Raw genomic sequence first — 114089 nt, 5'->3', positions numbered from 1 at the left:
CCAGATTGTTTTTTAATTTTTTTTTTTTTTTTGAGGCAGAGTCTTACTCTGTTGCCCAGTGCAGTGGTATGATCTCAGCTCACTGCAACCTCTGCCTCTCGGGTTCAAGGGATTCTCCTGCCTCAGCCTCTTGAATAGCTGGGATTATAGGTGTGCACTACCGTGCAAACTCATTTTTGTATTTTTAGTAGAGATGGGGTTTCGCTGTGTTGGCCAGGCTGGTCTTGAACTCCTGACCTCAAGTGATTCATCCACCTCAGTCTCCCGAAGTGTTGGAATTACAGGCCTGAGCCACCCCACTGGCCTTGCCTTCTAGTTTTTTGCTTTGTTTTGTTTTGTTTTTGAGACAGAGTCTTGCTCTGTTGTCCAAGCGGGAGGGCAGTGGTGCCATCTCAGATCACTGCAACCTCTGCCTCCCCAGCTCATGCAATTCTCCTGCCTCAGCCTCCCAAGTAATGGTGATTACAGGCACCTACCACCATGCCTGGCTAATTTTTGTATTTTTAGTAGAGACGAGGTCTCACCATGTTGGCCAGGCTGGTCTCAAACTCTTGACCTCTAGTGATCAGCCTGCCTTGGTCTCCCAAAGTGCTGGTATTACAGGTGTGAGGCTCTGTACCCAGCCCCTAGCTTCTAGTTTTAATAAAAGTTCAAATACATGTATTTCTTAACATTTGGCTTTTTTGTTTTGGATATAAAATTATTTCCTTGTGCTAATTATGTGGTCTTTGTTGAGAACAATTTTAATTACTATGTGATCCACAGCGTTTATGTATCCATTTATTTAAACATTTCATTATTGGTGGACATTTAGGATGAATTTTTTTCTACTACTCCGTGTATGTATATATCTATTATAAGTCATACTATTAATTATTTTTATTATGGAAAATTCCAAGTACATAAAAAAGAAAGGTTATTACCCCACCCAGCTTAGGCAGTTATCAACACCTGGCCCACCTTGTTTCATCCCTAGTCCCATAACTCCTTGGTTCCACTATTGCCAAGCAAATCCCAGAGGTATCATTTCAGTTTTGTAAATATATAGCTGTAAAAGATAACCATTCTGAAAAGATAGCCACATTACAATTATTCATTAAGAAACCCGGCTGGGTGCGGTGGCTCACGCCTGTAATCCCAGCATTTTGGGAGGCTGAGGCCGGCGGATCACCTGAGGTCAGGAGTTTGAGACCAGCCTGACCAACACGGAGAAACCCTGTCTCTGCTAAAAATACAAAAAAATAGCCGGGCGTGGTGGTGGGCGCTTGTAATCCTCGTTACTTGGGAGGTTGAGTCAAGCGAATCGCTTGAACTCGGGGGTGGAGGCTGCAGTGAGCCGAGATCTTGCCATTGCACTCCCGCCTGGGCGACAGAGCGAGACTGTGTCTCAAAAAAAAGAAGAAACAAAAGAAAGAAACCCAGCCATTAAATATTCCAGCGACCACATTGCTCCAATTTTCTTATTTTATTTTTATTTTATTTTTATTTTTATTTTGTGACAGAGTCTTGCTCTGTCGCCCAGGCTGGAGTGCAATGGCAAGATCTCGGCTCCCTGCAACCCCCCCCCCCCCCGCCAGATTCAAGCAATTCTCCTGCCAAGTAGCTGGGATTACAGGCCCCCGCCACCGCACCTGGCTAATCTTTGTACTTTTAGTAGAGCCAGGATTTCGCCCTATTGGTTAGGCTACTCTCGAACTCCTGGTCTCAAGTGATCCGCCCGCCTTGGCCTCCCAAAAGTGTTGGGATTACAGGCGTGAGCCACCGTGCCCGTCCTATAACTTCTTTTAACGGTTTGAATTCAGATCTAAATAAAGTTCCCACGTGGCGATCGGTGGATAGCTCTCTAGCGCTCTCCATCCTCGCTTCCTCGCTGCTGCTCAGAAGAGTGGCTGGGCAGCAGGCATGTGTGCGTCTTGCACGCTTCGGGTCCAGACAGGAAGCCTCAGGCGGGGACTGTGACCCCCGCCGCTGCCCTGGCGGGGTTCCCACCTGGGCCGCTGCAGGGAGGAGGTTGCAGAGCTGCCGGCTGGCGCCGCCCCTCCGCTCCCCTGCCTGCCCGCGCCCGGCGTGAGCCCGGCGGCCCCGCCCTGCGCCACCTGCCAGCCCGTGGGACTCAGTGCAGCCAAGCAGGGCTCTGCAGGTGAGGCGAGCGCGGGGGCCGGGGCGGAGGACCCGCGGGGCAAAGCGCTCGGGGAGCGGGTGGGCGCTCACTGCTGGGCCTCCCTAGGGAAGGGGCGCAGGTGTGCATGGATGGGGTAGGGGGCGGACCGAGAGAAAGAGGGTGGGCAAAGTGTGGGTGCAGCGGCTTTAAGGGCTTCTGGGATTAGAGGGCACTTGCGGGGAGTGACGAAACTTCGAGAAAAGGAATCCAAAACTACCTAGTAATAGTAATAATAATAACAGCGATGACAACTGTTACAATAAGTATCACAATTATTATTTGTTATAATAATATAGCAGCAGCAAAAACAATAGCATCAATAATAATAGCTACGATTTATTGCGTTCTTATATGTGCCAGTGCTGGCTTACTTCTTTACATGTTTTATGTATAAAGTAATACCTACCTCATAGCAGTTGTGAGGAAGAAATAGAAAAATGCTGGTAAAGGCCAGGGCTCACACCTGTAATCCCAGCACTTTGGGAGGCCGAGGCAGGTGAATCACTTGAGGCCAGGAGTTTGAGACCAGCCTGGCCAACATGGTGAAACCCCATCTCTACTGAAAATACAAATATTAGCCAGGTGCGGTGGCGGGCGCCTGTAAGCCCAGCTACTCTGGAGGCTGAGGCAAGAGAATCGCGTGAATCCAGGAGGTGGAGGTTGCAGTGAGCCGAGATCAGGCCACTGCCCTCCAGCCTGGGCAACACGGCGAGACTCTGTCTCATACATAAATAAACAAATAAATAAAGTTGATGGTTTTTTGCGAGGGAGGTATGAGTGCCATGCCTATTATGCAGAGGAGGAAATGCAAGCCTATAGAGGTTAAGGAATTTGCCCAATAGCACACAGCTGGTTAAGGCTTGGTTCAGGTTAAAGCTGGGGTCTTATCCCTGGCGTGGCACCCGCCACCTGGAGTTTTAGGTTCAGGGCTGCTGAGCTGAGACTGGAGAGCAAAGCCAGTAAGCGTTGGAATCATTTAGCTCTGGGTTTGCCACCCGGCTGTCCATGCATAGCTGTGTGACCTTGGGCAGGTCACTTGACCTCTTAGAACCCATTTGCTCATCTGTGAAGTAGAGATAATGGTAATGCTTGCCTGAAAGATTCTGCAAGAATTAAGCAAGACAATGTATGTTAGAGGGGCGTGTACTTAGTTCTCTCTCATTAAATGACAGCTGGGATTAAGGTTACTATGGAGCCCAGCAGCTCTCCATCATAACCCCCTCCCTGCCGTTGGCTTGCTGTGTGATCATTCATGTCCACTGAACTCATCTGTGAAACAGTATGGTAAACCTTCAAGGCTGGTGGAAAGAGTAAATGGCAGGGAGGATTTGGCGTGATGCCCGTCTCATAGAGGATGCTCAGTGAGACCAGTTTCTTCCTTTCTTTCCTTCTTTTCCTCATTGAATCCAAAGCCATTTGTTCTCAGGAGATGTAGGAGAGAAGAAGGGAATAGCTGTGCCTGAAGTCTCACTACTAGGGGCAGGGCTGGGACAGGAACTCAAGCCTGGGCATCTCTAGTCCACCAAGCTCCCATCCCCTCGGCTTCTTTGAATTTTTTTTTTTTTTTTTTTAACCAAGGTTTTGCTCTGTCACCCAGGCTGGAGTGCAGTGACATGCGATCACAGCTCACTGTGGCCTCGACCTCCCAAGCTCAGGCAATTCTCCTGCCTCAGCCTCCTGAGTAGCTAGGACTACAAGCACGCACCACCACACCCCGCTAATTTTTTAAATTATTTGTAGAAATGGAGTCTCCCTATGTTGCCCAGGCTGGTCTTGAACTTCTGGACTCAAGTGATCCTCCCGCCTTGGCCTCCCAAAGTGCTGGGGTTACAGGCGTGAGCCACCAAGCCTGGCCCCACTGGACTTCTACAACCATTGTGAACTGGGCCATTCCAACACCAAGCATTTGTAATTAGGCTGGTATTCTACAAGCCACACACATTTGCCTATTTTGCATTAATAGTCATGAAATGGAATTTTTTTTTTTTTTTTTTGGTGAAAAATCTCCCAGCTAGTGTCAGTATGCCTAGAGTTATGTGTTCATGACCCAGAGCTTAAATGGAGCAGCCTTGCAGACAGTGAAACTCCATGTAATTGTGAATTAATGATGTGTGTCTGGGCTGGGGTGTCCCAGCAGGAGGGGAACCTTCTAGCATCTTTGCAAATTTCACAGAAGATGAAGTGACTCTGATTCATGGGTTGACCAACTCCCCCAGTTTGCCTGTGACTTTCTGTTTTTGTTTTGTTTTGTTTTGTTTTGTTTTGAGATGGAGTCTTGCTCTGTTGCTCAGACTGGAGTGCAGTGACCTGATCTAGGCTCACTGCAAGCTCCGCCTCCCGGGTTCACGCCATTCTCCTGCCTCAGCCTCCTGAGTAGCTGGGACTACAGGCGCGTGTCACCACGCCCGGCTAATATTTTTGTATTTTTAGTAGATACGGGGTTTCACCGTGTTAGCCATGATGGTCTCGATCTCCTGACCTCTTGATCTGCCCTCCCCGGCCTCCCAAAGTGCTGGGATTACAGGCGTGAGCAACCGCGCCCGGCCGACTTTCTGGTTTTAAAACAGAAAGCTTTGAGTCCTGGGAAACCTTTTAGTCCCGGGCAACTGGGAGAGTTGATCACCCTGCACATCCAAATGTTCGTAGTTTCTCAGGAAATTGTCTTCATTTCAGGTTTGTGGTTATTGTTGCTGTTTTCGAGTAGTTTTTACCACAGGGATCCTTGCCTGACTGATTTCCTCTAGTCTGCAGCAGGGGAATCTTTCCGTGGGGAAGGGTATGGCCCATAGAGAAAGCTATCAACCCCCAAATCACCATCGCCCTGCCCAATCCTTTCAGTCCTTTTGACCAATCTGCTAAAAAAAGTGACCCAAAGGGTCTTTAATGAAAACCAAATCCTGATGTGCTGCAGTTTCTCGCTGGAACAAGGACATTATGCATAGCAGAAAGCAAAGCGTCTGTTTCAGTAACCTTAAACCTCTCTGTAGGGTTAACAGAGGGGCCCAAGCAAAGAGCACAAGAAGCCACATTGTCTGGGAAACTGGAGAATTGTGAATGGGGCCAATGCCCCAGGGTGACTGCCCAAAGGGAAGGGAGAAAAAAGGGCCAAAGGTTCCCCAAAGCCCCAAAGGACGCAAACCAGGAAGACTTCTAACTGGAGTTGAGCATTCCAGTTACAGGATGGTGATGGTGGGCCAACACACCTACAAAGTGCTTTGGGATCAGGTTTGCTCCAAACCTGTTAGAATGCATGGCTTTTGGTGTCTGGGGACTTCAAAAGTTTTACTGTTTTTGTTCTGGGCAGTAAAATGAGCATAATTGTTTTCAAAGCTGGTTGTGGACGTCCCCTTGGGGGAAAAATAATCCATTTCCATAACAAGTTAGACAATACGGGGGAAATTTGTATTAAAGAATGCTGGGATGCCTATAAATAATTTCAGGAGACCATGAGCGTGCATTATGCATTTCCTTTAATACGGAAAGTTCCTGTTAATACTGAAAGAGGCACGGCATGGTGTTTGTGTTTGTAATCCCAGTGAGCCTGGAGGCTGAGGTGGGAGGATCATTTGAGGCCAGCAGCTTGAGACCAGCCAGGGCAACATAGCCAGATCCCATCTCTTTTTTTAAAGCATTTAAAAAATACCAGTTGGGCATGGTGGCTCACGCCTGTAGTCCCAGCACTTTACAAAAGTGAGTTGGACGGCTTGCTTGAGCCCAGGAGTTCCAGACTAGCCTGGGCAAAATGGCAAAACCCCATCTCTACAAAAAATACAAAAATAAGCCAGGTGTGGTGGTGCACGCCTGTAGATCCAGCTATTCAGGAGGTTGCGGTGGGAGGATTGCTTGAGCTTGGGAAGTGGAGGGTGCAGTGAGCTGAGATCGCACCACTGCGCTCCAGGCTGGGCAAAAGAGTGAGACCCCATTTCAAAAACAAAAACAAATGAAAAACAAATAATGAAAGAGGGTGGTGTCACATAATTGGGGTATGGGCCACTTGAGAGCCAGGTGATGCAGTTCCAAGTCTTCACTGGACTTGACCCTCTATAGCAGCTTTTAGTGACCCTCCTCCTTCTCCACTTGACCTCAAGGACACCATACTCACCTGGTTTCTCTCCTGGGCCTCTGGCCTTTCCTCTCAGGCCCTCGCCTTCGTTCCTCCTCCTCTGTCTAACCTCTTTTGTTAAAACGCACGATCTCTTTTGTTTTCCTTTTCCTTTTTAAAAACTGTTATGTGGAAAATTTCAAACACATACGAAAGTAGACGTAAAAATAAAATGAACATCCATGTCCCTGGCACTCTGCTTCAATGATAGCCAACCCATAGCCATCCTTGTTTCATCTTTGCCTCCACCTCCCACCCATTTCCCCCCTCCAGCATTATTTTGGAGGCAATCCCAAACATCACATCATTTCTTCTGTAAATATGTAAGGACGTAACTTCAAAACAGGGGTTGGAGGCTGGGCATGATGGCTCACACCCGTAATCCCAGCACTTTGGAAGGTCGAGGTGGGACCTCCTTGAAGGTCCTACTTGAAGCCAGGAATTTGAAACCAGCCTGAGCAACATAGTAAGACTTTGTTTCCACAAAAAAAAAAAAAAAAAAAAAAAAAAAAAAAAGTTAGCCAGGTGTGGTGGCATGTGCCTGTCGTTCCAGCTACTTAGGAGACTGAGGTGGGACGATTGCTTGAACCCAGGAGGTCAAGGCTGCAGAGAGCCATGACTGGGCCATTGCACTCCAGCGTGGGTAACAGAGAGAGACTCTGTCTTTAAAAAAAAAAAAAAAACAATTAAATAATACATAAAATAAAAGAAGGGCTGGCAAACTTTTTCAGTAAGGGAACATGGATTACATATTTTGAGCTTTGGAGGCCGTATGGTCCCTGTCCCAAGTACTCAACTCTGCTATGGTAGCAGGAAGCTGCCATGGACAATAGGCCAATGAATGGGCATGGACATGTGCCAATAAAACGTTATTTATAGACACTGAAATTTAAATTTCACAGAGGAAATTTTCATATGCCAATAAATATTATTCTTTTGGTTTCAAAAAACTATTTAAACAACCTAAAAATCATTTTAAGCTCATGAGCCACACAAAATCAGGAAGCCATTTCAATTTGGCCCGTGGGTGGTACTTTACTAACCCCCTCCTTGAAACAATAAGGACTCCTTTAAAAATATAACCACGGTTTCATTATCAAACTTAAAAAACTATTAACAATAATTCTTTAAAATCTTCAAATCAAATTTCCTCAGTTGTCTCACAATTTTGAGTTTTTTTTTGAGACAGGATCTTGTTCTGTCACTCAGGCTGGAGTGCTATGGCATGATCATAGCTCACTGCAGCCTTGAATTCCGGAGCTCAAGAGATCTTCCCATCTCGGTCTCCTGAGTGGCTGGGACTACAGGTGTGCACCACCACGCCAGGCTAAATTTTAAATGTTTTTATAGAGACGGAGTCATGCTGTGTTGCCCAGGCTAGTCTCAAACTGGCCTCAAACAATCCTCCTGAGTTGGCCTCCCAAAGCACTGGGATTAGGCGTGAGCCACTGTGCCTGGCCTAATTTTTGTTTTATTTTATGGTGTTTTTTGTTTGTTTGTTTTGTTTCTTTCTTTTTTATTTGAGATGGAGTATCACTCTTGTCGCCCAGGCTGGAGTGAAATGGGATGATCTCGGGTCACTGCAACCTCCACCTCCCGGTTCAAGCGATTCTGCTGCCTCAGCCTCCCGAGTAGCTGGAATTACAAGCATGTGCCACCATGCCCGGCTAAGTTTTTATATTTTTAGTAGAGATGGAGTTTCACCATGTTGGCCAGGCTGGTCTCAAACTCCTGACCTCAAGTGATCTGCCCGCCTTGGCCTCCCAAAGTGCTGGGATTACAGGTGTGAGCCACCACACACAGACATGATGTGTTTGAATCAGGATCCAAATAAAGTCTAGATTCTACAAGTGATCTATCTTTTAAGTTGTTTTTGAGTCCACAGGTTCTCTTTCTCTCTCGCTGTAATATATTGGCTAAAGAAACTAGGTTGGTTGTTTTGGGGAGTTTTCCACAGTCTTGATTTCTCTGACTGCACCTAGTTTACTGACAAACGTCTTGGCAATGGGGGTGTGCGTCTCAGTCCTTAAAACTCACCTAATTTCTCCATAAACTTACTTTCTTGGTGATATCATTCAGGGTTTAAATACATACTGACTATCTGGGGCCGGGCGCAGTGGCTCATGCCTGTAATCCCAGCACTTTGGGAGCCCGTGGCGGGTGGATCCCTTGAGGTCAGGAGTTTGAGACCAGCCTGCCCAACATGGTGAAACCCCGTCTCTACTAAAAACACAAAAATTAGCTGGGCATGGTGGCACAAGCCTGTAATCCAGCTACTCAGGAGGATGAGGCACGAGAATCGCTTGAACCCGGGAGGCAGAGGTTGCAGTGAGCTGAGATCGCACCACTGCACTCCAGCGTGGGTGACAGAGGGAGACTCTGTCCCCCCCTCAAAAAACCCCAAAACAAAAGAACAAACAAATGAAAAAAACTACTGACTATCTCTGTTTCAGTAGCTGCTTCTGACTGCACCTCTCTCCTGACCTGCAGGCTCAAACATCAAACTGCCTACTTGCTGTGCTATCTGCACTCTAAAAGGCTTCTCAAGCTTAGTATGTCCAAAACTGAGCTCCAGGGATTCTCCCCTAAACTCGGAACTCCTATGGTTTTCCCATGTCCCTCTCTACATGCTCAGGCCAAATCCTTGATGTCATCTTTGACCCATCTATTTCTTTTATTCCCTACATTCAATCTTTTGGTTCCGCCTTCCAAATACCTCCAAAATCCAACCACTTCTCACCACCTTCACTGCTATCAGTGACCAAGTTATTGTCATCTCTTTCCTAGATTGGTCTGCCTCCTACAGCCATTGTTCCACTCCAGGGTATTCTCAACACAGCGATCAATGTGCTTGATCCAGTTAAAATAAAAGTCAGGGCCAGGCACAATGGCTCACGCCTGTAATCCCAGCACTTTGGGAGGCCGAGGTGGGTGAATCACTTGAAGTCAGGAGTTGGAGACCAGCCCGGCCAAAAATACAAAAATGAGCTGGGCGTGGTGGAGGGCACTTATAATCCCAGCTACTTGGGAGGCTGAAGCAGGAGAATCGCTTGAGCTGGGAAGCGGAGTTTGCAGTGAGCTGAGATTGTGCCACTGCACTCCAGCCTGGGTGACAGAGTGAGACGCCATCTCAAACAAAACAAAACAAAAAGCAAAAACAAGTCAGAGCATCCATCCTGGCTTACATCCCTTCAGTGGCTCCCACCTCCCTCCAAGTAAAAGTCAGAGTGCTCACAATGGCCTGAAAGATCCTACTCACTCTGGCCCTGATATCTCTCCAACCCCATGTCCTACTGTTACATCCTCTTCATGCAATTTACTGAAGAACATGCAAATTATGCTCCTAATGTCAAAGCCTTTGCACTGTCATTTCCTTTTTTTTTTTTTTGGAACTTTCTTTCTCCAGATATTCCCGTGATTCATTATTTCACTTCCTGAGGTCTCTGCTTAAATGTCACCTCCTCAGGTCTTCCCTGACCACACTGTCTATAACAGTACCTGGTCCTTCTTTGGCTCCTTTTTCCTACCTGGTTGTATTTTTCTGCATGGCACTCTTCACTCCCTGACATAATATAGTTATTTGATTATCTATTTATTTTCTGCCTGGTTCATTCCAACGCACCAGCAGGGAGTTAATTTTGTAAACTGCCGTATTCTCAGAGCATAGAATAATGCCTGGCTCACAGCAGTACTCAACAAATATTTGAAGAATGAAAGCATGAAATAATTACACAAACATAAATATGTATTATAGCTGTGCTTGGTGCTATAAAAGAGAAGTATTGGCCTTTTCTTCTGGCTAATTCTTTGGCCTGGTCAGAGAATTCAGGGAAGGCTTCATTGAAGACTTGAAATTTACAATGAATTGATCTTAGCTGTGCAAAGAGAAAGGGGAAGAATCCTCTGGGCCGAGGAACAGCCTGTGAGAGGGTCTTAATTTGGGGAAGATAGCAACTTGGAGGGACAGATAGATGGCCCGGGCAGGAACTCTGGGGAATGAGGGGCAAAGAGGCGGGTGATAAAGTCACTGACAAAGCTTTGGGCTTTATCTTGAGGGTAATGGGGAGAGGAGGAGGGTGACATGAGTTTACTGAGATGGTGTTTTTCAAAACAGCATCTGTTTGAAAACAGCAATCTGGTTTATTTGCTTATTTAATAAGCTTGTATACAGAGCTGACTTTGTGTCAAGCCCTGTTGGATGTGATTCACTATTAACAACTCATTTTACCCTCATACGACACAATGATGCTGGTACCATCATTAATCTCATTTTACAGATGAGAAAATTGGAGTGCAGAGAGATTAAGAAACTTGTCCAAGGCCGGGCACAGTGGCTCACGCCTGTAATCTCAGCACTTTGGGGGGCCAAAGCAGGTGGATCACTTGAGGTCAGGAGTTCGAGACCAGCCTGGACAACATGGTGGGAACCTGTCTCTACTAAAAATACAAAAATTAGCCTGGTGTGATGGTGGGTACCTGTAATCCTAGCTACTCAGGAGGCTGAGGCAGGAGAATCGCTTGAACCTGGGAAGCAGAAGTTGCAGTGAGCCTACATTTTACCACTGCACTCCAGCCTGGGTAAGAGAGTAAGACTCCATATCAAAAAAAAAGAAAGAAATTTGTCCAACATCTCACAGCTAGTAAGTGGCAGAGATGTGATTCAGAACAGGTGACTGGCTCCACAGTCCATGCTTTTCCATTTCTGTTTGATACTGACTTCTGTGAGGTATAAATTTACATGCAATACAATGCACGCTAAGTGTACAGTTCTCTGATAAATGTATGTATCTGTGTGAGAACCACCATAATCAAGATACAGAAAATGGAGGCTGGGTGCAATGGCATCCACCTGTAATCCCAGGACTTTGGGAAACTGAGGTGGGAGGATTGCTTGAAACCAGGAGTTTGAGACCAGCTTGAGCAATATAATGAGACCTTATCTCTACAAAAAAATTTTTCCATCACCCCAAGAAGTTTCCTTGTGCCCTGTTGAAATAAACTTTTCTCATTGCACCCTAATAATGTCCCAGACCATTTCTAACTTGTTTTCTGTCACTGAAGATTATTCTGCATAACCTAGAGTTTCCCGGAAATGGAATCATATGTTCTGTGATTTTTTAGACTGGCTTCTTTTGCTCAACATAAGCATGATGTTTCTGAGGTTCATCCGTGTTGTTGCCTATATCGGTAGTGTATTCCTTTTCCTATGCACATAATGTGTGTTTTTTCCCTTTGGATGCTTAAAAATGTATTATTTTATTTATTTAAAAAATTGACATACACGCCGGGCATGGTGGCTCATGCCTGTAATCCCAGCACTTTGGGAGGCCAAAGCGGGCAGATCACCAGAGGTCAGGAGTTCCAGACCAGCCTGACCAACATGGCGAAACCCCGTCTCTACTAAAAATATAAAAATTAGCTGGGTGTGGTGGTGCATGCCTGTAATCCCAGTTACTTGGGAGGCCGAAGCAGGAGAATCGCTTGCACCTGGGAGGCAGAGGTAGCAGTGAGCTGAGATTGCACCACTACACTCCAGCCTGGGTGACAGAGTGAGACTCCATCTCAAAAAAAAAAAAAAAAAAAAATATTGACATGTAATAATTGCACATATTTATGGGGTACATAATGATGTTTTGATGTGTATGATGTATGGTGATCAGATCAGGGTAATTAGCATGTCTACCATCTCAAACATGTCTCATTTTCTGTTCAATATCCTCCTTCTAGGTATTTGAAACCATATATTATTGTTAACTATTGTCATCCTACAGTGGTACAGAATACTATAACTAAATTAAAAAGAATTGTGTGGCCGGCGATGGTGGCTTATGCCTGTATTCCTAGCACTTTGGGAGGCTGAGGTGGGAGGATTGGGCCAGGAATTTGAGACCAGCCTGGGAAGCATAGCAAGAACCCATTTCTACAAAAACTAAAAAAGTTAGCTGGGCATGATAGTACATGCCTGTATTCTCAGCTCCTCAAGAGGCTGAGGCCACAGGATTGCTTGAACCCAGGAGTTCAAGGCTGCAGTGAGCCATAATCATGCCACTGCACTGCAGGCTGGGTGACAGAGAAAGACTCTGTCTCTCAAAAAAATAAAAAAGAATTTGAAATAATTAGAGATTCGTAAAAAGTTGCAAAAGAAATATCCTGTGTACTCTTCACCCAGTTTTCCCCATTGGTTACATGTTATATAACAACAGTACCATATAAAACTCAGGAAATCATGGTACAAATTCAGGGCTTATTCAGATTTCACTAGTTTTACATGGACTTCTTTGTGTGTATATTTTATATCGTTTTCTTCAATTTTGTGACATGTGTAGATTAATGTAACAGCTACCCTAACTAGGACCCAGAACTCTCCTGGTGATCACAAGCCTCCTTCATACATCCCTTGATAGCCTTATCTCCCTCTCCCCATGGCAAATACTAATCTGTTCTCCATTTCTGTAATTTTATTTCAAGAATGTTTTATAAATGGAATCATCAGTATATAACTCTCAGTGATTAGCTTTCTTCCCTCAGCATAATTCCCTGTAGGTCCATCAATAGTTGTTGCCTGTATCAATAGTTCGTTTTCACTGCTGAGTAGTATTCAATGGCATGGACATACCACAGTCAGTTTAACCATTCACCTATGGAATGACATTTAGATTGGTTCAATTTTTTGGCTACTATAAGTAAAGATGCTATGAACATTTGTGTACAGGTTTTTTTTGTTGTTGTTGTTGTTTTTGTTTTGTTTTGTTTTGTTTTGAGATGGAGTCTCGCACTGTCACCCAAGTTGGAGTGCAGTGGCAAAATCTTGGCTCACTGCATCACTGCAAGCTCTGCCTCCCCGGTTCACACCATTCTCCTGCCTCAGCCTCCCTAGTAGCTGGGACTACAGGTGCCCGCAACCACATCTGGCTAATTTTTTCTGTTTTTAGTGGAGATGGAGTTTCACTGTATTCTCATTAGCAATGTGTGAGTGATCCAGTTTCTCGTCATCCTTTCCAGTTAATGGCATTATGGTTTTATTTATCTTTTATGTTTGAGATGAAGTCTCATTCTGTTGCCCAGGCTGGAGTGCAGTGGCGTGATCTTGGCTCACTGCAACCTCTGCCTCCCCAGGTTCAAGCAATTCTCCTGCCTCAGCCTCCTGAGTAGCTGGGACTACAGGCATAAGCCACCATGCCCGGCTAATTTTTGTATTTTTAGTAGAGATGGAGTTTCACCATGTTGGCCAGGCTGGTCTCGAATTCCTGATTTCAGGTGATTCACCCACCTCGGCCTTCCAAAGTGCTGGGATTACAGGCGTGATTCACTGCACCCAGCCTCATTATGGTTATTTTTTATTTTAGCCATCTGATAGGTTTACACTGTAGTTTCAATGGTAATTTTCCTAATGGCTAAAAATGCTGAGTATCTTCCCATGTATTTATTTGTCTTTATCCCCCTGTATATATACATTGATGATATATCTACTCATGTCTTCTGCTCATTTTCTGATTGGATTGCTGTAGTGTCTAATTTACTTTTTAGTATTGAGAGTTTTTTTCCATATAGTCTAGATGCAACTCCTTTTTGTTGGATTTCTTGAAAAAATCATTTTTTAAAGCAATTTGATTATGTACCTATCATGCCTCTGGCTATGACTTTCTTCACTGTATTCCTCTATTTTCTTGAACTTACAGAGTGTATTTATAATAAACATCCTTGTCCATTAATTGGATCTTCTGTGTCATTTCTGGATCTGTTCTATTGATTGGATTTTTCTCCTGACAATCAGCCATATTTTCCTGCTTCCTTGTATGCCTGGTAATTTTTATTTATTTATTAAAAAATTTCTTTGACACAGGGTCTCGCTCTGTCACCCTGGCTGGAGTGCAGTGGCAAAATCATGGCTCACTGCAGCCTTAACTTTCCAGGCTTCAATGATCCTCCTACCTCAGCCTCCTGAGTAGCTGGGCACCTGCTACATCCCTGGCAAATTTTTGCATTTTTGGTAAAGACAGAGTTTCACCATGTTGCCCAGGCTGGTCACAAACTCCTGAGCTCAGGCAATTCACCCTCCTTGGCCTCCCAAAGGGCTGGGATTACACACATGAGCCACTGTGCCTAGCCTGCCTGGTAATTTTTGATTGGACGCTGGACACTTTGGATTTTACATTGCTGGGTTTTTTTTCTTTTTCTTTTTTTTTCTTGCTCCATCTTCTGGTTTTCTAAAGTTTCTGGGTTTTATCATACTGCTTTAAATATTGTTGGGTTTTGTTCTGGAATGCAATTCAGTTACTTGGAATCAATTAGATCCTTCCAAGACTTGCTTTTGAGCTTTGTTAGGGCACATCTAGAATAAACTTTAGTCTAGGGCTAATTTGGCCTATCATAGAGGTAATTATTCTTTGATGATTGACCCTGATGCCCAATGTATTTGGAGATTTTTCCATTGCAGCTTGTAGGAGCTATTCTCATTCCCCTGTGAGGTCCAAGGATTGCTCTGCTTACGGGTGGTTCATTCTCCAGCCTCAGGTGGTTTCTTACAAGCATGGGTAGATAAATATTCAGCCAAAGACTCAAAAGACCCTTCTTCAGATCTCCAGAACTTTCTCTCTGTGCAACTTCCTCCTCTCCAAGTATTCTTCCTATGGATTCTAGCTGCCTTGATTTCCCTGAAGTTCCACTCTGTCTCTTCTGCTCAGTGAGACCTGTAGGCTCTGTTTGAATTCTCCCTCCTTGTGCTATGGGCTGGAGACTCCAGGCACTGAGCAGGAGCAATTACAGAGTTCAGCTTGTTTGCTTTCCTTGCTCAGGGATCTCAGTCTTGTACTACCTGCTGCCCAATGTCTGAAAAACCTTTGCACCCACATATTTCAGCCAGTTTTTTAATTGTTTAAGGCAGGAAGGTTTACCCATTGCCAATTACTCCATCATAGCTAGAATAAAATTATAACTAATTTCTTTTTATTGTTATTACTGAATGGTATCCACTGAATGAAGATACCATGTTTAACCTTTCACCTGTTATTGGATATGTGATTCTTTGCAATATCTGGCTACTATGAATGAAGCTATACAAATCTTTGTGTAGACATGTTTTCATTTCTCTTGCTTAAACACCTAGGAGTGGCATGTCTTGATCATAGGTTATTGTATATTTAAGTCTGTAAGACGCTGTCAGTTTTCCCAAGCAGCTGTATCAGAGTTCCTGTTGTTCCATATCATCACCAACATTTGATAGTCAGTCTTTGAAATTTTTACCCATTCTAATGACTTTATAGTGGTCTCGTTGTGGGTTTAGTTTGCTAGTTCTTGTTAGCTGTGATAATCAGTTGCGTGCTTATTGGCCATTTTTACATCTGTTTTTATGAAGTTTAACTTCGTATCTTCTTTTTTTTTTTTTTTTTTTTGAGACAGAGTCTTGCTCTGTTGCCCAGGCTGGAGTGTAGTGGCGCGATCTCGGCTCACTGCAAACTCCGCCTCCCGGGTTCACGCCATTCTCCTGCCTTAGTTTCCTGAGTAGCTGGGACTACAGGTGCGTGCCACCATGCCCGGCTAATTTTTTTGTATTTTTAGTAGAGACAGGGTTTCACCGTGTTAGCCAGAATGGTCTTGATCTCCTGACCTCATGATCTGCCCACCTCGGCCTCCCAAAGTGCTGGGATTACAGGTGTGAGCCACTGCACCTGGCCAACTTCATATTGTTTTTACATTTTTTCCCCTTGGCTTGTATATCTTCTTATTTAATTATAAGAGTAGTTTTTATATTCTGTATATACATTTCTTGCAGATAAAATAGAGTCTATACTTTTTTTTCAGACAGAGTCTCGCTCTGTTGCCTAGGCTAGAGTGCAGTGGCACAATCTTGGCTCATTGCAACCTCTACCTCACAGATTCAGGCAATTCTCCTGTCTCAGCCTCCCAAGTAGCTGGGACTACAGATATGCGCCACCAAGCAGTTAATTTTTGTATTTTTAGTAGAGACAGGGTTTCACTATGTTGGCCAGGCTGGTCTCGAACTCCTGACCTCAAGTGATCCACCCACCTTGGCCTCCCAAAGTGCTGGAATTACAGGTGTGAGCCACCATGCTTGGCCCAGAGTCTACTTTTGACCATGCCTTTTTGCTGGATTGAGAGGAGTCAGAGGTAGTGGTAAGATAAACAGGCCATTGTAGTCACCAAGGAGAGAGATGATAGTGTCTTAGACTAGAATGTGGGTTTAGATGGAGGAAAGTAGGTGAATTTTAAAATTATTTTTAAAAAGATTTCAAGGGATTCTGGGTCTACTTGGTTTTTCCTTTTGTCTTCTGAATGTCTCTATATATGTATGTTTATATACATGTATAAATATGTGTGTGTGTGTGTGTGTATATATATATATATATATTTAAACCTGAATCACTTCTATGCTTAAATTAACTACAGGAGAATGTCTCAGGAACCCATGACATACTCCCTTTTCCTATTCCTTTTTCTGAGTCATGGAGTGTCGAGTTATACAGTGCCAAATTCCAGGCAGGGTAAGTCCTGAGGGAATAATCACCCTTTGTGGTTTCCACACAGTTTAGGGAATGTGGTGGGATAGATACATTAGGTACATGATGCTGTAAGTTGTTTTTTGGCGGGGGGGGGTGTGCATGTATGATTTTTCAGGATTATTCTAAGGATTTTTCAAGCCACGGTTTTCTCAGAGTGGACAGTTATAATTCAAATTCACTAAAAATTTCCTTTATGAGTGGCTTTCTGGGGCTTTTCCCCTAACCTGTATTTGTAGTTTTGAAGGTCACACAATTCAATTCTAGTTATACATTCAATGGCTTTCTTACAGATTTGCATCCATTGTTGCAAAAAATGGCGGTGAGTATTCTATTTTCTCTTAATCAGAATCCCCTCTACTGGAATTGCCAACTTTTGGATGTTATACTTGATGTTATCTCTTTGCCTTTTAGGAAGAAATAATAGATGGAAGCTATCTGAATGGTAATGTGCCCCCTCAGTCTCCACTTGCTGCTTCTAAGAATTTCAAACAGAATGCGGCTGTGATCTCTCTGGAATGATTCCTTTTAAAGATGTCTTTTCATTTTATTCCCATTGTAGCACTGCTGGATCTCATACAGTTTCAAAGGTAACCTGCCCTAGAGGAGAGGGGAAGGGATGGGATAGATTTTTAACAAAAATTCTTAATGGAAGTCTCTTAATTGTAAAAAGTAATATGTGCTCATTACAAAAAATGTCAATCAATGCACAATGTTTTAAAAGTCAACACCCTTGCTCCACAGACATCATTCTTCCTCACTCTAGCGTAAGAGCCATTTTTTTTTTTTTTTTTTTTAAACGGAGTTTCACTCTTGTTGCCCAGGCTGGAGTGCAGTGGTGCTATCTTGGCTCACTACTGCAACCTCTACCTCCGGGGTTCGAGCAATTTTCCTGCCTCAGCCTCCTGAGTAGCTGGGAATACAGACACCCATCACCACACCCGGCTAATTTTTGTATTTTTAGTAGAGATCGGTTTTCACCATGTTGGCCAGGCTGGTCCCAAACTCCTGACCTCAGATGATCTGCCCACCTCAGCCTCCCAAAGTGCTGGGATTACAGGCATTAGCCACCGTGCCCGGCCTAAGAGCTGAAATTTATTGAGTGCTTTCTATGTAGTGGGTATTCTACTAAGTGCTTGGTATAGAAACAACCTAATCCTCACAAGGGCCACACAAGGTAGGTCCTGTTGTTATCCCATTGCACACAATGGTGAAACTGAGGACCAGGAAGGGTAAATCAAGGCCACACAACTGGGATGTGAACCAGTGGCCTGGCTCCAGGACCCATTTCCTTTACTTTTGCGCTATAAGCTGCATATAGACAGATACCAGGGACATGGGGCAGGGAGGTAGGTAGTGTGGAAATGCCAATATTAATAAACAATTCTAATATGATGAGTACTATGAAGGAGAAGAAATAGGGGTCTTGGGGCCCCATGTCAGGGATACCCAGTTATGTTGAAGTGAAAGATCCCCATAGCCCCTCCTTTCCCTAAGATAACACCAATGGATACTTTTGGATATATTCTTTCAGTCTAAGTATTTTGTTTATTAATTTAACCATCCATCCATCCATCCATCCATCCATCCATCCATCCATCCATCCATCCATTCATCCGTCTCTTTATAAGATTACAGGCCAGGCACGGTGGCTCATGCCTGTAATTCCTGCACTTTGGGAGGCCGAGGTGGGCAGATCACGAGGTCAGGAGTTGGGGACCAGCCTGGCCAACATAATGAAACCCTGTCTCTACTAAAAGTACATAAAAATTAGCCAGGCATGGTGTTGCGTGCCTGTAGTCCCAGCTACTCGGGAGGCTGAGGCAGGAGAATCACTTGAACCCAGGAGGCAGAGGTTGTAATAAGCCAAGATTGAGCCACTGCACTACAGCCTGGGCAACAGAGTGAGACTCCGTGTCAATACAAACAAACAAACAAACAAACAAACAAACAAACAAAAGATTACAAAAGGCTATTCATAGGCTGGGCATGGTGGCTCATCTCTGTAATCCCAGCACTTTGTGAGGCCAAGTTGGGAGGATCACTTAAGGCCAGGAGTTCCAGCCCAGCCCAGCCCGGCCAACATGACAAAATCCCGTCTCTACTAAAAATACAAAAATGAGCTGGGTGTGGTGGTGTACACCTGTAATCCCAGCTACTCAGGAGGCTGAGGCAGGAGAATCGCTTGAACCTAGGAGGTGGAGGTTGCAGTGAGCCGAGATTGCACCACTGCACTCCAGCCTGGGTGACAGAGTGAGACTCTGTCTCAAAAAGAAAAAAAAAAAAAAAAGAAAAGGCTATTCATGAGCATTTACTGTGTGTTGGGCACTACCTTACACAGTTTTCATGTGTGAACAAATTTTAATCTCACAGTTGTTAGCAATATTTCATAGAAAGGGAAACTGAGGCACAAAAAATTTAGCAAATTGTCTCAAGTCACACAGCTAAGTGATGAAACTAGGATTCAAATCCAGTTTGGAGCCCACACTCTTAACTATGCTATTCCAGCCTCTCATGGTATACCTAGCATCTGCTTTTTAAATGTACATCTTTCTAACTCAATCAGTTTGGACTGTAGTCAATCTAAGTAGATTGTTACGGAAATTAGAATATTGCATACAGCTTAGAAATTTGGGAATTGGCTTTGAGAGAATGGGATCCAGGCAGATTCCTAGAATTGGAAACTCTTCTATCACTGTGGCTGGTTAAGAAATTTTTTACTTCAGGCTGGGCATGGTGGTTCAGTCCTGTAATCCCAGCACTTTGGGAGGCAGAGGTGGGAGGATTGCTTGAGCCCAGGAGTTTGAGACCAGCCTGGGCAACATAGTGAGACCCCATCTCTACAAAAAATAAACAAAATTAGCTGGGTGTGGTGGCATGCACCTGTGATCCCAGCTGCTTGGGTGGCTGAGGTTGGAAGATCGCTTAGGCTGGGGAGATTGAGGCTGCAGTGAGCCGTGATCGTGCAACAGAGCAAGACCCTGCTAAAAAAAAAGAAAAGAAAAAAGAAAGAAAGAAAGAAAAGAAAAGAGAAACCTCCCACTTCCAAGCACAAAATTTCTAACACCCCTGGTCCATCCCGACCTGTCCCCTGGGCACTTAGCTAGTACAGTAGTGCTTGTAGGAGAACCTGTCATTGTGATCTTTTCCCATCTGTCTTCAACTGAAGCTCCCACGTGTGGATGGATGACCTGTCCCACAGAGTCCTGGCCTATCTGAATTCTCGGAATGTTGCCTTCACCATCTCCAGCCTGCAGGTGTGTACCTGAGACCCATCTTTCTGTTTCCATCTCAGTGCTCAGGGATTGCAAACTCAGGGGCCAGGTAAATTGGAGAAGTGGGCTAGATGTAGAGACAGTCTTTACTTCTGCAAGGAAAAGGGTTCTGTACAGTTCTTCTTGAAACGTGATATAAGATATTTTGTCTCTCTTTCATTTTCCCACCTTTGATGGAGACATGATATATTAGGGTATGGGCTGAGCTGCTATAACAAAAAGACCCCCAGAGGACAACAGCTCAAACAGTTTAGTTTATTTCTTTCTCATGTAATAGTCCAGAGCTAAGTGGGAGAGCCACAGAGAAAAGGCAGCTGTATTCCATGAGGTTATCCAAGGACCCAGGTTCCTTTTAGCTTTTTGCTTTGTCATCTCCTGGGGAGTTATTACCCATGTGGTGGAAACACCACACCCCTTCTCCAATCCAGGGGAGGGGTGGGAAGAAGAAGACAAGGGTAAGCATCTTCTCTTCTGAGGATATGACTTGCAAGTTACACAATTCCCTCTGCACACATTAGCTTGGCTCACACATCATAGTCACATCTTACTGCAAAGGAGACATGTACCCAACTAAAAGTTGAAGGGTTCAATTGATGAAGAGCAGTGAGAGAGTGGATATTTGGATATAGTGATCAGTCTTTCTACCATGGGTCCAAGAAATGTATTTTTTTCTCTTTTAACTCTACTGTAATGAAAACAATAGCACAAGCGTGTTGAAAGGTGGCAAAGGGTATTTGCCTTAAGGGGCAATAGGGCTCATGCCTGAGGTGGTGGCTATGGTGAACTGCACAGCACCTGCCTGACCATTAGCCTAGTGTGGCATGTTGTGTCTTTTTCATCACACTGTGGATAACACAGAAAATTGGGGAAAAATTCTTTCAGTATTGAGAAACAATTATTCAGTTTAGCAAAAGGCCATTTATGTCATTAATTAATGAATAAAGTTCTGACATGTCTTCATTGTTTCCATTTTTACTTACATTTTATTGAAAATGGAAACATCAACCAACATTGATGTCACAAATATACTCAGAGAGCTTGTTGTCTGCCAGGTCCCAGGACAGCCATTAGCTGGAGGTGGCTGTTGGCCCCACATGGCATCTGCTTTTCTTCTCTTCATCAGTCAGGGCAACTGAAGGAGAAGCAATGCTTGCCTTCTTTCTCTAGCAGTAATGGATACTCATGAGATGTATCTACTTTAACCTGATATATCTCTTCCTGTGTATATACCATATTCATTTATTCATTCAATATCTACTGAGTTAACAACTGCTTTTTGCCAGGCATGGCTCCAGACACTGAGGTCTCAGTAGAGAACAAGACAGTCATGATACTACCCACAGGACCTTTCATTTTAGGGGTGAGGCTTTAAGTAAGCCATTATTCACCTTGGTCAAGATAGAGAATAATAGCTGGCACTATTGAGCACTTACTGTGTGCTAGCCACTATCGAAAACACTTTACACACTGAATCCTCATAATAACCCTATGTGGTAAGTTATCTTATTGCCTCCATTTTGCAGGTAAGAAAACTGAGGCCCACAAGAAGTGTTGCTGATTTAGCAAATAAAAATACAGATGCGGCTCTGCGTGGTGGCTCATGCCTGTAATCCCAACACTTTGCGAGGCATAAGTGGGAGGATTGTTTGATACCAGGAGTCGGAGACAAGCCCTGGCAACATAGTGAGACCCTGTCTCTACAAAAACAAACAAACAAACAAACAAACAAAAAATTAGCTGAGTGTGGTGGTGTGGCCTGTAGTCCCAGCTACTTGGAAGGCTGAGGCAGGAGGATTGCTTGAGCCCAAGAGTTTGAGGTTACAGTGAGCTATGATCGTACCACTGCATTCCAGCCTAGGCAACCGAGAAAGACCCCTTCTCTAAAACAAAAACAAAAAACAGATGTCCGATTTCATTTGAATTTCAGATAAACAATGAGTGATTTTTTTTTTTTTTTGAGACGGAGTCTCGCTCTGTTGCCCAGGCTGGAGTGCAGTTGTGCCACCTTAGCTCACCACAACCTCCATCTCCCAGGTTCAAGTGATTCTCCTGCCTCAGCCTCCTGAGTAGCTGGGACTACAGGTGCATGCCACCATGCCTGGCTAAATTTTGTATTTTTAGTAGAGATGGGGTTTCACCATGTTGGCCAGGATGGTCTTGATCTCTTGACCTCGTGATCCACCCGCCTTGGCCTCCCAAAGTGCTGGGATTACAGGCATGAGCCACCGCGCCTGGCCCCTCACTTTTACATGTTGGTGGCTAATGAGGAATTTGGAGCTGGCCCAACCAGACTGCTGGCCACCAGTTGTGGTCTCTGCAGGGAATGAGGTGGCCGGGCTGGGCCGCTGGCCATGGTGCTGACCATGTGCTCCTGCTCTTTCTGTTCTCACTCACTCTCCCAACACCCCCAATACAGGCAGCCGTGGAAAACCACCTGGAGCAGCGTCTGCACCAGCCCCAGAAGCTGCTGGAGGACCTGAGGAAGACAGATGCCCAGCAGTTCCACACTGCTATGAAATGCCTCTTAGAAGACAAGAAGGACCGCTTGGTGAGGCGCCCATGGCATCCTGGGGATAGAGGAAGTCCAGCACCACGTGGTGTTGTTGAATTGAATAAAATGGAGCCTGACTTAGGCCTTGGTCCTTCATTGTCTTTTCCTCTCTCCCTCTGCCTCCTCTAACCCCCTGGGAGCTTTAGGATCTAAGTTTTCTCACTTACTTTCTCCAAAGTTAAAATGAGGAGCCTTATAATTTTCTATTTTATTTTTGTTTTAGACAGAGTCTTACTCTGTCACTCAGGCTGGAGTGCAGAGGCACAATCTCAGCTCACTGCAACTTCTGCCCCCTGGGTATAAGTGATTCTTGTGCTTCAACCTCCCAAGTAGCTGGGATTACAAGTGTGTGCCACCATGCCTGGCTAATTTTTGTATTTTTAGTAGAGATGAGATTTTGCCAGGCTGGTCTCGAACTCCTGGCCTCAAGTCATTTGCCTGCCTTGGCCTTCCAAAGTGCTGGGATTACAGGTGTGAGCCACCATGCCTGGCCTAATTCATATTTTTGTGAGTACTAAGAAATGAGGGGTTCTAATTGAGGATCTGAGGATCTCCTGATTGTTTGGGTGAATAAACATCCACTAATAAAAATTACTATGCACCAGTGGACACAGAGATCCTGTCCTCAAGGAGCTCACAGTCTGCATGGGAGACAAAAAACAGAAGCAGTTAATTTCCACAAAATGAGGTTAGTGATCCAAGAATATCACAAAGCAAGGCCTCTGAGACTGTAAAAACTGGGACTTAAAAAAGGTAAGTCATTTGCTCAGGACATACAGATAATGGAGGCCCTGGGATTTGAACCTGGGAATGCCTGACCCTAGTACCCATGGGGCTTAACCTGTAGGATTGTCATGAGAATTAATCAGATGATGCATGTTTGCTCCAAGCTTGGCACAGTAGAGTCAATGCTCAGTAAAATGGAAGCTTTTTTTTTTTTTTTTTTTTTTCCTTAGAGACAGGGGCTCACTCTGTCATCCAGGCTGGAGTGTAGTGGTGTAGTTATAGCTCACTGCAGCCTTGATATCCTAAGCCCAAGTGATCCTCCCACCTCAGCCTCTCAAGCAGCTAGGACTACAGGTGTGCACCAGCACACCCAGCTAATTTTTAAACATTTATTTTTTAGGGATGGGATCTCCCTATGTTGTCCAGGCTGGACTCAAACTCCTGGGCTCAAGCGATCCACCTGCCTCGGCCTCCCGATGTGCTGGGGTTATAGATGTGAGCCTCTGCACCAGGCCAATCAGTCCTTTCCAAAAGCTCCCCAGATGGGCTGGGCATGGTGGCTCATACCTGTAACCCTAACACTTTGGGTGGTTGTAGGCAGATTGCTTGAGCCCAGTAGTTTGAGACCAGCCTGGGCAACATGGCAAAACTCCATCTCTACAAAAAATAGCTGAGTGTAGTGGTGTGTGCCTGTGGTCCCAGCTACTTGGGAGGCTGAGGTGGGAGCATTGCTCAAGCCCAGGAGGTTGAGGCTGCAGTGAGCTATAATCACACCACTGCACTGCAGCCTGGGTGACAGAGCAAGACCCTGTCTCAACAATAAAATCAAACTTTAAAAAAGGTCCCCAGATGATTCTGATGTGCACCCAGAGGTGAGAACCACGGGCTTGGAGGAAAGACACGAGTACCTTTAATGCATTATAGAGTTTGGTTCAAGATGACCTGGGGGCACATAAGGGAGGGAAATCTGATTTGAAGGAGGAAGTTGGAGGGATCAGAGACTTCACCAAGGAGATGGCAATGGAGCCCAGCCTTAAAGGATGAGCTAGATTTCACCAGAAAAAGGAGAGATGCAGAATTCCAGGTAGACCAAGGGCCTGAGGTATGCTGGTCAGATGTATCTGGAGACTGGGAAGGTTCCAGAGTGAGTGGAGCAGATAAAGGCCTTGACTTTGTTTTGCAGGGAATGGAAAGCTCTAGAAGTTTCAATATAGCAGCATGGTGTTAAACAGTGATCCTGACTTTCCCCACTGTTGCAATGTGTGGTCCCTCCCAGGGCTTCCAAATTGAAAGGCAGCTCTCAAGCTGACCCTGGCTTTTCTTATTGCTTTAGGACCTGAAAGACATCATCATCGACTTAGGAGAGATTCGAGAACGAGCCTTGCAGAGCCCTGGCGTGAACCGCAGCCTGTTTCTCATCACACTCGAGAGGTGTTTCCAGGTGCTGAACTCCCTGGAGTGTGTGGAGATCCTGGGCAAGGTGCTGAGGGAGTCCTCAGGCAGCTTTCTCCAGCCAGACATCACAGAGCGGCTCCCTCGGGACCTGCGCGAGGATGCCTTTAAGAATCTGTGAGTGGTTTCTCCCACATTTTTTCTTTTTTTTTTTGAGATGGAGTTTCACTCTGTCACCCAGGCTGGAGTGCAGTAGCGCAATCTCGGCTCACTGCAACCTCTGCCTCCCAGGTTCAAGCGATTCTCCTGCCTCAATTCCAAGTAACTGGGACTACAGGGGCGCCTACCACACCCAACTAATTTTTGTATTTTTGTAGAGATGGAATTTCATCATGTTGGCCAGACTGGTCTGGAACTCCTGACCTCAGGTGATTCACCTGCCTTGGCCTCCCAAAGCGCTGGGATTACAGGCGTGAGCCACCACACCAGCCACTCCCACCTTCTTAACTCATCATACTATCCTTCAGGGGCTGCAGTGAGAATTCAAAGAGGTATCACCTGGCAGCAGGGAGAAGGCAGGTGGGCACAGGTTTATATGCATGTTTTGGAGCAAAAGCTTAAAATCTGTAGAGTTAGGCTGGGTGTGGTAGCTCACGCCTGTGATCCCAGCACTTTGGGAAGCAGAGGTGGGTGGATCATGAGGTCAGCAGTTCGAGACCAGCCTGGCCAACACAGCAAAACCACGTCTCTACTAAAAATACAAAAATTAACCAGGTATGGTGGTGGGTGCCTGTAATCTCAGCTACTTGGGAGGCTGAGGCAGGAGAATCACTTGAACCTGGGAGGTGGAGGTTGCAGTGAGCCAGAACTGCACCACTGCATTCCAGCCTGGGCGACAGAGTGAGACTCCGTATCAAAACAAAAACAAAAGCAAAACAAAACAAAAACCCACATAAACAAATACAGTGGGAAAAAAGTATCACTAAATCCTAGCTAGATATGTTGCTTGCTTAAGTGTGTGTCAGATTGGGCTGCTATAACAAAAATACCACAGACTATGTGGCTAATAAACAACAAGTGTTTATTTCTCATGGTTCTGGAGACTGGGAAGTCCAAGATCAAGGTACTGGCAGACTCGGTATCTGGAGAGGGCTCACTTTCTGGTTTATTGGCACCTTCTCGCTGTGTCCCCTTGTGGTGGAAGGGGTGAGCAAGCCCTCTGGGATCTCTTTTATAAGAGCACTAATCCCATTCATGAGGTATCCAGCCTCATGAACTAATCACCTCCTCAAAACTCCACCTATTAATACTGTCATGTTGGGAGTTAGGATTTCAACCCATGAAATTTGGGGAAATGCAAACTTTCAGTCCACAGCACCAAGGCTGTGAACCTGGGTCTTGTTCTATTGATTTATAAACAATCTGAGTGTGTTTTAAAGACTCATTGGCACTAAACTGAGACCTTCTTGAGGGACAGCAGGAGGAGTGACAGAGCATTGAAAAAGGAGGACTTTTCTCCTTTTGAGATGCCATGCCAGCGTATGTTGGTTACAGCCAGCCCTGCAAGAAATTGCGCTTTGATGTAAACCAAATTCGAGGATTGGGTCTAGGACTTGAAGGGCCATAGGCATTGCAAACACCGCCAACTTCCTCCTTTTACTAATCGTAGCACTTTATGGCCATAAAACACTCTTTCTTTTTTTTTTTTTTTTTTTTTGAGACGGGGTCTTGCTCTGTCGCCCAGGCTGGAGTGCAGTGGCACGATCTTGGCTCACTGCAAGCTCTGCCTCCCGGATTCAAGCGATTCTCCTGCCTCAGCTTCCCGAGTAGCTGGGACTACAGGCACCCGCCACCACGCCCGGCTAATTTTTTGTATTTTTAGTGGAGACGGGGCTTCACTGTGTTAGCCAGGATGGTCTGGATCTCCTGACCTCGTGATCTGCCCACCTCGGCCTCCCAAAGTGCTGGGATTACAGGCGTGAGCCACCGCGCCCGGCCATAAAACACTCTTTCTAAATCTAAAAATGATTTAGAAGAAGGAAAAGCCCAATATGATGATAACAATGTGGGAGATTCCTTTTATCTTTTGCAGCCAAAGGGCAGTAGGTGAAACAGACAGTATACTGACCTCATCTTTTCTCTAGGGGTGTCAGTTTTTTCCACTAAGATGTATATACATGAAACCCTTTTGCTCTGCAGGCTATTACACTATTCCTTTTAAATTCAGTGTCTCCTCCCTCCGCCATTCATTCAGGTTGTGGAAGAGAACATCATTGGAGTGAGAGTTTATTGGTTACTGCTTACCTGAGTGAGCAGTAAACCCAAGTGGCAGAAAAACCCATTCAAACTGGCTTGAAGCAAAAAGGGAATTAGTGGAACATGTAATTGAATAGTTTTAGGTGTAGGGCTGACTTCAGACACAGCTGGATCCAGAGACTCAAATGATGCCATCGGGAACATCTTTGGCTCTTTATCTTATATGCTGAAAACCACTGAATTGTGTACTTTATTTTTTTATTTATTTTATTTTTTGAGACGGAGTTTCCCTCTTGTTGCCCAGGCTGGAGTGCAATGGTGCCATCTCGACTCACTGCAACCTCCGCCTCCCAGGTTCAAGTGATTCTCCTGTCTCAGCCTCCAAAGTAGCTGGGATTACAGGTGTATGCCACCACGCCTGGCTAATTTTTGTACTTTCAGTAGAGACAGAGTTTCATCATATTGGTCAGGCTGGTCTCGAACTCCTGACCTCAGGTGATCTGCCCATCTTGGCCTCCCAAATTGCTGGGATTACAGGCGTAAGCCACAGTGCCTGGCTGAATTGTGTACTTTAAATGGGTGAATTGTAAGGTGTGTGAATTATATCTCAACAGAGTTGTCCCCCACCTCCCCCAAAAAAGACCAAGAGGTGAGGAAGTGGAGACAATATGTATGGAATATTCTTTGGAAGGTGTTTAGCTGTGAAGGGGAAGAGGAAAATGGGAAAAATAGCTACATATAGCTAAGGAGTGTGTGTGTGGGCATATTTTTTATTATTAAGTTCTGGGGTACACGTGCAGGATGTGCAGGTTTGTTATATAGATAAATGTGTGCCATGGTGGTTTGCTGTACCTATCAACCCATCACCTAGGTATTAAGCCCAGCATGCATTAGCTATTTTTCCTAATGCTCTCCCTTCCCCCATCCCACCCCCCAACAGGCCCCAGTGTTGTTCTCCTCCCTGTGTCCATGTGATCTCATTGTTCAGCTTCCACTTGTGAGAACATGGAGAATTTCATTTTCTGTTCCTGCATTAGTTTGCTAAGGATAATGGCTTCCAGGTCCATTCATGTCCCTGCAAAAGACATGATCTTGTTCATTTTTATGGCTGTATAGTATTCCATGGTATATATGTACCACATTTTCTTTATCCAGTCTATTATTGATGGGCATTTGGGTTGACTACATGTCTTTGCTATTGTGAATAGTGCTGCAATGAACATGTGTGCATTTATCTTTGTGACAGAATGATTTATATATTTTTTGGTATATACCCGGTAATGGGATTGCTGGGTCAAATGGTATTTCTGGTTCTAGATCTTTGAGGAATCGCTACACTGTCTTCCACAATGGTTGAACTAATTTACATTCAGGAGAGGGAAGGTTTTTTTTTTTTTATGCTTTTAAGTTATAGGGTACATGTGCACAACATGCAGGTTTGATATACAGGTATACATGTGCCATGTTGGTTTACCGCACCTATCATCTCATCATTTACATTAGGTATGTCTCCTAATGCTATCCCTCCCCCAGCCCTCCACCCCTTGACAGGCCCCAGTGTGTGATGTTCCCCTCCCTGTGTCCAAGTGATCTCATTGTTCAATTCCCACCTATGAGTGAGAACATGCGGTATTTGGTTTTCTGTCCTTGTGATAGCTTGCTGAGAATGATGGTTTCCAGCTTCATCCATGTCCCTGCAAAGGACATGAACTCATCCTTTTTTATGGCTGCATAGTATTCCATGGTATATATGTGCCACATTTTCTTAATCCAATCTATCATTGATGGACATTTGGGTTGGTTCCAAGTCTTTGCTATTGTGAATGGTGCAGCAATAAACATACGTGTGCATGTGTCTTTACAGTAGCATGATTTATAATCCTTTGGGTATATACCCAGTAATGGGATTGCTGAGTCAAATGGTATTTCTGGTTCTAGATCCTTGAGGAATCGCCACACTGTCTTCCACAACGGTTGAATCAATTTACACTCCCACCACCAGTGTAAAAGCCTTCCTATTTCTCCACATACGGGAGAGGGAAGGGTTTTAACACAAGACAGCTTTGGGTCACATTTGCTGTTGTGACTCCCTCTTTAAAGCAGCCCCCACCTGTTTGTTATTAATTGATGCCCATGTTTGTGTCATTTAGATCTGCAGTGTTCAAAGATCTCTACGACAAAACCTCGGCTCATTCCCAGAGAGCTCTCTATTCCTGGATGAGTGGGATATTGCAGACATCCTCCAATGCCACTGGTGAGCCTGTACTTGGAGGTGGGATCACTTTTTGGGGGAAGAATATCTTCAAAAGAGGTGCTTCATCTCTGAAAACATGGATTTGATGTTGTTCTCTTCTGATTTTTACTACCTCCCACCACTTTGAAAAACAGTTTGATATGGCATATGGAGTAAAACACATACCCCATTTTGTTAATGCAATTCACACATGTGGAAGTCTCTGATATAATGATGTGTCTGTATTTCTGTATTTCACAATCCATGTTGTGTCATCATTTTTTAGTGGAATATAAATAATGATGGTAACTTAGATTCAATGTGAACCTTGAGTAGGGTTACAAGTTCAAAATCTGTATTAAAAAATCTATATTAAAATGAGAGAAGAGGCTGGGCACAGTGGCTCACACCTGTAATCCCAGCACTTGGGATGCCGAGGCAGGAGGATTGCCTGAGGTCAGGACTTTGAGGCCAGCCTGACCAACATGGTGAAACCCTATCTTTACTAAAAATACAAAAATTAGCTGGGCATGGTGGCGGGAACCTGTAATCCCAGCTACTCAGGAGGCTGAGGCCATTGCACTCCAGCCTGGGCAACAGAGCAGAGAATTTTGTTAGGAAATCTAGGCAATAAAGCACAGAAATTTAACTCTGAGCATCCTGGCAACCAAAGCAGGTAGGTCAGGATTTATTTATTTGATGGATGTTGATTAAAGCCTCCTTGTGTCCTAGAGTAGTTAAATTCATAGAGACAGAAATTAGAACGGTGGTAGAGTTTCAATTTTGCAAGGTGCAAAATATTCTGGATATGGTTGGTGGTGATGGTTGCACAATAATGTGAATGTCAATGTACTTACTACCGCTCAACTATACACTTAAAAATGGGGCCTGGTGGGCTGGGTGTGGTGGTTCATGCCTGTAATCCCGGCACTTTGCGAGGCTGAGGCAGGCGGATCAACTGAGATCAGGAGTTCGAGACCAGCCTGGCCAACATGGTGAAACCCCCTCTCTATGATAAATACAAAAAATTAGCCCAGCGTGGTGGTGTGTGTCTGTAATCCCAGCTATTTGGGAGGCTGAGGCAGGAGAATCACTTGAACCCAGGAGGCAGAGGTTACAGTGAGCTGAGATCATGCAATTGCACTGCATCTTGGGTGACAGAGTGAGACTCTGTCTCAAAAAAAAAAAAAAAAAAAAAAGAAAAGAAAAGAAAAGAAAACTGGGGCCAAGTGCGGTGACTCACGCCTGTGATCCCAACACTTTGGGAGGCTGAGACGGGCGGATCACTTGAGGTTAGGAGTTTGAGACCAGCGTGGCCAACATGGTGAAACTCTGTCTTTACCCCCCTCAAAAAAAAAAAAAAAAAAAAGCCAGGCATGGTGGCACACGCCTGTGGCCCCAGCTACTTAGGAGGCTGAGGCGGGAGAATCGCTTGAACCCGGGAGGCAGAAGTTGCAGTGAGCTGGGATTGTACCACTGCACTCCAGCCTGTGTGATGGAGTGAGACCCTGTCTCAAAAAAAAAAAAAAACCAAAACCAAAACCAAAACCAAAAACAGAGATAGAAAAGAATGGCTGTATAGATTAGCAGTACAAACAATTTCTCAGATAGCTCCAATTTGTTAACCTTTAATGTCAGTAATGTAAACAGAATAAACTTTTAAAAAGCCCATTATGTATCAATAGCTGAAGATAGAGAAGGAAACAAAACAAAGTCTCTGTTCTTATGACCCTATTGTTTTATTGTGGGAGGGTTGGTGCAGAAAAATGTTTAAACATGTAAGTAATTAAAGAGAGAGAGAGAGAACTTAGAAATTTAGATACTGGTAGCTGCTATGAAGAAAATAAAATAGTTTGTTGAGATGGAGTCTTACTCTGTCACCCAGGCTGGAGTGCAGTGGCACAATTTTGGCTCACTGCAACCTCTGCCTCCCGGGTTCAAGTGATTCCCTTGTCTCAGCTCCCAAATGGCTGAGATTATAGGTGCCTGCCACCATGCCCAGCTAATTTTTGTATTTTTAGTAGAGACGTGATTCCTCCATGTTGGCTAGGCTGGTCTCGAACTCCTGACCTCAAGTGATCCACCTGGCTTGGCCTCCCAAAGTGCTGGGATTACAGGCATGAGCCACTGTACCCAGCCGGAAAGGATTATTATAGGTACTTTAGACTAGAAGAGCGCTTGGCAAATGTTCTCTGTAAAGGACCAGGTAAATATTTTAGGCTTTGTAAGCCTACCATCTCTGCCTCAACTATTCAGCTCTGACATTGCATCTTGAAAACAGCTGTAGTCAATAGATGAATGAGCATGCCTGTGTCCCAGTAAAGCTTTTTTTATGGATGCTGAAATTTGAAATTTGCATAATTTTCATGTGTCACCAAATAGGATTTTTCTTTTGATTTTCCTTTCAGCCATTTAAAAAATGTAAAAACGAGGCAGGGGGCAGTGGCTCATGCTTGTAATCCCAGCACTTTGGGAGGCCCAGGCAGGAGGATTGCTTGAAGCCAAAAGTTCAAGACCAGCCTAGGCAACATAGCAAGACCCCATCTTTTAAAAAATTTTTTAAAAATTAGCTGGTGTGCTGGTACATGCCTGTAGTCCCAGCTACTCTGGAGGCTGAGGCGGGGAGGATCCCTTGAACCCAGGAGTTTGAGGCTGCAGTGAGCCATGATGGCGCAACTGGACTCCAGCCTGGGAGACAGAGCGAGACCTTGTCTCTAAAAAAACTCCAAAATAATAAATGTAAAAACCATTTTTGGCTCACAGGCTGTATAAAAACAGGTGGCGGACTGAGTTTGCCCCATGGACCAGTTTGCCAACTCTTGGACTAAGGAATCCGGGAAGACCTCTCAAATGGGTGACATTTGAATCAAGACCAAAATGAGGAGATGGAACCAGTCGTGTAAGGCTCTGGAGAAAGGGCATACCAGAGAGAGATCCCAGGAAACACAAAGGCCCTGAGATGGGAATGAGCTGTGTGTGGGGAAAACATAAGGAGAGCAGATGGGGCTGGAGGATGGGGAATGCCAATCAATCCTTTTCCTGGAATTCAGCTCTGAGATTTGTGCATAATGAACATTAAACAAGATCATAATCAAAGTCTCAAATGCATAGTAGAATTCCCTCTGCCTGGTGCATAATTATGGCCTCCAGGAATCAGAGTCTCACACTGGGTAACCATGAGAAAGCCACTCAACCTTCAGACTTCTCTGTCTTTACTGCCAGAGTTTAATTAGGCACAGACTTTCCTTCTAAAATTCCTATACGGTTTGCTTCATTATTAACCTACAGTCAGTTAAAATTAATTCTGTTAGGACTTATTTATTTATTTATTTTTTCATGAAGTCCCTTGAGGGAACTGGAGATATGGTGGCTGTTAAAAATATCCCAACCTTGCTGGCCAGGCATGGTTGCCTACACCTATAACCCTAGCATTTTGGAAGGCTGAGGAAGGAGGATTGCTTGAGGTCAGGAGTTTAAGGCCAGCCTGGACAATGTACTGAGACCCCTCTCTCTACAAAAAAATTGAAAGATTAGCCAGCTGTGGTGGTGTGTGCCTGTAGTCCTAGCTACTAGGAAGGCTGAGGCAAGAGTTTGAGGCTTCAGCGAGCTATGATCATCCCACTGCACTCCAGCCTGGATAACAGAGGAAAAAGAAAATCCCAAGCTTGGGGATGATTGATCTGTGGAAATAGAGTTCATGCTTAGTAATTAGTTAAAAAATAAACAACTCAGCTTGGTTTTTTGTGAATGTGTGGTTCTAGCCTCAAAATTTTCTAGCCCTCTATATAGGCAAGGCAAATGTCCAGGGTCCCCATCTAGAGAATCATAGGAGTCTGCCTGTGTCACCCCAACATCGTTGATTTCTGGTTTGGGGGAGGCACTCCATATGTTCTTGTGAATCAGTCCATACAAAAGTTATTTCTCCATCTCGTTTGGGCATCTATCATTGCCCACGGCTTCTGCAAATAGCCCTTGGTGTTACAGTCATTGCACACTGTAAACGCTCCCCACTTCTTTCATTTTCCCCAAATGCCTCCAATACAATGTCGATGTGTGTAAATGTCTTTTGCTAAAGAACTGGGGAGCATTGGCAGTCAATTCCAGCTCAGTGAAACTTGAAGTCTGATCCTAGACTTGAGATATATATATATACATATATATATTTTTTAAATTTATTTACTATTTTTTTATTTTTTATTTTTGAGACGGAGTCTGGCTCTGTCACTCAGGCTGGAGTGCAGTGGCACGATCTCAGCTCACTGCAACTTCTGCGTCCCGGGTACAAGCGATTCTCCTGCCTCAGCTTCGTGAGTAGCTGGGACTACAGGTGTGTGCCACCATGCCTGGCTAATTTTTGTATTTTTAGTGGAGATGGGGTTTCACCATGTTGGCCAGTATGGTCTCAATCTCCTGACCTCGTGATCCACCTGCCTTGGCCTCCCAAAGTGCTGGGATTACAGGTGTGAGTCACTGCACCCAGCCAACTTGACGGTTTTTAAAGTTCCACTGACATCTCAGTGATGGGGAATTTCAAAAGCTAGAACAGGGTGTCACAGAGAGTCCTCTGGGAATTCAGTGGAGGGAGAAAATATTTCTCGTGAAGGAGATAAGACAAGACTTTAAGGGAGAGGAAAATTTGAAATTGATCTTAAAGTAGGATTTAGATGCAGAAGGGTTAAGGAAAAGCATTGTAGGTGGTGAAAAGGGCCAAGGCCAGCCAAGGTTTGGAGAATGTTTTGGGGAGTTACAAGTAGTTTGGTTTGGTTCAAGTATAGTAACATGGTGATAATCAGTGAGGATGATCATTATTAGTGGTAGTGATGCAAGAGAGTCAAACATATTTCATGTTGCCAGAGTATTATTATTATTAGACAGAGTCTCACTCTGTTGCCCAGGCTGGAATGCAGGGATGTGATCTCGGCTCACTGCAACCTCTACCTCTCAGGTTCAAGAGATTCTCCTGTCTCAGCCTCCCAAGTAGCTAAGATTACAGGCGCTAGTACACCCGGCTAATTTTTTAATATTTTTAGTAGAGCCGGGATTTCGTGATTATAGGCATTAGCCACCACGCCTGGCCTCATCTTTCCAGGTTATTTAGTAACCAATTGAACAAAAAAATAAAACTACATTTTGTGGGTTTTAAGTATTAAAAATAATCTGCATTTCTTATTTATTTATTTTTAATAATAATTATCTTTTAAAAGAGACAGGGTCTCACTCTGTTGCCCAGGCTGGAGTGCAGTACAGTGAGTGCACAGCTCACTGTAGCCTCAAATTCCTGGTTTCAAGCGATCCTGCCTCCTTAGTTTCCTGAGTAGCTGGGACTACAGGTGCATGTCACTGCCACTGGCTTTTTTTTTTTTTTTTTTGTAGAGATGAGGGTCTTGCTATGTTGCTCAGGCTGGTCTCAAACTCCTGGCCTCAAGCAGTCCTCCTGCCTCAGCCTCCCAAAGTGCTGAGATTACAGGTGCCTGGCCAGAAAGAATCTGCATTTCTAACAAGTGGCCAGATGCCACTGATGTTGGAAGTCCAGAGACCACACTCTTGAGTAACAATGTCTGAGGTGGTGTGAATCTGTGGTCACATCCTACGTGTGATCTCACAGGTAGGCCCTACATATATGGTTGTTGAATGAGTTAACAATAAATTAATGTAGCTGGATGCGGTGGTTCACACCTGTAATCCCAGCACTTGGGGAGGTGGAGGCAGGCAGATCACCTGAGGTCAGGAGTTGGAGACCAGCTGGCTGACATGGTGAAACCCTGTCTCTACTAAAAATACAAAAATTAGCCGGGCATGGTGACGGGCACCTGTAATCCCAGCTACTTGGGAGACTAAGGTAGGAGAATCGCTTGAACTGGGAGGTGGAGGTTGCAATGAGCTGAGATCACACCACTGCACTCCAACCTGGGCAACAGAGTGACATTCCATCTCAAAAAACCGTGAAAAACAAAATAAACAAAGAATTAATGAATGCAAGAAGGAGGTCCTGACAGCAAAGATGCTGTTGACTATCACATACCAGTGTAAAGGCTTTTATTTATTTATTTACTCATTTATTCATTTCTTTATTTTTTGTAGATGACTCTGTTTCATGGGTCACTGCGGAAAACTTATGGATTTTGGGCAGATACATGGTTCACCTATCGTTTGAAGAAATTATGAAAATTAGTCCTATAGAAGTGAGTTGGAAAAGTACATTTGTACGTCACCATTACTAATACACTTGGGGTAAGGTGTATTCTCAAACTCTAATGTTTATCTAGCCAGCCAAGGTGCCTTGGAAACTGTATACCCTCCTCATCCCAATAGAGCTTGGGCCTCTAAAGAAAACTACTGGAAGAAAGTTTCAAGTGGACAGTCATGGGATTGTGTTTTAGTGTGGAAGGGCTAAGAAAAGAAAAAGAATTGTGGACAATTAAGATCACATCTCTGATGTGAGCAAACACGATTTAAAGGGATTGTTGGCTATGAACCAAAAATCACTTAAGGGTATTTTTGTACTGGAGAAGGCCAAGGACAAAAGATACAAAGTTTCCTGTCTTTGGAAGCATGAACTCAAAGAAAAAACAACATGGATTGATATTTACTTCTATTTATAGCTACTTCTGTTAATAGCTACTTGAGCACGAGCAATGGTTAGATTTTAATTCTAGAGTTTACAGTGGAGAAATGTACACATTCTAGGGTTACTTAACTCACTAGTTAACCTGTCCCTCTCCTTTTGATGTTGACCCAATGACACTAAAATCCCTTGGGCATCATGATTCTTGAACGCAGTCTCCAAAGAATGCTGCCAACACAAAAGGATTCATGAAGAGACTGTGGGCCTTGCTTCCAATTTTTCTTCTTCTTCTTCTTCTTTTTTTAAATCATATGTGCCCTGACACTTCTGGCCGGTGAGAGAAGTGTTTGCATCAAATGACTGACCTGTTCAAGGACCCATTGACCCAGCAATGTCTGGTTATTATGAAACCAGAGGCAGAACGAGGTTTCTCTCTTTTACCTGCGGTGCTGGGAGTATTTCAAGTGTCTTCCGATTTTTATAACCCGCAGTCCTAGAATTAACCCCCCACCCTACTGCCATTTACTCTCTCAATGTGGAGTTGCTTTGAGTAGGTAACAGCTTAAATTCTTAGAAAGCTGGGCCCCCTGGAGGAAATTTCTAAGATCAAGCAATCATTTGCAACTTTTTATTCTCTAAAAATGTAGAGAAGGGAGAAGTCAAGAATAACACTGCTAAAAGGGAATTTTATATTATTTTATTTTATTTTATTTTTACTTATTTATTTAGGAGATGGAGTCTCGTTCTGTCATCCAGGCTAAAGTGGAGTAGTGCGATCTTGGCTTACTGCAACCTCCTTCTCCCAGATTCAATTGATTCTCCTGCCTCAGCCTCTTGAGTAGCTGGGATTACAGGCACGTGCCACCATGCCCGGCTAATTTTTGTATTTTTAGTAGAGATGAGGTTTCACCATGTTGGCCAGGCTGGTCTTGAACTCTTCACCTCAGGTGATCTGCCTTGCCTCAGCCTCCCAAAGTGCTGTTATTACAGGTGTGAGCCACCGCACCCAGCCTAAAAAAGGAATTTTATATAGACAAAGAGTACAATCCATAAAGGAGAGACAACTTTATGAGCCCCTTTGAGCGCAGCATAATAGTGCCTCAAAATATAGAATGTGCCGGGTGCTGTGGCCCATGCCTGTAATCCCAGCACTTTGGGAGGCCAGGGCAGGAGGATCACTTGGGCCCAGAAGTGCAAGACCAGCCTGGGCAACATAGTGAAACCTCATCTCTACAAAAAAATTAAAAAATCAGCCAGGTGTAGTGGTGTGTGCTTGTAGTCTCAGCCACTTGGGAGGCTGAGGTGGGAGGATCACTTGAGCCCAGGAGGTCGAGGCTGCAATAAGCCATGATCACACCACTGCACCCAAGCCTGGGTAAAAGAGTGAGACTGTGTCTTGGCCAGGCGCGGTGGCTCACGCCTGTAATCCCAGGACTTTGGGAGGCTGAGGTGGGTGGATCTTGTGAGGTCAGGTGTTCGAGACCAGCCTGGCCAACATGGAGAAACCCCGTCTCTACTAAAAATACAAAAATTAGCTGGGCATGGTGGTACATGACTGTAATCTCAGCTACTCGGGAGGCTGAGGCAGGAGTATCACTTGAACCTGGGAGGCTGAGGTTGCAGTGAGCTGAGATTGTGTCACTGCACTCCAGCCTGGGTGACAGAGTGAGACTCCCATTCTCAAAAAAATAAAAATAAAAATAAAAATAAAAATAAAAATGAAAATAAAAACAGTGAGTCCGTGTCCCCCCAAAATTATATATATAATGTATAATCTGCTAGAAATACAAGGAAGAATAGATAGATATGAGTCCTGTAGTAGAAGATTGCACATGGCACCCTTGGACATGTGGGCCAAAAAGGAACAAGGATGTTGGCAATCTGAATAGTATATTTAATAAGCTGAATATATATGCACCAAACTTTGTGTCTTACACACTCTTTTCCATCGCCCAAGGGCCATTTATAAACTCATTCATCTATTTAAAAACTTCTGATTCTTCAAAGTAGAAAGTTTGTGGACCACATTCTCTGACCTCAATATAACAAATCTAGAATAAATGTACAAAGATTAGCTTTTAAAAAGCCCAGTTTCTTAGATATTAAAAAATAATACTTTCCTAAAGAATAGTTAGGTTCAGGAGGAAACCAAAGTAGCTGTTATAGACCACTAAGAAATCAATGACAATGAGGCCAGGCATGGTGGCTCACACCTGTAATCCCAGCACTTTGGGAGGCCGAGGTGGGTGGATCACTTGATGTCAGGAGTTCGAGACCAGCCTGGCCAACATGGTGAATCCCCGTCTCTACTAAAAATACAAATATTAGCCAAATGTGGTGGTGGGCACCTGTGATTCCAGCTACTCTGGAGGCTGAGGCAGGAGAATTGCTTGAACTCAGGAGGTGGAGGTTGCAGTGAGCTGAGATCATGCCACTTCACTCCAGCCTGGGCGACAGAGTGAGACTCCATCTCAAAAAAAAAAAAAAAAAAAAAAAAAAAAGAAAAGAAAAGAAAAGACATCAATGACAATGAGAACCAGCAGGAGGTATATCCAAGTGTCCATGATGGGGCACAGTGCAGACCACCAGGGTGGGGCCACACTGGGCCACTTCTACCCTCCTCACTGATATTCCCATCCTTGTCTACCAACCAGATTGGGCTGTTTATCAGCTACGACAACGCCACCAAGCAGCTGGACACGGTCTATGACATCACACCTGAGCTGGCCCAGGCGTTTCTGGAGAGGATCAGCTCCTCCAACTTTAACATGAGGAATACCTCCACCATCCACAGGCAAGGCTTGGGCTCTGGGCCCTGGAGCTCTTTCCCAAGGTGTGATCTAAGCATCAGAATTCTCTGAGCAGCAGAACACCCAGGGAGGGAAGGGAGGTGGTTGGTCCATCTCTTTCAATAGTCCCACATTTCTCTGTGCATGTGAGGAGAGGTGTCTGCAACCTTTTTATGAAGAGGTTATGAAGCAGGGTGAAAGGGTAAATGCTTTCTGAGCATCTCCTGTGTGCCAGGCATTTAATGCAATCTTATCGAGTGCTAATTCTGGCTCTCAGCACAGAAATGAAACATTTTAAATACTCAGGACTGGGTCCTGTTCCAAAGCCAATGTGTGATTTCCATTGAAGTTGCATCAAGTGTTGGAAATACCTCATGGGTCCCCACATTTGAGAACCGCTTGTTATCAGACCCTTAGCTGGGGAGCCCCTGGGTGAGATCAGCTGTAGAATTTAGTGACCGTAAAGTGATCCTCCCTAAAACCATTCCCAGCAGGGGAGGAGGGACAGGAACTCTATATGCCAGGGGTGTCAGGAAGGGAGTGGGCAATGGGAAGGGGGTGGTGAGTACTGTTCAATCCCCTCTCCTTTTACTTTTTTTTTTTTTTTTTTGAGACAGTGTCTCATCCTGTAACCCAGGCTGGAGTGCAGTGACGTGATCTCGGCTCACTGCAACCTCTACCTCCTGGGTTCAAGCAATCCTCATGCTTCAGCCTCCAGAGTAGCTGGGACTACAGATGTGTGCCACCATGCCCAGCTAATTTGTTTGTATTTTTAGTAGACATGGGGTTTTGCCATATTGGCCAGGCTGGTCTCGAACTGCTGACCTCTCGAACTCCTGACCTCAAGTGGCCCGCCCACCTTGTCCTCCCAAAGTGCTGGGATTACAGGCATAAGCCACCACACCTGGCCCATTCAATCCTCTTCTTTCTCTTTTTTTTTTTTTGAGTCTCACTTTGTTGTCCAGGCTGGAGTGTACAGTGGTGCAATATCAGCTCACTACAACCTCCACCTCCAGGTTCAAGAGATTCTCCTGCCTCAGCGTCCCAGGTAGCTGGGATTACAGGCATGTGCCACCACACCCAGCTAATTTTTGTGTTTTTAGTGGAGACTGGGTTTCGCCATGTTGGCCAGGCTGATCTCAAACTCCTGATCTCAACTGATCCACCCGTCTTGGATTTCCAAAGTGCTGAGACTACAGGCATGAACTACTGTGCTGGGCCATCATTCAATCCTCTTGTGTCCATCTCTCAAGGTCTTTTTGCCACACTGCTCCCATCCCATATTACCTTAAGGTTTTTCAAATGAACCACCCTTAGGCAATGTACTCATAGGAAACAATTAGATGTCTTTCACCTATCTTTAGTAATTTCCACTTATTATCATGGATCCCATTTTTCTATGGTTACACACACACAAACAACCTCATGATTAAGAACATGGTACCTCGAGCCAGACTTCGTGGCTTAATCCTGGCCCTGCTGCTTACAAATGGTATGACCTTTGCCATTTTTACATCACCTCTCTATGCTTCCGCTTCCCCATCTGTAAAATGGGAGATAAAAATATGTCTGCTGCATTAAGGTCTTTGTAGGGATTTGCACACTTGACACATAGTAAGTGCTCAATAAATATTTTTTCTTTTTCTTTTTTTTTGAGACAGAGTCTCACTCTGTCGCCAGGCTGGAGTGCAGTAGTGCAGTCTCGGCTCACTGCAACCTCCGCCTCCTGAGTTCAAGCAATTCTCCTGCCTCAGCCTCCCGAGCAGCTGGGACTACAGGCACCTGCCACCATGCCTAGCTAATTTTTGCATATTTAGTAGAGACAGGGTTTCACCATGTTGGCCAGGATGGTCTTGATCTCTTGATCTTGTGATCCACCCGCCTCCCAAAGTGCTGGGATTACAGGCGTGAGCCACCCCGCCCAGCCTATTTTTTCTTTTATAATTTATTTTTTTTAAATTGATAAATAAAAATTATATCTATGGTATGCAACATGATGTTTTGAGATATATATTCTTTGTGGAATGGCTAAATCAAGCTAATTAAGTTATCATTACCTCACATACCTTTTTTGTGATAAGAACACTTAAAATCTACTCTTAATAATTTTCGAGTATATGATACATTGTTATTAACTGTAGTCAGCATGTACAATAGATCTCTAGAACCTCTTTTCCTATTTAACTGAAACATTGTATCCTTTATCCAAGTCTCTCCAACTCCTTTCCCACCTCCAGCCCCTGGTAACAACCATTCTAAGGCTCTGCTTTCATGAATATGACGTTTGTTTATTTGTTTGTTTTTCAGATTCATAATATAAATGAGGTCATACAGTATTTGTCTTTCTGTGTCTGGCTTATTGCACTTAGCATAAGATCCTCCAAGTTCATCCATGCTATCCCATATGATAGAATTTCCTCCTTTTTCAAAGCTGAAACACATTCCATTGTGTATCCACCAAATTAAAAAAAAAAAATCCATTCATCTACTGACGTATTGGACACTTAGGATGATTCCATGTCTTGGCTATTGTGAATTATTATTCTCAACATGGTTATTAACACTTACCCCTCACTTCCCCTGTCTTCTTTTCTCGAAGTTAAGCAGATTCCTTTTCCTCATGAGACACTTTCTTTTCCCTGGACCTGGCAGCTCTCCTGTGGGCGTGTCTGAATATGTCAATATCATATATGTGAATCAACTGCCAAGGACACAGGAGGCAGTGCTCAAATCTGTGTCTCTGAGCTGGGGAGGGGGGCAGGTTTTATAGGCAGAGGGTAATAAGACTTGATCTGATTGGGTCTTGCTATGAGGTGATGCTGGGAGGTGTGATCTGATTGGATCATGCCATGAGGTGATGCCAGGGCTCAATCTGATTGGATCATGGACCACGCCAAGTGGTGTCCACTTCATAATTCAGCCCCCATTCCTTGGTCCTGTCTGAGCACTTAGGTTCCACCTCTGGTTGCATATTTGGTTCATCTGAGGATGTTCAGGTTACGTGACCTTCAAGCTGGGAGTCCGTGGCAGCTGAAAAACAACTCGCCGTTTTATTACACAAAACGGAACCGGAACGGGCTGGTTCTGCGGTTACACCTCCACCACAATCCCGCCTCTTCTCACACAGGTTGGGGCTGCTGGTTTGTTTCTACGATGACCTGGAATTGCTGGATGCCACTGTGGCCCAAGTCCTGCTTCACCAGATGATCAAATGCAGCCACCTGAGGGGCTTCCAGGCTGGCGTCCAGAAGGTACAGCTGGGGTGCAAGGCCCTGAGGCCTCTGCCTCAGTTTCGCTAGACAGAGAAATGGGGAGCTTAGCTTAGCCTTTGAGAGAAAACACACAGTAGTTGGGATTTAAGTCCGGTCACAGCAGATGGCACCTCAAATACTGAGATAAGTGTAACATCGAAGCCCAGACAGAAATTAGCAAAGGAACAGACCCTGGGAAGATCAAAATTTTTTTTTTTTTTTTTTTTTTTTTTTTGAGATGGAGTCTCGCTCTGTCGCCCAGGCTGGAGTGCAGTGGCGGGATCTCAGCTCACTGCAAGCTCCGCCTCCCGGGTTCACGCCATTCTCCTGCCTCAGCCTCCCGAGTAGCTGGGACTACAGGCGCCCGCCACCTCGCCCGGCTAGTTTTTTTTAGTAGAGACAGGGTTTCACCGTGTTAGCCAGGATGGTTTCGATCTCCTGACCTCGTGATCCGCCCGTCTCGGCCACCCAAAGTGCTGGGATTACAGGCTTGAGCCATCGCGCCTGGCCGGAGATCAAAATTTAATCAGAACAGCCGTCTCAGCCAGGCGTGGTGGCTCATGCCTGTAATCCCAGCACTTCGGGAGGCCAAGGTGGGAGGATCATTTGAAGCCGGGAGTTTGATACCAGCCTGGTCAACATCATGAGACCCTTGTCTCTGCAAAAAATACAAAAAAAAAATGGCTGGGCATGGTGATTCACACCTGTAATCCCAGCACTTTGGGAGGCCAAGGCGGGCAGATCACCTGAGGTTAGTTTGAGACCAGCAGGGCCAACATGGTGAAACCCCATCTCTACTAAAAATACAAAAATTAGCCAGGCATGGTAGCACGCACCAGTAATCCCAGCTACTCAGGAGGCTGAGTCAGGAGAATTGCTTGAGCCTGGGAGGCAGAGGTTGTGGCGAGCTGAGATCACACCACTGCACTCCAGACTGGGTGACAGAGTGAGACTCTTGTCTCAAAAAAAAAAAAAAAAAAAAAAAGCTATATGCCTATACTGCCAGCTACTTGGGAGGCTAAGGTAGGAGGATCACTTGAGCCAAGGAGTGCCAGCCTGCAGTGAGCTATGATAGTGACATTGCACTCCAGCTGGATGACAGAACAAGACCCTATCTAAAAAAATAAAAAAAATTTAAAAAAAGAAAAGAAAAGAAAAGAAAGGGACAGCTACCTCTAACTTAAATATGCATACAGATCACCTGGGGATCTTAAATGCAGATTCTGATTCAGGAGCTCTTGATTGAGGCCCAGGACTCTCTTCTTTTCTCTCTTCTTCCTCTTCTTCCTCCTCCTTCCCTTGGCCTCCCAAAGTGTTGGGATTACAGGTGTGAGCCATTGTGCCCAGCTGACGCTGCACTTCCAACAAGCTTCCGGGTGATTCTGAAACCGCTGCTCTGGTGAGCATGCCTGGAGTGGCAGGAGATAAAGGAGTGGTTCTTGAACCTGCCTCTAGATTAGTAACATCCCTGCCAGGTGCCACCCCCAGAGATTCTGATGTTATTGTTCTGGGGTGTGGCCTGGGGTATGGCCTGATTTGAAAGCTTCTCAGGTGATTTCAATGCAGCCAGGATTGAGAACGCTGGATTGGAGGGTGGTTATGAGTTCCCAAGGCCAGGTTCTGAACAAAGGAGCAAACACACTGTCTCTCATTTTCCTTCCTTTCCATCTCTCTGTTCTTCCATCCAGTCAAGTCTCAATTCTACCCCTTCCATTCCACTTTTTGTGGCCCTTCTCAATTTGCTTAAAATAAAAAAGATGACATGAAAACAATATTAAATGAAATTTTGATAAAGCCATTCATAATTTCAGAGCAGTTTTCCACACATCACTGTAAAGTCCTCAAACACATTTGACATTTGAGATTGTGGCCATCTATTTTGGTCAGTGCATTTTTTTTTTTTTTTTGACTCATTTTTTGTGTGTGTCTCATTCTGTCACCCAGGCTGGAATGCAGTGGTATAATCTCAGCTCACTGCAACCTCCGCCTTCCGGGTTCAAGTGGCACAATCTCAGCTTATTGCAACCTCCGCCTTGCCTCAGCCTCCAGAGTAGCTGGGACTACAGGTGCGTGCCAGCACGCCCGGCTAATTTTTTGTATTTTTAGTAGAGATGGGGTTTCACCATATTGGCTAGGCTGGTCTTGAACTCCTGACCTCAAGTGATCCGCCTGCCTTGGCCTCCCAAAGTGCTGGGATTACAGGCCTGAGCCACTAAGCCTGGACTGTGAATGTGTATTTTTGTTTCCAAGGAAAAGAATCCCTCCCAAGCAAGCTCAAGCAAAAATAAGAAGACAAATATATTTTAAGGCCCCGGGGTCTCAACATGTGGCAGCCCTGACCAAGGAGAAGGTCGCATACGATTAGATATGAGGGGGCCCTTTGGGATCATCTAACTCAGTCATTCTCAAACTGGAGAATGCATCTAAATTACAGGGATGGCCTGTTAAAATACAGCTTGTGGCAGCAGTCCAGTTTTGTGGAAGACAATTTTTTGGCACCAGGGACCGGTTTTGTGGAAGACAATTTTTTCCATGGACTGGGGCCAGGGGATTGTTTCAGGATGATTCAAGTGCATAACATTTATTGTGCTCGCCTGCCTGGCTGGCTGGCTGCCTGCCTGCCTTCCTTCCTTCCTTCCTTCCTTCTTCTTTCTTTCCTTTCTTTTCCTTCCTCCCTCCCTCTCTCTTTCTCGCTCTCTTTCCTTCTTTCCTCCTTCCCTCCCTCCCCCTCCCCTTCCCCTCTCCTCTCCTTTCTTGATGGAGTCTCTCTCTGTTGCCAGGGTGGAGTGCAGTGGCACGATCTTGGCTCACTGCAACCTCTGCCTCCCAGGTCCAAGCAATTCTCTGCCTCAGCCTCCCTAGTAGCTGAGACTACAGGTGCATGCCACCACGCCCAGCTACTGTTTTTTATTTTTAGTAGAGATGGGGTTTCACCATGTGGCCAGGATCATCTCATTCTCTTGACCTCGTGATCCACCTACCATGGCCTCTTAAAGTACTGGGACTACAGGTGTGAGCCACTGCGCCCAGCCTGTGCACTTTATTTCTATTATTACATTGTAATATATAATGAAATAACTATACAACTCACCATAATGTGGAATCAGTGGGAGCCCTGAGCTTGTTTTCCTGCAACTAGACAGTCCCATCTGGGGGTGATGAGAGACAGTGACAGATCATCAGGCATTAGATTCTCATAAGGAGTGCACAGACTAGGTCCCTTGCATGCACAGTTCACAATAGGGTTTGCTCTTATGAGAATCTAATGCTGCCTCTGATCTGACAGGAGGCAGAGCTCAGGCGGTAATGCTCACTGGCCTGCTGCTCACCTCCTGCTGTGGCTAGTTCCTAACAGACCAGGGTCCCGGTGGTCCCCATCTATGGCCCCGGGGCTGGGGATCCCTGGATTTCAGAGCTCCACTGTCTCTGATTCAGGAGGTCCGGGAGCAGCCTGGCAATCTGCATTTCTAACACGTCGCCAGGTGGTGCAGATGCCGCTGGGTGTGCTCCACACTTTGAGAGCTGCCGCTGTAGTCCACTCCTTTGTTTTACAGATGTGGAAACTGATCTCTAGGGAAGGGAGTTGCTGAACTTAGAGAACCCAGGTGCTGTGACAGCTGTTTCTTCTACTTCACTCTGCTGCCCCCCAGTGGCCATTTCAATATTGCCAGAAACCCGTTTTGGGCACCTGTCTGAAATGACAACGTTATTACGTAAATTAAAACATGAACCATTCTTGTTTTTTGTTACAGAGCTCCTTGTATAGGAGGTGACTTTATCACATTCCTTACCGAAAGCAGTTGGAACGCACATTTTACTATCATTAGGCAGGCATATTGCAATAAAGTAATTATTAAAATGATCATAGAAATGTGCAGACAGGTGCAAGACATAATTTTAAGGGGAAATACAGAAAAGCAAATTGTGCTTCTGTTCATATCACAACTCTGTAAAAACTACCTAGTGTCTCTATATTTATAAAGTATAAGAAGTCTTGGAAGCATATACACCCAATTGCTAATCAGTTATTTTTATGAGGTAGGATGTTCAGGAGACTTTTACTTTCTTGAACTGTGAAGAGTTATTTTTGGCCGGGTGTGGTGGCTCATGCCTGTAATCCTAGCACTTTGGGAGACTGAGGCAGGCAGATCATACGAGGTCAGGAGTTCAAGACCACACTGGCCAACATGGTGAAACCCAGTCTCTACTAAAAATACAGAAATTAGCCTCGTGTGGTGGTGAGTGCCTGTAATCCCAGCAACTCAGGAGACTGAGGCAGGAGAATCACTTGAACCTGGAAGGTGGGGGTTGCAGTGTTGCAGTGAGCCAAGACCACACTATTATACTCTAGTCTGGGCGACGAGAGCAAAACTCTGTCTTAAGAGAAAAAAAAGTTATTTTTACACAGATTATAAATTATCTTGAAAAGGCCCCTGGCTATTTCATGAAAGGAAAACAGCTTATATATATGGATATAGAGTTTAAGGTCACCAGAGGCCAATAGATGCTATAAGAGTGTGGTGGAGTTATAAAGGGAACAACATTTATTTCTGACATGGATTAAGGTTGATTTAATAACAAATTAATATTCAAATGAAGCACACAGGGAATTTTCGGCACATGAAAGCCAAGGCCAGAGAAGGTGTCCTCCGTGTGGTGTCTCACTGTCTGGGCATGGTGGGAGCCTCTTTCCTTCCTCATTTCTGGGCCTGGAGGCTTTGATGGGACAAGGTCCAGGGAGGATGCTGTGGAGTCCTAATAGCCCTGGATGTGGTCAGAGGGAGCCACCGCCCTGCTTCCTGTCAACACTCATTCTCATTTGCTCTCCTTCCAGCTCAAAGCAGAACTCCTGGACATTGCCACAGAGAACCAGACGCTCAATGAGACCCTGGGTTCTTTGTCGGATGCGGTTGTAGGTCTGACCTACAGCCAACTGGAATCTCTCTCCCCCGAGGCTGTGCATGGAGCCATCTCCACCCTCAGCCAGGTCTCAGGTTGGGCCAAGAGCCAGGTCATCATCTTGTCTGCCAAATACTTGGCCCATGAGAAGGTCAGCTGGAGTTTTAAACTCTTCTTTATTTCCCCTGAGATGACCTAAGTGTATTAGTCCTCCCAGGCTGCCATAACAATATACTGTAGATTGAGTGGCATAAACAACATACATTTATTTCTCACAATAGTGGAGACTGGGAAGTCCAACATCAAGGTGTCACAAATGTAGGTTTTATTCTGAGGCCTCTTCTCTTGGCCTGTAGGTGGCCTCCATCTTGCTGTGTGCTCACCTGACCTCATGAGAGCAAGCTCTCTGGTGTTTCCTCTTACAAGGAAACTAATACCATTGGATCAGGGCCCTACCTGACCATCATTATCTCATGACGTCATCTAACCCTTAAAGGCCTCACCTCCCAATACTATCACATTGGGGGTTAGGACTTTGACATACAGATTCTTGGGGGACACAAATATTTAATCCATAATAGTCATATACACACAGCAGGGGCAACCAATCAGTAAGAAGATGATGCTGAGGAGGACTGCCTGGGTTCAAATCCTCGCTTTGCCATTTACTAGCTCTGTGACACTGGGCAATTTGCTTACTTTCGCTTTGCCTCAGTTTCTCTATTTGTAAAATGTGGACAACAATAGCACTTACTGCTGGGCTACGTGGCTCACACCTGCAATTTCAGCACTTTGGGAGGCTGAGGTAGGAGGATCACCTGAGGCTAGGAGTTTGGGACCAGCCTGATCAATGTGGTGAAATCCCGTCTCTACTAAAAATACAAAAATTAGCTGGGCGTGGTGGTGCACGCCTGTAATCCCAGCTGCTCGGGAGGCTGAGGCAGGAGGATGGCTTGAACCTGGGAGGCGGAGGTTGCAGTGAGCAGAGATCGTGCCACTTCACTCCAGCCTGGGCAACAGAGCAAGACCCTGTCTCAAAAAAAAAAAAAATTAAACAACAACAACAATAACAAATCAGTAGCACTTACCCTGTAGCATTGCTGCAAATATTATGTGAGTTGGTACACATGAAGAAGCTAGACCACCAGGTGACACCACAGAGTATGAGCTCAAGGGGCGTTAGTCATCACTGAGTGGGATCAACGTGTGGGACTCATCCCAGGATTTTCCTGCCTGCTGTTGAGCTGCTATTAGGTTGATGCAAAAAGCAATCACAGTTTTTGCCATTACTTTGGGATTAGGGATGATGCTATTTTATTCCAATCTTGGGCTGCAGAGAAGTAACTGTCAGGCAGACAGTCCTCTTTGGTGGGGACGGGAGTCTTAATCTGTGTTCTAGCTGCTCCTGGGGTAGACAATGGACATTCTTTTGGGGACAATTAGTGTCCCTGGGTTGGGTCCAGTCCAGAGGGCTCCAAATCTGAGAGACTTGAGTTCTAAGCATTTTGGTGTCATCTTTTTTTGTTTGTTTGTTTGCTCTTGTCACCCACGCTGGAGTGCAATGGCACAACCTCAGCTTACTGCAATCTCTGCCTCCCAGGTTCAAGCAATTCACCTGCCTCAGCCTTCCGAGTAGCTGGGACTACAGGCACCCATCACCACACCCAGCTAATTTTTGTATTTTTAGCAGAGACGAGATTTTGCCATGTTGGCCAGGCTTGTCTCAAACTCCTGACCTCGTAATCCACCCGCCTTGGCCTCCCAAAGTGCTGGGATTACAGGTGTGAGCCACTGCGCCTGGCCTTTGGTGTCCTTCTCATTTAGTCCACACTCCTGGCCACTTCCCAGGATGCAAACTGGCTCACAAGGATTAGATTAGGACCCATTCCAATCAAATAATAATAACAAACATTTATTTATTTTTGGCTTCTGGATATTAATTTTAATTACTTTGAAACAGCATAATTTACTATCAGATGTTTAACAAGCATCCATTATAATTGCTAAACTGTGAATTCAGTGTTAACTGTGTCTGACTAACTATACAAAACTCATCAATTTTTCTTTTGACGAAATGTAGTAGGCTGGGCGTGGTGCCTTATGCCTGTAATCCCAGCATTTTGGGAGGCCGAGATGAATGGATCACTTGAGGCTAGGAGCCCGAGACCAGCCTGGACAACATGGTGAAACCCTGTCTCTACTAAAAATAGAAAAATTAGCTGGGCATGATGGTGCACGCCTGTAATTCCAGCTGCTTCCAGGCCGAAGCAGGAGAATCGCTTGAACCCAGGAGGCAGAGGAGGTTGCAGTGAGCCGAGATCGCGCCACTGTACTCCAGACTGGGCTGGGCTACAGGGCAAGACTCTGTCTTAAAAAAAAAAAAAAAAAAAAAAAGTAGTAGAAATCTCAAAGAATAAAAGAGAGACTACTCCATAAAGGTCATGTTTACTAACCTAGCACCATAATTCCAGTGTTAGTACCTCCCATGCAGCTGGAAGGAAGATACGGGAAGAGGTGAAGATGTTGAAAATGTAAGGGGCTCCATTTTGCTTGCTCTAAAGCGAAATACCACAGTGTCTCATAAAGAAGAAAATCACTGAGGTTGGAAATGAAAACAAAAGCTTTTGATTCAGGTGGTAAAGGGGTTTAAGAGTTATAGGTAGAATCCACGCACCCAGAAGGCAGTGCTGGAGTCGGCCTCAGGAACTGAGGGGTTTCTTCCCCTTTTTTTCTTTTTTGAGACAGGGTCTCAGTGTGTTGCCCAGGCTGGAGTGCAGTGGTCTGATCTTGGCTCACTTCAGCCTTGACCTCCCAGGCTGAGGTGATCCTCCCACCTCAGCCTCCTGAGTAGCTGGGACCACAGGGGTGTGCCACCATGCTGGGCTGAGTTTTTGTATTTTTTTGTAGAGATGGGATTTTGCAATGTTGCAGGCGGATCTCAAACTCCCGGGCTCAAGCAAACTACTCGCCTTGGCCGCCCAAAGAGCAGGAGTAGGGGATTTCTTCTTGGCATCCAAGTCTTTTTAAATTTCTTCAAGTTTTTAAAGCTAGGTTTGGTATGTCATGGTTCTGAGCCAGCTATATTTCAACCACATTCTCCAAAGTAAATCCAAGTGGGAACTGGAGCAGGATGTCGGTAGGGAGGGCGAGAGGGGGATGAAGGGCAGCTGTACCTCCGAGGGCTGGTCCTAGCCTGCTTCCTCCATCGCGGGGCTAAGGGAGGGGGATGTGGAATAACAAACATTTACTGAACACTTACTATGTGCCAGGTTGTGTTCTAAGTGAGTTAATCATTTAATCCAACAATCCTCTGAAGTCAGTAGTGCTGTCATCTTCATTGTCCAGTTCATTCATGTGAGGTACAGAGTGTGTAAGAGAACTGGAAAAGGCCACATCAAAGTTACGCAGCTGGGATTGAACCCAGGGCACCTGGCCTCAGAGGCATCTTGTTTACCTCTGGCGGTCACTGTCTCCAGCATGGCACCATGACCAATGCCCACTCATTCCTACTTTCTGACTCAGGTACCGGGCCAGCCCATTCATCTGGTCTCTTCTAGCCTCATGGTGACTTTACGCTGAAGGCTTTGAATCCTTGTTTCTGGACCTCGATTGGGGCTCCATGGGTCCATCTTGACAGTCCTCTCTGAATTTGATTTTAGGGAGTTAGGGAGACTGTTGTGTTCCCTCCTAACCCAGGACAAAGTGGTTTGTTTCTTTTCTAATATCCAGCTCTTCCTACTGAGGGGTGAGGCCACTTTTACTCAGAAGGCAAGAGGTCAAAAGGTCAAAAGGTCATGCCTTCTTTGAAGACAGCATGAGATCACCCATTATACACAGAATAACTGAAGGAACCCACTCAGCTGTCTTTTCATAGAACCAAAGCATGTCCTTAGTTATATGGAAAACTTTCTAGCATCTTCACTCTAAAGGAAGGAAAAAAACCCACGTATAATTTCTTTCTTTTCTTTTTTCTTTTTTTTTTTGAGATGGAGTTTTGCTCTTGTTGCCCAGGCTATAGTGCAATGGCACAGTCTCGGCTCACTGCAACCTCTGTCTCCTGAGTTCAAGCAATTCTCTTGCCTCAGCCTCCCAAGTAGCTGGGATTACAGGCACCTGCTACCACACTTGGCTAATTTTTGTATCTTTAGTAGAGATGGGGTTGTACCATGTTGACCAGGTTGGTCTTGAACTCCTGACCTCAGGTGATCCACCCGCCTTGGCCTCTCAAAGTACTGGGATTACAGGTGTGATCCACCACACCCGGCAAACTCTCTTTCTTGATTTGATAGAAGGAAGGAAGGCCTGTGGAGGCAGCATCTGTCTGGCTCACTGCTGTGCCCCTAAGGTCTCACCTATCCCAATACTTGGCACATAGATGGGCTGAGTGCATGTTGGAGAGGTGAAAGGCGGGAGCAGAGCCTGACTGTGCGGCTGCTCCTCTTCCAGGTGCTGTCTTTCTACAATGTCAGCCAGATGGGCGCGCTGCTGGCCGGGGTCAGCACCCAGGCCTTCTGCAGCATGAACTGCAAGGACCTCTCGCAGGTCCTGAGAAGTGCCATTTCCCAGTACCTGTCTGACTTGTCACCTGCCCAGCAGCAAGGTATCCTCAGCAAGGTGAGAGGATGATGTCTGGTGCTCAGCCACATGTCACGGGGTGTGTTTTTGGGGTTTGGTGAGTGGGTGTGACTTTGGACCATGAACCCAGGGCTGGGATTGTCTCAGTCATTGGTGTCTTGGCTCTGCCTTCTCCTGGTGGCACACCTTCCCTCCTTTCCAGACAGAGCCCTTCGGTCATGCTGTGATTCTTCCCAGAACCCTTTGTTCTCCCAGACAATCTAATCTGGAAGACTTTTCTTTTTTTTTTTTCTTTTTTTTGTTTTGAGACGGAGTCTTGCTCTGTCACCCAGGCCGGAGTGTAGTGGCGTGATCTTGGCTCACTGCAAGCTCCGCCTCCTGGGTTCACGCCATTCTCCTGCCTCAGCCCTCCAAGTAACTAGGACTACAGGTGCCCAACACCGCACCCGGCGAATTTTTTGTATTTTCAGTAGAGATAGGGTTTCACTATGTTGGCTAGGATGGTCTCCATCTCCAGATCTTGTGATCCACCCGCCTCGGCCTCCCAAAGTGCTGGGATTACAGGCTTGAGCCACGGCGCCTGGCCTAGAAGACTTTTCTTAAATCAGGTTTCCTGATCTTATAACACTTCAAGTTTTTTTTTTTTTTTTTTTTTTTGAGACAGTCTTTCTGTGTTGCCCAGGCTGGAGTACAGTGGTACGATCATAGCTCATCACAGTCTTCCGGGCTCAAGCAATCATCCTGCCTCAACTTCCTGAGTGGCTGGGACCACAGGCATGCATCACCATGCCTGGCTAATTTTTTAACTTTGTAGAGACATGGTCTTGCTATGTTGCCCAGGCTAGTCTTGAACTCCTGGCCTAAAGCCACCATGTTTGGCTAATTTATTCATTTCTCGTAGAGATGGAGTATTGCTGTATTGCCAGGCTGCCCAACTCCTGGCCTCAAATAATCCTTCTGCTTCAGCCTCCAAAAGTGCTGGGATTGCAGGTGTGAGCCACTGTGCCTGGCCTAAAATTTGTTTTTCAAATCTAAAAGTAAACCCCAAAGTTCTAGGGTGCATCTGAAAGCCCTTTTCATGGTCCACAGCCATGTCTGTATTCTGTTTTTTTGTTTGTTTGTTTAGATAGGGTCTTCCTCTATTACCCTAGTCAGCATGCAGTGGCATGATCTTGGTTCACTGCAGCCTCCACCTCCGGGGCTCAGGTGATCCTCCCACCTCAGCCTCCCAAGTAGCTGGGACTACAGACCTGTGCTGCTCACTAATTTTTGTGTTTTTTCTAGAGATGGGGTCTTGCCATGTTGCCTGGGCTGATCTCAAACTCCTGGGCTCAAGTGATCCACCTGCCTCGGCTTCCTACAGTTCTGGGATTACAGGCGTGAGCCACCATGCCTGGCCCCTTTTTTACTTGTCAGGGAGTCTTTTGACATCTTGCCCTATCAGGTCTGTTCTGTCCAATGGCAAAATCTGTTAAGAAACCAAAACTTGGCCAGGTGCAGTGGCTCACGCCTATAATCCCAGCACTTTGGGAGGCCAAGGTGGGTAGATCACGAGGTTAGGAGATTGAGACCAGCCTGGCCAACATGGTGAAACCCCCTGTCTCTACTAAAAATACAAAAAATTAGCTGGGCGTGGTGGTGCACTCCTGTAGTCCTGGCTCTTCGGGAGGCTGAGGCAGGGAAATTGCTTGAACCCAGGAGGTGGAGATGTGGAGATTGCAGTGAGCCAAGATTGTGCCCCTGAACTCCAGCCTGGCGACAGAGCCAGACTCCCATCTCAAAAAAAAAAACAAAAAAAAAACCAAAAAAAACCCCCAAAAAACCTAAGGCGTTTGGCCTAAAACACCAACATCTTACAGATAGCAAGTAGCCCATACAGTTAAAATAAAGAAATAAAGAGCATGAGTTGCATGGGTTTTGGAATCAGACAGACTTGGGCTTGAATCTCACTTACTGACTTTCAACTTATCACACTTGAAGTCTCTGTTTCCTCACCTGTGAAATGGGGATGATGCTACTCTCCACTTCCTAGGGTTGCTGAGCTGGTCTGATGGATTTTATTGCCTGTGTTGTAGTGTCCGGCCCTTCCTTAAAGCTCAGTGCATTTTTTACAAGGTTGTTTTGATGCTTCTCACTTTTGGCAGATGGTGGAAGCTGGAGACACTGCCTCAGGCATTGTGGAGATACAAGGGGCTTTCTTTAAGGAAGTGTCTCTCTTTGATTTAAGGAGGCAACCTGGATTCAACTCTACAGTCCTGAAGGATAAGGAACTTGGAAGGAGCCAGGTACTGCCATGAAGCACAGATCGATCCTGTATTTCTGACTCTCTGTCTTGTGAGAATGAATGGTCTGTTTTAAAGTTAATTTGATAAAAGAAATTTATTTCTGTGTGATTAGTATAGGAGGCAGAATAGTATAGTGTTAAGAAGTTGGACAGGCTGAGGCAGGAGGATCGCTTGACGCCAGGAGTTTGAGACCAGCCTGGGCAACACAGCAAGACCCTGTCTCTACAAAAAGTTAAAAAATTAGCCAGGCGTGGTGATGCATGTCTGTGGTCCCAGCTACTCAGGAGGCTGAGGCAGGAGGATCACGTGAGCCTGAGAGTTCCACAATGCAGTGAGCTATGGTTATGCTACTACTACACTCCAGTCTGGGCAACAGAGCAAGACCCTGTCTCTTAAAAAAAAAGTTAGACAACACCTGAGCATGAATTCTGGCTCCCACTGATTTATTAGCTTTGGAGAAGGTCCTTATATGGCCTCAGTTTTCTCATGTGCAAAATGGGGATAATTTTGATAATAAAATGAGGGTCACTGTTATATGCCACGTGGGTTGTGTGCTATAAATATTTGCGGCTATTATGTGTGTTATTAAATGCTGTGAGCATTGAGGCCACTTGGGGGGATGGTGCTGTTGAAGTGGATGCTCTGCCTTAGTACCGTCCTTGACTTCCTTTGTATCCAGTCAATCTTCATTACATGCACTCAGGAAATGTTTATCAAGCACCGCCCAACAATGCGCCAGGCACCGCTCACAGTGCTGAGAGTGCAAAACTGAATGAAATCCCAGACACAAATCCCTGTCTGTTGCAGGGGCTCTTGCTCAGGGTCTCTCATGAGGCTGGATGATATCCCGGTTATCTATTGCTGTGTCACAAACCACCTCTAAATTTAGTAACAGTGGCAACTGTTTTATTTTATTTTGTTTTATTTTTTGAGACAGAGTCTCTCTCAGTCACCGAGGCTGGAGTGCAGTGGCACAATCTTGGCTCACTGTAACCTCCTCCTCCTCCCGAGTTCAAGCAATCCTCATGGCTCCGCCTCCTGAATAGCTGGGATTACAAGCACACACCGTCATGCCAGGCTAATTTTTGTGTTTTTTATAGAGACAGAGTTTCACCATGTTGGCCAGGCTGGTGTCGAACTCTTGACCTCAAGTGAACTGCCCGCCTTGGCCTCCCAAAGTCCTGGGATTACAGGTGTGAACCAGGGCACCCGGCCAATAGTTTTATTTTGGAAAATACCTCCTGCCACCAAAGACTTCAAGATACTTTTGTCCCACTGAGCTGATGGGATTGCCATTTCCTGAGATGGGGAAAGACCGTGGGAGGGTCCCCGAATTTGACTCTGTGCCCAAGGAAATCTCTGGGGCCATAAACAGTGTCCAGAACTTCCCTCCATCACCCACTCCTTTTGCCTGGGCTTTTGTGCTGCTTTCTGGCTCTCAGCTACCATATCTAATGCTAGATCATAATTTATTCTGTTTGGGGAATGATGCCCAAAGTTTCAGAGTCTATAAAATAGACAAATGTAGTACTTGATTGCATCTGCAAGCTAGGGATTCTGTAAAATTATGTTCCTTAAAACAAATGACTCCCTTGTCTACTTGGCATTGTTCTAGAGTGCTCATTGGGGGGTGGTTTGAAGGGAGTGCATGCTGCTGGCTGCGGGTACTTTATTGCTGGTGCTTTCTAGCCCATCCTGGTCTATTCTGGGATGCCTGGTGTTCAGGACCTGGCAGGTGCACATGTAAGTAGGAGCCACAGGGAGTTCTCAACTGGTCAGCAGTTTTGTAAATCACAGGAAGTAAAACTCCAGCCTTGCCACCAACATCTTTGCCTCTCATCTGCCTCATGGGGCACAGAGAATCACGTGGAGTGTGAGAACAGGGCTGTGGAATTACCTTGACGCTGGTTCAAATCCAGGCACTGCCACTTAGCGATGGTGTAGTCCTAGGTAACTCACATAGCTTGTTAAGCCTCCATTTCCCCATCTGTAAAATGGGATTGTGGAGCACCTGCCTGATGGGGCCTCACAGTGTTGGGCACACGCTGAGTGTGCCATCAGTGCTGTCAATCATTCTCTTCTCGCAGGCTCTGTTCCTGTATGAGCTTCTGTTAAAGACCACCAGAAGGCCTGAGGAGCTTTTGAGGTAGGAAAATGTAACTTGGCCTGGGTGCCGAACAGGCCCTTCAGAACCTTTTGCCAGAGCAGCCTACTTTCCCAGGAGGGAGAGTTAGGCAGTCACATCTGTAGCTTGTGTCTGATCATATCTGCCTTCTCTTGCTCTTTCTTTCCTCTCCTCCTCACCTCCTTCCTCTCCTGAGTCCCTTGTTTTGTCTTCTAGTGCTGGGCAGCTGGTCAAAGGCGTGACCTGCTCACACATTGATGCCATGAGCACTGACTTCTTTCTGGCCCATTTTCAGGATTTTCAGAACAACTTCGCCCTGCTTTCACCGTATCAGGTACCGTTAAAGCATTTTTCAGCTTCTAATTCTCACTCCCTACCCCAGTCACTGGGCCTGAATTAGCTGTGGCGTCTAAAGATCTTTATGCCAGAATTATTTAGACGCAAGTGATGACTTAGGGCCAAAGATTGAGCCAGGTTTTTTCCAGTTTCTTTTTAAACAGCTCCAAATACCCACATCTCTACAGCCAGAGTATCAACAGATTGGTTATTCCATACTCAAATTTGAACCTTAAAATATATTCATAAGGGATAGTATTTTGCGTGTTCGTAATTACGTTCTCGTGGGATGAAAGGTGATCCTCTAGCTAATATTCCAACATTTTCCAGGAGTAGCTGTGAATGCGAACAGTACTCTGAGAACATTTTCTTTCTCACTTAAAACTTCATTTTCCAAAAGATTATGGAGGCTATTTAACCCTTTGGGGAGATTATAAGCAGTAACTGATGTTTTTTTTTTTTTTTTGAGACAGTCTTGCCCTGTCGCCCAGGCTGCAGTAGAGTGGCACGATCATGGTTTACTGCAGCCTCAACCTCCTGGGCTCAAGAGATCCTCCCGCCTCAGCTTCTTGAGTAGCTGGGACTAAAGGCACACACCACCATGCCTGGCTAATTTATTTATTTTTTTGTAGAGATAGGGTCTTGATATGTTGTCCAGGTTGGTCTCAAATTCCTAGGCTCAAGTGATCCTCCTGCCTCAGCCTCTCAAAGTGCTGGGATGACAGGCATGAACCACTGCACCCAGCCAGTGACTGATTTTTCACAGGGTCTAAGCTAGTAAACACAGGCCTTGCAGCATTTGAACTTTTGGTGTGAACCGTTGGCTTACAGACTCCTGTAATGGATAGAAAAAGCACCTTCTCAACTCTGGCCTTGCGTTTCAGACTAGAATGAAGAATTTCCAAAGAGGAAATTATCTCCCAGAAAATCAGGAAGCATAGAGTGCTTGCTGTATAATCCTTCAAGATCATTAGAGGAATATGCAAAGTTTTAATGAAGCTCTCTCATTCCCTTGGGCTGTTAATTCTGTTAGTGATTCTCAAAGTTGAGCTTGCATCAGCATTGTCTGGAAGGCTGTAAAAACACAAATTGGAAGCCCCACTCCCAGAGTTTTACATATAGTAGGTAAGGGGTGAGGCCTGAGACTTTGCATTTCTAATCGGTTTGCTAGTACAAACCACTGAACTATATTAAAAGACCTGCCCAGGTGGGCAAGCCAATAACTGAGCAAATGGATGGAGGCCAGACCTGCTTTGAGGAAGACCTACATGTTCGAGCAGGAAGAGTTACCCCAGTGAAGGTGCTTTCCTAGGCTTCCAGCTCTCAGAGCCTTCACATACCAGTTAATTAGATAATTTGTCTTTCTCATTTATATTTTTACTAAAAACACATTATTATTATTATTATTATTATTGAGACAGGACCTTGCTCTGTTGCCCAGGCTGGAATGCAGTGGCTCAATCTTGGCTCACTGCAACCTCCGCCCCTGGGTCCAAGTGATTCTCCTGCCTCAGTCTCCTGAATAGCTGGGATTCTAGGTGCCCACCACCATACTTGGCTAATTTTTGTATTTTCAGTAGGGATGGGGTTTCACCATGTTGGCCAGGCTGGTCTCAAACTCCTGACCTCCAACGATCCACCAGCCTCAGCCTCCTAAAGTGCTGGGATTACAGGCATGAGCCACCATGCCCATCCTGAAAACACATAATTATTACAAAAAAAACAAAAACAAAAACAAAAAACCACAATACAGAGAAAGTAAAATTTCCCCAAATTTTCCCCAGAGCAGTTGTTCTCAACAGAGTACTGTTTTGCCCTCTTAGGGGACTTTTGGCCCATGTCTGCAAACACTTTTGGTTGTCACAACTGCAGCAGAGCTATTGGCATCTAGTGGGTAGAGGCCAGGGGTGGTGTTCAACATCCTACAATGCGTAGGACAGCACCGGTACACAGAGGTATCTGGTCCAAAATGTCAATAATACTGAGGTGAGCAACCGTGTTTCAGAGGTAACTATAAAGAACAGTTTGCTATCATTTTTGAGAGTTTTCTTTTACATATAAAATATAGGCCAGGCGCAATGACTCATGCCTGCAATTCTAGCACTTTGGGAGGCTGAGGTGGGAGGTTCATTTGAGGACAGGACTTTGAAACCAACCTGGGAAACATATAGCAAGACTAACTGTACAAAAAGTACAAAAATTAGCCAAATGTGGTAGCACACGCCTGTAGTTCTAGCTACTTGGGAAACTGAGGCAGGAGGATCACTTGAACCCAGGAGTTCAAGGCAGCAGTGAGCTATGATCGAGTCACTGCATTTCAGCCTGTGTGATAGAGTGAGACTCTAACTCTAAACCAAATTTAAAAAAACATATCTATTTACATGTAATATAAAAACCACAAGTGGGCTGGGCATAGTGGCTCACGCCACTTTAGGAGGCCGAGATGGTGGATCACTTGAGGTCAGGAGTTCGAAACCAGCCTGGCCAACTTGGTGAAACCCCATCTCTACTAAAAATACAAAAAAAAAAAAAAAAAAAAAAAAAAAAAATTAGCCATGCATGGTGGCAGGTGCCTGTAATCCCAGCTACTTGGGAGGCTGATGCAGGACAATTGCTTGAACCAGGAAGGCGGAGGTTGCAGTGAGCTGAGATTACGCCACTGTACCAGTGGGTGACAGAGTGAGACTCTGCCTCAAAAAAAAAACCCAAAAAAACCACAAGTGAGTTCATACTATACACACTGTTCTGTTTATATATATAGCTAAGATATATATATATATAGATATGTAACTATATATATAACGATATATATAGTTAAGCTATGTATAACTATATATAATTAAATATAACTATATATAGTTAAATATAACTGTATAACTATATGTGTAGTTAAGCTATATATATAGTTTAACAGAATAGTGTGTACAATATGAGCTCATTTGTGGTTTTTACATTATAATATAACTATATATGTATATGCACATGCATAAAATAGCACAGACATCATTTAATGTTCATATATATAAATCTACCTTATTTAAAACAAAGTAGGTGCACTATTCCATTGTATGTATATACCATAATCTACTTAACCAATCCCCTGCTGAGGAATATTAAAATTATATCTCCCTTTCTTGCAGATATAAAACAATTGCGATGAGCATCACACTTAAATGTCTGTGTTCATGTTTGTTATTGCAATTTTCTCATCCATAAACTGGGCAGAGTAGTGGTACCTACATCATAGGGTGCTGTATTGCATAACTGAACACATATGAAGCACTTAGAATAGTGCCTGGCACACGGAAAGCACTACTTGTGTTTATTCTTCTTCTTACTGCACTAAATCCCCAGAACTGCTTAATCTTTCAGGTTAATTGTTTGGCGTGGAAATACTGGGAAGTTTCCAGGTTGTCTATGCCACCTTTCCTCTTGGCTGCACTCCCGTAAGTGAACATCAGCCCCCACTTTCTGGCTCAGCAGTAAGATCGGTGGGAATCACTGAAGTCAAAGTGATTCTCTCCCCACTGGGTTTTCTTGAGGAACTAGAGGCAGAGTGGAGCGTGCCTTAGACAGTTAAGCCCTTGAGATCCAGGATTTCAATTCTGAGTATCATATAGACATTTCAGACAGACCTTCTTGCTTTTCATGTTATGTAAAAACCAAGCCAAAGCAACCGAAGCCTGACTGGGTGTCAGTGAGGCAGGTCCCATCTGGCCTGGCTTTGTGGCTGTGCCAGGCTTCAGGGGAATCAGGGCTGATGGGAGTAGTAGGTGTTTCTCCTGGCATGTGTGAGCTTTCAGGCCTGCAGGGTAGCCCTGCTTTTCAAACATGATCTGGACATTGTTTCTCTCCTTTTCTCCTTCTTTATTTCCTTCTACCTTATTTTGCTTTTATTGTCTTCATTCATTCAAAAAAAAAAAAAATTCATTGAGTACTTGCTGTATGCTAGTTCTCAGATAGCTAAATTTTCTATCTGAAAATTTAGAAATTCCTATTAGTTTATCAGACCTTATAATCTCATGGTGGGAGAGGGAATAGACAAACATGAAGCCAATTATAGTATCAGGTTGATATTTGGTTGAAAGCAACAGAACTGAAACTGAAACTGGATTATGCAATAAAAGGGAATTTTTGGTTCAGGTAACTGGAAAGTTGAGAGGGACTTCAGGCATGGCTGGATCTAGGGGTTCAAATGATGTCATTTGTCTCTTGTCCCAGCTTATCTCTGCTGGCTTCACTATCAGGCAAGTTCTTTCTCTGTGGAAACCCTGGCAGGTCTAAGGTTAAATTTTCCCAGCTTCATATTCAGGGAAAAGAGAAAAACATTCTCTTCCCATCGTTCTCAATACATGTCTTGGGTTTGACTCTCATTGACCTTAATTGGGTGAATTTGTTTTCCTTGAACCAATCAGTGAGGCTGGGAGGATGGGTAACTTTGACTGACTTTAATCTGTATTGCACCCCTGGGGCTGGAGAGAAACCATAAGGTCTTAGAGTGAGACAGATGGTTTTCTGAGAAAAACCAGGTGCTTTCCTAGAAAGCCAGGTGCTGTTCTACACCTCTGTTAGCACAGAGGTGTAAGAACATGTTTCAGGGAAGATGTTGAATCTGGTTTTCGAACAGTCAGGTGGTGGGGTTGAGTAGGCCAGATGGGTTTCAGGCAGCCTTTCTCAACTTTTTTATTGCTTTCCAAAGGAGAGGCAAAGGAGAGGGATAATGAGCACTGGGCACAGAGGAGAGAATATCACCTATAGACTGGAGAGACAGAGGAGACTGAACTAGTGCTAGATCAAGAGTTTAAGATGGACATTCCAGGCAGTGGAATGGGGATGTCCGGTTCAGCAGTGGGTAAGAAAAGCAAATCACTCTGGGAACACATGGGGGTATATCTGCGGAGTAGATAGGGGAGAGAAGGCCAGAGAAGTAAGGAACATCAGATCATGGGGGCTTTGTGAAGTGAGGAGTTTCACTCATATTCTGTGTGCAGCCATCAGATTTATATTTCAGAACGATCATAGCCACTACCCACATGGAGGACAGAATGCAGGGAGGATGAATGGAAAGAAGGGAGACAGCTGAAGATTATTTCAGTAACCCAGATCTTGGCATGGCATTTCTTCCACTCATTCATGTCTCAGCTCAAATGGAACTGCCTTAGAAGGGGCTCATTTGATTATCCCCATTGTCATTCTCTGTTACAGAGCCATTTTATTTTCTTCCTTACATTAATTAATTAATTACTTTTTGAGAGTCTCCCTCTGTCACCCAGGCTGGAGGGCAGTGGTGTAATCTTGGCTCATTGCAACCTCCGCCACCTGAGTTCAAGAGATTCTCCTACCTCAGCCTCCCCAGTAGCTGGGATTACAGGTGTGTGTCACCACACCTGGCTGATTTTTGTATTTTTTGGTAGAGACAGGGTTTCACCATGATGGCCAGGCTGGTCTCAAACTCCTGACCTCAGGTGATCTGCTTGCTTTGGCCTCCCAAGTGCTGGGATTACAGGCGTGAGCCACTGTGCCTGCCTTCTTCCTTACATTTATTAATAGCTGAAATGACCTGTTTTATTCATTGGTTTCTGTGTTTCCTCTCTCTACTAGAATTAAGCACCATGAATGCAGGACCACTTGTGTCTTGTTCATTGTTATATTTGGTGCCTAGAATAGTGCCTGACTTACTGTAGATGTTTTGTAGATATTTGCTGGATGAATGAAGAAATAAATAAGACAGTGGTACTGGGAATGGAGAAGTAAGAATAGATTTTTGTTGTTGTTGTTTTGAGACAGGGTCTCATTCTGTCACCCAGGTTGGAGTGCAGTGGTGCGATCTCAGCTCACTGCAACCTCTGCCTCCCAGGTTCAAGTGATTCTTCCACTGCAGCCTCTGGAGTAGTCGAAACCCCAGGTTCATGCCACCATGCCCAGCTAATTTTTTGTATTTTTGGTAGAGATAGGATTTCACCGTGTTGCTCAGGCTGGTCTCAAACTCCTGATCTCAGGTGATCCACCCACCTTGGCTTCCCAAAGTGCTGGGATTATAGGTGTGAGCTACCACACCCAGCCGGAAGTAAGAACAGATTGGGATAATACTAAGGAGATAGCAATAACAGGCTTGGGACAAAGAAAGAAAGGAGTGTGGGATAGCACAGAGGTGGAAGAACATGTTTGGGAGAAGATGTTGAATCTGGTTTTGGAACAGTCGAGTGGTGGGGTTGAGTAGGCCGGATGGGTTTCATGCAGCTTTTCTCAACTTTTATTATTGCCTTCCAAAGGAGAAAATTTTAATTTCTCCTGAATGAAAGAAATTATACACTGAGGAAAAATATTCTGAGTAGGAATGAGTTTCAGTGGGTCACAGATCATAACAGTCTTTTTTATCCCCCATCCAAACCAGTTTCTCCTTTTTGAGGGTGACCTTGACCCTGTTGAGAATACATGGTCAAGAGCTGAAGGATCAAGAGCTGAAGGCAGAGTTCTGGACTGGAGATGACAGAATTTCTCTTTCCACTCTTTTTCTTATCTTTCTTTCTCACTTTCTACTTATTCTCTCTCCTCTTTGTCTCTTTTTTCATCTACTTTTTCCTTTCTTTTTCATCTCCCCTCAACCAGTCCATCAATCAACATGTTTATTTATGGAGAACCCATTATCTGATCAATGCTCTGGGGCATAGAAGAGGAGCATGATGGGAAGTTTGTTCCCACCCATAGAAGAGGGTCATGATGGGAAATTTGCTCCCACCCATAGAAGAGAGCATGATGAGAAGTTTGTTGCCCATTCATAGAAGAGATAGCATGATGGGAAGTTTGTTCCCACCCACAGAAGAGGAGCATGATGGGTGGGAGACTTGCTACCTGCTGCAGGGAGCCAAAGCATCACTGGGGAGAACAAACATTTAAAGAACGTCTTTGGGATGAGCTCTTGGGCATGTGGACCCTGATTTTAGGGGTCAACAGGAGCAGCCACGTGTTCCTCCTCTTGTTCTCCACGTCCCTCTCCAGGGCCCGCTACCTGGCTTCTGTCCCAGCCTCCCAGTGTGTGCCCTTTCTGATCAGCCTGGGGAAGAGCTGGTTGGATTCCTTGGTTTTAGATTCCCACAAAAAGACTTCAGTCCTCAGGAAAGTGCAGCAGTGCCTGGTAAGAAAACTCTTCTTGGGCATTCCCTCCCTATGGGTGTCTGTGGCCATCTTGGGGAGCCCTGTGAGGGATCTGGCTGGGATCTTGAGCCTGCTCTGATGGCCAGAAGTCTGACTTGTGGGTCTTGAAGCTTACTCTAAAGCTGCTGGTTGGAACAATCTTGGCCATTGGTTCTGGAGACTTCTGTTCCAGGGTCCAAAGGAGGGGAGGCTACTCTGGAGGAATGGAAAGAGCACAGTACCCAGAGACTGGGTGCCAGTGATTGGTTATGTGGCTTTGGGCGAATCACCTTTCCTCCCTGAGCCTCAGTCTTCTCATCTGTAAGGTGGGGGTAATAGCACATCCCCCATAGAGTATTTTTTTTTGGGGGGGCAGAGTCTCACTCTGTCACCCAGGCTGGAGTGCAGTGGCGCGATCTCAGCTCACTGCAACCTCTGCCTCCCAGGTTTGAGCGATTCTCCTGCCTCAGCCTCCCAAGTAGCTGGGAATACAGGTGTGTACCACTATACCCGGCTATTTTTTGTATTTTCAGTAGAGACAGGGTTTCATCATGTTGGCCAGGATTGTCTCAAACTCCTGACATCAGGTGATCCACCCACCTCGGCCTCCCAAAGTGTTGGGATTACAGATGTGAGCCACTGTACCCAGCTTCCTCATAGGGTATTGAGAGCATGACATGGGCAATGTGTTATTTAATGTAAAGGCTCAAAGGCCAGACTGTCTGGGTGTGAATCCTAGCCTTGCCACTAGCTGGCAGTTTCTTTTTCTTTAAAAAATGGATAATAGTAGTACTTACTCCTTACAGTTACTTTGAAGATGACTAAATTGAGACCCGTAGATACTCAGCGCAGTGCACATAGGAAACACACAATAAATGTCAACAATTTTTGTCATTTTGCAAAAGTGCAAAAGAGCTTTGAAGGCTTTCAAGTGGCACACAGACTTTGAAGTGCTGTTTTCGTTGTTGTGGTGCTAATAATATAATGGTGGTTGAACTCTGGAATATTCTTAGAGCAGTAACAATGACAGTAGTGCTCAATTACTGAGTGCTCCTGGTGTGCCAAGCCAGGGTTTTCCAGATTTCTGAGGCCTGCATCCCTGGGGAAGATCAGGTCCCCTTCCATCTCTAGGAATCTGTGGCAGGTAGGCAATTCAGATCCTGGAGTCTTTAAGAAGTTTGGGATTGGAACTTTTTTTTTTTTTTTCCCTCTTTTTTGAGACAGAGTTTTCCTCTGTCACCCAGGCTGGAGTGCAATGGCATGATCATCTCGGCTCACTGCAACCTCCACCTCCCGGGTTCAAGTGATTCTTGTGCCTCAGCCTCCTGACTAGCTGGGACTACAGCCATGCGCCACGACGCCAGGCCAATTTTTGTATTTTTAGTATAGATGGGGTTTCACCATGTTGGCCAGCCTGACTTTGAACCCCTGGCCTCAAATGATCTGCCTGCCTCGGCCTCCCAGAGTGCTGGGATTATAGGTGTCAGCCACAGTGCCCACCTCACAGGATATATTTCTAATGGTTCATGATCTTATGCTCTGCTGGAACTGCCCATTGGCTCCACTTTTTGGGTTTAGGACAACTCCATTGCCGATGAGTACACTGTGGACATCATGGGGAACCTGCTGTGTCACTTGCCCGCAGCCATCATCGACAGGGGGATCTCCCCCAGGGCCTGGGCAACTGCTCTACACGGCCTCAGAGACTGTCCAGACCTCAACCCCAAGCAAAAGGCTGCAGTGAGGCTGAAGCTCCTGGGACAGTACGGGTGAGGAGTGGCTGGGCTTGGCTTTTGGGGCTGTGGTATGCTCGGTGGAGGGACACTCAACCTTGGCTTTCCTGCCCTGCAAACAGAGTCTCTGGCTTAGGATGAGATAAAATTATTAGGCTTATTTTGGAAATGTGACCTTTCTTCTTTTGGCTTCAGATTTTTTTTTTTTTTTTTAAGACGGAGTCTCACTCTGTGGCCAGGTTGGAGTGCAGTGGTGCAACCTTGGCTCACTGCAACCTCTGACTCCCTGGTTCAAGCGATTCTCCTGCCTCAGCCTCCCGAGTAGCTGGGATTACAGGCATGTGCCACCACGCCCAGCTAATTTTTGTATTTTTAGGAGAGACAGGGCTTCACCACGTTGGCCAGGATGGTCTCGATCTCCTGACCTCGTGATCCACCCGCCTTGACCTCCCAAAGTTCTGGGATTACAGGCATGAGCCACCACGCCTGGCCTTGGCTTCAGATTTGCTGTAAAATGGAATCAATAGTAGCTTCTCTACAAATCTCAAAGAGTTGTTACTTACACAGCTTGGCATATGAAGGGGAAATTTGGAAAACATGGCCTTTACAGATGCACAGCAGTGGTATTATTATTAGTTTAAAGACTATATATATATATATTTTTGAGATGGGGTCTTGCTCTGTCACCCAGGCTGGAGTGCTGTGGCACAGTAATGGCTCACTGCAGCCTCAACCTCCTTGGCTCAGGTGATCCTCTCACCTCAGCCTTCCAAGTAGCTGGGACCACAGGTGCACATCACTGTACCCAGCTAATTTTTGTATTTTTTTAAAGGGATGGAATTTCATCATGTTGCTTAGGTGGGTCTTGAACTCCTGGGCTCAAGGGATTCACCCACCTAAGCCTCCCACAGTGTTGGGATTATAGGTGTGAGCCACCATGCCTGACCCTAGAGTCTATTTTTAAGACTAGTTTTAGGTTCTCAGAAAAATGGAGAGGATAGAGATTTCCCATATCCCTCTGACCCCATACATGCATAAACTCCCCGTGATCAATATCCCCCACCAAAGCTGTACATTTATTAGAACTGATGAACCTATGTTGACATTATTGTCATTGGATTCTCATTGTCACCCGAAGTCTGTATTTTACATTAGGGTTCACTCTTGGTGCTTTACATTCTATGGGTTCAGACAAGTATATAATAACATGTATTCACCATTATAGTATCATTTGGAGTATTTTCGCTGCCCTAAAAATCCTTCCGGGCTTTGCATGTTCATTCCTCCCTCACTCCTAATTCCTGGCAACCACTGATACTGTTGCCTTTTCTAGAATATCATATATTTGGAACCATACAGCAGATAGCCTTTTCAGATAGACTTATTTCACTTAGTAATATGTACTTAAGTTTTCTCCAGGTCTTTTTTTGGCTTGATAGCTCACTTCTTTTTAGTGCTGAATAATATTTCATTGTCTTCATGAACCACAGTTTATTTAGCCCTTCACCTACGGAAGGACATTTGGTTGCTTCCAAATTTTGGCAATTATGGATAAAGCTGCTATAAACATCCATATACAGGTTTTCACGTAGACATAAGTTTTCAACTCCTTTGCGTAAATGCCAAAGAGTGTGTTTGCTGGGTTACATGGCAAAAACATGTTTGCTTTTGTACGAAACCACCAAAGTTCTTCCAAAGTGGCTGTATGATTTTGCATTGCCACCAGCTGTCACTGCTAATTGGGCAGACCTCCTTTAGAGATGTCACCAAAGATAGTGTAATGCTCTTCACTGTAGGCATTTATGATCTACATAAGAATAACAGTGGATTCCGGGTCAGTGCTTTTATTTTATCCTGCCAAGTTCAAGAGAAAGTTTTTTTTCTTATTCTAGGAGAAGACTGTTATGGTAAATTAAAAGGAAGAGGTATATAATTACTCTTCTATCGGGGAGGAGGAGGAAGGAAACACTGATGTAAATGGCAGAAATTCAATAATTTAATTCAAACTAAAGAGAATGAGAATGTATTGAATTCAGGAATGGAATGTAATGGGAAACTCCACTGGTGGTCTTCAGGCATGGCTGAATCCAGTGTCTCAAATGACATCATCAGGAATACGTTCCTCCCATCCCTCAACTCTGTGTTCCTTGGTGTGGTCTTTACTTTTTCCACTTGGTAATACGAATGTCCTCCAATATCCTCTTTACAGCCAGAGATACCAGAGAAAGGAGAGCTTCTCTGATAGTTCCATCAAAATTCCCAGGGATGACTCTGATTGGTCAGCCTGTATCACATGCCAATTTTCTTGATCAAGGAAGTGGGACCATGTGATTGACAGTTTCTCTGAGTATAAGACAATCTATTCCTGAAAGACAAGAGTGTTGGGGGAAAAGGCAACAGATGTCAACCACAGCATGCTTTTTTCACTTTACTGGTTATTATCTCTTTTTAGACTCCCTCAGCACTGGACAGCCGAGACCACGAAGGACTTGGGACCCTTTCTAGTACTTTTCTCAGGAGATGAATTAAGCTCTATAGCCACAAAGGTAATGTTGTGCTCCATCTTAAGAAGGCGGAAGGAGTTTGAAGGGGAGAGAAAGTGTGGTCAATTATACTGCGGTCTAAGCTTCTGGAAGCTTCCTCCCTGCCTCAAAGAGCTAAGATGTTTCCAGCTCCATTCCAGGATGTGCAAGGTTCTGGAAAAGGGAGTGAGGCCACAGCTAAATGAACTCAGGCCCTTTTGTGTGGCCCCCCAGGCAGATGTGTGCAGACGGGCATCACTTAGCTACCACTCTGCTATTAGTGTGCATCTCACACCCACATCTGTTCTGGCTCTCACACTGGCTGGTGCCCTAGGCACATGCACATATATGTCCAGTGTATGCAATCACATGTGCAGACACATGTAATCCAATAACAAGTCTTTATTGATTATTACATTTGGGCATGACACTTTTCTTGGAGTAAGGCTCCAGAAGTTAGATAGTCTAGGTCAAGGGACATGGAAAATAAGCATGAATTAGTCATTTTTGCTGTGTAACAAAGCCACACAATCTCAAGGGCATAGAACAATTCGCATATGTTTCTTGCTGCCTGATCTGTGGGTCACTGGAGCAGCCCTGCTCTATAAGGCTGCATTTGGAGCCCAGCCTCTAGGACTTGTTCCCACCATGAAGGTGTGAAACTACCAAAAAGAGAAGGGATAAGTACAATTCTCCTTAAGTCCTAGGCTGGAAATTGACATGCTGTCACTTCTGCCACACTCCAATGGCCAAAGTAAGTTACATGACCAAGACCAACTTTAATGGGGCAGGAGGTGGAGGGTAGGAAAGGAGTGAATGTTTGCTGAACGACACTCAGATTCCCCACAAAGCATATCCACACACTCTCATACCTGCACTTTCAGGCGCAAGGTACACATGGTCACACATACTCAGCAGGGCCTGAACACACAGAACATCACCTACGATTACACATGTGCAGCACACATTCTTAAGTCCAGTCACAGTAAAATCATATTCTGGATGTCCAAATATATGGTTATAAGCAGTTGATGCACAAATGTTTATTTTTATTTTATTATTTTATTTTATTTTGAGATGGAGTCTCCCTCTGTTGCACAGGCTAGAGGGTAGCGATGCAATCTCGGCTCACTGCAACCTCTGCCTCCCGGGTTCAAGTGATTCTCCTGCCTCAGCCTCCCGAGTGGCTGGGATTACAGGTGCCTGCCACTATGCCCGGCTAATTTATATATTTTTAGTAGCTATGGGGTTTCACCATATTGGCCAGGCTGGTCTTGAACTCCTGACCTCAAGTGATCTGCCTGCCTTGACCTCCCAAGTGTTGGGATTATAGGCGTGAGCCACCTTGCCTGGCCCTGATGCACAAATGTTATATATCCATCTATTTTTTTCCTTCCTTGTTTTTTCTATGTTTAGATGTTTATTATTTTCCATAAGTTATTGGGGTACAGGTGGTACTTGGTTACAGGAGTAAGTTATTTAGTGGTGATTGGTAAGATTTTGGTGCACCTATTACCCGAGCAGTATACACTGCACCATATTTGTAGTCTTTTATCCCTTGTCCCCCACAATCTTCCATCCAAGTCCCCAAAGTCCATTGCATCATTCTTATGCCTTTGGGTCCTCATAGTTTAGTTCCCACATATCAGTGAGAACATACATATATCTATCTAATCTTAAAAAAATCAACTTCTGAAATTGAAAAAGTCTTGTATCAACACTGTGAAATCTCAAAAACACAGTGTAGAATTTTAAAAAAACCCAGGTTGCAAAAGAATATCTATAGTAGGATATGAAGTAAATAAATAAATACTAGCTGAATTAATTTAAAGCATATGTAAACCAAGTTTATATGTAAGAGAAGTGTAAAAGTGAATGCCAAATTCAGAGTGACAGTTACTTCTGGGGAAGGAGGAAGGCAAAGAGTGAAGGAGGGACTTATTATTTATATTGTGATGTTTTATTTCTTAAGCTGGGTTGTGAGGACATGGGTGTTTTGTTGTATTATTCTGTACACTCTTTTTTTAAATACTGGAAATGTTTAATAAAACAAGTAATACATGCTCCTGATTAACAAATCCCAATTGCACTAAAGGTAATAGGATGAGAGGCAAGTCTCCCTCCCACCCCAGACTTGTAGTTCCCTTGCTTCCCTCTTCAGAGGCAGTTGCTGTCCCCAGTCTCTTCTGCATCCTTTCAGAAAAATCCTGACTACCTATATAACAAGTTTTATATACGTGTAAAAATATCTATATAACAAGCCAACATGGTGAAACCCTGTCTCTACTAAAAACACAGGAGCATATATACACTCTTCTTTAAAAAATACAAAATGGGCCAGGCGTGGTGGCTCATGCCTGTAATCCCAGCACTTTGGGAGGCCGAGGCGGGTGGATCACCTGAGGTCGGGAGTTCAAGACCAGCCTGACCAACATGGAGAAACCCTGTCTTTACTAAAAATACAAAATTGGCTGGGCGTGGTGGCACATGCCTATAATCCCAGCTACTAGGGAGGCTGAGGCAGGAGAATCGCTTGAACCTGGGAGGCGGACGTTGCGGTGAGCCGAGATCGTGCCATTGCACTCCAGCCTGGGCAACAAGAGTGAAACTCCGTCTCAAAAAAAAAAAAAAAATACAAAATGGAAAATACCATTCACTCTGTTATGCACATTGCTTTCTAAAAGTTAACTGTCTTAGAGCAGTTGCTTTGCACCTTAGCTGCACATTAGAATCACCTGGGGAGATTCCAAGATGGACCAGTCCATGGTATCTAGCCCAGACCAACTAGTCAGAATCTGTAGGAGCTGGCTCTGGGTGTCCCAGGTGATTCTTATGTACAGTCAGGGTTGAGAACTGCTGGCCTAGACGGTGACTCTAATTCTGAAGATGAGTCTAGAAAGGGGAGATACATAGGCTGAGAGGCTTTCTCTCTGGGTGAGCTGGGACCCAGAGAGGCATAGCTGTTTGTAGGGCTTGATGAATTCTCTGGGCCCACGGACAGGCCTCCTAATAATATCCCAAGTCTTGACAAAGTGTATTCGTTCTAGATGAGAAACGGCACTTTCTCCAAGGCAACCCAAAGTCCCCTAAGTCCCCTCATTGCTAGTCTCCATCCAGGATGTTGAGAGAACCCTTCTTCACCTCCTTTTCATGATAAATGTTGTTAGGCAATTCTCTTTTTCTTTTTTGAGACAGAGTCTAGCTCTGTTGCCCAGGCTGGAGTGCAGTGGCACGATCTCAGCTCACTGCAATCCTCGCCTCCTGGGTTCAAGTGATTCTCCTGCCTCAGCCTCCTGAGTAGCTGGGATTACAGGCATACACCACCATGCCCAGCGAATTTTTATATTTTTTGTGGAAACAGGGTTTCACCATGTTGGCCAGGCTGGTCTTGAACCCTTGACCTCAGGTGATCTGTCCGCTTGGGCCTCCCAAAGTGCTAGGATTACAGGTGTGAGCCACTGCACCTGACCTGTGTTAGGCAATTCTTGCATTGCTATAAAGAAATACCTGAGACTGGCTAATTTATAAAGAAAAGAGGTTTACATGGAATACTATGTGGCTGTAAAAAAGAATGAGATCGTGTTCTTTGCAGGGACATGGATGGAGCTGGAGGCCATCATCCTTAGCAAACTAATGCAGGAACAGAAAACCAAATACCACATGTTCTCACTTATAAGTGGTAGCTAAATGATGAGAACATATTGTCACATAGAATGGAACAGCAGATACTGGGGCCTATTGGAGAGTGAAGGGTGGGAAGAGAGAGAAGATCAGCAAAAATAACTAATGGGTACTAGGCTTAATACCTGGGTGATTACATAATTTGTACAACAAGCCTCCATGACACAAGCTTACCTATATAACAAACCTGCCATGTACCCCTGAACTTAAAATAAAATTAAATTTAAAAATAAAAAATAAAAAGGGCCAGGCGCAGTGGCTCATGCCTGTAATCCCAGCACTTTGGGAGGCCGAGGTGGGCGGAACGAGGTCAGGAGATTGAGACCATCCTGGCTAACACAGTGAAACCCCGTCTCTACTAAAAAATACAAAAAGTTAGCCAGGCGTGGTGGCGGGTGCCTGTAGTCCCAGTTACTCAGGAGGCTGAGGCAGGAAAATGGCATGAACCCTGGAGGCAGAGCTTACAGTTACTTGAGATCACACCCTGCACTCCAGCCTGGGTGACAGAGCGAGACTCCATCTCAAAAAACAAAAAACAAACAAACACCGCCAGGCACAGTGGCTCACATCTGTAATCCCAGCACTTTGCGAGGCCGAGGTGGGTGAATCACTTGAGGCCAGGAGTTTGAGACCAGCCAGGCCAAGATAGTGAAACCCTGTCTATACTAAAAATAAAAAAAACAGCCTGGCTTGGTGCTGCATGCCTGTAATCCCAGCTACTCAGGAGGCTGAGGCACGAGAATTACTTGAGCCTGGGAGGTGGAGGTTGCAGTGAGTGGAGATCCCACCACTGTACTCCAGCTTGAGTGACAAAGCGAGACTCTGTCTGAAAAAAAAAAAAAAAAAAGAGGATCGATTGGCTCATGGCTCTGCAGACTGTACAGGAAGCATGATGCTGGCATCTGCCCAGCTCTTGGGAAGGCCTCAGGAAACTTACAATCATGGCGGAAGGCGAAGGGGGAGCAGGCACGTCTTACTTCGCCCCCGCAGGAGCAAGACAGTGATGGGGGAGGTGCTATGTGCATTTAAACAACAAGGTCTCGAGAGAATGCTCTCGTTATTGTGAGGACAGTACCAAGGGGATTGTATTTAACCATTCATGAAAAATCTGCCCCCATGATCCAATCACCTCTCACTGGGCCCCACCTCCAATACTGGGGATTACATTTGAATATGAGATTTGGGTGGGGTACACATCCAAAGTATATCAAACATAAACTTTAGTAAAAACTTTGAAATAGCACCAAACCAAAAAAGGGGTAGGTACATATACATTTTTTTTTTTTTTTTTTTGAGACAGGATTTTACTCCCATCGCCAGGCTGGAGTGCAGTGGCATGCTCTCAACTCACTACAACCTCCGCCTCCTGGGCCCAAGTGATCCTTCTGCCTCAGCCTCCTAAGTAGCTGGGATGACAGGTGCGTGCCACCATGCCTGGCTAATTTTTGTATTTTTAGTAGAGACGGGGTTTCACCACGTTGGCCAGGCCAGTCTTGAGCTCCTGACCTCAAGTGATTTGCCCACCTCGACCTCCCAAAATGCTGGGATTACAGGTGTGAGCCACTGCACCTGGCCTAGCCTACATTTTTTGTTGATATTATCAGATTGCTCTGCTAATACTGCACAATTTGACAGTCCCACAGAAAAATGAATGTGCCCAACATTAAGTATTAGCACTTTATTTTATTTTTGACTATCTAGTGAAAAGTGATGTATTTATGTTTTTTAGCCTTTATTGGATTTTTATTGAGGTTGAGTATCATTTTATAGGATTCTTTATAGAGACCACATTAGTGGGACTAGGGATTAGATTTATATGAGAAGTTGCTATAACAAAGAATGAAGGCAGTAAGTAGTGTGACGGTTTCAATTCTGATTTCAATCTGTATTTAAGGGGCTTTAATTATTATTCATCTTCTTTCATCTTCTCTCACACAGTTTCCTGAGATCCTTCTACAAGCAGCTTCCAAGATAGCCAGGACCTTGCCCCCTAAAGAATTCCTTTGGGCTGTCTTTGGATCTGTTCGGAACAGCAGTGACAAGATCCCCAGCTCTGACCCTATGCCTGGTGAGTGTTTCCAGGGTATCTGAGCCGCTGCTGGGGTGGCAGTGTTTTGGGCAGGGTCTCTGACATCAAGAGGCCTCCTTATGCAGGGAACTGGATGAAATGTCTGCAAAGCAATAGAATGACAAAATCTATAGGCAAAGGATTACATTTTTGGGTCAGGCGCGGTTGCTCAAGCCTGTAATCCTAGCACTTTATGAGATTGAGGCAGGCAGATCACTTGAGGTCAGGAGTTTGAGACCAGCCTGGCCAACATGGCAAAACCCTGTCTCTACTAAAAACACAAAAATTAGCCGGGCATAATGGTGCGTGCCTGTAGTCCCAGGTACTCCGGAGGCTGAGGCACAAAGATTGCTTGAACCCAGGAGATGAAATTTGCAGTGAGCTGAGATGGTACCGCTGTACTCCAGCCTGGGTGACAGTGAGACTCTGTCTCAAAACAAAACAAAACAAAACAAAAAAGAGTTACACTTTTGTAAAGTAACCTGGAATCATGTCTCATACTCCATACCCAGGCTAGTAGGTTTAATGAGTGAATTTGTGTAACAAACATTTCAGTAGGATTGACTTAAAGGACCAACATGGATTAATGGTTTAACATTGCAGTGACAGGGCTGAGCTGGCTAGATTTCACTCCTGAGTCTGCCACTTACTGGCTGTGTGGTTTTGGGTAAGCTCTTTAACCTCTGTGTGCCTCAGCTTTCATCCTCTATCAAATGGGGATAATGAAAGTCTCTACCTCACTGGGTTATTGTGAGAATTAATGGGTTTAAGTCCAGAAACATGTTTACAAGAATGTCTGGCATGTAGCAGACCCTTAATAAGTGTTAGATATTTTTAAAATTTGATTTAAAAAAAATTTTTTGAGGTGGAGTCTCACTGTGTCACCCAGACTGGAGTACAGTGGCATGATCTCGGCCCACTGCAACCTCCGCCTCCCAGATTCCAGCAACTATCCTGCCTCAGCCTCCTGACTAGCTGGGATTATAGGCATGTGCCACTACGCCTGGCTAAGTTTTGTATTATTAGTAAAGGTGGGGTTTCACCATGTTGGCGAGGCTGGTCTTGAACTCTGGCCTCAGGTGATCCACCCGTCTTGGCCTCCCGAAGTGCTGGGATTATAGGCGTGAGCCACTGCGCCCCCGCCTAAAATTTGATTTTATAGAGGCAGGGCCTTGCTTTGTTACCCAGGCTGGAGTGCAGTGGTGCAATCATGGCTCACTACAGCCTCGACCTCCTGGACTCAAGAGATCCTCCCACCTCAGCTTCACAAGTAGCTGGGACTACAGGCATGCACCACCACATCTGGATAATGTTTTATTTTTTGTAGAGATAGGATCTTGCCATGTTTCCCAGGCTGATGTTGAACTCTGAGACTAAAGTGATCATCCTGCCTTGGTCTCCCATAGTGCTGGGATTATAGATGTGAGCCACCATGCCTGTCCAAGTGTTAGATATTTTATTATCATTACCCTGCATCTACTAAGTGCAGACTGGGGCCAGGCATGAGGAGACAAAGTTATTCAGATCCAATGGTAGTAGTTGACAGTCAGTGCTTGCTTTCATCCACCCAACAAATATTAGTTAATCACTAATTATGTGAACAAAGAGCTTACTTTCAAATGGAGGGTAGCAAGACAATAAAGTCCATACATAAGTGAAATATATGGTATATCATATGAAAAGTGCCAAGAAGGAAAATAAAGCAAGGGAACGGGCCATGAGTGTTGGGAGGGGGACTATCATGTGAAAAGAGAACCATGAAGGAACGTCTCATTGAGAAGGTGACATTTGAATGAAGACCCAAGGGAGAGTGCGCCATGTGAATATTTTCAGTTAGAGTCTTCCAGGCAGAGGGTGCGACAGGATCACTTCTGTGAATGGGAGGTAGGGACCAGTGTGTTTGGAGGGGAGTGAGAGACAAGGCCAGCCATGTAGGGACTGATAAAGGAAACCCTAATGACTTGGCTTTTACTCTGGATGGAGGCATCATGTGACATCGAGCAAAGAATTGGATTTATGTGTACCTTGGGTGATTATCCCTCATGCATTATATTGTTCTCCCGTTTTGTTTTTCTTGGTGAATGTGGGGATTTTATTGGGTAATGGAGGTGGCTCTCAGTGGGATGGATGGGGAGCTAGAAAGGGGATGGAGTGGGAAGATGATCTTCCCCTGGAGTTTGGCTGTCCTATGGCCAATCTCCTCTCTGACCGTCCCCAGCCAAACTCTTCTTGGTATTCAGACGCTTCTTCTTTTCTCTCCTTCTCTGCCATGCTGCTCTTCTGCTCCTCTTCTCTTTATTCATCTGCTCATCTGCTTATATGCTCATGGAGCCTGGGGTTTGGGGTTTATATGGGTACAGGATAGTGGGATGTGGCAGGCCAAAAGGTAACACTTGGATGTGAAAACAGGAATGCCTATTCCATTTAGGGCTGTGGATTTCCAGGCTTGGGTGTTCTCTTGTTTTTTAAATGAAGGAAACTGGGGCTTAGGAGACTAAGGGACTTGTCCAAAGTCACAGAGTTAGTAAATGGCAGTGTTTGGATTTGTACCCAAAGCTGATGGTGAGCACCACTGGCTCCCACTGCCCTCAACATCTGGCAGTCCATGTCATCATATTGCAGAGCTCTTACTGTGTGCATGTGGTACACAAAAGTAAGGCTGTCCACGCTCAGGGGAAGGAAGCTCTGGTATCAGTGCATAGTTTGAGTGTTCTTCAGTTGGTTCTGGGTATTAATTGCTGCTATGCTTTAGTGATTAATGAATTAGCAGAATTACTGCTTGGTTTTATATTAGTTTGTGTGTGTGTGTGTGTGTGTGTGTGTGTGTTCATTCACCCACAGATATTTGCTGAACACTTACTATGTACCAGGCTCTATTCTAAGCCCTGGACAGACATGGTGATAAGACCAAGTCCCTGATGTACTAGTCAACCATTCTGCCCTCTCTAGTTCTGTGCTACCACTGATGTTGTTTTCACTAGAGAGTGGGGTAGGGGTTGGCCTAGGGAGGGATGGATCGTTAGTCCCTTCCAAGTGGCTTATGATAAAGATGTTTGAGGACCACAACTGGCATCTTTGATCTGGTCTACTTTTGCCTCTTGATTGGAATGCAGTGAATTTCCATTGAAGGTGCAATGAGAAGAGAGAGGCCATGGGGCTTTGGGAAATGCCCTGGCCTTGGGTGGGGTTGGTGCATCTGTCAGCATCAGTGGTGGTCTGCTGCTAAGACAAGAAATCCATGGTTGCTCTTAAGGATCCTAGAGTTTTCTCCCAGGTTGGGCACATCGGAGCCAGCAAAGACAATATCTCATTTGCATGTTGGTTGGTAACTGGTTTGAGTAGGTAAGGTTCATGTTATTCAAAGACCAAAATGGCTGTTTTTCCTCTTGCCAAGGGAAGTGCAAAGGGCTCATTTCTCTTTTCTCTTGGGATGGGAAATCCACAGCCCCCATTATGATTTTCATGGACAGCAACTCATCTTCCTAGTTTTTATTTTTTATTTTATTTTGACACAGGGTCTCACCGTTACCCAAACTGGAGAGTAGTGGTATGATCACGGCTCACTGCAGCCTTGACCTCCCAGGCTCAGGTGATCCTCCCACCTCAGCCTCCTGGGTAGCTGGGACTACAGGCATGTGCCATCATACCCAGCTAATATTTTGTAGTTTTTTTTTAGAGGTGAGGTCTTGCCATGTTGCCCAGGCTGGTCTTGAACTCCTGGGCTCAAGTGACCCTTCTGCCTTGGCCTCCCAAAGTGCTGGGATTGAAAACATGAGCCACCATGCAGCCCATCTTCCCATTTTTATAGGAAGGCTCCTTCATAATTTTGGAACCTTTATGCTAGGTTGCAAACTCAAAGGCATAGGGGGTGAGGTAGGCAGCAGAAATTGTGTATTGAGTGCTTACTGTATGCATGGCACTGTTCTAAGTGCTTTATATATAACACATTTAGTTTTCACAACCATGCTATGAGGTGATTTTATTTCCATTTTGTAGACAAGAAAACTGAAATACAGAGAGGTTAAATAGCCTTGGATTTGAATCGAAAGTCAGGACTGTTCACCACCAGCTCTTACTGCCCTCAAGGAATTTGTAGTTTAATTGTAATGTTGCACTGCTCCTAGTTTGTGCATGTGGATGTGCAAAAAGCTGACATTTCCATGACTTTGTTACCCAATAATTAGCAAGAAATGGCAGAAGTGGGATTCAGTCTAGTCCCTGGGCTCCTGCTCTCCACTTTTACTCTATAGTCCCTTCCATGCATAAATCTGACTGGCGAAGAAAGTTACTCATTTCAATACACAGACTAACATTTCCTGAAATTCTCTTTCCTCTTCTCCTTGCCTGCATCTCCCCTTTCTTCAGGTTGCCATGGAGTCGCGGCCCCCTCTTCCGATGACATCTTCAAGTTGGCCGAAGCCAATGCCTGCTGGGCCCTGGAGGACCTGCGGTGCATGGAGGAAGACACATTCATCAGGACTGTGGAACTGCTGGGAGCTGTCCAGGGTTTCAGCCGGCCTCAGCTGATGACCCTGAAGGAGAAAGCAATACAGGTGAAGCCCACCTCAGGGAGGAAATGTTAAACAGAGGAAAAAAGAAAAACACCAAAACCAGTTCAGCATTTCTGCACATAGAGCCCTCCTCAAGGAGTTTTCACATATATCATCTTGAAATTTTACTGCATCAGCTCAGTGATATTGTGATCTCCTTATCTGAGAAAGGAGGAAATTTCCAGTTCCTCCCTCTTAGGACTGTGGCAGAGAATGGGATGAGATGTGTCTTGGCATCTAGCAGATGCTCAGTGAATAAAGTTCTGTGGATGTCCCAATGCCTCTGACCAAGGCAGTTTGCAAGAATTAGCCCTTTTATTCCTTCACATGGAGAGCCCCAGCTGCTGCTCACAGCAGGTTTTCTCAGAATCTGTTGCAAATTTGTCTGAAAATATAACAGAAAGGAGTAAAAAGAGGACTGGAAGTAGTTTTCCATCTTTAAAAAGGTTCTTTGTTGGCTGGGTGCAGTGGCTTACGCCTGTAATCCCAACAATTTGGGAGGCCGAGGCGGGCGGATCACAGGAGGTCAGGAGTTCGAGACCAGGCTGGCCAACATGGCAAAACTCCGTCTCTACTCAAAACACAACAATTATCCAGGCATGGTGGCATGCGCCTGTAGTTCCAGCTACTCGGGAGGCTGAGGCAGGAGAATTGCTTGAACCCAGGAGGTGGAGGTTTCAGTGAGCCAAGATTGTGCCAGTGCACTCTAGCCTGGGCATCAGAGCTGAGACTTTGTCTCAAAAACAAAATAAAAGTAGGCTGGGCACAGTGGCTCATGCCTGTAATCCCAGCACTTTGGGAGGCAGATTACGAGGTCAAGAGATCGAGACCAGCCTGGCCAACAAGGTGAAACCCCATCTCTACTCAAAATACAAACAATTAGCTGGGTGTGATGGCAAGGACCTGTAGTTCCAGCTACTTGGGAGGCTGAGGCAAGAGAATTGCTTGAACCTGGGAGGCGGAGGTTGTAGTGAGCTGAGATTGTGTCACTACACTCCAGCCTGGTGACAAAGCGAGACTCCATCTCAAATAAATAAATAAAAAGAAAAAGGTCGCTTTGTGGCCTGTTTTAGCTTTTTTTTTTTTTCTTTTAAGACAGAGTCTTGCTCTGTCACCCGGGCTGGAGTGCAGCAGCACGATCTCTGGTTCACTGAAAACTGCCTCCCGGGTTCAAGTGATTCTTGTGTCTCAGCCACATGAGTAGCTGGGACTACAGGCACAAGCCACCACGCCTGGCTAATAATTGTATTTTAGCAGAGATGGGGTTTGTTTGGCCAGGCTTGTCTCGAATCCCTAGCCTCAAGTGATCTGCTCACCTTGGCCTCCCACGATGCTGGAATTACAGGCATAAGCCACTGCGCCCAGGCCCATTTTAGCTCTTTACATGGTTGTAGAATATCTAGTTACCCTCAAGGGTTAAACAATTCAATTTCTTAAAATTATAAATATAACTGTATTTGTGTATTATATGAGTACTTCAAGTTTATTGTAGAAAAGTCAGAAAATAATAAAGAAGAAAATCAGTGATAATCTTTTACTTACTGTTGATATTTTGATAAGCATTGATCAACAGATAAGTACTATTGATATTTTCGTATATTCATTTGAAGCTTACCAGACTCCGAAACTGTGTATATAAAAATATTACTTTGTATATTTCATACACATATCTCATGTTCTACAAAAATATTACACTTACCTACTATTCAATAACTTGCTTTCTACACCCAACAGTACAGACTGCATATTTTTTCATATCCAAAATGTAAATCTATGTCAGTATTTTATTTATTTATTTATTTTTTGAGATGGAGTTTTGTTCTTGTTGCCCAGGCTGGAGTACAATGGTGTGGTCTCAGCTCACTGCAACTTCTACCTCCCAGGTTCAAGCAATTCTGCCTCATCCTCCCAAGTAGCTGGGATTACAGGCACCTGGCACCATGCCTGGCTAATTTTTGTTTTTTTGTTTTTTTTCAGTAGAGATGGGGTTTCACAATGTTGACTAGGCTGGTCTTGAACTCCTGACCTCAAGGCCTGCCTTGGCATCCCAAAGTGTTGGGATTACAGGCTTGAGCCATCGTGCCCAGTCTATATCAGTGTTTTAAATAGCTTTGTAATACAATTAGCCTTCCATATCAGTGGGTTCCACATCTGCAGATTCAACCAACCTCAGGTATTTAGAAAAAACACTCCAAATAACAATAAAAAACAATACACATAAAAATACAGTAGCACTTTTGACATACCATTTTGTACATATTTACATAGCACTTACATTGCATCAGGTATTACGAGTAATCTAGAGATGATTTAAAGTATACAGGAGGATGTGCATAGGTTATACGCAAATACTACACTATTTTATATAAGGGACTTGAATCTCCGTGGATTTTGGTATCTTCGAGGAGTCCTGGAACCAATCCTCGGTGGAGGTATCCACAGGGGCAACTGCATTTTATTTATGGTTAGTTCTTATTTATTTAGCTAATTGTTAGACTTTCAGGTTGCATTTTAAAAAATGCCTCAAGGTATGCCTTTATACATATACGGTTGGGTACTTGTCTCATTTACTCAGGCTAAATTCCCAGAGGTAGAATTTCTGGGTCAAAGAATATAAATACTTTAAAAGCTTTTGATACAGATAGCCAAATTGCCCTCTCAACAGCATGTACCAACTTATATTCTCAACTACAACAAATGAGGGTATCCCTTACCTTGTATCTTTCCAGCATCATAAATGATGATAATTCTTTTTACTTCTTGTCATATGATGAATCAACATGGTCTTCTCTGATTGTTTTTTTTTTTTTTTTTTTTGAGACGGAGTCTCGCTCTGTCGCCCAGGCTGGAGTGCAGTGGCGCGATCTCGGCTCACTGCAAGCTCCGCCTCCCGGGTTCACGCCATTCTCCTGCCTCAGCCTCCTGAGTAGCTGGGACTACAGGTGCCCGCCACCGCGCCCGGCTAATTTTTTTTTTTGTATTTTTAGTAGAGACGGGGTTTCACCGTGGTCTCGATCTCCTGACCTTATGATCCGCCCGCCTCGGCCTCCCAAAGTGCTGGGATTACAGGCGTGAGCCACTGCGCCCGGCCTCTCTGATTGTTTTTAATGTATATTTCTTTAATTATGACTGAGAATAAACTTTTCCCCATACATTTAATTTTTCTTTTGCGAATTCCTTGTTGATGTCTTCTTTTATTTTTAAAACAAATATAGTTATCTTTTTATTATTGATTTAAAAGAGAGCTTTATATTAAGATTTACCCTGTGTCTTTTAAATTTTTCATTATTTTTTATTAAGGGATAGTTAACAAATACAAATTATATATATTTATGGTATATACATATACACAATATGGTGTTTTGATATATGTATACATTGGGGAATGGTTAAAGCAGGCTAATTAACATGTCAATCACCTTTCATACTTGTCAGCTGTCAGTTTTTGTTGTGAGAATATTTAACATCTACTCTCTTCACAATTTTCAAGTATTCAACACATTATTATCAACTATGGTCACCATGCTGCACAGTAGGTTTCCCTATGTCTGTTTTATTTTTATTTTTTTGAGACAGGGTCTTGCTCTGTCACCCAGGTTGGAGTGCAGTGGCACCATCTTGGCTAACGGCAACTTCTGCAAGTGAGTCTTGTGCCTCAGCCACCCGAGTGGCTGGGATTACAGGTGTGTGCCACCATGCACTGCTAATTTTTGTTTTTTTGTATTTTTAGTAGAGGCAGAGTTTCGTTATGTTGGCCAGGGTGATCTTGAACTCCTGGCCTCGTGTGATCTACATGCCTTGGCCTCCCAAAATGCTGAGATTCCAGGTGTGAGCCACCGCACCTGGCCTCCTTATGTCTGTTTTAGATACTGTCTTTGTCCATTCAGGCTGCTATAACAAAATATCGTAGACTGATAACTTACAAACAGAAATTTATTTCTCACAGTTCTGGGGGGTGAGAAATCAAAAATTGAAGCATTGGCAGATCCAATGTTTGGTAAGGGCTTATTTTTCATAGATGGTGCCTTCTCACTGTGTCCTCACATGGTGGAAAGGGGCTAGCTTGTAGCTAGCTCTCTGGGGGCTCTTTTACAAGGGCACTAATTCCACTTATGAGAGCTCCACCCTTATGACCTAATCATCTCCCAAGGCCCAACCTTCTAATATTATCACATTGGAGATTAGGTTTTAACATATGAATTTTAGGGGGGTACAAACATTCAAATCATAGTGTAAATACCATCACCAGTGTTCAGTCTATATTCTGTTTTCTTTTTTTGCCTAAAGGTTTGGGACATGCCTTCTTACTGGAGAGAACACCATATCGCCTCCCTAGGGCGCATTGCTCTGGCTCTTAATGAGAGTGAGCTGGAGCAGCTGAACCTCAGTTCCATAGACACTGTGGCTTTTCTAACCCAGCAAACAGAATGGAGCCCGAGACAGGTGGGTGGATGTTTCTGGGTCTTTTAACTATTCCGTATTTGTAAGAGCTGCCTTCGTATCTTTACTGTTAATTTCGTCATCACTGTCATGTTTGAGTCCGTTGCTGTTGACTGATTTTTATCTTAGTTCTGGGTCGTATTTTCTTTTTTTGTTTGCAAGCGTAGCAATTTTGATTGGGTGATAAGCATTGCGGATTTTACATTGTTGAGTATTTGATTTAGTTGTAGTTCTTTGAAGAGTATTGGGCTTTGTTCTGTCGTACACTTAAGTTACTTTCAAATCAGCTTGATCCTTTTGATGCTTCCTTTTGAGTTTTGTTAGGGCAAGTCCAGAGTGACCTTTATTCTGTGGTTAATTTATCATCATTACTGTGACATGATTCCTTTGAGGACACTACCTAATGCTCCATGTATCCAAGACCTCTCTACTCTGGCTGGTGAGAACGTGAACTATTTCCAGCTTCACATGAGCTCTGGAAGTTGCTCAGCCTAATCCTTTCTGATTACTGATGACTCTTTTCCTGCCTATGTGGAGTTTCACTCTTTGCATGTGCAAATTAGCAGTCAGTACTAGACATCTCTGCAGATTTCTGGAACTCTCTGCAGTTTCCTCCTGTCTAATACTTTGCCCCACAAGTGATAAGTGCCTTGGCCTCTCTCAACTTGGATCTCTGTATCCTCAACTCGACTGGGCCACTGGGCGTGTTGTGGTTCCTCTTCCTGATCTATGTCCTGGAAACTGCTTTTTGGCAGTAAGTGAGGGTAATTTTAGGGCTGATCTTGTTTGTTTTTCTTCTTTTGGGATTATGATTCTGTGTTGTTCCATATCCGGATGCAGTTGTCTGATATATTTTGTTAAATTTTCTAGTTGTTTATGGTGGGTGGACAATTCCTATGTTAATTAATCCTTCATGGGATAAAAAAGTTTTCCCCAGAATTTTAATTGTTTTGATTGGGAGAGAAGTTTAGGGTGTCTAATCCACTGTACTGCTGGAAAGGGAAATCTTAGCCCTTCCATGTTATCTTCATTCTCAGGCAGCTCTCTCAGCAGTCATTTTCAGCACTAGGCTTATATACAAACTAATTAACAAGTCCATAAAAATGTGCCACTTCTTTATTAGTTTTTGGAAAAACCCCAGCATTGACTCCACTCATGGAGTTGCCCACCCCTGAGCAACCACTCTGGTCAGGGGTTGAATATGTTGGTTGGCGAGGCGTGCATCAGGGAGTGGAGTCCATCTTATCACCATCTCATGACCACATGAGCCGCGTGGGGAAGGAAATGTGGTAGGCTGATTACGGTCCTCCAAAGGTGTCCATGTCTGAACCCCTAGAAGCTGTGAATATGTTAACTTATAGAGCAAAAGGGACTTTGAAGATGTGATTAAGGATCTTGAGATGGGGAGGTTGTCTTGGATTATTTGGGTGGGCCCAATATAATCACAAGGGTCCTTTTAAGAAGGAGCAAGGAGGGTCATAGATAGAGAAGGTGACATGATAATGGAAGCAGAGGGACTAGAAAGAGATCTGAAGGTGCTCTGCTGCTGATTTTGGAGATGGAGGATGGGGCTGTGAGCCAAGAAAATGCAGGTGGCCTCTTGAAGCTAGAAAAAGCAAGAAAATGAATTCTTAGATCTCCCAGAAAGAACCTATCCTTCTAGTCCATTTTAGGATGTACAGTCTCCAGAACTATAAGAGAATAAATGTGTATTTTTTAAAGCCACTGTATTTGTGGTAATTTGGTAGAGTAGCAATAGGAAGCTAATAGAGGGTAATTTTCCAAAGAAAAGTGTGGATGCTGAGCAGCCAAAACCAGTGAATGTCCCCCTACTCTTATGAGCTTTTTGTAATCACGGTTGCCTTGTTTCATAACTCTGAGTGGCACCATTCAAACAGAATACAGTGTGAGTGGTGCCCCCCTAGAGCTGGGCAACATGCAGATCCTGGCCATGAAGATTACATGAGTTAAATACCTGGCCATGAAGATTACATGAGTCAAATGTTTTGAACAATGTCTGGTACATAGTATTCAATAAAAATTAGCTGTTTTCATAGTTGATATTGACATCATTGCGTTGTCATTATCAACATCATCATATCATTATCACCATCATCACAGCCCCTTTCTCTGGGTTAGTCTCCTCCTTTGCAAGATGAGAGGGTTAGCCCCAACACTCAGAGGTTCCTTTCAGTCTGATATTCTATCGTCCCATGGTTCTTTGACTCTAAAACTGGTTTTGACTAGTTTGAGAAGTGCCACATCACACTGTGCTATTAAAATCATTCTATTTGCAGTCTGGGAGAAACGGAAAAATACATCCAACTTAGAAACTAGGGTATCTCTTTCCCTTCGCACCGATTTTAATTCTCATGGATGGCAGTGAGATTTATCAATATGTTTGAAGAGGATATGAAAACCTAACATTTGCATGTATCATTTGCAGTCAGTTCTTCAACTTTAGCTCCCAATCAAACCTTAAATGCATGTTTCTAGATTAATAGTCAGACCTGACGGAACTACATTAACAGATAGTTCAGCTCAAAAACCAATATAAGGAAAATAACTATTATAGAAGCCAGAGGGATGAACAGAGGGATTGAAATCTTAAAGCTATTCATTTTTCAACAGTTAATATTTCCTAAAAGTGTTGGTGTTAATTGTCTTGGAATCATTACATATACGCTGGTCTAGTCACTCAAGGAAATATGTTTTAACTTATCACCTTGCAGGCTGAGCTTGCATTTTCCGGGTTTCAGTGGCAAGGACAATTTAATACCACATCTTCAAAGTAATTTTATTTAAATTGTATTTTTGCACTTTCATTTTAAAGTGAGCATTGCTGAGAGTTGAGGAGCCCAAATTGCTCTGAGTCAACTAGTGAAACCTGATTGTGAAGACTTAATAAGAAAAATTTGAAAGCTAACTTGAATCTCCATCTTTTCTCCACAGCCAAACACCTTCACTGGCTAAGAGTATAGGCCATGGATTCAGACTGCCTGGGTTTTGATGCTAGAACCATCATTTTCTTTTTTCTTTCTTTCTTTTTTTTTCTTTTTTAGATGGAGTTTTGCTCTTGTTGCCCAGGCTGGAGTGTAATGGCAAGATCTCCACTCACTGCATCCTCCGCCTCCCAGGTTCAAGCCATTCTCCTGCCTCAGCCTCCTGATTAGCTGGGATTACAGGCATGCACCACCGCACCCGGCTTATTTTGTATTTTTAGTAGAGACAGGGTTTCTCCATGTTGGTCAGGCTGGTCTCGAACTCCCGACCTCAGGTGATCCACTCATCTTGGCCTCCCAAAGTGCTGGGATTACAGGTGTGAGCCACTGTGCCTGGCCAGAATGATCATTTTCTAGCTATGTGATCTTGGCCTAGTTACTTCACTTCTCCATGCCTCAGTTTGCTCGTCTGCAAACTAGGGAAACTATTAATACTTACCTCATAGGGTTATTTAGGAGGATTAGATGAGATAGTATGTGTAAAGTGGTCAAAGTAGTGCCAGCACACAGTATGCACTCAATAAATGTTAGCTATTACCACTTTTGATATACAGTCCCATTAAGTCAATGACATATAAGTCTAAGCATGGTGTTACTGAATCCCCCGCCCCCATAGTAGCTGTGAGCTTTGTAATCATGGAGGACAACTTGATGAGGACACTGACCAGTCCGATTTTCAGAAACATGAGAAGTCTTCCTGAAGCCAGTCTATTACATGAAGGCAGCAAAGTGAAGCATGTCAAAGACTATATATTGCCCATGACTTCTGTAAGTCACTCACTCAGATGTTGTTTCATTCATTCATTCATTTACTCAAGAAGTACTTATTGAACTCCTACTGTGTGGCAGGCATTATGCTAGGTGCTGGGGACTCAGTGGTAAACTACCTGGATATGGTCCTTTTCTTTTGGGCACCTACTTGGTGATACAGACAAAAAAGTGAGTAATCAAAGTGAAAAATTTGAAAAATCATGATAAGTGATGCAGAAAATGGACAAGGTACTCATGGGAATAGTGGAATGAAGGGCTGTTTGAGGTGAAAGAGTTCAGAGGGCAGTTTTCTCTGAGTAGGTAGCATTTAAACAGACCTGAGGGGTGGGAAGCACCAGCCCATGAAAATGGAATTTCATTGCAACATTTCACAATCTTCCTCAACACTTTCTGTCGACACCTTAATGATTTATATTGTGTGATAGGGATGACTAACATTAAAGGGAGATGGGGGCTGGGCATGGTGGCTCATGCCTGTGATCCCAGCACTTTGGGAGGCTGAGGTGGGTAGATCATTTGAGGTCAGGAGTTTGAGACTAGCCTGGCCAAAATGGGGAAACCCTGTCTCTACTAAAAACACAAAAAATTAGTTGGGTGTGGTGGTGGATGCTTGTAATCCCAGCTACTCAGGAGTCAGAGGCATGAGAATTGCTTGATAGAGGTTGCAGTGAGCCAAGATCATGTCACTGCACTCCAGCCTGGGTGAAAGAGTGAGACTCTGTCCAAAAAAAAAGACAGACAGAGAGAGAGAGAGATGGGAAGATTGACTCTAGCCTGTGATTTTCACTTTCAATTAGCGGTCTGTCCTTGGATGTCTCCTCATCTTTGCCTTGTGAGGTCTCATAATTTCTTTTACTTGCTCCCTTGAGCACTGAAGGAACCAGACTTTATTTTGTGAGACAGAGTCTCACTTTGTCACCCAGGCTGGAGTGCAATGGCACAATCTTGGATCACTGCAACCTCCACCTCCCGGGCTCAAACAATCCTCCCACCTCAGCCTCCCAAGTAGCTGGGACCATAGGCACATGCCACCACGCCTGGCTAATTTTTGTATTTTTGTGTAGAGACAAGATTTCACCATGTTGGCCAGGCTGGTCTCAAACGCCTGACCTCAAGTGATCCTCCTGCCTCGGCCTCCCAAAGTGCTGGGATTACAGGGGTGAGCCACCGTGCCCAGTCTAGACGTTATTTTATAGCTGATCTTCATAGGATTGGCTTGGATGCTTTCTCAGGTCCTACACAGGTAGATCGAATGAATCAGCACATGTTTAGTTACAAGTGGCAGAAAACCCAACACAAACCGGCTTGATCAAATAAAGGGGCTGAGCACAGTGTGTGGTGGCTCACACCTGTAATCCTAGCACTTTGGGAGGTTGAGACGGGCAGATCACTTGAGGTCAGGAGTTTGAGACCAGCCTGGCCAACAGTGAAATTACTTCTCTACTAAAAATACAGAAATTAGCCAGGTGTGTTCGTGCCTGCCTGTAATCCCAGCTACTTGGGAGGCTGAGGCATGAGAATCGCTTGAACCCAGGAGAGGGAAGTTGCAGTGAGCAGAGATCATGCCACTGCAGGCTGGATGACAGAGTGAGACCTTGTCTCAAAAAAAAATAAATAAATAAAAAGGGAATTGATTGATTCCCATAACTGGAAAGTTCAGGGGTAGTGTTCAGATACAGCTGGATCCAGGATCTTTAACACTCTTGGTGGGAATCTGTTTCTTATCATGTTTTTGAACTTTGCTTTTCTTTGAGAGACAGGCTGTATTCCTGCATGTGGTAGGTTCCAGCAGATCCTTGTGTATATCCTTCTAAGTTCAAGTCCAGAGTAAAGAAAGCTCTTCTCCTAATGCTCCACTCAAAATTTGGTTCTGGTTGACTCTGGTTAAATCACATGTCCTATCCAGAACCAGTGACTGCAGCTAGGCTAAGGTATGAATTGAATTTCATCACTCCTGGAACTCGGTGCAGTTAGCTTTGACTGAACCACATGAAGTAGGAATACAAGAGAGGTGGTTCTCCAGAGGAAGTCATGAATGATGAATAGCCACTGCTAGAATTATGAAGACCTATGCATCAGCCCCCTTAAATCAAGGCTTAGTTTAAAATATTTTGACACCAAAGCATTTTGTGTGTTACTCTCTGGAATTGAAGAGTAAACATTGGAATTGAAGGGGTAAACATATTTCTGTAGGACCATAAAGGAAGAAAAAATCATTCTGGCTGAAACGTCATGAAGAAGGTGACATTTGAGTTGACATTGCCCCTCCCCCCCAAAAAAAAGGATGGCTGCACTTGGAAGTGCAGAAGGGCATTTCAGATGAAAGGACGGGTTTGAACAAAGGCAAAGAGACAGGAAATTATAAGGTTTTGTTGCGAGGTTGTGGAAAGGCCAGGTGTGGTGGCTCATGCCTGTAATCCCAGCACTTTGGGATCTCGAGGTGGGTAGATCACTCGAGGTCAGGAGTTCGAGACTAGCCTGGGCAACATGGTGAAATCCTGTCTCTACAAAAAATACAAAAAGCCAGATGTGGTGATGTGCACCTGTAATTCTAGCTACTTGGGTGGCTGAAACACGAGAATTGCTTGAACCTGGGGAGGCGGAGGTTGCATGAGCTGAGAGTGTGCCACTGCACTCCAGTCTGGGTGACAGAGCAAGACTCCATCTCCAAAAAAAGAAAAAAAAAAAAAAAAAAAAGAAAGAAAGAAGGAAAAGAAAAAGAAACATTGTGGAAAAAGATACTGGAAAAGTTTCAATCTTGATGCAGAAGAAGTTGTATGTCCAAAGTGTCTGAAGGTCATAAGAGTGACTGAAGGAACTAAGCAGCAGACACAGACACAGGACACAAGTGCCTTTAATATTGGTGAAGGATATAAGAGATTCATTGCCTGAAGACACCTCCACAGTAGGGGACATACTCAGTTGAAGTAGCATCTTAAGGACATTAACTTGGATGTAGAGGCCAGGATGGTTTGGGGTGGGGATTCCTGAGGAGTAGGATGGGAGATCAGTCAGAAGACTACAGCAACAGCTTATTAATCCCCTCAGGCCTGGGGACCTCGATCATTCCTGGAGAGTTTATCTTTTATTCTTACTATATTTTTTAGGCTGAATCCATTTTGCAAGGGTTCCTGGATGATTCAGGATACAATATCCAGGACCTGAAGAGCTTTCATTTGGTAGGACTTGGTGCAACCCTGTGTGCTATAAACATAACTGAAATCCCACTTATAAAGATCTCAGAATTCAGGTAACTAAAATATGAATGTGCAAAATGGCAAATGGGTTAATCCATCCATCCATCCATCCATCCATCCATCCATCCATCCATCCATCCAGATATTCCACCTCCTGACACTTGGCACCTTTCTGGGCTAAAATCCCACTGGGCTAATGGGATAAGCTGGATCTGCTCTGCCTGCTGAGCCTACCTAACTTCTGCACATTGTGTGTGTGTGTGTGTGTGTGTGTGTGTGGTGTGTGTTTGTTTGTTTGGTTTTGGCTGAAGAGTCCAAACTCAGATTATATCCCTCCCTCTTTAACCACTACCAGGGTGGTAGTGGCCAGAATTGGGACCCTGCTCTGCAGCACGCATGTCTTGGCTGAGTTTAAGAGGAAGGCTGAAGTCGTGTTTGGGGATCCCACTGAGTGGACCAGTCCTGTCTTGCAGGAGCTTGGGACCATTGCAGGTAAGACTCACCCTGAGCATGCCTTTCTCTCCCTTTCCAAACTTAAATGTGGGGACACAAAATAAAACATGATCCTTGGCCACGTGTAGCAAACATCAGTGGCATTACAGTAGAACCTATATTTCATGATTTGAAGTTGCAGAGGGTGAGTCTGCAAATCTGCTTTTAAAACAAGCTCTCTTGGAGATCCTTGTGTACACTAAAGTTTGGAAAACCACTAGTTTAGAATGTGATTTAATTGACCCCTAAGTAGTTTTATACAAAATTTGAAAGTGTGTAAATTGAAGTTCCTTCTGGGCATGCGTTTCACTGTAGGAGGCCAATCAGGGCTAATGTGACCCACATTTTTTTTTTTTTCCTGAGTTGATGAAGGAACTTGATTCCCCAGTGTGATTTCCAGGGCCTTTTGTAAGGAATGATGCTTGCCTAGAACACTCAGATCTGAGCATTATGAAGCACCATTAATAAAACAAGCGGAGTTCTGATGGCTTGAACTAAACCCCTGTGATTCCTTTTTCTCCCCAGCTGGATTAACTAAGGCAGAGCTCCGGATGCTTGACAAAGATTTGATGCCATATTTCCAGCCATCAGCAATAAAATGCCTTCCTGATGAGATATTCAAAGTAGGTGCTCAGTTCTTCAAGGAGAAAGGGGAGCTTGACCCCATTTCAAATCACACAGGGAAACAGATGATGGGCCTTAGAATTTAGAGACTTGTGGCCAGACTCTGCTGATGGGGTCAGGGGAGATCTATATGAGTTTAGGTGTTTTTGAAAAATACTTTTTCTTAAAATTACATATGTGTTTTAATTATATTTATTTTCATGGTCACCTTCTCTTCTTCTAGCAGGTGGTACTGATTTTCTATTTATGGTAGTATGAGGTTCATAAACCCTTACGAAAACCCTTGGGGGACAGATATAGTTCAGAATTGAGAATTTCTCAGATTTTAAAAAGATTATCCTGTACATTTACTGTATGTAACTTCATACCCCCAGTAGTGCCTGGGGAAGCACCTTGTAAGCAAACACATTAATATTTCTGTGAAGAAATCTGTGAGAAGCCACACTAATTGAAATAAATAGAGATTATAAATAAATAGCCTCACATCACTTCAGGTCAAGTTTTGCTGATAAATAAGTTTGACTTAAACTTTGGGGGAAAACTTTCAGTTTTCAGATTATTTTTGGACTTCAGAATTGCAGATGAGGGATTGTGGACCTTTTAATATTTCCTTTTAAAATACAATTAAATAAAAATATTTTAGTTGATTTAGGTCAGGCACGGTGGTTCACGCCTGTAATCCCAACACTTTGGGAGGCTGAGACAGGCCAATCACCTGAGGTCAGGAGTTCAAGACCAGCCTGGCCAACATGGTGAAACCCCATCTCTATGAAAAATACAACGTTAACTGGGCGTGGTGGTGGATGCCTGTAATCCCAGCTACTTGGGAGGCTGAGGCAGGAGAATTGCTTGAACCAGGGAGACAGAGGTTGCAGTGAGCTGAGACCACACCATTGCACTCCAGCCTGGGCAACAAGAGTGAAACTCCAGCTCTCTCTCTCTCTCTCTCTGTGTGTGTATATATATATATATGTATTTTTTTTCTCTCTATATATATTTTTAGTTGATTTAAAGAAAAATATTAGGAAAATCACAAGAGGACAGGTGAAAAACTGCTATGGAAAAAATTGAGAGGGTGGAATTGGATCAACTGAAGTAAGGGAAGCAGGGTATCTAATGACAGGTCCTTTTTTTTCTGTCTGTGTACAAGATTAGGGGAGTATTTGGTGGGAATAGTCTGCTCTGATGAGGAGGCAGTGACCCTGGTGTTCCTGTTTGCTGGGTAATGTGGGAATACATTTTGTCCACCACTTCTGGATAAAACACACAAATCAGGCTCAACAAACTCCCCTGGTGCCACATCACTTGTTCATTTCAAGAAAGATAGCCGACCTTCAATCATTTCAGCACCTCGGACAGTTCCGAGCACATTGCAGGCATAATAGCTGTCGGAGGGCAATAAATAGCAGTCCTTAAGGCCATTGAGCAAATACCTGTTTCCACTCTGGGGCAGTCTGCATGGGACAAGCAGCCTGGTCTTGGATGCTGGCATTTTGCTAAGCGCTTTCTCTTGGTCTTGTTTGGAGTGCTGTTGTGCTGCTTCTTTGTACAGGTATTTATCTATTCCAGAAATCCCTACCAATCACCTACATTGTGGCAGGCTCCAGGGTAGGTGCACCTAAGGATGCACAGGTGAAGGGGTTATCACACAGTGCCTTCAGGGGCCTGAAAGGTAACACAAGGTGCAGTAGGCTGGGTAGAGACCGAAGTGAACTGGAGAGCCCTGTCTAAATGTGGAGGCTGCTTCTCATCCCTAGCACATTCATGCAGTGTGGCCACGTGGGCCCAGGATTGCTGAATTTTCCTTTTTACTTTTTTCAAGAAGAAGTCAGAAATCTTCATTTTCATATGGAATCGCTTGATAATTAAATGTTGGCAGCCAATCTGAATTTATTTTTGAAAACACAGTGCTGCAGGCCTAAAGATTCAATCTGGCCTGTGGGTCGCAAGTCAGCAACATTGATAAAAGAGATAATTTTTAGAATACAGACTCTGTGTTAATGGTATATGGAAGCCAAAAAAGCACCTATGTGCCCACCCCACCGTGTATGTGTGTGTGTGTGTGTGTGTGTGTGTGTGTGTGTAGTGAGAGGAGAGGAGGTGATGCTGAATTTTAATTTTTTTGAGACAAAGTCTTACTCTGTTGCCCAGGCTGTGCACTGGCACAATGATGGCTCACTGCACCCTTGATCCTCTGGGCTCAAGCAATCCTCTCACGTCAGCCTAAGTAACTAGGACTGCACATTTGGCTAATTAAGAAAAACTTTTTGTAGAGATGGGGGTCTCATTGTGTTGCTCAGGCTGGTCTCGAACTCCTGGGCCTGTTAATCATTCCGCCTCAGCCTCCTAAAGTGCTGGGATGGTAGGCATGAGCCACGGCGCTTGACCGACCAGATGCTGAATCTTTGAGGACAGCTAGTGATGAAGAAGAAACAGTGTACCAGGCAGAAGGAGGTGCACAGAAAGGTGCTGCCTCTCGGGAACTGTAAATATTGGCACTCACTCTCCTGGAGTGAAGAATGCCAGGTGTGAGGCTGGAGAGGTGGGCAGAGTTTTTTCCAGGAGCCTGAACTGTGTTCTGGAATGGGGTGCCTGGAAGGGCTTTACGCAGAGGGATATGATTCCAGGGAAGTATCTACCTGGACAAAAGAGGAGGAGAGGGTGACTGACAGGAGAGGAAGGGATAAGGGAGCATAAGCATCTTTCCCAGATTGTTCAGGGCCTTTAGAAAATAAACACGATTATGTAGAGTCCCCTTTATAAGAGCAGCATCCTGCCATCCCAACGTATTCCAGTCCCATCGGAACGAGTCACCAAGTCCTTTGATCTGAAAGTGACTTCAGAAGACACCTTCTTCACAGTCTTTGAAGACATAGTCTGGCCAGCAGAATTTCCTACTCATGTTGTCCATGGCAGATATCACCAATAGATGACTGCATTTTGCCTCCGTGGAGCCCTCACAGAGCTCATCACATGGTGCTCAGGCAGTCAAACCAAAGGATCAGAATCAGTCAGCAGAGGAGATGAGTTCTCTGTGCTGTCTCACATTTATCCCCAAAGCCCAGGGAGGCTGTGTAATTTTTCGAAGGTGACACAGCAAGCATGTGGCAGAGCAGGGGCTCAAATTCAGGCCTCTGGTCTTTAAGACCTGTGTTTCCCCCTCCACATCAGTGTTTCAGGAGGTGGAAGACTTGAAGCACTGGGAAGCTGGCTTGCATTGCATTAAACAACATTGCCACATAGGGAGGAAATCATGCCTCTCTTTTCAACTCTCTGTTAGTACTTCTAATTACCTCAAGGAAGAAGTGTCAATTTAACACCTATATAGTACATTTCATATTCTCTCTCTCTTTTTTTTTTTTTTTTAAGAGGCCATGGGTTCAGATATTGTTGGCGGACAAATCTAGCTAGGATTCAACAATATTGTTTTATCTTTGTTTTGCGGCTCCTATTTAATGCTTGCTTATGGCAAGTCTGCGGCTTTCCATTTTTGGAAATTTCCATTTTAAAATTTCTATTTTTAAATGCATTTATTTTGGTAGTGCAAGAGTGATCTAATTTTAAGGAAACATCTTAAAGAGGACCACACATGATACACACAAGGAGATGACAAAGTTGTGCGCATCCTGTGCCGGACGCCCGAGGTGTGGGAAATCCGGGGAGGGGACCCGTGTGAAGGTGCTGCCCCTTTGCCTCCCGCAGGAGCTGTCCGCGGAGCAGATCGCCTCCCTGGGGCCGGAGAACGCCGCGGCGGTGACCCACGCCCAGCGCCGGCGGCTCAGTCCGCTGCAGCTGCAGAGCCTCCAGCAGGCGCTAGATGGCGCCAAGACTCACTCCTGGCAAGACGCGCCCGCTAGCGCCGGTCCCACTAGGACCTCATCCTCGCGTTCTCCCGCAGGTGAGCAGAGCCGCCCTCTGCCCAGCCTCACTTTCCTTCCCTGTCCTCCCTGTCAGGCCTGGGGTGGGAAGATTCTTAAGATTCAGAGCGGGGTCTCTGACAGTCACTGGGGATTCTGCCCTCAGTGAAAAACCCAAAGTTCCTATCAAGCTTCCCTACCAAGTTTCAGGATTAATGATTCTCAACTATGGCTGCACTTGGGTGGTGGACATTAAAAATCTTCCAGTTCCCCGGCCCCTACCCAGAAGGAATCCCATCAGAATCTCAGGACTAAATTCATTTTAGCGGCTCCTTTGCAAACTCCCTCCTCACTATCCAATAATAATTAACTATTATTATTATTATTATTATTATTATTATTATTATTTTGACTCAGAGTCTCGCCCTGTCGCCCAGGCTGGAATGCAGTGCCACGATCTCGGCTCACTGCAACCTCCACCTCCCAGGCTCAAGCGATCCTCCCACCTCAGCCTCCCAAGTAGCTAGGATTACAGGTGTGTGCCACACACCTGGTTAATTTTTGTACTTTTAGTAGAGATGGGGTTTCACCATGTTGGCCAGGCTGGTCTTGAACTCCCGACCTCAGGTGATCTGCCCACCTCAGCCTCCCAAAGTGTTGGGATTACAGGTATGAGCCACCAAGCCCGGCCTTGTCCAATATTAACTAATTCAATCCATGTTTACTGGGCACCTGCTATGTTCCAAGTCTGCCGTAGGGGCTGGGAATACAGAGGTGAGCAAGATAGATAAGGCCCTCTTGTAAATGAAGAAGATATTTCAAATCTGACAAGACCAGCGAGGGTGATAATGACTAAGGGCTGAGCTAAGATAGAGAAGCCTCCCCAGGGAGTGGCATTGGATCCTGGGAACACGGCCTTCTTTCCTTTTTCTCCCCCATGCCTTTCTTACATCTCTCCCCCTTTCTCCTTCACTTTCTCACTTCTTTGTGATGCCTTCTGTTCTTAACACCACATTAGGACCATGCTTTGGGGAGATAGCTTCTAACAAGCCAGAGATGTCCCCTGCCCTCATTGAGCTCTCAGTGCAGCCTGGCGGGGAGGGAAGACATGTGTCCTGGTGAGCACGAGGCAGTTGCTAGGTGCTGAGAGGGGGAACACACAGGGAACACACATGGGTCAGGAAACCTCCTAAAGTCAGTGATGTCTCAGGTGAGACACAAGGTGAGAAGAAGATGGACTTAGCGAGGTGGACAGTGTCCCAGGAGTAGGTACCGGCATGGACAAGTACCCAGAGAAGACGGAGGACTTGGTGCTTGACTAAAACCTCCACTCTAGCTTTTCCTGACTTGAATGTCTCCCTACCCTGCCTTCACACAGGGATGGTGAATTGGGGTATTCCCCATTTCTGCAGCCACAGTGGCCAGAGGTGGCACTTGAATACACAAACCATGCCTTTTAATGAATTATATTATTACTTTAAAATACTTTTCGTTGAGGCTTGTCACATTGGCTCATGCCCGTAATCCTAGCACTTTGGGAGGCCGAGGCGGGTGGATCACCTGAGGTCGGGAGTTTGAGACCAGCCTGGCCAACATGGTGAAACCCTGTCTCTACTACAAATACAAAAATTAGCTGGGTCTGGTGGTGGGCACCTATAATCCCAGCTACTCGGGAGGCTGAAGCAGGAGAATTGCTTGAACACTCGGGGCGGAGGTTGCAGTGAGCTGAGGTCCTGCCAGTTCACTCCAGCCTGGGCAAAAGAGCAAAACTCCATCTCAAAACAACAACAACAACAACAACAAAATTTTCATTGAAATATGATATGCATATATTTAAAAGTTATTTGTAAATGTTATAGCGTTTTACACGAATAGATAATATGCACAATGGATAATGCACAGGGTTCCAAATATATAAAGTCTGAAAGGCATGTAGTGAAACCTTTTTCTCCATCCTGGGTCCCCCAGCCACCCAGTTCCCTCTCCAGAGGCAACCAATGTTACCAGCTTCTTATGTATTTGTCCAGAGATATTCTATGCATACACAGCAAATCAAATATAGATGATCTCTGCACTTTTCACAGAAGCTTATTATACACCTTGTTCTGCACCTTGCATTTTTCACCTAACAATACACTTTGGAGGAAATTCTGTATCTGTGCACAGGAGCTGTGCCATTGTTGGTTTTATGGCTATGCCATAACTGTATTCAACCAGAGGTCTGTAGATGGACCTTTCAGTTGTTTGTTTGTTTTTTTTTTTTTTTTTGCTGTTATGAATAATGCTGCAGTTCCTGACCTGATATAATTTGCATCTGTGCAAATATGTCTGTAGGATAAACTCTTTAAAGTGAGATTGCTAGATCACAGGGTCTGCATTTATAATTTTGATGGATGTTGGTCGGGCGTGGCGGCTCACGCCTGTAATCTCAGTATTTTGGGAGGCCGAGGCAGGCAGATAACTTGGGGTCAGAAATTTGAGATGAGGCTGGCCAACATGGTGAAACCCCGTCTCTACTAAAAATGCAAAAATTAGCCAGGTGTGGTGGCACGTGCCTTAGTCCCAGTTACTAGGGAAGCTGAGGCAGGGAAATCGCTTGAATCTGGGAGGCGGAGGCTACAGTGAGCCGAGATGGTGCCATTGCACTCCATCCTGGGTGACAGAGCGAGACTCTATCTGAATTTTTTTTTTAATGGATGTTGTCAAATCCCCTGCAGAAAGGTGTGACGGGTTTACCCTTGAAACAGCAGTGTCAGAAAGTGATGAGGGTGCCTTACAAAGATGTCCCCTGCATGTCCCTGGCTGGGCAAGATCCTGGATGCCCCTCCTTCATTCACCCCAAAGGCCTAAGTGAGGGCTGCCATTGGGTGAACCCTTCCTATGGATCAGAGCCCTAATCTTTTGTTTCCTAAACTTGCTTAATATCAGAATCACCTGGGAGAGATGCTTAAAATACAAATTCCTGGGCCTCCTGGCAGACTTGCTAAATCAGAATCTCCAGGGGATCCTGGAATTGGTGTTTTTAACAAGCTCCCTAGTACATGCTGACTGACACAATCTCATTTAATTCTCACTCCCCCACCTCTCCTCCTCTTTGAGGGTCATTGTTCCCATTTAAGAGATGAACAAATCAAGGCTCTGCATCAAGTGGTCCCAGAGAGAGACTCGGGGAGTTGGACAAGACATGTCTACCTGCTTGCTGCTGGGACTTCATGTGTACTCTTACTTTGTGTTTGCTTTTAGGAGCTCCCCTGTCGTGGGATCTTTGGCTTGGTTGTCCTCTGCTGGTTCTAATGGCTAAGTTTCTGTGGTGAGTGGCCTGAGCGCATCGTCCTGTGTTGCCCCAAGCAGCTGGCCAACGCGTGTAGAGACACAATGCTTCAGACGGTGGGAGACCCTTCCCTGGATCCAGACCCTCATCTAGGGCAGGGAGACCCCGGGGCCATGATGGTGAAAATGCATCCAAACTGAAAAATAATTATTAAAAATGATCTTGCAAATTATTTTTAATTTTTTTAAATTTTAATTTTCGTGAGTACATAGTAGGTATATATATTTATGGGGTACATGAGATGTTTTAATACAGGCATGTGATGTGTAATAATCACATCATGTAAAATGGGGTATCCATCACCTCAAGCCTTTATCCTTTGTGTTATAAACAATCCAATTATACTCTTTCAGTTATTTTTAAATGTACAATTAAATTGCTGTTGACTATAGGGCCGGGCACAGTGGCTCACACCTGTAATCCCAGCACTGTGGGAGGCTGAAGCAGGTGGATCACCTGAGGTCAGGAGTTCAAGACCAGCCTGGCCAACATGGTGAAACTCCATCTCTACTAAAAATACAAAAATTAGCTGGACATGGTGGTGTGCGCCTGTAATTCCAGCTACTCGGGAGGCTGAGGCAGGAGAATTGCTTGAACTGGGGAGGCGGAGGCTGCAGTGGGCAGAGACCGTGCCACTGCCCTCTAGCCTGGGTGACAGAGTGACTTTGTCTCAAAAAAACAAACAAACAAACAAAAACGACTGTTGATTATAGTCATCCTGTTGTGCTATGGAAGAGTAGGTCTTACTCATCTTTCTATTTTATTGTACCCGTTAACCATCTGCCTCCTCCCCCCACAACTCTCCCATTACCCTTCCCAGCCTCTGTTCACTGTCCTTCTCCTCCATCTCCACGGGTTTAATTGTTTTGATTTTTGATCTTGCAAATTGTTAAGCCCACTCATCTCCTCAGTGGGAAGCCCTTCTCTGTCCCATTGCAGCCTCTTTTGTTTTCCATCTTGGAGACAGAGAACCTGTGGGGAAGGAATGGTGTTTTCTATTAACAGTACGAGGCCCTTACAAACAAGTTGCTGCCCTCGCTTTAGAGAGATACCAGAGAGAGGCAGTGCAAGAAAAGGCACCATTTTAGCCAGGGCCTGATCTAGTTTCTACTTGAGCTTAATTTCACTTTCTTGAAGCTACAGGCTACATTGGATTTCTCCCCTACGATATTTAGCAGAGCTGAAATAAATGAATCCCTGAGCAGAAGCCAATATTCTTGGCTGATTGCTGGGACTAATTGATGTTTTGGTGGGCATCGCATTGGTTGGAAATTAAAACATTTAACATGGCTCAACGTTAAATCAATTTAAAAATACATTTTTCAGATGTCTTCCATTTCCTTGGGACTCAGCTGACTGGATGGCTGTGAAGTTATCATTAAGCTCTCAAAATATTCCCTTTTTTTGGTGGAGATGGTGGTGGCTCTTCTGGTTTTAAGTTGCTCTGGGCTTTAGGGAATGGGCTGAAATAAAAAATAAAAATACGTTGGGTAAGTCAGTCACTGGTGTGATCCTGGTGTGGCTGAGCAAACTCCGCCCACTGGCTTGATCCTTCTAGAATGAAGTTACTTCTGGGAATTGCCAAGATGCTTTTAGCCTTAGGTTTAGGAAGTCAGGGCTCAGGGAAGGGGGGCAGCAGTGGTGTTTGCAAACACCTTCTCGAACACAGCATCACAGCTGCTTGGCAGGGCGTTTCTCTGGTGGCATCCTAGGCGCTTCTGTTCTGCCACCAACACACCTTGGGTTCTCCTCCTAGTCACTCATCCACAGTAGACGCCTCATCTGGAGATAAGAAGAAAACCCTGCATGTTTCTGAAAATCTGTGGTGTCCCATAAAAGGCGGTGGATTTTACGAAGCATCATGAGTAGCTATTGCAGAGGCTCGAGTGTATTTTCAGAGGTCACGTGGTTTTATAGAAAACTAAGACTGCAGTGTGAAAGGTGTGATCCTACACGTGTTATTTAAGGTCTGACTTGGTTTTCCTTCATCCTGGTAGGGAAGTGGCAACAAATGGTGCTTCTCAAGTACAGAACATTAATCTTTTTTTTTTTTTTTTTTTTGAGATGGAGCCTCACTCTGTCATCCAGGCTGGAGTGCGGTGGCACAGTCTTGGTTCACCGCAACCTCTACCTCCCGGATTCAAGGGATTCTCCTGCCTCAGCCTCCTGAGTAGCTGGGTTTACAAGCATGCGCCACCATGCCCGGCTAATTTTTGCATTTTTGATGGAGATAGGATTTCACCATGTTGGCCAAGCTGGTCTTGAACTCCTGGCCTCAAGTGATCCGCCTTAATTTTCTTACAAACAGAAGCCCCCACTTTAGCTGGGCTGGACCAGCTGCTTGGAGAGGGGTGCTTGATGAGAACGTGTCTGCACAGACTCCCATGAGGATGTCCTTGGATCTCAATCGGTATTCTCACTTTCTGCCGGTCTTGGATTATCCTGGACAAGAAAAAGCAAACAGTAACAAAATCCACTCTCCTGTGAGTCAGGCTTCACACTGCCAACTTCATGTAGCTTTTGTATTTCATCTCTCTTTCTGCTCATTTGTTTCTGCTCTAATTCCTGTTTCTTTCCTCCCATCTTGAATAATGACTCCCATTACAGAGGGCTGACTCTGGGTCAGGCTGTCTAAGGGCTTTCACTGTGTCATTAGCTCATTTCATTGTGGCCATGCTCCTGCCAGGTAGGCACTGTTAGGATTCCCATTTTCCAGATGAGGGAACTGAGCCTGAGAGAGGTTACGGAGATCTTGTCTAAGCTTCCCAGATAGCACAAATTCGAATCCTGACTTCTTTATCTCTGCACTGTGCTGCCTCCTGGATGGGTGTCCTTTAACTTCTCTAATAAGTCAGATCAGAGAGAGATTCTGTAAATCCCTTCGCCTCCTCCTCTGGCGGGAGGCCAGTTTGCCTCACAGCACATATAATTGGTGATCGCCCCAGGCAGAAAGACAAATCTAGCTGATGCCTTGCAGAAACCTCAGGGTCTCAGGTTGAAATGCACAGTCCTTTGCATGCAGGAAAGCAGCAGGTCACGCTGGCAGGTGCTGCTCCCATTCACCTTTCAATGTCAGCTCTCCTGATGGATTTCTAGCCTCCATCCTCCACAGCCCTCCTCAGCTGGAGGCAGGGATCACTGGCACTTGTATGCAGATCACAGCGTGGTGTCTTTGGTTCTTATCAGTCAGGACCTGTGCCATTCTGGCTTCTAAATTTTTTGAATTTCACCCCAGTTAGATACTTTTGCAGAATCTCCACCTTCAGGCCCCCTCCAGACACCAAGCCTGGCTTGATGGGGGCTGCAACTTCAGCCTAACATCCAGTGGAACTTAGAATGAAGTTATCCTCTCCAGTCCTGGTACTCAGGGGTTCAGCCACAGCTGCTTGTGATGGGTGAACATCTTTGGTAGTACCAAAGAGAGGTTACTGTGTCTTGGGGCGTGTGTGTGTTTACTCTGTTTTACTGAAGTCATGGAAGACAGTTACAACACAGTAAACATCTTAATATTCAATACTAGGCACTTTTGCCTCTTGAGGGGCCTTTAAAAATATTGGGCCAGGCGTGGTGGCTCATACCTATAATCTTAGCACTTTGGGAGGCTGAAGTAGGAGGATCACTTGAGGCCAGGAGTTTGTGTCCAGCATGGGCAACATAGGGAAATGCTGTCCCTAAAAAAAAAAAAAAAAAAAAAAAAAGGGCTGGGGGCAGTGGGTGGTTCAATCCTGTAATCCCTGTACTTTAGGAGGCTAGGCAGGCAGATATCTGAGTTCAGGAGTTCAAGACCAGCCTGGGCAACATGGTGAGACCCTGTCTCTACTAAAATACAAAAAATTAGCTGGGAGTGGTGGCATATGCCTGTTGTCCCAGCTACTTGGGAGGCTAAGCAGGAGAATTGCTTGAACCTGGGAGGTGGAGGTTGCAGAGAGCCGAGATCGCACCACTGCATCTGAGTCTGGGCAACAGAGTGAGACTCTATCTCCAAAAAAAGAAAAATTAGCCCCTGCCTAGTGGCACATGCCTGTAGTCCCAGCCACTCAGGAGGCTGAAGGGGGAGGATCGGTTGAGCCCAGAAATTTGAGGTTGCAATAAACTATGATTGTACCACTGCACTCCGGCCTGGGTGATGGAATGATCTATATGTATATCTGTATCTATATCTATATCTATTTGTATATGAGATATATAGCTCTCATATATATAAGATATAGCTATATATCTCATATCTTATGTATGTGAGAGCTATATATCTCATATATAGGAAGATAATATGTATGAGATGCATATAACTCATGTATATGATAATATATCTTATATATAAGATAATATATGAGATACATATCATATATAAGATTATATTTAGATATAATATGATATAATATATAGATATATAGATATCTATAATATATATTATATAGCTATATTATATATGATATTTATATATAAATATATTGTATATATAGATAATATATATAAATATATTATATATCTATGTTATATATCTGTATTATATATAATACATATGTGTAATAATCTTACATATAAGATTATGTATTGCTTATAAATATAATATAACATAATATAATATAATTGAAAAAAAGTAAACATTGCAGAATTCCCAGGCCACATGGTGTCTAGTTGGGACATCTACAAAGTGTGTGTCTTAAAGTAGTCTTGAACTGAGTACCCTCCTCAAATTCATTCAAGACCTCCAACGATTCCTAGGATTCTTCCAATACCGTAAGTAGTTTGTATTACACTTTTCTTCTGTCACTTCCCTGATTACTGATTGTTTCAGAAAGGGACATGGGCTTGACTGATCCATGGAGATATCTGCAGCTTGCCAGCAGGTGAAGTCTTTATTTGCCTTTATCTCCGTTGTGGCCTCTGATGAGCCAGACTACAGAGATGCTGATAAAATCTGGGAAGCAATGGTGGACACTGTAGTTTCCCAGGAGAACTCTGGCCCTTGGGAATTCCTTCCAGTCTCTGAGTCCCTGTGGCACATCTCTGTGTGTGGCAAACTAGATGATTGTTCCCAATGATTCTGCTTACTTCCTTTATTAGAATTATAAGCTTTTTGCCATGTGACTTTGTAGTACATCTCAGTAGCTAGAGTCTAATTCCTTGCCCTTCTAACTTTGGGCTTTGGTCATTGGAATGTGAGCAGACTCAATATTTTCCCCCAGCAGAAGTTTTAAATGTGTTGCATGATTTGGCTTGACCTCTTGGTAATTGCTTCTCATGTGAAGAGACATGTGGAGCAGACCTGAACTCAATCCAAACCTTTGAGCCAAGCTGAGCTCAGCAGAACCTAGCTGAGCTCAGCCAAGCCAAACCCAGTATAATCACAGCCAACCTGAAGACTGAAGAAGCAAGAAACAAATATTTGTTATAGGGATCCATTGAGATTTGGGAGTTATTTCTCTTTAAAAACAATTTTTTTTTTGAGATGGAGTCTCGCTCTGTCACCCAGGCTGGAGTGCAGTGGAGTGATCTTGGCTCACTGCAACCTCTGCCTCCTAGGTTCAAGCGCCTCTAGTGCCTCAGCCTCCTGAGTATCTGGGATTACAGGCATGTGCCACCATGCTTGGCTAATTTTTATATTTTTGGTAGAGACAGGGTTTCACCTTGATGGCCAGGCTGGTCTCGAACACCTGACCTCAGGTAATTCACCCACCTTAGCCTCCCAAAGTGCTGGGGTTACAGGCATGGGCCACCGTGCCTGGCCTAGGGAGTTATTTGTTATTGTAGCAAAAGCTGTCTTATATATCATGTCATTAACATGCCCACCTTACACAGTGCTGGTCCCATTCTGATGATAGGAAGATGATACATTTTATCCTTTACCCTTACCATCATTTACTATTCACGCTATGCACATTTGTCAAGCTCTTCTGCCTCCAAAAAGTGCTATGGTACTTGATACCTGATAATGGTCTTTAACTTCTGTCATGTACCCATTTATTTCCCATCTCCAAGATCAGGGGTTATAGAAATCAGACGAAAGCTGGGGTCAGAGCTTATACTCATAACATGGTTGTCCCACCTACTTTGCCATAGCAGACTTTGTATCTCATGACTCACTTAACTGCTTCACCTTGAGCACTCACTCATTTCTCCCAAATCTATAACTTAGCTTTTCTCCCTGGTGCAATCAAGGCCCTTTTACCTAGAGTCTCCCAGAAGGATTTTCAGGTCATATGATATATTAGCTCATCCTTAGGGAAGAACGTTCCAGTTGAAGAAGCCATCTGACTCTCCCCCAGGTGTGTGGTCATCTTCTCTGCTCATGCTGGAAGATGGAAAACCCTTTGAAGTGACTCAGTTCAACAAGTCTGTCCTTAAGTTGTCTTCCCCCTGGGGATCTGCCCCATCTTCGTCTTCTCCCTACCACAGCAGGTTCATTGAGAGCTCACTCTCCACCGTGGTCCTCTCTCATGCTCCCTGGCATCTTGCAACAGGGAACTTGAGATGCTGATGGGCAGCTGGGTGGATTCTCAGTGGTGGCCAGTTCAGCTCCAGGACCTGCCATACTGGAAAGGGTTTGGGGTTGGAGGAATCGACATGGCAACTCACCAGCCTGTATTCCACCCGAATGTAAGCTTCTGTGGGCAGGAGGCTCATCTGCTTGTTCACTTCTGTGTTGCTACTGCCAAGCAGTCCCCAGTAGGCTGGTCATGGCTGATGTCCATTACATATTTGTGCAGTGTGTGGGTGAACATACACACATCCTTTCTCAAACAAAACTGAACTCAGTAGGACATTCACTCAGGCAAAGATTGGGAAACTTTAGATCCATTCTGGAGGAGAGGAGGAGATAGAATCAGAGTATATTCATTTAACAAACATTTATGGAGAACCTACTTTTTTTGGTGGACCCCGTGCTACAGAAACAACAGTACACAAAGCCCTGCTTTCATGAAGCTTATAGTCTCCTGGGGGCCAGGAGTGGCAGACCGTAAACACACACATGCACACACATACATACTCATATCCACACACCCCTATATCAGATAGTGATAAATATTATGGAGCAAACGAAATCTGGAGGAAAGAATTGAGAGCTCCAGATGGTGGTGGTAGGGATAGGGGTGGTGGAGAATAAGCTTTAATAAAACATTAGGTGGTCAGGAAAGGCTCTGCCCTCAAGAGGGATCCAATCGCTTCTTAAAGTTCCTACATCTCAATGCTGCCACATTTGGGATTAAGTTTCAACATGAGTTTTGGAGGGGTCATTTGAATCGTAGCACATGGTGTCCACCATCAGCTCTAAGATTACAGCCTAACACTTCCGCAATAACAAGAAAGAGAGATTGATCTTTCCTGGTTACTTCAGCGAAAGTCCCCAGATTAGGTCTGATCGGGCTTGCTTGAGGCAGGTGCCCATTTCTGATCTGACCACTGTGGCCCAGACAATGGTTACACCAGTTGGCCAAGGCTAGGTCTGATTACCCTAAATTCTACCACAAATAACATTGACTGAGTGGGAAAGGACTGATTCCAGAAGAGATCAACTACTAAAATGTGGAAGGCAGAATTCTGAGATGGCCCCCAAGATCCCTGCTCCCTGGTGTGCACACTCTGTGCAATCTCCTCCTCTCCAGTGCTGCACAATTAGAGGATGTGATGGAATAGCCCTGCCATGATTGGGCTACTAGTTAGTCGATTTTGAGTTAATCAAAAGGGAGAGCATCTGGGTGGGCCTGACCTAATCAGGTGCACCTTTAAAAGGGACTAGGTCCTTCCTGAAGTCAGAGATACTCAAAGTGTGAGAAAGCCTATGGAGAGGCTACAGGGCAAGGACCTAGGGTGGTCTTTAGGAGGTAAGAGAGGTCTCTGGTTGATAGCCAGCAAGAAAACAAGACCTCAGTCATAGTGATGCAGGGTAGATGAATTCCAAACTGGGGCTTAGCCTGTGAGGGTTCTTGGCCTTGCCCAGGAAAGAATTCAAGGGCAAGCTGGAGGTAGAAGAAAACAGCTTTACTGAAGCAGTGGTGTTACAGCTCCTGCAGTGTTACAGCTCCATGATGGCTCCTGCAGAGCAGGGCTACCCCATAAGCAGACAGTACCAGCTCAAGGCCGTTTTGTAGTCATATTTATATCTGCTTTTAATTATATGCAGATTAAAGGGTGGTCTCTGCAGAAATTTCTAGGGAAGGGGTAGTAACTTTTAGGTCATCAGGTCATTGCCATGGAAAGGGATGGTAACTCCCACGTATTGCCGTGCCAATGGTAAACTGACCTGGCACACTGGTAGGTGTGTCTTAGGGAAAGTTGCTTCCCTCCCGGCTCTGTTTTAGTTAGTCCTGAACTTGGCCCGGTGTCCAAGCCCCACGTACAGTCAAGTCCTGCCTCCTATCTCAAGATAATCAGAAGGAACGGAAGTCTGAAAACAACCAGTCATCCTGGAAGAAGACCCTGAGCTTTAGATAAGACTGCAGCTCCAGCTGACACCTTGATTTCAGCCCCATGAGACCCTGAGCAGAGAATCCAGTTGAGCCATGCTTGGATTTTGACCTATAGAACTGTGAGATAATACATTTGTGTTGCTTTAGTTGACGCACTTCTGTCAATTCGTTACACGGCAATGAGAACTGAATAAGGGAGAAACAAGTGCTGGGTAGACAAAAGCGACTGATGTGCATGAGGAGCTGAGACAGACAGCTGCCTGGAATTGAGCCTTACTTTGCCTGGAAGGTATGAGTATGTCTCCGAATCCTCACTGGAAGAAGTTTTATTGGTCAGGCATCCTGTTCCATGTCAGCCTCTCCCTCTAGGATCTTTTGCTTCCTGCAAGGAGTGGGGCCTGGTATGTGTATCTTTTGCATTTGTCATGTATAGTGACTCAGCATCAATTCGTCAGTACATTCCAGTATTGTGAATGTCTTTTGGGGAAGCACACTTCTTGTACTCTCCAGTGGATTAGGTGGCATTAACCCCACCTTCACTCCAGTGCTGGGCCCTGATTCCCTTAAGCCAATTAGCATACTCCATTCCCCCAGGCCATAATGGCTGATTCAGGGATAGACCAAAGAAAGCCAGGCTTTGGATTTCTTTATTCAACTGTCAGAGTAAAGAGAAAGAACTTCTCTTTCCTCTGCACATGAATTGGGCAGCCATCTTGAAAGAGTAAGAAGAGAAGCTTTATAAAGGAATGAAATTAAGAAATGGAGTGAGAAGAATGGAGTTAAGAAATGGTGTGAGTCAGGCACGGTGGCTCACACTTTAATTCCAGAACTTTGGGAGGCTTAGGTGGGAGGGAGGATCACTTGAGCCCAGGAGTTCGAGACCAGCCCTGGCAACATAGTGAGACCCCCTGTTTCTTTTTTTTTTCTTTTTTTTTTTTTTTTTTTTTTTTTTTTTTTGAGACGGAGTCTCGCTCTGTCGCCCGGGCTGGAGTACAGTGGCCGGATCTCAGCTCACTGCAAGCTCCGCCTCCCGGGTTCACGCCATTCTCCTGCCTCAGCCTCCCGAGTAGCTGGGACTACAGGCGCCCGCCACCTCGCCCGGCTAGTTTTTTGTATTTTTTAGTAGAGATGGGGTTTCACGGTGTTCGCCAGGATGGTCTCGATCTCCTGACCTCGTGATCCGCCCATCTCGGCCTCCCAAAGTGCTGGGATTACAGGCTTGAGCCACCGCGCCCGGCCGAGACCCCCTGTTTCTACAAATAATAAAAATAATTAGCTGGGCATTGTGGTGCACGCCTGTGGTCCTAGCCACTCAGGAGGCTGAGGTGGGAGGATTGCTTGAGCCTGGGAGGTTGAGGCTATAGTGAGCTGAGATTGCACCATCGCACTCCAGCCTGGTTAACAGAGTGAGATCCTGTTTAAAAAAAAAAAAAGAAAAAAAAAAAAAAGAATGAAAGAAAGAAAGAAAAAAGGAAAGAAAAAAAGAAAAAAGAAATGGTGTGAGAAACACTGGGTCCTGGCAAAAGATTTTGGCGTCTGCATCAAACCGTACCTGCAGGTTTGCTCTTGGACCTTTCAGTTATATCAACATATTTGGGTTGGATTTCCTGATACTTACAAGCAGTTGGGTTGCTTTCTTTTTTCTGTTTATTTTTCTTGCTCATGGGATGCACACAAATTGTTTTTTATTACGGGTATAAGTGATCACAAAGTACCCATTTTCTCTATAACCTGAACAGAGAGAGTATGGGCACCTCAGCTTCCTGGGCCACAGCATCAATCTTTACCCTGAATTCAGCCTTGATGCACCTGAGCGCCTGATGAGCTACAGGGATCCTGTTTTTGAAAATTTTACGTGGGTGAAAAAATAGCAAAATCGTGTGTGAGGCTTTTGCCTTGAGACCTGGGTTTGTTCCAGAGACAACTCTAATTGGAGGAGAGAGATTTACTCCTCCCACTCTCCTTGCTGACATTTGGCCTCAGGGGACTGAGTCATACCCGACTATGTATCTAAATTTGAATGGCAGTCTGCTAGTCCAACCAGGTGATGCTTCCTGTCCCCTGAGGGTAGCCAATATCATCTCCTGCTTTTCTTCCTCCTGATTTAGCATCACTCAGGGCAGGAATTCTGCGCTGGAGGGGAGAGGCCTATAGTTCTCTTGCATGGTCTGAGTTTGCTCACACAGCAACCTGCTCTTATCTAGTCTGATTTTTTTCAATGGCAGCCTGTTGTACTTTGTCATCTGACTCTGTGGACAGGACTTTCTGGTTTTCACACTGTTTCAGGTTTGTTAGTTTTTTCCTCCTTGTTGATGTACAGTCAGGAATTTAACATCCTTGACTGCCTTCATCATTGGACACCCTCACTAGTCTTGTCAAGTGCTTAGCTATACAAATGAAAGCATGGAAGCTTGGAGGTGATATGTCATGATGCTGAACCCTAGGACTGAGCCCCGTGAATATGCTGTTAAGGTCCTTCCATCCCCACTTCCCTTCTGGGCCTGCCGCTCTTGCAACATCCTTGTGTCATGCTCAAAGACCTTTGCAGTGCCAGTTGTGCGTTTCCCAACAGTGTCTTTGTTTTGGGTGCATTCTTTGATATTGGATGCTTGAAATGGACTAATCAGGTCCTGGCAGGCAATGGATATGCACATTAAAATTGATTACTTGAGGACAGTTTAACAAAGAGTATTTACAGAAGCATGGACTGGGTTAAATGAAACAAAGGGTGTGAATTTCTCTGGAACTGTCCACAGCAGGGACCCCTTACCAACCAGGTCTAAAAAGGAAGGGAAGAGAGACTTCTGGAATCCAGAAAGAACTGCAGTGTAATTACTCAACCTTCCTACCCACTGCACAGACAAAACCAGTTTGCTGAGACTGTGGTATTGCAGTGAAGAAAGAGTTTAATTAACCTGAGGCTGGCCATGTGGAAGAACTGGAGTTATCACTCAAATCATTCTCCCCAAAAACTTGGAGGTTGTGGTTTTTCTTTTCTTCCTTTCTTTTTTTTTTTTTTTTTTTTTAGGTGTAGTTTTGCTCTTGTTGCCTGGACTGGTGTGCAATGGTGTGATCTTGGCTCACAGCAACCTCCACCTCCCGGGTTCAAGTGATTCTCCTGCTTCCGCCTCCCAAGTAGCTGGGATTACAGATGCACCACCGCGCCCGGCTAATTTTGTATTTTTAGTAGAGACAGGGTTTCTCCGTGTTGGTCAGGCTGGTCTTGAACTCCCGACCTCTGGTGATCCCCCTGCTTTGGCCTCCCAAAGTGCTGAGATTACAGGCATGAGCCACCGCACCTGGCCTGTGATTTTTCAAAGATAGTTTGGTGGCCAGAGGACTAGGCAATGGGTGCTGCTGATTAGTCGGGGATGCAACAGGGATGTGGGAAACGGTCCTTGTGCTCTGAGTCCACCTCTGGGTAGGGGCCACAGGACCAGTTGAGTCATGAGTCATAAGTCCAGGTCTGGTCAGTTATTTGCCAGAATGCAAAGTCTGAAAATCATCTCAAAAGACCAATCCTAGGTTCTATAATAGTGATGTTATCTATAGGAGCAACTGGGGAAGTCACAAATCTTGTAACTTATAGAACAATGGCTGGTTCTAAAACTATGCCTAAGACTATGCCTTCATTTTAGCAGAATTCAGGCCCCTCCCTGATCTTGTGGCCTTCCTTAGTTTTACAAAGGTGGTTTCAGCCCTGAAACAATGAGGGAATCAGTTTTAGTGGAACACTATTATCATCCTTGCTTTCAAGTTAAACTATAAACTAAATTCCTGTCCAGGTGCAGTAGCTCACGCCTGCAATCCCAGCACTTTGGGACGCCAAGGCAGGCAGATCGCTTGAGCCCAGGAGTTTAAGACCAGGCTGGGCAACATGGCAAGACTCCATCTCCACAAAAAATACAAAAAAATTTAGCATGTGCCTGCAGTCCTAGCTACTCCGGAGGCTGAGGTGGGAGAACCACCCTGAGACCAGGGAGTTCGAGGTTGTGGTGAGCCATGATCACGCCACTGCACTCCAGCCTGGGCGACAGAGTGAGACCTTGTCCCAGAAAGCAAATAAATAAAATTAAAAAATTCCTCTCATGATTAACTTGTTCTATACCCAGGAATGAGTGAGGACAGTTAGCCTGTGAGGCTAGAAACGAGATGGAGTCAGCCACACCAGATTCTCTCACTGTCATAAGCTTGGCAAAGGCAGCTTCAGTAGCTGTGAGAAAGAGTTGCCCAGCAAGAGCTGTAGTAGCTTTTCCCAGCGGCGCCAATGCTTCCCTAGTCCAGGCTCTGGGGAATTCTCTCTTGGAAGATGCAGCAGGCTGGAGTCGAGAGTGGGGACTTTAATCCTCCTCTGCACATTGCCAGGAACCACCTTTTCCCTTCCAGAGCAGACTTTCATTTTAAAAGCTATTTTGTGTTCAGCTTCTGAGAGCCCATGTGTTTGCTCATTCCCAGGAGAATTTTTATGACTTCTACACTTTTAAAAAGCTCATGTCAAGCTGCCTGGCTTTCTGTCTAGGTTTTGCGCCTCCAAATCCGCTCTCTACTCTTCTCAACTCTGCTGTGCCCAGGGAGCCAGATTGGCCAATGGGGACCCAGTAGGAGATTAGAGGGTGGAAGGAGAGGTCCGGGTATTTATTCCCTTGGCTTCTTTCCTTCCAGGCTGAGGGTTTGCAGTGGCTCAGTTTCTCCCTAAAGGCCACAGTTCCTGTTGGGCGGCTCTTTCTTACAGTGACAGCTTTCTCTGGGTTCCAGGATTCTCTCTCTCTCTCTCTCCTTCCCTTTTAGACCCCACTGTTGATAATACCAGTGTACTCCACATCCTTGTTTTCTCTCAATCCTGTCCACACTTCTGTAGATAACCTCTTTCCTAAACTGTCCTCAGTTACCCCATTGGAGTGTGCATCTGTTTTTTGCTAGGGCCTGATTGCTCCATTTCAAACACCCAATATCAAAGAATTCGCCCCTGAAGACTGCAAGGGCATCCTCAGAGAAGTTTCCCCAGTGTCTTTCTGTTTCCAGTGGTAGTCCATCTCCAGCATAGCCTGAACCAGGTCAATGAGTGCTGCCTATTGTATCTGATCAAGTTTGTCATTGAGATCCTGAAGATGCATACCTCCTACTTCTGGCTTGGGGACAACTGGGCACTGCCCCATAGTTAATGACTATGGATACAGTTCTCAGATTAATCTGGGTGTCAGCTGAGTCCATCAGCCAACCAAAAACCTGCAAATGACTGTCTCAGGACTCCTTCTAGTTGCATACTATCTATGTACCTCCTTGCCCTAGGTGTGAATCCTCTGAAATAATTCATTCATTCAATACCATAGTGGAACATTGTGGTAGACAGCTTCTAAGATGACCCCAAATGATCCTTGCCACCTCATGTTCATGTCCTTTTGTGACCCCTTGCCCTGACTGTGGTCTGGACCTAGTGACTAGCTTTTATTTTTTTATTTTCATTAAAAAAAAAATTTCTCAGCCGGGTGCAGTGGCTTATGCCTGTAATCCCAGCACTTTGGGAGGCCAAGGTGGGTGGATCACGAGGTCAGGAGTTCGAGACCAGCCTGGCCAACATAGTGAAACCCTGTCTCTACTAAAAAAAAAATACAAAAATTAGTCAGGTTTGGTGATGCGCACCTGTAGTCCCAACTACTTGGGAGGCTGACACAGGAGAACTGCTTGAACCCGGGAGGTGGAGGTTGCAGTGAGCTGAGACCATACCATTGCACTCCAGCCTGGGTGATGGAGTGAGACTCCGTCTCAAAAAATTTTTTTCTTTTTTTGAGACAAGGTCTTGCTCTGTGGCCCAGGATGAGTGCAGTGACATAATCACGGCTCACTGCAGCCTTGAACTCCTGGGCTCAAGCAATCCTCCTACCTCAGCCTTCCAAGTAGTTGGGACCACAGGTGCACACCACTATGCCTGGCTAATTTTTAATTTTATTGTAGAGAGGAGGTCTCCCTGTGGTGCCCAGGCTGGTCTTGAACTCCTAGACTCAAGTAATCTTTCTGCCCCAGGCTCCCATAGTGCTGGGGTTATTGGCATAAGCCACTACAAACAGCCTATAATTTCAACTTTTATTTTAGGTGTAGGGGATACATGTGTAGGTTTGTTACGTGGGTATGTTGTCTGTTGCTGATGTTTGGGGTATGATTGGTTCTGTCACCCACATAATGAGCATAGTTTGTCAGCCCTTTTGTCCCTCCCTTTCTCTCTCATCTAGCAGTTCCCAGTTTTTTTTTTTTTGAGACAGAGTCTTGCTCTGTTGCCTAGGTTGGAGTGCAGTGGTGGGATCTTGGCTCACTGCAACCTCCACCTTCCAGATTCAAGTGATCCTCATGCCTCAGCCTCCTGAGTAGCTGGGATTACAGGTGCTTGCCACCACTCCCTGCTAATTTTTGTAGTTTTAGTAGAGACAGGGTTTTGCCATGTTGGCCAGGCTGGTCTTGAACTCCTGACATCAAGTGATCCGCCCACCTTGGCCTCCCAAAGTGCTGGGATTATAGGTGTGAGCCACCATGCTCAGCTGTAGTCCTCAGTTTTTATTGTTCCCATGTTTATATCCATGTGTACCTAATGTTTAGCTCTTGCTTATAAATGAGAGCATGCAGTATTTGGTTTTCCAGTCCTGCGTTAATTCACCTAGGAAAATGACTGCCAGCTGCATCCATGTAGCTGCAAAGGGTATGATTTTGTTCCTTTTTATGACTGTGTAGTATTCCATGGTATATACATACCACATTTTCTTTATCCAATCCTCCGTTCATGGGCACCTAGGTTGATTCTATGTCTTTGCTATTGTGAATAGTGCTGCAATGAACACACGTGTGACTAGCTTTTAATCAGCAGAACACAGCAAAAGTGATGGCATTTCAGTTTGAGATTAGGTTACCAAACACAGAGACTTCTGTCTTGCTAGCACACTCTCTGTCTTGCCTTCTTGCTGTTACTGAACCTAACTTGGGTCCCCCTGCCCAGCATAGCAAAACCAAACATTGATATTGGGATTGTAGCAAGAGCAAGTAGGGTATCTATTGGAAGGCACCAAGCAAAGAGAATTAATGCTTAAGTCCCAAGTTCCCCGATGGCTTATAGGTAAGGATTTATAATTGCGGGAAGGCAGAGGTTACATGCAAAGTTATAAATCAATATGTGGGAGGCTGTACATTGGTTTGACCTAAAAAGGCAGGACGTCTCAAAGCGGGAACCCATAGGTGAAAGGTAGATTTAAAGATGTTTTGATTTGCAATTGGCTTAGGAAGAGAAGCCTTGTCTGAAAATTTGAGATCAGCAGAATGTTAATTCTGGCCTGGGGTGTGACTTCATCTACGCCCCTTAGGAAGAAATTTAGAACCGAGAAGAGTGTTAAGAGTTTAGCCTTCAGTTCCCCCTTGTCTGAGTCCTGCGTGTCAGTGGACCCATTTAGTGGGGAGTCCTCATTTTTGAAAAACAATCTGTGAACATTAGTTTTTATAGGGAAGCCAAACATCCCATGATTTTAACTTTCTTGCCCATTATTCTAAGCTACTATTATCTTCTTGCTTATTAAATTGCTTCTTTATGTATTTATTTATTTTTGAGACAGAGTCTTTCTCCATTGCCCAGGCTGGAGTGCAATGGCATGATCTTGGCTCACTGCAACCTCCGCCTCCTGGGTTCAAGCAATTCTCCTGCTTCAGCCTCCTGAAGCAGGGTACTACAGTAGCTGGGACTAGAAGTAGCTGGGACTACAGGTGTGCGCCACCACTCCTGGCTAATTTTGTATTTTAGTAGGGACAGGGTTTTGCCATGTTGGCCAGGCTGGTCTTGAACTCCTGACCTCAAGTGATCCACCTGCCTCGGCTTCCCAAAGTGCTGAGATTACAGGCGTGAGCCACCATGCCCAGCCTTATTTATTTTTTAAGGGCTGGCTAAGTGCCTGGAATTTTTCTTAAAGGAACTTAAGATATTTCTTTATTTTTAAGTTTGGGGTGGGGGGAGCTGCATGCCCCTAAGAGAGGTCCCTGTTCTGCCTCATTGCCTGCTTGCTCTGATAAATCAAGCTGTTGTGTTGTGAGCTGCCCTATGGAGAGGCCCACGTGGCAGGGATCTGAAAGCGGCTTCTGACAACGGTTCATGAGAAACGAATCCTGCCAATAATCTTGTGGGTGCGCTTGGAAGTAGATCCTGCCCCAGTTGAGCCTTGAGATGAAACCTAGCTGACACCTTGATAGCAACTCATGGGAGACCCTGAA

At 44.8% G+C, this 114089-nt stretch overlaps 1 protein-coding gene across 1 annotated transcript; it reads left to right on the top strand.

Annotated features, from left to right (window-relative positions):
- The first annotated feature begins 16292 nt into the window (after positions 1-16292).
- On the top strand, positions 16293-97613 carry OTOA (otoancorin). Its single transcript, XM_021931822.2, is given in 29 exon segments — positions 16293-16765; positions 17074-17102; positions 17195-17225; positions 17343-17370; positions 19950-20037; positions 22472-22603; positions 24666-24901; positions 29131-29234; positions 35295-35395; positions 38433-38577; positions 38580-38613; positions 41695-41818; positions 46653-46868; positions 51164-51331; positions 53437-53577; positions 55665-55723; positions 55919-56036; positions 59411-59484; positions 63038-63173; positions 64751-64941; positions 67358-67451; positions 73047-73176; positions 77542-77729; positions 82014-82169; positions 89047-89189; positions 89492-89628; positions 90154-90251; positions 93955-94150; positions 97353-97613. Coding segments are annotated over 29 exon segments (3459 nt in total). The 5' UTR covers positions 16293-16674; the 3' UTR covers positions 97424-97613.
- Positions 97614-114089: the final 16476 nt, after the last annotated feature.

The sequence above is a fragment of the Papio anubis genome, chromosome 18 (assembly GCF_008728515.1).
Source record: "Papio anubis isolate 15944 chromosome 18, Panubis1.0, whole genome shotgun sequence".
Classification (NCBI taxonomy): Eukaryota; Metazoa; Chordata; class Mammalia; order Primates; family Cercopithecidae; genus Papio; species Papio anubis.
The sequence above is the reverse complement of the archived record's forward strand: the minus strand, read 5'-3'. Positions and strand labels throughout refer to the sequence as shown.